Here is a 113,979-nt window from a genome sequence, read left to right as displayed (position 1 = left end):
GGTGCTCCTCTAGGTGTGGTTATGGCAACAAAATAAATGACGGATAATTGCTTTTGTGACAACTTGCCAATTAAATTAGACTCAGCAGAATAACATAATGACAATTTGTTATGCTCCGGTGGGCACTAACATACCAATCATAATTAAATGCTATGACTGAAATAGAATACGGCTCAACGCAGGAATATATAACCCCAATTCCCTCTCCGTGAAACATTATAAGTTGAGGCTTGATTTTAATTTCGGGAAGATAATGGCATTAGTGCACATCCAAGTGGGTTTGTGGAGAAGCCTGTGGCGAGGGGAGGTGGGTCTGAGTGGGAAGGCTAGGCCTGCGAGGAAGTGCCCTGGGGGGGCTGAACGCCAAGGTCACGAGGAAGATTTGAGGAGCCCCCATAGTGAAGACAGCGCTCCATGGGCCGTGCCTGGTCCTGTCAGCCCAGCGGGGAGGGCAAGGAGGAGGCCTTTGTCAATGGCTTCTGTAGTAGCATGGCCTGTGCTGTGGCAACTCCAAGATCCCCACACCAGAATGTCCCAGGGGCACGATCTTGAACTTCATGATCAAGGGGCAGTACATGCTCAGGCAGGGATACTGAGAAACTCGAATGATCATGAACTTGAACTTCATGATCAAGGGGCGTTGAAGACCTACTTCGTGCCAAGCATGGACTTGGTACTCCTCATCCATAAGGCACTTTCTCTTCAGAGCTCTTAGCTAAAGTGAGGAACCAGCCTCAAAGATAAGGGACCCACTGAACATCACAGTCATTTCAAATCCAGATTGTCTGCCTTCAAGGCCCTTTCCTCTCCGTGTCCACCACGCTCTTCTCCCCACACACCTGCTGGCTGCATGACGCAGTTGTGTCAATAAACATAAGGGAAGGGAATGGAGAGAAGAACAGAAGCAGGCATACTAGAGCTAAAATGCCCAGTCCACACCCAGCCTCCTGGTCACAGCTGATTGGCCAGGAGGGAACAGCTGGCCCATCACAGGCCAATCAGATTCTCCCTCTGGGAATTTTGCCAGTGAGCTATTTCATTTCCTTACAATGGTCATAAACGTGCACATCTGTCTCAGTCCATTTGAGCTGAAGGACCTGGCAGGCTCGATGGAAATGGAGGTATCTGTGGTGGGAAAAGACAACATGGAGTTTCTGGCAAGGCCCAGGAAGAGAATATTCTCGGTTCCTATGGTTCTGAAGCCGGGCTCAACATCTGCAGGAAAAACTACACACCAGCTGAAAAGCAGCTCCCAGATGCTGCAGGACCCTGGTGCAGATGAAGTTTCTGGCCAAGTGATACCAAGTGGCCAGGTAACCAGAGCTGCCCATGATGAGCTGGTTTTTGTCAGATCCCCCCAGTCACAAGGACAGGCAGGACCAGCGGAGATCCGTCATAAGATGGGGGTGGTACATTCAAGATCAGCACAAGTGAGCTGCCGGAACAGTTAGCCCCGACGCCCATGTCACACTCCAGTGGTACCCCAGCCCTCTCCTCACACCTATGGCTGCATGAGGCCAGCTGACCGAGGGGGAGAAAATCCGAGACAAGTTCATAGAGGAGTCAGCTCAGTGCATGTCAGTGTGAGCAATGGCTGCTGGTTCTCGGAGACAGGGGAGAACACATTTGGCACCCAGATGATCCAGTGGGGGCATTTCTTGGTGTTTTCATACCCAGTTTTAACAATACATCGGCAGGTATAGCAGCCAAGGCTTGAAAAGTGCATGGTAGCCAAAGGTCAGAAGCCTCAGGAATGAGAGTCGGGGTCATCCCACCAAACAAGCCACTTAGACCAGCAGAAACACTGGCCCAGGGTAAGAAGAATCTAGTTCAGGTGATAGGGAAGGGGCATATTGATTATCAGAGTCTTGAGATCAGGAGCCGTAGTTTGTCCCACTAGCCCGTCTCTTACCAGTTTCCCTAGAAAACAATCCACAATCCTAGAGAAGCCAGTAGAGAGGGGGCAAGCTTACTATGAGAAGCAAGTGAATCTGAGCAGCTCAGAGGATGGTGTATCATGGATACTGTCTGCCAAGCTCCTACCCTTCGGGGCCACTCACCAGTCCCCCAGCTGCTGAGAATATCAGCTGCTGTTGGCTCAGGGCTTCATCCCTCACTGGACATCGCTTTAACCAAGATACATCCCCTCCCAGGGAGGGCTCTGGCCCATGACTGGCTGATGGGGGGATGCAAAGGCCCAGCTCACATACCTTGGGACAACTATGAAGGGCCATCCCACTTGCAGAGCTCCCTGCACAATTAGCTGAGGTCTCTATGGCAACCGCATTAGGGAGCATCTTCTCTCTCCACTCAGTCCTACTTTCCTTGTCCCCTTCCACTCCTAATTAAAGTTTTGCAAGCAGCTCTCCATGTCAGAGTCTTTTCCAGGGACCCAACCTAGAAAGGCATTCCCCCAAGCTCAGGCAGGGATACTGAGAAACTCGAATGATGCTGACTCAGTTCCTTGATGCAAGGAACCCCAACAGTTGAACAGCAACCTACCAATCATCAGTAAAGCCTTTTATTGATCTACTAGAGGCCCGATGCATGAAATTCGTGCAAGGAGCTCAGCCCTCACAGCCCCAGCTTCATCCGGACGGTCGTTCTGATGTTCGGTCTAATTAGCATATTAGCTCTTTATTATATAGGATCTTCAGTTTGGTTGTTTTCAACCTGTCCCTTCTCACCAGGGTTCAAGAAAATTACCCAAGGAAAAGGGAATGCAGCCTGAACCACACTTCATTGGTGACTTCCACTCATGCGCCCTTTTCCCTCACTTGAAATCATCTGACTTGGGAAATTTTTAAATAATAGCAAGACAAGGACAAATCCAGGGACCTCTACTAGGGAGCATGGCCAAGCTCGTCCTTCAAAAAGGAAAGGAAGAGAGATTAGCATTTATGATGTCTACAGGGGCTCAGCGTTGCACAGGAATATTTTTAGCAGATGACAGAGAAAAATGCAGGAAACAGGCTGATTGATTGACAGACAGCCCAATTTGTAATCTGGACATCTTTAATAAAGTCTGCAATGCAGGATTATCAATCTTTTCTCACCTCGATTTCTACCCTTCACAAGGAGATGGCCTTGATTTTGGAGGACGAAATAAGTGGCTTCTTTACCCAAAGGCTTGCTGTATATGGCCGAGCCCCAGCAGCCTGGGGTCAGTCCTTAGGAACCAAGTCTCATCAACTTCTTGCGAGAAGAGAGTTTTTCTGACTAGTTACACATAGGGAATCAAGCTCTTTACATAAAGCCTTCCTGTATTTAAATGCAAGCAAAATGCAGATGCCAACCTCATCTGGATGCTATAATGCTGCTCCAAGAAACTAAAGTCACAATGAGCTGCCAAAGCCGGTCTGGCTCAGTGGAAGGAGCGTCGGCCTGCGGACTGAAGGGTCCCGGGTTCGATTCCGGTCAAGGGCATGTACCTGGGTTGTGGGCACATCCCCGGTGGGAGATGTGCAGGAGGCGTCTCTATCTCTCTCCCTTCCTCTCTGTAAAAAAATCAATAAAATATATTTTTAAAAAAATAAAAAATAAAAAAAATAAAGTCACAATAAGCAAGTTTCATGTGTCAGCCAAATGCAAAGCTCTCTCTATCCAGGATCTCTGTTGACTTGGACAACCCCTTGAAGCAGGTGCAGTGCTATTCTTTTTTAAAAAATATATATTTTTATTGATTTCAGAGAGGAAGGGAGAGCGAGATAGAAATATCAACGATGAGAGAGCATCATTGATCAGCTGCCTCCTGCACACCCCCCACTGGGGATTGAGCCCGCAACCCTGGTATGTGCCCTTGACTGGAATCAAACCTGGGACCCTTCAGTCTGCAGGCTGACACTCCATCCACTGAGCCAAACCAGCCAGGGCATGCAGGGCTATTCTTATTCCCATTCTGCAGATGAGCAAGCTGAGGCTCTGAGAAGTTACATGATTTGCCTGAGATTAGAAAATGTTGTAAGTGTTGGAGCTCGAACCCCAACCCGGTCTGTCTGAGGAAGAGCCTGTTTTTAACTAGGACATTATACTCCGATATCCTAAAGATTTTTAACAATGTCATCTGTACATCCTTGCATCATAGCCCCTTATATTTCAGATTTTAAGACTTACGTATTAAACTTAATGTTTTCTATGATAATTTTTAAATGGGAGGCTGTATACCCCCACTTTTGCAGGATAGGGGTGTGGTATATTGCCTGTTGTCTATTTTTAAGATCTTTTAGTCAATTTGTCTAAAACTATTTCTTACTTCCATGTTAATAATAAAATTCAAATTATCCTATATAATAAAAGGGTATTATGCAAATAGACTGAACGGCAGAACAACTGAACAATCAAAGTGTAATATGCTAATGATATGCTAAGGCTGCTCAGCCACTTGCTATGATGTGCACTGACCACCAGGGGGCAGACAGTCAACTGGTCGACCAGTCGCCATGACGGGCACTGACCACCAGGAGGTAGGGCACTGACGACCAGTAGGTTAGCTTGCTTCTGGGGTCTGGGGTTGGGACTGAGCGAGATGGGCCAGACATGCCCTGGAGCCCTCTCGAGGCCCCTCCCGGGCCTGATCATGCACCAGTGGGGTCCCTCAGCCTGGCCTGCAACCTCTCACAATCTGAGACCCCAGGGGGATGTCAGAGAGCAGTTTCAGCCTGATCCTGCAGGCCGCTCCCCGTGGGAGGGCGCCATATGCAGGGCTCATGGCTGGCAAATGCTGCTATGGCAGCGCAAACCTCTCCGGATTGAGACTGACTGGGCACAAGCCCGCGGCAGGCACAGTGGGGCCGGGATGAGCGGGAGTGGCAGGTAGGAGCTGTAGGCAGCCTTTGACTACAGGGTTCAGCCCAATCCCTGCAGGCCACCCAGAGGGACCCCATCTGTGCACCGAGCCTCTCATAATTTTATAAACTCACAAATAAAAGCCGAAAGGAAATTCTATGACTGACATGCTTTGTTGAAAATAAACATATTGCAGCTAGAACAATGTCTTTTCTAGCTTGCCTAACACCAAGACAAGTGAGATTTCCACATGCAATTCTTCTGCCCAGAATTTCTCTCTTCTTTTGGGGAGAGGAGGGTGGGCTGGAAGGGGAGAACGGTGGCTAGATAGCTGCATATTTATCCTGTAACCGCTTCTTTTATAAAAAATATATTTTTATTGATTTCAGAGAGGAAGGCAGAGGGACAGAGAGATAGAAACATCAATGATGAGAGAGAATCATTGATCGGCTGCCTCCTGCATGCCTCACACTGGGGTATAGCCGACAACCCGGGCATGTGCCCTTGACCGGGAATCATACCGTGACCTCCAGGTTCATAGGTCGACGCTCAACCACTGAGCCACGCCAACCGAGCTGGTCTTTGCCACTTTTGCTCATGTTCCCAGATAGCCTGTTCTAGGGCAGGGCCCACAGGAGATGCTGATGGATAAACAGGCACCCCTAAATGCCTGACTTCATGAAGTCTCCCTTTTAATGTCCACCAGTGTCCTTCTGAGTTCAGGAGCTGACTCAGGCCTGGCCTATATGAAGAGCAGTTAACTTGTATTTCTGCATTCCCATTCAGCTCCCCTCTCCATGCCCACTTGGGTGGAAGAAGGCAGGCAGGGGCTACAGCAGCTCACAGACCCCAGGCAGGTTGAATGTGAAATGCACTTTACTAGGCTCCTGGGTCTTCCAATGCTGTCCTCACAGAGCCTGAGGCACCCTCTCCCAACACGTCGAGCTGCACAGGAAGTGGGGTGGGTAGAGGGAATACACGGAGTGGTTCATTCTCCTGCTCCAAAGGATCTTGGGTAATGCTGGGCCAGAGCTACTTGCCTCTCCCCCCGCAGCCCCATCCCACCCCCAGCAGCTAGACCAGTGGTCGGCAAACTGCGGCTTGCGAGCCACATGTGGCTCTTTGGCCCCTTGAATGTGGCTCTTCCTAAGCCTTAGGAGTACCCTAATTAAGTTAATAACAATGTACCTACCTATCTAGTTTAAGTTTAAAAAATCTGGCTCTCAAAAGAAATTTCAGTCATTGTACTGTTGATATTTGGCTCTGTTGACTAATGAGTTTGCCGACCACTGAGCTAGACCCTCATCAGGGTAGAGAAAGGGGATGCCTGGGCCTTCAGCACAGGAAACTAGCTTTATACCAGCCACCTGTTCCTGCTTAAAGTGAGAGGCAATGGGTCACGTGCAAACCTCTACCAAGAGCAGCTGAGTAGGAGAAGGGCGCGCAGTCTGCTCTTGTCGGGGCAGACCCTGGCAGACCCTGGGAGCCAGGCTGGCCCTTTTCCTCGGGCCCAGGGAGCTGTGATTGAAGCGGTGAGTACCGGATGGCCAGCTGGTCCAGTGGGTGCCCCCTCCGCCTCAACCAGGGCACCAGTCCTGCTCAGCTGGTTCTCCGTAGGGGAGGCCTAGGAGCCTGAAGACATCCTTCTCAGTGGGGGTGGGAAGCACTCGGCCAGGCCCCACCTTGAGACCTCGGGTGTCCCACACCACAGCTGTGCTGAGGGCAAGCTCATGCCCATGGTCTGGCCGGAGCCCGCATGGAGCAGGTTGAAGTGGGCAGAGCCGGTGAAGTAGAGCAGGGCGCACGCAAACTCGCTGTAGAGGACAGTGATGGTCCAGTCGTCGGTGCCGTACCAGGAATAACCCAGCCCTGGTCCTGGGAGCTGGCACACACCCAGGTACTTCTGCTGCTGACTATTTTCCTCCTGGCTCACCAAGTCATCAGGAGCCCTCGCTGCCACAGGCTGTCCAGGAAGCCCTGGTGAGACTGGCCATCCGGGTGAGTGACCGCACGTCCACATCACCACAGGTTGCTTTTCCCCATCGGTAGGAACGCCACACACAACGGCCCAGGGTTAAAGGCCTGAGCTGATTCCCGGACTTGTCTGCTCAATCTCGGTAGCCTCCTCCCTGGGCATGCATTCCAGAAAGTCATGGTAATGCTTCAGGCCGATGGCCTGCTGGGTAGTCGGGGAGGCCTGGTTGCGGATCTTTTCTAAGCTCCAGAAAGCTGGACAGTTTGGGTTCCAGCTCCCCAAATATTAGAGAAGAGTTCCCAGACAGGCATGCTGTCACTGATGTGGTCCAGCTTCCGGTGATGTCCACTTTCTAGGGTCGCTACAGTCTTCTCGGCCATCCGTTTCCCAATCCCAGGGACACTCTAGCTTCCTGGTAGGAGGTGACAGGCTTGTAGAAGCTCCTAAGGGCATTGGTGGCCTTGGCATAGCCACGGGCCCTCCACTCCTCTCCCTGAACATTGGAGGCTTTGGCCAGCACTTCCAGCTTTTCTGTGATGTGGCTGTTGTGGTTGGTCACCTTTTGCCTCGAAGGCTGTGCACAGACCCACTTATCCAGACCCTCAGGGGCTGGGCTAGGCTCACCATCTCCCTTAGGGGGGATGGGGCAGTGGCCACTGATCAGGGCTTCCAAATCAGCTGCGCTAACTTGGGTCTCTTTCCCATCACTGGTTTCATCATCAGAGCCAGGTGGGGCTTGGGTGTTTGGAGCTTCTTCTGTCCTCTGGGGAGGAGATACAGGTCTAGTGGGGGTAGGTTGTCCTGAGCAGAGCAGCACAGGCTCCATTTGAAGAGTCCTGGTCCGCCTTACTGAGCTGTGGTATGAAGATGCTGAATCCTGGTGTGTCCACTAGCCTTCTCTCCTGCAGGCACAAGCTCAGCCAGGCTGACTTTTCCTGCTGAGCACCCGAGGGCAGTCTAAGGGGGCAGAGGGCTCGCTCACAGTCCAGTCCATCATTCACCACCATGTGGGTGACCCCTGGGGCCTGAGCAGAATCTATTTGGCCACCATGTTGGACAATATGCTTCTCAAAGAGTTCTGCCTGGGCTCGCCCGATGACAGTGGGCACAACATGGGCCCTCAGGGAACTCAGCCACTCTTGCTTCTTCTCTGCCTTCCCTCTTGGGAATCTCTGCAAGTGCTTTTAATGATGGATTGGCATGGATTTTCTTCCGCTTGGGAAATGCCTTCAAGATGTCCCTGGGGTCCACTAAGGTATGGCTGGATCCCAGGCTTTTTAGGGCAGCCAATGAGAGCGGATGAAGAGCAGCTTCTTTTTTATTGTTTTCTGTTCTCTGCAGATAGCTTCAAGCTTTTTTTTTTTTTTAAATTTAAACATAATAAGAAAGAAATGCCATTTATTGTTTGTGGTCTGATGGTTTCAATATCTTAAGTCTCTGTAGATCCCGTTCTGTTGCCTGCTTTTGCTGGTTTTCACTCCTGGAGTGGGTTTCCTTGTGTGCCTGGTTATTGTTGACTATCATTCAGGTGTTTTTTTTGTTTTGTTTTGTTTTGTTTCTGTTCCAATAACACTTTATACACTTGGAAATTTGAATTGTATATAATTTTCACTTGACATAAAATACTGTTCTTCTTCTAATAGCATTTCAAAAATTTCAAAATCTAAAAATCATTCTGAATTTATGGGCCTTACAAAAACAAGTGACCCTGCAGATTCAACACAATACCTATCTAAATTCCAATTACTGTTCTTTCAGAAATTGAAAAGCTGATTCTAATTTCATATGGAAATTCAAGGGCCCCAAAATATCTAAAATAAATCTTGAAAACAACAAAGTTAAAGAACTCACATTTTTTTAATTTCAAAACTTACTAGGAAGTTACAGGGCTTTTTTTATTTTTCATTTTTTGTAATGTGCTTGTCTGTCCTTATGCCAAACAAGATTGTGTGGTATTGTCATAAGGACAAACACATTGCAAAAAAGAAAACTAAAGACCACTATCCCTCATGAATATAGGTTAGAAACATTTAAGAATAATGGCAAAGATAATTAAACATTGTATGAAAAGACTTAGCCACCATGACCAAGAGAGATTTATTATAGGAGTGTAAGACTGGTTCAATATTTAAAAAATTATCAATATAATTTTTCATATTAACAAAATAAAGAAAAAATCAGAGGATAACACCAACTGACACAAAAAAGTGATGAAATTCAACGCCTATTCATGATTTTAAAAAACACTCTCAGAAAAATAGAAGGAAACCTCCTCAACTTGTAAAGAGTATCTACAAAATACTTCCATCTAACATGATGCTTCGTGGTAGAAGACTGAATGCTTTCTCTATAAAATGAAGACCATTATTCTAATGGCTAATGACTTCAAACATTTTTTCATATACTTTTTTGCCATCTGCATATATCCTTTTTCATGACTTGTTCAAGTCTCTTGTGCATTTTCAAGTTGGGTTGTTTTCTTACTGTTGTGTTTTGAAAGTTCTTTACATATTCTGGATATAAATCCTTTGTTCAATATGTTATTTAAAAATATTTGCCCCAAGTCTGCTGCACACTTCTCAGAACAGTGCCCATGTCCAGGACCAAGGGGTGGGAGAACAGAGAGAGAAAAAACATTGGAAACTTTACCCCCTCTTGAGATCACAGCTCCTCTGATTAAAAAAATAAATCTCCCTGCCCTAGAGTTTTATTTATTTTATTTATAGGAATAATCTGAGGCCTAATGTAAAAGCACCTGTGCTCAGAGATGTGCTTCCCTAATGGAGCCATACCAGCCTGGGCCCGCCCTAACCCAAGTCCAGAGCCTGCTGTGTCCTGCACCAGGACAGGCGGGGTCAGCAGAACCTGGGCTGTAATTCTGCATGAAGGCTGCTCCACTTCCAGGCCACCCTCTTCTGAGGATATAGCCCCGGGGCCCCCGCTGACTGTAGCGAGGACCTCCCTCCCTGGGCTGGCTCCTGGCTTCCATTCTGCCTCCTCTTCCCAGCGGGCTGAACAGCTTGGGCTCAGTAGCGCTCGGGACCAAAGCAGCCTCTGGTCATTCCCCTCTCTGGTTCCTATTCTTTCCCCTGTTGACCTAGTCATTTCTTACTGTCTTGTCAGCAATTTCATACTATTTTAGAAGATTTCAAAAAACATTTTATGCAGCTTTTATAGTTGTTTCCAGTAGGAGAGTTGGTTCAAAGAGTTTAGCCTGTCATTGCTAAGAGGTCTCATCCTACAAGTTTCTCAAGAAATAATCGACTCAGACCAAATTTGGGAGCCTACTAATACTCGAAGTTTGATTTATGTGTCTTAAGACAAAATAATAGATTTTTCAGCAAACGTATCTTTAACTGTGCCCACTGAGGTCTGCAGTTCACAGAAGGCTGGGTTAGGGTCCTCAAACGAAGGGGGGACCTAGAGGTGGGAAGGGAAGATCATAAGAGTCACCCCAGCATCAGGCTCACTGGCTCTGCCAAGAGCGGCTGTACAACCTGGCCAATCATGCCAGCTCCTGGCTGGTTTTCTCAGCTGGAAAATGACAATAATAATAATAATGCCTGTCTCACAATGGTGTCGTATGGATTCAATGGGGCTAAATAATACATGCAGAGCCTTTAGCACAATGTTAAGCGTCTGATAAACAGGATGATTATTATTGTCCCTAAGATGCTGATGGCCTCAGACACACGCACACATGTTCACCAGACTGCCCCCTCTTCTCCACACATGCACGCGGACCTAGACGAGAACCATCCCCCCCTTAATGATGATTTGAATAAATCACTCCATTCCAATGGTCTGGCTGCTAAGGACATCATTCTGAAGAACTTAAAGGCAGGCCTCCTGGGTTTCTCTCCTTTTAACTCATTCTGTGACCTACAAATTGGAAGGAGGACAATAACTCAGATGTGGACCAGGCCTGGAGATCCTCCCCGATATAAGATAGCCCCGCAGCCACGGGGCAGGTCGTGCTGTTGGGATAAAGCAGAAGGCTGTTTGAAAATAATCAAAAATTCTCTCAGGAAGCCCAATTATATTTTTACATCAGGAATCAAAATGCTGGTGCCGCAGCCTTCAGCCTATCATTCACAGGCCTTTTATCCTGTAATTAAGCCAGATCTGCTGCTGGGCTAATTCTTCCCTGAATGACACCACCCTTTGAGCCAGCCCGTATGTCGGCAGAAGACTTCACTCTGATGATCTATTACACCAATACATCACCGCAGTGAGCTGCCTCCTTAATGATTTATCCATAACACATCATCAGAGTGAGGCGCACTCGTAATATATTGCTCAATAAGTCTGCGGTGGCCACGGGGAAAGCCATGAGCAGCAGCTGAGTCGGTGCCCTTACATGGCTGGTGTCAGCCCGCGGGGCCATGCTGGGCTCTCCCTCCCTAAACAAATGTTTATGTAGGTGGGAGGGCTCCCGTGCCAATAGCCTTTTAAAATATGAAGAACCATGACCTTAAGAAAGGCCTATAAATCCAGAGCAGAAAGGCCCGCAGTGGGTAGTGGAGTCCACCCCTCTCAGCCTGTCAAATAGGCAGAAAGCATTTTTCTTTTGGCTCTGACTTAGCAGAAGGCCAGGACCACTGCACCGCACAACCCCAAGGGGCGCCGTTGCATTGTGGTCTGTGCAGACGGTACCTCCTAGAGTTGTGCAATGTGCAGGCCGCGCTGCCTCACATGGCAGCCCTGTAGGAGGCCCTGGTCAACAGCAAGAGACTTCTGCCATCTGACTGCCTGTTCTAGGAATAACCCTATTCCGTGGGCTTGCTGTGAAATTGCACAAGGTCATGTAAGTAGAGCACCTATCACGTAGGAAGCATTCTGCAAATGCCAGGCACGACGGACAGCAACTTTAACAAATCCCAAGAGCCAGGAAAGCTGTAGGTCTAGGGCTGGTAGCAGGCAGACCTTGTGTATTGTGTTCTTCATCCTGTGGGGCCCTAATTTTTATGTATGTACTAGAGGTCTGGTGCACGAAATTTATGCACAGGTAGGGTCTCTTGGCCTGGCTGGCGATCAGGGCTGATCTGTGGAGCAACCGGCGGGGCGATCGGGGCCCCCACTCACACCTACCTTGACCTGGCACCACCCGCTCGCTGATCGCCCCGCTGGTTGACCCACAGATGGTGGCTGGCAGGGCAGTTCAGGGCCCTCGCTCACACCCACCTTAGCCTGGCGCCACCCGCTCACCTGTTCCACCATCCCGCTTCGGTCCCGCTTTCCACCAACCTCCCGTGTCCCCTGCCCCGCCCCTTCCACCCACTGGCCTGGCCCGATCGGCCCCCATTGGGGCCAGTCAGCCAAACCCCACCCATGCACGAATTCCTGCACTGGGCCTCTAGTTCAGCGGTCGCCAACTGGTGGTCTGTGAAGTCCGAAAGGTTGGCGGCCGCTGGTTTAAGGAAACCTTTGGAGCAGTGGTCACAAAAGGTTGGCGGCCACAGCTCTAGTAAATATATAACAATGATAGCTGGCTCTCTGACTGTATAACAATGCACTGGGCATGTTTTAAATGCTTTATGGCTACTAAATTATTTGATCTTCATTAGCTATCATTAGCCCCATTTTGGATATGAGGAAACTGAGGCAGAGAGAGGTTAAGTAATATGCCCAACATCACAGAACTAGTAGTCAGTGGCAGAGCTAGAGTTTGCACCCTGGTAGTCTGGCCCCAGGGCCATGCTTTTAAACACCACCTAATATCTATCTAGTCTTACAGTGGAATACTATACAGCAGTGAAAACAGATTAACTGAGTGCTGTGAGCTGCTCCAGCAAATTAACTGAACCTAGGGAGGGTGTCAGTGGAACCCCTGACCTATAGCCTGCAGGTCAGAAGCACCAGTGATGCCCTTGACTTCCAAGTGGCATCTACAGTGTGTCTGTGCATATCTGGGGGTGGGAGGGGGGGAGCAGTCTTGTGGGGCTGAGCCCTTAATCTGCAGGATCTCTGGATAGATGGTGTCAGAACTGAATTAAATTATAAGATACCCAGCTGGTGTCACAGAAATTTGCTTGTTGTGGGGGGAAATCCCCACACATCTGGTGACTGCAAGGAAAGTGCTGTATGTGAGTAGTAAAGGAGACTCACAGGGGAGAAACACACAGCAGGGAAGCTTGGATTATTCCTATAGAGGAAGGTAGAAAACTGAGTTTTTCCCTCACAGCAATGTTCCAGAGGAACCATACTAGCTCCCTAGGGCTGCCATAACCAATCGCCACAAATCGAGTAATTTATTCCTTCACAGTTCTGGAGGCCAGAAGTCTGGAATCCATGTTATCAGGTCCACTGTCTCGGCATCGCAGTGATTGTGTTCGGGTAACCTTTGTTTTACTTAATAATGCTACATTCACGTCACTTTTATTATAGTATAACTAGAGGCCTGGCGCACAAAATTCATGCAAGGGTACAGTCCCTAAGCCTGGCCTGTGATCAGGGCCATCTTTCCCAGCTGCCCGCATCAGCCCTGCCCACTGCCACCACCCACCCCCGGTTCCCCATTCGCCATCGGGTGATCGATGCCTGACAGCCAGGAGAAGAGACTGAGAGATTGGCTGTTCCCACCCACTCGCTGACCCAGCCCCGCCACGGGTCGCCCTCTGTGTGTGAGGCGACTGGCGGGGTGGGGCCTTGGCCTGGCGCCACCCATATCTCCCGCCACCCAACCCTGGTTCCCTGTTCACCATCAGGCAGTCGGAGCCTGCCGGCCAGGAAAAGGGACCAAGAGGTGGTCAATGTGCCTCATAGTGACTGGTCCAGCGGTCATTCTGGTTGTTCGCTGTTAGGGTCAATTTGCATATTTCCCTTTTATTATATAGGATAGAGGCCTGGTGCATGGGTGAGGGCCAGCTTGCCTGACCTGATGGGGGCCCCGGGTCAGGATGGGGGTCCCCACTGCGGGGAGGGGCTGGCCAGGGCGAGGGGCTATGAGAGGTTTGCAGGCTGGCCCCACCCCCAATCAGGGTGGGGGGTCCCCGCTGGGGGGTGGGGCCAGCCTGGGTGAGGGGCTGGTAGTTCTGGTCTCCGGTCATTCTAGTCGTTCCGCCGTTTTGGTTGCTGGGCTTTTATTATATAGGATTGTTGTTTATTATTAGTAGCTGTTGTTCATCTTTTAGTGTGCCTAATTTATAAGCTAAACTTTGCCATAGGTCTGTATGTATAGGAAAAAAACAGCACAGAGAGGGTTTGATAATATCCTTGGTTTCAGGCATCCTCTGGGGATTTAGAACATATCCCACAGATAAAGGGAGATGACTGTGGTTGGATGACTCCAATCTCTGCCTCTGTCTTCACGTGGCTGTCTTCCATCTTTGTGTGTGTGTGTGTGTGTGTGTGTGTGTGTTTCCAAATCTGTCTCTCTTTCTAAGGACTCTAGTTACTGGATTAGGGGCCCAGGCTAATCCAGTGTGACCTCATCTTAACTTGATTACATCTACAAAGACCCTATTGCCAAATAAGGTCACATTCAATTAGAACTTCAGCATATCTTTTGAGGGTGACACAATCCAGCCCAAAACAGAACCTCAATAAGTATTACTACACAGAGGAACTAGAGTGGGAGAGAGAATCTAAATTAGCTAAATCCTCATCTACCTTAGCAGAAAGCCAAGAGACAATGACTGCAGTTGGTAAAACAAGCATGGTGGTATAAGTGGGGATTATTTGTGTGAAGGTGATCACCAGAAGCACTAAAGACTGACATGGTTAACAGTGGTCAGCCCCAGGGACAGGCCTGCGGCAGGAAGATGTGGAGAGCCTGTTTAGGGGACTTTGGGGAAATTTGAATATGGACTGGTTATTAGGTGATATCACATAATTACTGTTCATTACCATTTTGTTAAGCTTTCTAATGGTATTATGTTGATGTAAGAAAAGGTCTTATTCTTCAGAGAAGCAGGTTGAAGCCTTGGGTGGGCTACACCTGCTTTAAAATCCTTCAGAAAAAATACAGATGAGCAGCAAAACATTAATAATGGTTAAGTCTAAATGAAGAACATCAGAACATCTGGAGGATCAGTTTATTTGCTCTACTTTTACAAGTGGTTCCACTATCAACATTTTAAAAGTGGAGAGATTTTAAATAAGTCTTGGAATGTGCTTGCTCTCCATACCCTTTCACTCTTCTTGAACCTGTGGACACAAAGAATAGGACCTCTGAGGTCTTGTAGTTCAATCCCCTTAGGTTACAAATGGCTAGAAAGGTGTTATGACAACCAAGTCACAAAGCCAATTAGTGGGTGAGCGGGGACCAGGGTCTCCAGGAGCCTCATCCAGGGCTCCATCTACTGTTCCATCCATTGCCTACTTCAGTTAGCAGCTAAATGAGCTATTTTTTAGGTCAGTAAGCAATGGTGGTAGCTTTTTTTTTTTCCTTAAATGCAGACATTGCCCATGGGTCCTTGTGTTCTTGTATATAAGAAATCTTGATTATACCCTGGAAGTTTTATTCTCTTCAACGTGCCAGTAAAGTATACTTGAGTCCTTTAGCTCTTAAATTAACCCCTTTGGGGTTTAGCAATGCGTGTCAGCTGAGCAATAAGCATCTATCATCTGTCTTTCATTAATATTCATCATAAGTGGCCAGCAGCTCACGGGAACTAAGTCCTGCAGATGAGATTTTTCCTAAATTTGAACTTCTTGACTTTACGGGTATTCAAAGTGCTTAAGAAGCCAGTCTAGACACTGCAGTCATCAAAAGGGAAGGAATAAGCAGTTGTGATCTTGAGAACACGCTGTATTGGAGGTTAACTGGTTGCCCAGAAAGCCAGGCAAGACACCGCTAGCATGTGCAGGGCTGTAGAACATTCTGGTGCCCTGTGTCTGTCTGCAGCTCAGGTTCCCAGACCCCTTCTACCCATCTGGCCTGTCTCCCACCGCCCTTTCTCCTCTCTCACATCCAAAAGTAAGAAGGTTAGGGATGTGGCAGGGTTGGCAAAGACAAGCTTTACCTTAGGATTTAAACTGGAATTTTCTTGTTCTAACAAGAGGCAGAGTATGACTGGACAGGGAAACCAGGAGACAGGACTCAGGCACACTCACCGAGGCGTGCCAGACACCGGTGTGGAGCCCTCCCTTTCCCCAGGCTGAAAAGGAGGACCAGCCTATGGGATCCTCAAAGGACGACCCAGCAGCAGTGGAAACCCAGCCATTGTCCCTGAATTATACCCTTAGGGAGCTAGAAGCCTTGGTGAATCAGTGACATAGAGGCCAGGGCAGGGGTGTGGTTCCAGTGGGAAGTCAGGCTGAAGGGCGAGGAGGCTGTGGCCCGCTGCTGAGCTGGAGCGGGGCTGTTACTTCACTCGGCAGGAGTCAGGGGAAGCTAGGGATCAAGTTCAGGATGTTCCTCTCTCCATGTTAGTACTCAGGAGATAAGCCTGAGCATGCTTAGGGTGGGAGCCTCCCATGTGATCAGAGGCAGGGGGGTCCACAGTCCACCTGCAGACAGACCAGGGTCAACTGGAGTGAGAGTGCACAGGACAGCGAGAAGGCCATGAACAGATCCTTCTGGCCCTCCAGACCGCTCTCCCACCCACCCACCCCTCACGAGGAGGACCAGAGGGAGTTCCAGAAACTCCTGCCCCAACTGCTGAGCAGCTGCGGGGTTCCAGGAACAATGTCTCTGAGGTTGGACCCATTTTCTTTATTGGGCCTCTAGGTAGTGACCCTCTCTCTCCTCTCCACAATCTGGGGTGCAGGGCGGAAGAAGAAAGGAGATAAGTTTACCATAAGGAGAGCAGGAAGAGCATCAATGAGGAAGAAAGAGACAGAAGGAATGTTATGAAGACACTTGGAGCCCAGTGCACAATTCGAAATCGCGCAGCACCGCCCACCCTCGAGTCGCAGGTCCGGCCCTGCCTCGCTCCCCGGGCCCCACAGCAGCCGGGGCCGCTGTTAATCAGGCCCTCCCCCAGCGCAGGCGCATGGAGGCCCCTGCCACCCCACCCCCATTATGGTGATTCAGTTAATTAGCATATTTCTCTATTGTATATATAGATTGGTTTCTACACACACACACACACAATCTGCCTAAGAAATCCTGTCCTATATAATAAAACCCCAATAAGCAAATCAACTGAACAGCTGAACGACCGGTCGCTATGACGCACACTGACCACCAGGGGGCAGATGCTCAATGCAAGAGCTGCCCCCTGGTGGTCAGTGCACTCCCACAGGGGGAGCTGCTCAGCCAGAAGCTGGGCTCACAGCTGGTGAGTGCAGCGGCAGTGGCGGGAGCCTCTCCTGTCTCCGTGGCAGCGCTAAGGACCCCGGGGAACAGGCTTAAGCCGGCAGATAGACATCCCCCACGGGTCCCAGACTGCAAGAGGGCACAGGCCAGGCTGAGGGGACCCCCCCCCCCCCCGCGCAGTGCACAAATGTCGTGCACCGGGCCTCTAGTAACTAAATAAAAGCAAATTTTTCAGTGAAAGCTAGCAGCATTGTAAGTTCCAATAATGAACAAGTTCCCAGGATGTTCTTTAGTTTCCTCTTTTGTCTTTTAAAAAAAAAAATTGATTGATTGATTGTTTTGGTGCTAGAAGGTTGGAGGAAGATAATGGAGAAAGCAACTACTTGTGGGGCGGGGATGAGAAAGGATAAGTGGTTAAACTAGTGACTGCTAAAAAGGTACACAGAGCCAGTTTTCCTTTCTTCTCTGTTTTAACCCAGTGCACACTCGCCCCCACCCCGTGGGTATCAACAGTTGCTGAACCCCTTCCAAGCACTGAGAGCAAAGACTGACTTGTGCCAAGAACTTTGCTCATGTTCTCACTGAGTCCCTAAGACAACTTGGTGAGGTAGATGTTGGTGTTCCGGTTTTACAGATAAGGAAATTGAGGCTCAAGTTCTTCACTCACTCACCTAATGTCACAAGACAAAGCAATCGATCGGGGTTTCTCTCCAAGGCCTGGGTTTTTTCCACTATTCCGCCCTGCCTCCCTCCCTCCGCCCTGCACAGCAAATTCGCAGATGTGTGTCAGTGCCGGGGGAAGGTAAGAAAACACTGCTCAGGGCAGTCTCCAGGGGCTCGGCACAGTTAGCGCCGTCCTCTCCAGCTCGTATTGTGATGCAAACAGGGCTGGTTCCCCTCCCCGCTGGCCCCCAGGCCTTTGTCATTTGTCCTGCAGCCGCCTAACCGCTCCCATCTCTACCCTATCCCACACACTCCAGGACCTCAGTTTCCTAAGTCTCAGCCGGAACATTATTTTACAAGGACATTCGCCAACCTTGAAAGACGAGGTACCCCGAGGCAAAGAAATAAAATTATTGTAGTTGAACAGCGTGATAATGCAGCGCCATCTAGTGGTGCTGGGGCCCACGGCCCAGGCCCTGACATTTTCAAACAATCAATACCTCATTATTAACCATAATCACGACCTGGTGTTTACTTTTGGAGAAATGTTCAGTAGCAAGGGATGCCCGTGCACTTTTCTGCATGTTTCAGAAGCCTGCGGTCCTAAATGCCACAATGACTGTTGCACAGGGTCCTGCCCCAGAGCAAACAGGAGGGAGCGGGAATTGATTGTCTATCTTTTTCATCTGAGCTGCTCACCAAAAACAAAGCATCCCTTGAAGCCACTGACCTTTCACTAACTGCTGGGAGGAAAATGCTTGATAAATAATAAAGAGCCCACTACTGGATGGTGCTTAGAAGCATCTTTTAATTAAAAGAACTGAGCCACGAGAAGGTCAGGTGACTGACATTTAAGTTCCAGTCCAGTAAAAGCATCCATCGAGGGTAAAACTAGACCCAAAATGTAATTGCATTGTCAGCTAGCATTCGACAAGAATCCCCTCTCTGTAATCTGCACAGATGGAGGGGGCCGTGGCTGCTACATTTTGTAGGGGACATAACACTTAACTTCCTGCCTCCTTTGCCTTCCCCTAGCAACCTTTTCATCTTCCTGCTGCAGCAATAACCACTTGTCTGGCTCAGCATCTCCACAGATGCTGCTCCAGGGCTGGGCTCATCCAATCAGAGACCCGCCTGCCACACTGAGCGCTACCCTAGCAGTGACATGAAAGCCATTTCTTGTCTTTTCCACAGGAGAGCAGGTGCCCTTCCTCCATCAGCCAAGGTGACCTCAACCAAGTTGCTCACTGAACCTGCTCAAGCATCCGTCTCGCTGAGCACCCTCACAGACTCAAAACACGCAGCTAAACTAGCTGGTCAGTCCTCCACTTTTTGGCTCTTCTGGAATAGAGTTCAGGAGCCCAGAGACCAGGAACAAAGTAATAACCCCACCCTCTTTACATGGCTCGCCTTCTCTTGTTCCTAGCTCTACAGCCCTCTAGCTGAGGCCAGCTTGTGTTAACTATCGCAGCCACATCACGTTACATACCCTTAGCTCCTATGCAGGCAGGAGAACTGCCAGCCCAGTCCTGAGTCAGGCATGGTCAGAGCTGAGAGCTGGGAAGGACGGATGAGGCCCTGCACTCCTGTTTGCCTCGTCCGGATTCCCAAGAGCAGAGGCAGGCACCCGTGCGAGCCTCCGAGAAAATCTTATCATCCCACTGGGATGACTTTATTTTAAAAAAGAATCCAGTGACTGTTTTTAATTAGTGAGCCATCATTTATTTAGAGAAAGGTATCATTTTAACAAAATCAGGAGTCCCTGGGAGGCACCGATCTTTTTTCTGTAATAACATTTTCATTATCTGAGAACACTAAGTATTGTACAAAATTCCAAAAAGAATTGGGCTTGCCTTTTAAGGACACACAAATCAAGGGTCAGGTCTATCCAGCAAAAGCAAAAAGAGAACTCTCTGAGAGCTGGAGCATCCAGGGCCACTTACATGGGCCTCGCCATTTAGACGATGGAAGATGTGGGACCTGTTCCCTTTGCTGGCTTTCTCATTCCTCCTGCCCTTTAACTGAGAGCATTCACCTGGCTCAGCCCCAACATCTGTGTCTCTCTACACTGCCCTTGGACAGCTCATTCATTCTCCTGGCTCCAATGCTTCCTCCCCTTCTCCCATCACCTGACCCATCTCACTGTCTGCCACTGGAACGTTGCTCCGTCACCTCTAACGCAGTAGGTGAAGTATTGGAGCTCTTCCCCACTTGTTTGTTAGTGATGCTATTGATCTGGTCACTCAGGCTTATAACCTTGGAATCTCTGTCTCCCACTGGAATGGCTGCTCAGAGAACAAAGTCTCTTCTTCTCGCCTTCATTGCCCACTCCCCCAACCACTTTCTTTATATCACATCTGGGCAAATCTTCCTTTGACCTGACACTGTTTTCACAACGGTACTTCCTCGTTCAAACTTTCTCACACCCAGCTGAATCCCTCTGTAGAGTTTCTGAGGCCACCATGATCAGATCCCATCCTACCTGGTCAAACCTGCTTTCCACTACTCCTCAAGAGTCAAAAAAGCACCTGTCACATATCTTACAAGTGGGCTTTGCACTCATTATACCCATTAATTCTCACGATACTAACTAGAAGCCCAAGAGACTGTGACACGCACAAGGCCACACCAGTAAAAAATGGAGTAGCCAGAACTAGAACCCAGATCTTCAGCCTCCTCTTGTGCAAATTTCACTGTAATCAGGACACATGCCCTTCAGCTCCGCAAACCCGCGTGGAGGGCCTACTCCTGAAAGGCTGTGCCATGACTCAGTGGGCTCAGTGGGTTAGAACTTCTGCCCTTGTTGACACTCTGACGTGGAAGAGAGTAGCTACATCTCTGAACGAAGACCAGGTAAATCGGGCAGGAGTCCAAACAGTGGGCCAGGTGTGCCGGCTGCAGGGCAGTGAGCGCAGTCTGGAAGGGGCTCGAGACGTGATGTGAACATTAGGTAATCTTCTGAGCGGAGATACCATTTGAAAAGGACAGTGAAGGCACAGTGGTGGCAGGGGGTTGCTCCTGGCAGCAGCAGCCACACACGCCACTTCAAACCCCCAAATTTCGCCCCCCCTTCAAGGCTCTCCGTGCAGTGTCCCCAGACTAGTCCATGGCCGACCTCTCCCCCTGACTCTCCACCACACTCTCATGATTATAAGGATTCCTGTTCATCTTATTATTTTGAAAGTCATGCTGGTCCTCCCAGTTAGATGTTAAGCTCCTTAAATGCAAGAATGAGGTTCCACTTCCATTCCGTCCAAAGGACAGAGTCCAGGACCCACAGTGGGAAGAGTTCAGAATTCAAGTGACTTCACACCTTTCACTGGGCTTCGGTCACTGGGCTTCAACAAAAGAAGGTTTGCTCTATTCGTAATGGCTGGTCTCTCCCCTTCTACCAGGCCCAGGCCTTCCTCGTGAGTCCCAGTCTGGCTTAACAAGATCCTGGTGAGTGGCCATTTTCATTCACGGCTAAGTGAAGGGAGGCTAAGTGAACAGTTTCCATGGAGGTAATAACAAAATTGAAGATGAGCTATCTCTTGACCCAGCAATACCACTAAGAATGCACCCCACAGCTATACCAGCCTATTTGCAGCACAAGAAAATATAAAAACAACTTTTGTCAACTGGGCTCTGATTGGGCCACACAAAGGATCTCTGAGACATATTAAGTGGAAAAGCAAGGTACAGGACAGTATGCATAGTGTCCCCATGTGTATGCCCAAAATATTTCTGAAAAGGGAATGGTGATAGCAGTGGCCTTGGGGAAGAAAAAAATGGGTGGCTGGGGAACAGGGGTGGGAGACTGGCTGTCGCCTTTAAAGTTTGAACCATTACATGTATAATTTTTGAAGAATTATGCAATAGCTTTTTAAAACTCTTCAACATTATAGAGAAACTGCTTTTTTTTTTTGTCTTATAATGTTTTGTACTTTTCACTGTACATTTCTCAGATTTATTCTTTTTTTAAAATATATTTGATTTTTCACAGAGAGGAAGGGAGAGGGATAGAGTTAGAAACATCGATGAGAGAGAAACATCGATCAGCTGCCTCCTGCATACCTCCTACTGGGGATGTGCCCGCAACCAAGATACATGCTCTTGGCCGGAATCGAACCTGGGACCTTTCAGTCCACAGGCCGACGCTCTATCCACTGAGCCAAACCGGTTAGGGCTCTCAGATTATTATATATTTCCTATTGATATTGTTACAAATGGTATTGCAGTTAATTTAAAAAATAAGAAACTGCCCATTAAGCCCCAGAATCATCAAGTTTAGAGAAGTAATGAGTGACCCCTGACTGTTCCTTTGAACAGAACCATCTCCTCCACCTGCTAAGTCCTCCTCCCAAGGTCTGGCCTGGCATTGAAACCAATGGCTGCCTGCTTTCGAATGGGTGAAATGTGCTGCCCCACCTAAAACTGAAGCATTCCCAAAGCAAGAAGAATTGCAGAGATAAAGGTTGGGGAAGGGGCAGTGGGGGAAGCAATGTGGCTGAAAATTGCTTTTGCCTCACGTAGTCACACTCACCTTCCATTATCTGAGCACCCATGTGCCAGGAGGTGTACAGGCTGAGATGTGTGCCCCACCCTTCGTCTACCAGGAGACAGAAGTGATTGTACACAAAGAACACAGGGTAGAAAATCTAAACAGGTTTTAAAATAAGAAATTGCTGAAGCAGTTTATTACTAGTAGCTGAAAACCACTTCTCCTACTCAGCTTGATCACAAATGCAAAGGGGACAATCTCAGAGCAATATGCCACTTACTATTTTTTACTTTTTCAGAGGAAGATAAAAACATCCATGATGAGAGAAAATCATCGATCAGCTGCCTCCCGCACGCCCCCCACCAGGGACTGAGCCCGAAACCCAGGCATGTGTCCCAACCGGGTTCATGGGTCAACACTCAACCACCGAGGCACACCAGCCGGGCTCCTTGACACCAGGGAGGCCGGTGGAGAGCATCATCTGAATTGGCTGGCTCCCTCTTGGCAATCCAAGAGACGCATCTGGATTCAGTCTTGAGCTGGATGTAATCATTCAACAAAGCCTACTATGTGTAGGCCTGTGCTAATTGTCTCCAGCAGAGCCAATCCATGAGATTAAAGTTATAGTTTTGGCCTTTGGCTATTTTCACTGATCGGTTCTCACTCTTACCACAAAGCATAAGTCAGGTTGGCCTCTCAAGTTGAAGGTCAATAGTTCCATAGCAGCAAGTACGAAGATTATCTGCACATAGAAACAACCGACCAAGAGCCACATTATATGTATAAGTAAAAGTCTGATGGATCCAGAGAAGAGAAACATACCAGAGAATAAGAAACAGCCAGCCCACATGTTGTTTTTTTAAAGATTTTTTTATTAACTTTTTGTGAGAGAGGAAGGGAGAGGGAGAGAAACATCGATGTGAGAGCAACACATGGAACGGCTGCCTTCTGCACACCCCCTAGGATCCCGGGGATCGAGCCCTGATCGGGAATCACACTGCCAAGCTTTCCATGCGCAGAATGATGCTCAACGGCGCTATACCAGCCAGGGCGCCAGCCACATGTTAACACTAAAACCCAAGCAAACCTGCTCAGCATGAGTCCCATTCAAACGGCGCTTATAAAGGTTTCTTAGTGCTATTTACAATGTTAAAGTAAATTTACATTATAAGCAGCTAAGGAATTCTTTATTGAAGAGCGTCCTAACATAAAAGTTCACATAACTGCTTCTTTCAAAGCATGATACTGAGCTTTATGACAATCTAGCAACAGGAACTAAAAGACGGCAAACATAATGCCTTCGAGATCCAGAAACATTTACACAGCTTAACTGTTGAAAACAGTTCAACATTCATCCAGTGAGCACAGTTTGTATGTCAGTACACGTGGTATACAAGTTCTTCAGGGAGGTGAGGGGCCTTTCGACTGCTCTTCTGGTGCCTCCAAATGCTGGTCCTGTTGCACTTCCTTCAGAGGCTGGATTTTTTCCAACAAAGTTTGGAGTTTGACACCCGTGGGTTCAGATTTCAAGGAAACGTGACTACTGTCCTGTTGCTTAGAAGACCAGACAGAAGTATGTCACAAAGATGTTATTTTCACTCAAGTATTTGGCTGAAGCTATATGATTTAGGCACATTCTATCACGACTCAAAAATTTAACATTAATATTTCAGGTCAGGGTGAGGGCAGGCTAGAAGAGGTCAATGGGGGGGAAGGGGGAGACATATATAATACTTTCAATAAAGATTTTTAAAAAAATAATATTTCAGGTCAAATTCTGTTCTAAACAAACAAAAACATGATAAAAATCTCTACAGAGGCACAATTTCAAAAGCCCTAATGACAACTCACTTGTTCCAAGTCTCAGTCATAACCACAAAACTCCAGTAGATTCTAAAAGTATTGGACCTGGAGTTCAGGAACATGAGCCGAGGTTGGGGAAAGAAAACCAAGCCTCCTTTTAACCTCTGACAAGAAGACAACTAATCCTCATAACAATTTTGATAATAAAATACTCACAGCCCTTGCTTCTCCTACTCGTCTTAAAATGACACCTTCTGCCAATAAAGCCTTCCCTGCTTCCACAAATAATTTCTCTTCATCTGTTTCTCCAAGTTTCTGTAGCTCTAAGTACTTCTCCACAAACCTGGAATTCCAAGCAGTCACGTCTTAGGTCTGTATACTGAGAGTTGTCAAAACATGCTGTTACTCAGTGTCAAGCATTCCCTTAACAGACCTCCTTATAGGAACATTATTCTCTATTACAGTTCAACAAAACTTCTCAAGCTGATAACTAAATTCTTAAAAATAAAAAAATAACTCCCCTAGGGTTTATAAAATGGCTTACCGTTGACAGGTAGACTTGAAGTTTGGGTTGAACAGATCAAAAGCTTTTTGACCAGATCCATAGGTTGAATAAAATTTCCTGGGAAACACAAACAGCACCATATAAGTCTCCAATTATAGATCATGGCCAAGAACAAACCAGGAAATAACTGCTAGGCCCTGAGGAGTTCATTATAACATCACCTACACAGCCCAAGCCTAACAATTTTTGGGTTTTGTCTTTAAGTGGTGCATGCACATGGTAAATACGCCAAATGTTACACAAAGGCATCCAGGGAAAAGGGACATTCCTCCTCACCTCTGCACCCCAACTCCCCAGTTCCCTTCCCAGGAAGTAACACTACCCAGCTGCTTGTGTATCCATCCAGGAATATTCCACTAATATACACGCATATAGGCATCTATCATTCCATTTCCAGCCACATTGTTTAACCTCAAGGATTGTAAGCACTATTTCCTATCTTGCCTTTTTTTAACTTAATATTTCTTAGAGGTCATTTTAAATCAATGCACGTAGATTATTTCTAGTCCTTTGCTATTCTAGACAGTACTGCAATTTATTTCTTAGTGCATTGTGCAAATAAGTTTGTGGAATAAATTCATAAACATGGTATTAGGTCAAAGTATGAGCAATTGCCAAAATGCTTTCCAAAGCATTTGTGCCAATTTACACTCACACCAGTAGTATATGACAATGCCTATTTCCCCTGACCAAATTATATTTTCCAACTTTATGGTCTTTGTCAATTTGATAGGTAAAAATTATAACTCATGGTAGTCTTGTCTTTTCTTGTGAAACAGACTGAGTATCTTGTCATGTTTAAAAGCAAACCCAATTTCCTTTTCTGCAACCTGTCCATGTCTTTGCTGATTTCCATTTGGTGGTCTTTTTCTTACTGACTTATATGCAAACTTTATAGCAGTAAAAATAAGATATTAGCCTTTTGTCATACATGCTGCAAATTTTTTCCCCAGTATATAGGCTGAGTTTTTTATTTTGCTTATGGTACATTCTTTATGCAGAAAATTTTAATATTTTCATTTATGGCTTCTGGGTTTTATGTCATTCTTAGAAAGGTCTTAATCACTCAGACTATTTGTAAAGTTCTCCCATGTTTTCTTCTAGTACTTTTGTGATTTCACTTTTTTACATCTAGGTTTTGATACCTCTAGAATTTATTTTGTTGTTATAAGTTCTTAAAAATATAAAACACAATCACCCCCCACCCAAAAGCCGCAAAGATAAATATTCAAAAACTATTTAAATACAAGGTGTTATTATTTTGGCATTGATAGTAGTAAGAGAGAGAGAGCTATAAAATATTCCACATTGTCCTATCACATAAATTATGTTCATGTATAAATGAACCTGGAAAGCATGCTGACCACGTGCATCCAATGCACCTGAGCAGAAAAAAATGTTGAAAAAGTACTTAATACCCCAAAGATCTTGTGGCCTATCCTGAAAATTTCCAAGTAGAACAAGAACATACTTGTTTTCCTACCTCAAAGGAGTGTTGTGTGGGGAGGAAAAACACCCTCAAATGAAAGGCGCCTGGACTTCCATAGAGAATATAACTATAAATTCTGTTTTTCTTACATCCAGGAATAGGGGTAAGGACAAGGAACATGTATTAACTTCAGTCAGGCACAACCTCTGATCTTAACATTCAACAGAAAAGAACCATACCAATCCCCGGCATAACACTAGCTGGCAAGTATTTGAGGGAAAGGGCTTTGTCAGTACCTCCCAGTTTGCTGCCTCTGTAAGGCTCAGAGGCCACGTGACTAAAACGGAGAGAAGGATGCCTGCCTTGCAGGGTTAGAGTCGGGCCAAGAAAGACGTTTGTTAAGTGCTTAGCAGGTGCCTGATGCAAAACAGATGTGCAGAAACGAGTAACTGCAACGATCAGGCAATGGCTGGACTCCATATTCTACTTCTCAGAGCTCCTGTCCCTCTCACATGGGGGAGGGAATTGATTCCCTCGTTGTGCTCAATGTACAAGACTTCCATAGGGCAAGCCCGCACTCACTGTCTAAACCTCTCCTCTCGCACCCCCCGCGCACCCTCTGGCTCACGCTCTAATCAGGTCCTCGTGGTAGAAGATGTCCTGGATGGGAGCTTTGGCTTTGCCGTATCGCAGGAGGGGCCTCCGGAAGACCGGCTCCCTCAGCGGGGGGAAGGCCTGATATATGTCGAACCAGAGGGGCTTCTCCTTCAGGACCCCAGCCCGCATGAGGTCCCGAGTCCTTAAGGAAGGAAAATAAGGAAGGTCAGCCCGTTACAACCGCCTCAATCAGTCTGGCCACAGCCTGGGAGGGACATCAGGAGATCACGGAGCCGAAAGGAGGCGGAGCAGGGTGTCCCCACCTACAGGTAAGGCAGTTCCATACTCCCAGCCGGCCTAACCGAGCTCGGGGGGGGGGAGGCCCTTCCTTCTACACCCGCGAGCGCGGCCCACTTCCTCGCCCCGTTGCCGTCACGTCACATACACAGACGGCTCAGCCAGACCCGGCCGCCTCTTCCCAGAGCCCTCCGCTCGGGGAAGGGAGCGGTGCGATCTTGAACGTGGAAGACAAGAAGGTCAAGGAGTGACATCCTCCACCACAACCGTTCGGAAGCAGGAGAGAGCACTGAAGGCCTCCCCCGCGCAGACACCGCACCCTGGAGCATGCCTCGCTCACACCCACCCAAGCGGAGCCCCCGCGCGGGGGTGGGGGGACACCCTCAGCCCATCCCGACTCCGAGCACGCACCGCGAGAAAATGCTGCCCACCGTTTCCAGCCGGCTGCCCGCCATGGCCGGAGCCTCCGACCCAGCGCGGTTAGCGGCTACCGGAACCGGAAGCGCCAGCCGCCGGCAAAGGAGGCGAAGTTGCTGGCCGAGCGGCGGATCTAGGGCGGAGCCAGGCAGAAGCAAAGGATTGGCCGAACTGGCGCGCTTCTCGGCTACTTGGCAGGTTCAGACAGGAGCACTCGACAGCCGAGCCGAAAGGGAGGGAGCGAGCCAAAGCCGGGCAGAAGCTGTAAATGACCGATCTAGGGTAGGGATTGACGCTAGTGCAGCGGTTCTCAACCTGTGGGTCGCGACCCCTTTGGCGGTCGATCGACCCTTTCACAGGGGTCGCCTAAGACCATCCTGCATATCAGATATTTACATGACGATTCATAATAGTAGCAACATTACAGTTATGAAGTAACAACGAAAATAATTTTATGGTTGGGTCACAACATGAGGAACTGTCTTTAAAGGGCCAGAAGGTTGAGAACCACTGCTAGTGGCTGCATTAGCCTGTCGGGCCAGGGAGGCCACTCCTCTTAGGTGGGACCCCGCAGTGGGCCGGTGTGAGGTGGGAGACGCAGCCCACATCCTAGGGGAGCCCCCAGGAGGTCTCCAGCACCAGGCCCCACCTGTGCCTGTTTTGGTTGAAGTCACAGACGACGCAAAAGGAAACCGAGGTCCCGGGAGGGGAGGCACTTGCCCAGGGTCACAGGGAGCCCAAGCCTCCGGCTCCTGTTGTTTAGCGCTCCCCACTGAACCCTTGGGCCCCGCGGCGCCACCTGCATCCGTGCTAATGAGGATGCTGACAGCAGCTAATGTTTCCACCCCCGGAGGAGGCGTTGCTACCTAGCTCCTCCTTGGAGCTTGAAAAGTAAGAGTGTGCGGAACAAATTCCAAGAAGGAAAATGAATAACCTGGGGAAAGTCACCTGTCAGGGTTATCTTTTGGCCCAATAACCATACTTTGGGTACAGCACCCCCATAGAAATTAAAGCACAATTTCATGGGGATATTTGTGCAGGGATCGTCATTTGCAGCATTGTTTGTGGTGGCAATCGTAATAAGTGTGGCTAATGGGAAATGGCTGGAAAATCATGCTTCATATATTCTATGGAATTCTATGCAGCTATTAAACGACTTAGTTTCATATATATTTACCTAGATCAGTGGTTCTCAACCTTCCTAATGCCGCGACCCTTTGATACAGTTCCTCATGTTGTGGTGACCCCCAACCATAAAATTATTTTCGTTGCTACTTCATAACTGTAATTTTGCTACTGTTATGAATCGTCATGTAAATATCTGATATGCAGGATGTACTTTCATTGTTACATACTGAACATAATTAAAGCATAGTGATGAATCACAAAAACAGTATGTAATTATCTATGTGTTTTCCGATGGTCTTAGGCGACCCCTATGAAAGGGTCGTTCGACCCCCAAAGGTGTCGGGACCCACAGGTTGAGAACCGCTGACCTAGATGCATGCCCATGATTTACAGTTAAATGAAAAAGGAAGTTTCAGAGAAACCCCTTTAGGGGGACCCTAACCTGTGAAAAGACAAAAGAAAATGCTTTGCAGTGTATGTGTTTGTAGGAGGATAGAAACGTGTGGAAGGTCACAGAAGGCTGTGAATTTTACTCCTAGTACAACTGCAGGAGGGGACGGGAGAATTTTTTTCTTTATTTATCCCTCAGAGCTTGACCTGTCAAGAGTTTGTAATTATATTTGAACCTTTGAGTCACATACACATAAGATGTCTCCCAGGAGCCCATCGTCTTTGTCAGCAAGAAAGGGCATCCGGTTATGCCAGTCTCCCTGCTCTGTGGGAGGCTGGCGAGGAGGAGGCAGGGAATGTGTGATGAGTAGTCAGTGCTGGTTGTGTTATCTTACTGAATCCACACACCCACCCGCTAGGTGGCTATTATCTTATTTATAGATTAGAAAGTGAAGCCTGAGGGAGTTAAGTCACTTGTCTGATAGGTAACTGACACAGCCAGGCTTCCAGCCCAGCCGGGGCCCTTCCCGGAGCTCCACACTGCCTCCTCAGCCAGGCCTCAAGCTGGAGACTGGTGGGCAGAGGAGATCAGGCAAAACTGACCCCAACAGCAGGGGACAGGGTGATGCGAGGCCCAGGACTGAACTGAGAGGTGTGTGTCACTGCTGCCTCACGGCCCTTTGGAACAGAGAAGAGAGAACACAGCTCTGGCCACTGGGCTGAGTGTGGAGCTCCCGTCCCCCAGTCCTGGGAGGGTCTAGAAGGCTGTGCTGGAGGGAGAGCAAGCACACTCCCAGCTAAATATAGTCTTCCCAGGCCTCATAACAACTTTCTAATTCCGTCCAAATCAGAGCTAGTTGTCAGCCCAGGCCACAGACACACTTCCCTTCTCCCACTCAGGCCTGCCCCCCGGAGGCCACTGCAGTTACCGCCGCTAAGGAATGAGAAGGGTTTATTCCATGTTCAGGGAGGAACCCCAAAGGCCCAAACCCTCAATAGGGGAGGAATTTCAAAGCAAGAATTTTCTCGAAAGATTCTGTCTCCAAACACAGTTACACCCTGAGGCGCTGGGGGCTAGGACTTCAACATGAGAATTTTTGAGGGGCGCCATTCAGCCCATAACATTGGAAAACCCATAACATTGGTAAGTTCATTCGCCCACCTAGATCCACAGGTACGCTGTACCCTTCTCCCTGTCCTGTGTCCCAGGAGGCTGACTTGTATGGACTGTATCCCCCAGCCCCTTGCCCTCTGTTTCTAGTTGAGTTCCAGTTGGTAGTGCCAGTGGGAGGCTTTGGCAGGGGACTGGAAGGAAGCAGGAGAGTGAAGCCAAAATCTGCTCCCCTGAACCCCTCCCCGCACAGTCCAGGAACACAAAGTCCCAGCTCCCACCACACAGCTCTCTCTCACCAGGTTCCAGTCACTGTTCCTCCCTTGTCCCTTCAGACTTAGACACAGCAAACTGTGCCCCTCCGTTACTAGCCTTGGAGTCTAGGCCATCCCTTGTGGCTTCCCTACACTCTGCCCACATCTTTGTAAATAATGCCCCTGGGAGTTTGTCTGACAAAAAGAGGAAGAGCATCCCCAATAGCAGAACAGCTTTGGTAAGTGGAAATCCCAGCATATTGATGAAATCATTAATATTGCTACTCGCCTTTGGCAGAAAGCCAGGATCAGGGGGAATCAGCTGTTGCTTTCAAAGAGGAGGGAAGCGATCGTATATATTCCACACAATCAAGGAACAGGAGGATTCGGGCAAGGAGGAAGGTATTCGGAAGGTATTTCACCTCCAGGCTGCAGACACTCAGCCAGACTGGGTGACTGTGTCCCCAGGACCTGCTCCCTCCCTCCCTCAGCTTATCTCTCTCACAATTTGGTGTTGTAACTGTTTACTTGTCTGCATCTATCTAACTGGGCCTCTCTGAGCGCAGGAATCAGGGCTCTTATCTCTGCCTCTCACACCCAGTCTGGTGCTTGGCTCAGAGCTGGCTCTTCGAAAGTGTTTTCTAGCGAACAGCATGGACGGAATAAAGCTAAATTAGAATAAATGAAGATGCAGCCAGCTCAGTTCTCCCTTGCTGCTTACTCACATCCAGCCCTCTTTCCTGGAGGTCTTACCCAAAGCTGTGATTGAATGGAAATAACCCTGCACGTGGGCATTTCCAGTTCTGGCTGTCCTCTGTGCCTCACTGATGGACAGATCTCTTTTACAAACCTCTGGGCCTCAACTTTGTCATCTGTAAAATGGGCATAATCATAGCACCCACCATATAGCCTTGGTGTGAGGCGTCAGTGGGTTAACACCTGCAGAGTGCTTAGAGCAGTGCTGCTGCATAGTAACTACTCAATAGGAGTGATAATGATTTCTGACCATTCCATGATGCTTAAGAGCAATAAATCACAATTTATTGAATCACACCTACAATTAAATCACACCTAGCAATTTGCAAGACATTTTCACATGGCTGCCCATTCATTTCTTCAGCAAACAGCAGCTCTGCCCCCAAGGAGAATGAGTTCAGGCAGAGGAGAGAGAGGCACGGTAGAGACCTACACCTGCCCTGGGAGGTCTGTATGCCTGTGACTCCTTTTGTAGCCAAGGAAACAGGAGCTGGAGTATCCCAGCTGGAGCAACACTCTGGCCTTTTATTATTGAAATCACTCTGCTGGAGTTTTCCCAGCGGGTGGGGACCCTTGAAGGCAGGCAGTTCTGGGCTGGTGTGGTGTGGGCCCTTCTTTTCTTGTGAAAGGCAAAGCAGCTCAATCTTTAATGTGCACCTGAACTTCCTGGGGTTCTTGGGAAACACAGATTCTGACTCAGTGGGTCTGGAGTAAGGACTGAAATCTGCATTTCTCCTTTTTAAAAAATATATGTTTTTATTGATTTCAGAGAGAGAAAGGGAGGAGAGGGAGAGAGAGAGGGAGAGAGGAAGGGAGAGAAAGAGAAATACTGATGAGAAACTTCTACCAGCTGCCTCCTACACACCCGCTACAGGGGATCAAGCCCAAACCCAGACCTGCGACCTCCTGGTGCATGAGACCACGCTCAACCAACTGAGCCACACGGGCCAAGCCGAACCCTGGCATTTCTAAGGTTAATGTCAATGGTGACCATATCCACAGACCACACTTTAAAAAGCAAGATTATAGCAAGGCAGACTCGTGCTGAGTTTGTACTGAGCTTCCCAGCTCTTTAGTTCAGAGTCCCTGGAATAATCCTTTTGACCTGATAAGGAATTGTGACCATCTACTCTCCAGAAATGACAAGCATGGGAAATGCTGGTTATGTGGGGCCTGAAGCTTGTATAATCTTAGTGGCCCTTTTAAGAAAAAAAAATCTTTGTTTTGCAAATTTTACAAAATATAAGACATGTGGACAGAGTAAATTCCCTTTGTTTGGCTCAGGCCAAAGAGGTACTCACATCTTCCTTCTGAAAAAAATGATGTTTGGCCTCTCAGTGGCCAGCGACTGACACTTGTGAGAGATAACCACCAGGTGGCAGTAGATTTACACAGTCCCCTCTACCCCCTCTCCTGCCTCACTCATCAGAAATTTCCAAATTTTCCTCCAGCTGCCCCAGCCAGCTAATCCAACAAATTAATCTATGCTGTGATAAAAGGGCAAAAGGAGTTCATGTGCTTCTCTTTCAGTAGCATATTTTCCATTTAATGGAAATGATAAGAGATTGTTTTCTAAACCAGATAAAGAATGATTAATAGGTGAGTTCCGGCCACACTAGGGTCATGTATCACTATGGAGATATGTTTAGACAGGGGGACCTTTCTGTGATCCACAAATTGCACCTATGCAGGCATTCTAGATCTTACCACCTGTTCCCCCACCCCAATATATAGTTTAGTGTTTAGGCACCAGTTCTAGAGTTCAGCTGCCAGGGTTCAAATCCAGGTACTACCACTTACCAAGGATGATGTTAACATTTCTGTGACTCAGTTTCCTGATCTGTGAAATGGGAGTAATACCATTGATTTTTATATAATCGATGGGGACTAGGGAAAATAACACTTAAAGCACCAGAAAAGTGACTAGCATACAGTAAGCACTCGTAATCGGCTCTCATCTTCATCATCCCACACTTTGCCTGCCTTTTACCAACCAAGTTCTTCTCCTGCCTTTCCTCCAACCTCAACCCCCTACCAGGTGCCTCAAAGAACAGCGGGAGGATTGAGACCCAAACCTGGTAATAACCACCAGGCCAGGTTTTCTGGGCACAGTGTTCTCCAGATTTCATGACCTCCCCTCAAGTTGGGGCTGAACCCTAGGGACAGCAAAGCATACAAAAGGGGAGGGACACCGGCTGGACCAGACTCCAGATCAGGGGTCCTCAAACTTTTTAAACAGGGGGCCAGTTCACTGTCCCTCAGACCGTTGGAGGACCGGACTATAGTTTAAAAAAAAACTATGAACAAATTCCTATGCACACTGCACATATCTTATTTTGAAGTAAAAAAACAAAATGGGAACAAATAAGATATTTGTATTTGCATGTGGCCCGTGGGCCGTAGTTTGAGGACCCCTGCTCCAGATAGCCTGGCTCAGCATTTTTGCAGGAGATAAATCGGTGAGTATCACCTTGTGCTTACCACGAGCCCGGGATCTGCAGGTGAGCATGGTGTGTGAGGGCAGATGGCTGGGTGGTCATCTGTCCCAGCCCAGCTCCTTCCTGGGACCTATACGCACTGCCCATCATGGACAGAGGCTTCCTCTCCTGCACTCCTGTTGGATTCGGTGAGCTTTCTTTGCCTTCTCTCCCTACGCCCTCCTCTGTGGTTCCAATCCAATCACTCTCATTCTCATCTACGCTAATAGGCAAATGGTGAGTGGTTCTCAAACTTTGCTGCATATTCGAATCATCTGAGAAGCTCTTCCAATCTGATTCCCAGGCTAAATCCCAAAGCAATTAAACCAGAGTCTCTGGGAATGGGCCCCACGTGTCAGAGGACCAGTGTTCTAGAATAGTGTTCCTCAAGTCTTGCTGCACGTGCAAGTCACCTGGTGAATTTTTGTTGAAATGCACATGCTAGTTCAGTAGGGTTGGGGTAGACTCTGCAATTCTGTGTTTCTAACAAGCTCCCGATGATACTGATCCTGCCGGTCCACAGACCAAGCTTTGAGTGGCAAGGCTGTAGAACTATGGTCCTCACACGTGAGCATGTAGCAGAGCCTGGGGAGGGCTTGTGAGGGTCCATCCCAGGTTCAGGTTCAGGCGCTCTGGCGTGGGGCCGGACTACATGCATGTCTAACAGCTCCCAGTGACGTCAGTGCTGCTGGCCCACAGGGCACACTTGGAACGGCAGAGGTGTAGGGGATGGAGCCAGGCCTAGGAATCTGCTTCCCACCTCGCTAGCTCTGGGATGTTGGGGAAGTTATTTAACCTTTCTGAACTGTCATTACGTCATCTGTAAAGCGGCCATTTACGGGGCAAGGTTAATTGGGCTAACACGAGACACCTAACGGACTGCTTAGTGCGCCGGTCCTCCAATTTGATGGCCAACCTGAATTGCTGGAGGAGTTTTCAAAGTGACTAACCCATGCTTGTCGATTTCACTGGTCTGGGGTACTGAGCATCAGGACTTTTTTTTTTTTTTTTTAATTACTCAGGCAATTCTATTGTGAAGCCAGTACTATCTCCTGGCCTGGCACCATGGCTCCCAAACTTTGTATACATTGCACCACCGGTTGTTGGGCTGCACGCCCAGAGTTGCTGGTTCGGTAGGACTGGGGTGGGACTGAGAACTGTCACTTCTAATACAGTCCTAGTGCTGCGGCTTTGTGGCAGGGATTACACTGGTCCCGGGCTATCAGCAACGAATGTACAGAGCTGAGGTTAGAGGGTAATCTTGGTTTGTCCAGATCCAAACAGCAGGTTTGGCCCGCCACCAGCTGCCCCGGTACACCAATCTACAAGCCCACCTCCGTCTAGGAGGGCGGGGGAGAACCTCTTTGTAGGGAGGGGAGGAGCCTGCGTGGTTTGTCCCGAAGGAGAGGGTGGGGTCACTCAGCTCAAACATGGCATCGGGGGAGAGTGGTGGCCTTGGCCTGGGGGACGGGGGCCCAGAAATAAGATGTGCAGGTGGAAGCCACGGGAGGCCTCTGGGCTCCACACGCGAAGAACTTTTTAACGCTGAGAACTGCCCCGTCCGGAAAGGCACCCGCCTCCTCCCTGGCGGTGAGCTCCCTGGCCTGGGAGCTGGTCCAGCTGAGCTGGGAGTGGGGGAAACGAGGTATTTGACCTGGAAGATGTCTGCGGGCGCTTTGAAGTCTGAGACTGAACATCCCTGCAGCCTCCAATCCGGCCTTTTCTCCAGCGTTCTGTTTATCTAAGGAGGTGACAAGCTGGCCTGTGGCTGGGGGCTGGCTTTCCTGTCGGTTTCCTTCGCCTATCAGCCAGCGGGTTGCTTTCCCGGCTGGGGAGGGCGGGGGAGGCCGCCTCGCAGAGCAAAGCCAGCGGGCGGCAAGTGTCACCTCGTGAGAGCAGTGCCGGGTCCGAGCCTTCAGCTCTTACAGACGCTGCGGCTTAACGGGCCCCAGGCAGACGGCGCACCGGCGCGACGCTCCCGGCCCAAACGCTGCGGGACGGGAAGAGAGGGTGCAGCGCACGTGGCCGGCCACATCAGAGCACCAAGAGAACACCGAGTCTTTATTACAGGAATTCTAAGAAACAGCCCCAAGAGAAAACCCACACGTAGGAAAAAAAGGAAAAGGAAAACACTAATAAAGCAACACACAGACGCGGGGCCGGAGCTCCCCCGCGGTGCGCAGGGTTCCAGCTCAGAGCGTGGCCAGGACCACAGCCCAGGGGCCCGCCTCAGCCCCTCGGGGTCAGGTTCGGGTCAGGTCCGGCTGGGGCGCGGGCTGCGGGGCCTGGGCGCCCTCGTCTGGGAAGGCTTGCACCCCAACTTCCAAACGTGGTCACGTGCAGCCGCGGTGGCGCGCCCGGCCCCTCCCGCACCTCGGGACGCGGAAGGAAAGGGGTGCGATGGCGGGTCGCCTCCGCCTGCGGTCCTGAGCGCCCGCCACGCCCTCACCATCTCGGGGTGACTTGAGGCCACCCGGCCCCGCAAAAGCTTGGCTCTCGCACTCCCAGCCCCCGCGCGGCTGGGCTGCTTCCACAGTCAGGGGCGGGGTGGGGAGAGGAGGTGACTCACACCCCGGGCTGCCCAGGATTCCCGTCTCCCCAGAGGAGAGGTCGGCGCGCTCTCATCCCTCCCATTGGCAGTGGTCGACGCCGGGTAAGGTTCGCAGAAGCGGAGTTCTCCTGTTCCTCCTGGGATCATTCACCTGGATCTTGGGCTCTCGACAAGGGGCACCCAGCAAGCCCTTCTGCCCCAGGCGCTCCCACCCGGACCGACAGCCTGGACCCCTTGCCCCACACTACTCCTGCCTAACCAGGGTCCTCCAGCTCCGGGGCGCCACCCTCCCCATCCCTGCTGGGGGTCGTGCCAGTCCCTAAGGAGGCAGCCTGAGGGGCCAGGCAGGGTAGTCAGCAGATGCCTCTCTTTAGTGGCTCATCACCCCTCAGAGGGGGCCCGGTGACTGCCCAGGGCTCTCCCTCCTGGCACCCTGTGCAGGGGCTGTGCCATAGAAGACAGTGGGACTGAAGGGCTCAAGTGCCCAGAGGGAGCTGGGGATGGGGTAGGGGATCAGGCAGTGTCTGTGGCCCAGCAGGGGTGACAGGAAAGGCTGGGAGGCGGGGGCTCCACCATCAGGCCCAAGAGCCTCTGGGAGGGTCATCCTGCCCTTTGTGGCGCTCCCACCTTTGCCTGTTTCTGGATTTTTTTTTTTTTTTTTAAAGAAGGGATTTGGATCCTGCATTTCCACTCATTGCCCATAGAACAGCCTGGCTACAAAAGGGGCCCTGGTTGGCCAATCACCACCCTCCCGTACCCGCCCCCCACCCCTCCTTCCAGGTCCTTCCTCCAATCACAGCATGCAACTCCGAAGTTCTAAGTCCCATTGAAAGTGGCAGTGGCTCGGCTGGACTGTGGCCGGAGAATCGCTGGGCCTCGGTACTCAAGCACCATCTGTCCGTCTGTCCGGCTGCAGCTAGGCTCTTCAACTGGGGGCCGGTATTGCTCTCCGGCTGACTCCACCGGTCAGATCATCTCCAGCGAGGAGGAACTGTCATCTGGTAAGGAGAAGGGATGGGGAAGCCTTTTCCGGTGAAGCCCCGTGGTCCTTCACCACTGGTTCCTGGAGAGATGGTTTTGGGCAGAAGCTACCAAAGACAGAAACCCTCTCCTTCCTCTGAGGACTGTGTCAGCCTTGGAACTCTGCCTGGACACACACACACACACACACACACACACATCCAAGCTCCTAGAAATGGTCCAACTGACAGAACACCAGGGACTCTGACAGCTAGAGATGGAGTGGGGGACTAGAATTCCGGGGGAAGCCGCTGAATGGGAGGGCTGAGAGGAGGTGAGGTGCCCAGCCCCCTGTGATATAGTAGGAGCTCAGATGAGCCAGACTAGAAGCCTCTGTAGCAGCAGAAAAGTAAATGGGGGTCAGAATTCAGAGGCCCCACATACCAGCCTGAGGAGTTCATAAACCTTTAGGACTCAGAAGACCCACGCAGAGAGCAAGGACAAATGAACTAAAGTGCTCCGGGATGGAGTGAACAGAGTAGGGGCGGTGAAGAGACCAGTGGCTGTTAGCCGGGTGATGAGAAGGAAAAAGTAAGAGAAATGACGTGGGGAAGTCAGGGGGAGAGATGGGCCTTCAGTGCGTGGACATCTAGAGCTAGAAAGACAATCGTGGGCATGGCTGGGATTACGGAGCTGAGATGGAGATTCAGATTTTGGAGCCAAATGCACAACAGCATTACTGTTACTGTGAAAGAGGGTGGTGGCCATGCCATGGCGAGTGAAAAGATTTCTCTCTCTCTCTCTTTCTCTCTCGTTAATCCTCACCCGAGTATATTTTTCCCATTGACTTTTAGAGAGAGTGTAAAGGAGGGAGGGAAAGAGAAACATCGATATGAGAGACACAATTGGTTGCCTCCTGCTCGCACCCCAACCAGGGCCAGGAATTGAACCCACAACTCGGGTATGTGCCCTTGATGGGGAATTGAACCTGGGACCCTTTGGTGTGTGAGGTCGATGCTCTGATTACTGAGCAACACTGGCCAGGGCAGGCGTGAGAAGATTTCAAAGAGGGTCAAGGGCAGAGCTACCAGGAGAGCTACGATTGAGGGAGTAGGAGGAGTAATGGGAGACGGAAAAGGACCCTGAGAAGATAGATCTCAGGGTTCTGGGGCCATGGGAACCAAGGGAGGGCAGTTTCAAGAAAGACGATGGGCACAGCTTGCAGAAGAGGGCACCAGAGGACCCAGCACAGGAGGAGGCCCGACCTGGCAGGTGCCATTCTAGGGAGTGGGAGGGCCTGCCAGCCTGCAGTGGGTGAAGGAGGACGCCACTCTTTTGCAAGTTGGGTGATTTTTAAGATGGGGAGGAGGAGGGCGCAGACTTGAGGAAGGAGCTGGAAAGGGAAAAGCTGGAAGACTCAGGAGAAAAATGATGGGCACGGTCCTGTGCGGGAGTGGCTTTGGGCTGTACGTGTTTTCCCCGGGGACCCATGGGAAGGAGACAGCAGCACTGAGGGGGGTGCGGGCCTTTCCCATGGCTTTATGGGAGCCTTCTGGAGAAGGGAGAAGTGTGGGTGCAGCAACGTGGGTGAGGAAAGCCTGAGGGAAGTGCCTGGTGGAGGGTGTGGTGGGGAGTCACTAAAGGTGATGTGGAGGCCAGGCGTCCAGGCTGCAGGGACAGGGCACTGGTAACTTCCTGGCTGTGTCCTCTGTGCACTGGTTTGCCTTGCCGCCTCCGCAACTATCCTGAGGGTAGCACGTATTCCTGCGAAGCCTAAAACAGCCATACCTGCCACACCGTCAGCTCAAGAAACAGGGGGACAGGACAGCAGCTGGGAGAAGGGGCTGGAAGAGGGACAGGTGCTCCTGAGTCCTGGAGGAAGTGACATTCCCTGCTTTCTCCCCCAGGGATGCACAGGAGGAGAGGAAGAAAAGCAGCCGGCGGCCAGGGCTCCAGCCAGAATCAGAGCTGACCTGAGAGGGGCTGTTTCCTCACCTGCTTGCGGCAAATGCTACCCCAGCAGCCATTGGGAGAGTTGTGTGTGTGCACGGCCAGGGTGGGGCCATCCCTGTCTTTTCTACACTGTCCTCTCAGTGTGCTGTGTGTGTCCTGGACTGTTTTCTCAACGAGGCTGTAAACTATTGGAGAGTAACGCTGATTTTTTTTTTTTTCCTGTCTCCAGCATCTGGCATTGGCAGGTATGATTATCTTTCATCCAATAAATAAATAAATAAATAAATAAATAAATAAATAAATAAATAAATAAATAAATAAATAAATAAAAGAAATGCAAAAGACTAGTGTCCGACAGAAGCTCGTGTCCCCTGCCACAACGAGGAGGGAAGAAACTCAGGGCCCGCCCCATCTAGTTTCCTGATGCCTCTGGACTCCTGCAAAGACAGCCAGGGTGAGGGGCGGGCAGCCCTGGGCAGCTGTGGCTCCAGGCCTTACCTCTTACTGTCCTTCCCTTAGGGCTTCCTCCACCTTGGGCACCTCCTGCCGCCTGCCCCGGAAGTCTTCATCTGAAAAGCAGAGGGAAGCTGCCTCATCCTCCACCCGCAGGTGCTTGCTCAGCCAGCAAGAGCACCCCCCTTGTTTGCAGGGGCACATGCTGACCCCTGGGGGAGGGGGATGTGTGGGTCTGGTGAGAAGGCAGCAGGGCACAGGGCAGAGGAGGACGCCGGTCTGCCAGCCTGGCTCCATCCCTGAGCTCCACGACCTTGGACAAGATTTTCCCTCAGTTTCCTCATCTATGAAGTGGGACTATCCAGTGACCTCCAAGGCCCCTCAAGCCCTCGTTTCTGGATGTCTCCTGACCACCGAAGGTCCCTCTCTCAGAGGCATAGTGGGCTCTGAGGCAGTGTCTTCTGTCCGTGTGGCCTCTGGGAGGGACTGGAAGAATGCTAAAGGCCTTGGGCCCAGAGACGGAACCTGCCCAGAGCTTGGTTCTCAAGTTGAAGCCTGTCTGCCCCCGACACTGCACCTGGCTCTCTGTGCTCCAGGTAGAGATCTAGGTGGAGGTGTGGCCGGGGCTCCCTTTCAGGGGTGGGAGGAAGGGAGAGGCAACATGGTCTAAGTGGGAGGACCCATTTCTTTGGGTCACCTGCGCCCCAAAATCCTTGGTGTGTCACCCATGAAACACCCAGACCCTCTTCTTGGAGGGCCACTGACCACAGGCAACTTCGAGATCAAGCCACCCTGCCCTCCGTGCCTACCACAGGTGTGGCCCTCCACGTCGTCCAGGAGATTGGCTGTTGACGCAGCAGCCCCCAGCCTGCCCGGCCATTCAGGAAAACTGCCCCAGGGATGGGTGGGCACTGCCATAGGACTCCAACTCCCTGCCCTTAGTCCTCCACCACCCGCTCCAAGCTCAGGAAGCTTCCACCACACCAGCCTTATCCCCCAACACCCCCCCCTCAAGGTCTCCCCCAGACTCCGTTCCTTTCAGCTGGGCAGCCAGGCCCTGACCCTCCCCTACCTCCCCTCTGGTAACAGGGAAGCGATTCGCTCCCTGTTCCCCTCTGGCTGTTCAGCTTCTAATATCCTGGGCCCTATTTGACAATCATGGATGGAAGCCTGGGTAAAAATGGGGAAATCCTTATCTTTACTCAAGGAAGTGAAAGTGAGAAAGCAGAGCCAACCTGCTTGGAATGAAGCAGAGAGATCTGGGGATCAGTTCAACTGGAGAAACTAGGGAAAGGTTTGCTGATTTCAGCGGAACCACCATGTTTTCTCCCAAGATGTCGTTTACTCCAGGCAAAAAGCACAAAAGCTGCAGGACAATTCTAAGCCTCCAGTAGGAGGGGGGGCGGGGGATGCTGGCCCTCTCCCCAGGCCTGGTCATGGTGGTGGCGATGGGCACAGAGAGAAGGGGCAGCAGGCTGGCAGCAGGACTCAGGGAGAGGGGAGGGCTGCAGAGCCCGGGCCCAGGACTGAGGGAATGTGCAGCCTCGGGGAGCCCAGCCCAGGGTCCCGGTGCCCTTAGGACCCACCACTCCTCCCCCAGGGCCAGGCCAGAAAGGATATGACTGATGCTTCAACAAGTGTTTCCTCTTTGACTTCCTCATCTTGGTCTTCTCCGAGAAGGCCCTGGCCAGTTCAAACAGCTTCCTCCGGGTGGCTGCGGGCAGAGAGACCTGTGAGCCAACAGCGGGAGCACCAGGGAGCTGCCCACCAGGGCTCGGGGCAGATGCGCAGGCTGGCCCAGGAGCCCAGGGAGCTGGGGAGGTGACGCCAGGCTGGTGCCCTCGGGGAGTGAGGCTGCTGTCCTGGGTTGGCCTGCAGGGGCAGCACAGGCTACGGGGAGCTGGACCAGGGACAGCTGGCAGCCCCAGATCTAGGTATTCCTTCTCAGCTTGACAAGCGGCAATGCCTCTTGGCTTTCTTTCCCGCCGCCTACCCCCTCCCCTTGCCACCTCCAGAGTTGGTTCTGGGATTTCCGTGACTAATCCCAGATTTTCCTTGAAATGGAGCCTGAGAGGATGGCAGCCTCATTCACACATGGGTGTGTGTCTGTGGAGCGGTGGGAGGGGCGGGCAGGGGAAGGCGAGCCCTGGCTGGCAGGACTTTGTGGGAAGAGGTCACGGACCCGCAGGCCTCTCGTCTGCAGAAAGTGGGCTTAGCAAAGACCGCCCCACTCAGGCCCGGCTAAGCCACTGGCCCGGCTAAGCCACAGAGAATAGTAAAACTTGGGGGAAGGGTGTGGGGGTGAGGGCGGGTGCAGCACATGATTTTTCTGCAGACAGCTCAAGAGGATTTAAAACCTAATTTGTATCCAGACTCAGCTGCAGAGGGAAATGAGGCAAGAAGGCTGAGGGAGCCAGCCTGCGATTAAAATGTCATTTGGGTTCACCAAGAGTCGGCTGCATTAAAAATTCCGGGTGGCTCCCTCCCACCCACGAGGCCACAGGGCCAGGGTGAGAAGATCGGAGAGGGGGACATGGGCTGGACTCACATTTGCCCATGTGTTTCAACTTGTCCCTGAATAAGGCATCTTCAGACACGGCGGGGTTGGCGTCATTGGTTCCTGGAAGGGGGAGGCACCTCTGAGGGCCAGCTAGAGAGAAGAGTGAAGGCCCCTGCCCTCCACCCTGCCGCTCGGCTAATCCGAGTCACATTGTTCCCTAAGTCCCCTGTGAGTCGTTCTGATCCATCTCAGCGGCCCTGGTGTCTATAGTTAATTCAGGATCAAGGACAGAGGCTGCTGTTAAAACCCTCAGATGCACATCTGGTGGGGCCTGAGCTCCAGCCTGTTGCTTATGAATCAGTTCCACAGGATTTTCTCCTGCGAGCCGGGATCGGCTGAGCTCCCCGCCCCCTGCTTCCCGCCCCCACTCCACCGCACCATGTAAGGTCTGTGGATTCTGTCTCTGAGGCGGGCAGCCTGTGTGTGTGTGGAGGGCTCTGGTTGGCAAAGGGCCACTCTGCACATATATTGGCAAAGTCCAGGTGCTGAGTGTGGAACAGGGGCCTCTGGGTCTCTCTGCCCCATGTTCCCAGCCTGACCTCGCTTGTGCATCCCAACAGGCTGCTGTCCGCCCCCGGCCCTCCTTCAGCCACTTAGGGCTCCTGGAGGCATCTGGCCCGCTCTTGAGGCAATTCTTGCTTCTCACCATCTTACACATGAAGCTCAAAATTCCCTTCCCCTAATACAACAGCAGGGTCGGGCCCATGGTAGATATTCCCCAACTACCAGATGAATGAATGAATAATGAGTGAGCAACCCCTTCCCTGACTGGTCCTGCCGTTCTCCTCCCGATGCATTTGCTATAATCAACAGAGTGTCCTTAGCTTTGCTGGTAGCTCTACCCATTTCTTAGATGTATCTCCACAAGCTCCCCCTGGGGCAGAGACCAGGGCTTGGAAGTCTCTTGAGTCCTTCTTGTCCCTCCTCCTCACATGGACATTATGTGTTGTGGCGTGTCCCATTCTTGCCCATGTTCCAGACACCTCTGAGGAGTTCAGCCAGGGCGTTAGCCAATCCCGGCTGTGGGCTCCAGCAGCTGCTGGTTATAAGAACTCAGGGCTGCTAAGTAGAGGGGCCATCTCACTCCACAGTGAGTGCAGTGGGGGGACAGCACCCTCCTGCCAGCCCACCTTGTCACCCTACCCCCAACTCCAAATATGCAAAGCACAGCGGGGGGCTTCTCTCCCAGGAAGGCAAGGTTACCTGGGGCAGGAGAGGGGAAGCCAAGGTCATTTCCCACAGCCACGCTGCTGGACTTGGACTTCTGGGACTCGTATTTCAATCGATCTGGAAAAGGACCACATTCAGGTCAGGGAAGTGAGCGCCTGGGCTGAGACCAAGGCGGTGGTTGGAGGCCAAACCCCTAGACTCGCACACAAGCACACACAAAAGATGTGCACACACGTCTGCCGGCTGTCAAGGAACCAGTGATATCACAGAAACTACTGCCCTGACAAGCACTGGAATGGTAGAGTGGCAGAACCAGGAGGACTCTGAAGATCGTATCATCTAACTCTAACCCCTTTGTTTAAAAGGAAATGCTCAAAGACCCCCAGCACTTTTGCTACAGAACTGGGGCCGGCCTTGGGCCTCTGTCTAGCCTACCCTTCTCCCTGCACACCTTGTTCCTCCCCTGTGACATGCTGTCAGTCACACACACACTTGCCACTGTGACCCATAAGACAGACCTGGCACAGCCCTCTCGTTGCACTCCACCCCAAATACACTCTCTCCCTGAAGGGAAAAGGCAGCCAGGCTGGAGAGCTGGGCCCCTGAGCCAAAGACAACCCAAACACCCCCAAAACTCCAGAGCCCCTGCTCCAACATCCTCCACTCGGGGAGGCTCCAACTCTGGCACCCACGGACCAGTCACTGTTCCTGGAGCTCCAGACACATCATGCCAAGGCCAGTGCATGGCACAGAGCAGATGTGTAGGGGAAAGAAGAGGGCACACCTCTCTTCCTCTGAATATGGGGGTGGGAGAAGGGGTAGCTGGTGATGCTGGTCCCCGTTTGGCAGGATTCTGGGGCTCCCCCAGGGATCATGTGGTGTGGGCCATGTCCCAGCCCTTGGCCTCCAGCCCCCTGCCTCGCCTGAGCCCCAAGGCTACAGCCAACATCAGCCACTTCTTCCGCCATGGAGAAGGGGCACAGCGCCCCACCCGGTGCACCACCTCTCTCCAGGGCCAGGAGGAAGTCTCTGTTGCGCTGCAGCTCCTTCATGAACTCCTCGTTCTGCAGGAAGAGCGCGATCCTCTCGTCCTCCAGGTACTGCTTCCAGCGGCTCTCCTGGTCCCGGGTCCCGGGCCCGGCCGCAGGGGGCAGGCCTCCCTCTCTGTTCATGGGCTTGGAGGCCCTGGGGTTGCCCTGAGGAGGAAAGTGAGCATGTTGAATGCCTAGTCACAAGGGCACCCGAGCATAAACATCCGTGCACACCTGGGTGAACACCTGTCCTGTCCAAGGATCTTCCAGCCGCACCCTGGGACCTGCACCTCCTTTCAGGACCCAGTCACAGGCCCAGATCCAACTGCACGGGCCACAGTCCTCTCTGCTAAGGAAGCAGCAAGGGCTTAACAATGACTTTTCCTCTCCTGGACCACCCCATGCCTTTCTCTACACCCTGAACAGTCCTGAAAAGTGATCTGCAAACTGCTCAATAGCCGACACACGATCCCCAAACTCAAAACTCTCGCTGCACCAGCGGTCTCAGGGTGCCACCCCCTCTGCAAGAGCCCTTAGGACATGCCCACCTCTGGGGAGAGGCGGCCTTGGCCCTTTCCCAGGAGAGGGAAGGAAGGTGCTCTGGCTCCCTGCCATTGGCTAGCCCCATGCCCACCTCCCTCAGGCCTGGGGTGATGGCTGCAGCCAGAGTGTCCTCAGGGCTGTCACCTTCCTGGGTGGAACAGGAAACCTCCCGGCCCAGACAGGAAACGAGGCTTTCGCTTCAGCATTCTTTCCCTGCAAACCCAGGGCAACAGAAACAGCTCTGCCCGGGCTTAAATATCAGAAAGTGAAACGGGCTGACCCAAACTGTGGGCAAGCGGAGAGGCTGTGCAGCAGGCGGGGCCTCCCTTCATACCTGCATGCTGTCCAGCTGCTGGGGCAGGATGCGGAGAAAGTCGTCAGGGAGGTTGCCCAGCAGTGGCGGGTTCCAGTTCCGATAGCGCCTCTGGCTGGAAGCGGGTGCGGAGTCCAGCACGTCGATGCTGGAGGGCGAGAGGTGACAATGAGGAGGGAACAGTCAGGCCCCAACACGGGTGTCCTGGTCCGTCCCTCACACCAGGATCCTGCTCAGAATGGCACTCCTCCTTCCCGTGGCCTCCGCTGCTTCCACTCACAGCTGTGCATGCACCACAGTGCCCTCGAGGCCTCTAAGCCTCTAGGGCAGTGGTTCTCAACCTTCCTAATGCCGCGACCCTTTAATACAGTTCCTCATGTTGTGACCCCAACCATAAAATTATTTTCGTTGCTACTTCATAACTGTAATTTTGCTACTGTTATGAATCATAATGTAAATATCTGATATGCAGGATGTATTTTCATTGTTACAAATTGAACATCATTAAAGCATAGTGATGAATCACAAAAACAATATGTAATTATATATGTGTTTTCCGATGGTCTTAGGCATTCGACCCCCAAAGGGGTCGCGACCCACAGGTTGAGAGCCGCTGCTCTAGAGCTCTCTATTTGTGGCGCTTGTGCTGGACGGTGTGGATGTAGACGTAGATGCTTATAAACATTCTCTAAAGCAGCAGGGGATCGTGTCCTTTTATGCTTCTATCCCTAGCACCCGGCGCCGTGTGGCTGCTGAGTAACAGGTGTGCTCCAAATGAACCAACAGCCCAGCCCGCCCCAGGCCTTTATGCATGTTATTACGCAGGGGGCGGGGGGAGGGTGCGGGCATGAGGACACCAGGACCCCTAGAGAGTAGAGCAAATCCCGGCTCCAGTTCTGGCACAGCCACAAGCCAGCAGGGTGGTCTTGGGGGAGACCTGCTCTCCTCTGAGAGTTTCTCTCATCTAGAAACTGCTGCCTCCCTGCCCGCGCGGTACAGCCCCACTCCGGGCTCTTGAACAGCGCTCGGAAAGGCACACTGAGCAGGAGGTTCTTGTTCCAGGGGGCGCTCGGGGCTGCTCCTCAGAGGCCAGGTGCCTGGCAGCCTGGCAGGAGGTCTGTGCCACGCAGAGGCCACAGCCAGAAGGGAAGGAGAGGAAGAAAGGCAGTAGCCGTGCCCTCCCCATTCCCGGGCTCCCGCCCTGCCGCCCTGGGCCTGAGGGCAGCCTGGGGCCCCGCCAGGAGCTCCCCACAGCTCCTCGGTGGCCTGCAGCGTGGCAACCGCAGTACACGTGTTCTGCTGAATCCGGGAGTGACACACGCAGGAGGCAGCCGGGGGCGGTGGGGGCCCCTTTGGCTCCAGGGCCTGGCTTTGATTTGGTCTCTAGCTCCAGGAATCCCGCGGCCCCCTCACTGGAGGGGAGCTTTTCCGGGCCAGGCTGCCGCTGCCTGTGGAAATAACTTCCTTTCCTTTTCTATTTTGGGCGGGTGGCCTGGCGGGGGCCAGGAGGAGGGGCGGGGGCGGCAGCAGACGGGATAACAAGCTGCTAAGTGCGCGGTGGGAGCGGCACAGGCAGACTGGAGCCAAGGGAACCCCAGCCTGCCTCCTCACCCCCTCATCTGGCTGCACGGAGGAGGGGACGGTCTGCAGAAGAGCTTGGCCGATTCCTAAGCAGCTTTGTGTCTACATCACTCTGCCTTCTGTCACTGTCGGAGGCTTCATTTTCTCTAAGGGCCTGAAAAGCAAGGGAGCGGGCACCCCATTGCTCGGGGGGGGGGGGGGGGGGCCTTGAAGACCAGCGTTGATGAATCCCAAGCAGAGAAATCCTCTCCAGAGTCAGCACCCTTCCTTGGGCTTCAGGGTCTTTATCTGGGACATGGGTGCCCACCCCAACACAACCACACCTCGAGCCACCCAGGAGAGCTGCGGCGGGCAAGCCCTGGAGTCCCACTGGACTCCTCTAGACATTTCACTGGAAAGCCCAGAGGGGAGGGGGACGAGGAGCGCCCGTCCTGTCCTCAGCTGAATCCCTGGCTGCCGGGCTCCAGGTCCTGGAGGAGGGGCAGGCCCCGCCCCCTCCTGGCCCCGGCACCCGCGGAGATGAGGTCAGCCCGTAGCTGTGAGAGACAGGGGGGCCCTGAGCCCAGGCAGCCCAGGCAACTCCACTGTGGTTGGAAAGGAATGTCAGAAATGAGCCGGGAGGCAAATAAAAAACTTCCAAGGCTGTACTTTCAAGGGGAAAACAGCAGGTGGCCTGTGCAGAGGGGTCCTCTGGTTTCAGGGCCTATCTTTTATTCAGAAGACAGGGAAGGACAGGCTGGGGAAGGGAAAGGAGAGAGAAGGCTGGGGAGGCTCCCCTGCCCTGAGCCTGCCCTTGGACCCCAACATTAGTACTCCACTCCCAATCAGACCTCCCGGTTTACCCAGGGAACAGACCCAGAAGGATTTCAGAGCCAAACCTTCCAGGCAGGATTTTTGGTAAAGCATGCACACTGAGGCCCAGCTGGGTCAGGCCCTCTCCTAGGGCACCCAGATCCTTCAGGCAGAACCTGGACCCAGGATCCAGGCATTCCAGGCACACTCCCCTGGGGTCACCTTGCCTGTCTGTGCCCCAGCAGGACAAGCTCCCTAACCCCTCCCCATCTGCAGTCTCACAGGCACCCTAGGCCATTCCTCCCCCAACTTCCTACCCAAATCTGATCTCCACCAGCAGCCAGAGGGGGATTCTAAAGCACTAACCACATCACAGCACTCCCCAGCTTAAACACCCCGGCTGCAGGATAAAGCACAGCCATGACCTGCTTGCCTCTCCAGCCTCACCCAGCCGTTCCATACACCCTGCAGTTCCCCGGATGATTCCCTCATCCCTGCCTCCAGGCCTTGGCGCATGCTGTTTCCTTTGCCCGGAATGCCCTCCTGTCCTCCGCTTCACCAGGTTGCAGCTTGGACATCAGCTCCTCAAGGCAACCCTGCCCCCCTGCCCCCAGGTCTGTGCCTCCCCCAGACTCTGATCTCCTTGCAGGGGGCAGGGGGAGGTGTCAAGGCAGTGCTGTGTTCATCGCTGCATCACACACATGGTTCGGCACCTACATACTGCGGGTGGCTCACTAAATGCTGGGTGGAGAGACTTGGGCTTAGTAGGGCCATCCTGGAGCAAAGGGGCACATGCTGGGAGGCTGGCACTGCCCCTTCTGAACACTGGCCTCTGAGGGAAGCCTCGCCACTGGTCTCAGTGTTCAGTGTTAGAGCTCAGAGGCCAGCCGTGCAGCGGGGGTGGGCAGAGCAGTGAACCGAGGATGGCAGTAGATCTGACCAGGCCTGGCACTCTGTGAGTGCTCCACCCACAACTCTCACTCAATCCTTCCAACAGCTCTGGGGCGGGATCAGCATTCCCATTTCACAGATGAGGCAAACGAAGCTCAGAGACATCAAGTAGTGAGCGAAGGGCCACAGAGCAAAGGCGCCTAAAAGATCAGAAGTCAGGCAGCTGGAGGAAGGGGGGAGAGAGAGAGCATTCTGCTCTAGCTGATTCCACAACCCAAGTTCTCTTCTCTGTATCCACCCCCAGCCTAGCAAAGCCTTCAGTTCTGGGTCAGAGACTTTTCAAAGCCACAGGGTCTGAACGAGGCCTCCTAAGCTTTGGTCTAGTGCTAAGGTCACCTCACCCCCAATTGGGGCTCCGACCGCTGGACTGCACCACCCCTGCTTCCAGCCCTACCCCACCCACTGCGGCTGAACACCCAGCCAGAGTAGGGCAGGGAGGACGTGGCCAGGATACCCACACCAGGTTTACACTGGGATCCTGTCTCTTACGGCCTGTTTTCCCTTCTGAAAAATGGGCAGAACCACTCTAACAGAAACTAGACCATCTGCAAAAACATCTTGGGATAAATGTTTTAAAAGTCAAAGGGAAATCATTTAGCCCCAATCCAGGCTGCAAGTCCTGCCAAGGTCTCACCCCAACCCACCTACTTACTCCCTGCCTCCCAGCCCATTACAGCCTCCTAGTCCCACTTGTGATAAAAGGGGCCCCGCTTTGCTCCTGTCCCTGCCTCAAAACATTGCTCTCCTCCCTCCCCCCATAATCTGTGAGGCCTCTCTCAGCTCCCCAAGATTCAATCACAGAGAATTTTCTCATCAGGGAGGCAACTGGACACAGCAATTAAGAGCATTGGTTTTGGAGTCAAAATGACCTGGGTTCAAATCCCAGCTCTGTAGTCTGGGGGTGATTATGAAACCTCTCTTAGGCTCAGTCTCTTCATCTGTAAAATGGGGATGACGGCTGTGCCCACCTCGGAAGTTGTTAGAGGATCTGAATGTGATGGCTTGCCAGTGCTTCATAAATAAATGGTAGCTGTTATTATTGTCTATACCTGGATGATAACAGAGTTCTCCACTGCCACCATCAGAGGCTCCCAAGATCCCCAGAAGAGAAGATCCACTAGGACAAGTCCCCTGTCCCATCATTTCCGCCACCCCTTACCACCCCAGGCCTGAGTCATTCTCAAATCTGATCTCAGGAACAGCAGCTTTCGGGCAAAGAGACACCTGGGCTCCAGCAAGCCCCACCCCAAACATGAAGTCCAGAAAAACAAGCACCTCAGTGACCCAGGGGACCCAGCTGACAGCCAGTTTCATGTTAAATTTCCAAATTACAGAGTCCCTCACCCGGAAGAAGTCTCCAAGGACCTAGCAGTCTACCCCCCTGCTTCCAGTTATTGAACTATCCTAGAAAAGGAGACTTACTTGCTCCCATTACTTTTAAAATCCCCCACAACATCCCTAGACCAGGGATGGCAAACACATATCATCCCATCAACTACTGGTGGCCGTCTGGGAGTACTATGGTGGGAGGATTCTGAGCAGGAACCAGCACAGTGATCAATCGTAACCTTTGCCACAGGCTGGAGAGGGGAAGTGTCAGTACACATTCCACGTGTTTGTCATTCCTGCTCTGCATCTCCATCGACTATCGGCCCTCAGAAAGCAGAGGCTGAGCCTTGACTCTGTCCCGTCCGGTGTCCGGCATAGCACTAGCCTGGAGTGGGAATTTAGTGAATGTTTGCTCTTGAAAGTTCTTCTTGGTATCTAGCGAAAATGGGTCTTGCTGCAGGAGAAGCCTGTTCTTGCTGAGGGGTCTAGCCAAGATTCCCACTGTGTTTGTACTCCGTCCCAACCCCCGGTCCCTTCCCCACTGCTCTGTGCGGGGACAGGAGCTGCATTCTCACCGGGGAGGTGGAGTGGGCGGAGCCAGAGGGTAAGGCCTGTCGAACATGTGCATGTGGTAGGCTGGTGGGGAGTACACGGGTGGGGGCTCTTCATCGGAGCTATCAGGTTCCAAAGTCCTTTCCAAGATCTGTATCAGAGAGAAGAAAGAAAGAAATATTAGCAGCTCTTCCTTGAACTTGAATAACATTTACACGTAATCAGGTGTGGGCGAGGATGTGTAGTAAGAGAACTCTGCGTTGCTGGTGGATATGTAAATTGTTACAACCAGCACTTTGCAAAAAACCAGTCTGGCTTTATGTACTGAAGCTAAACGCATGGCTGCCCCTGACCCTACAATTCCAACTTCCTCAACAGACAAGAAAGCACAAGTCCCCAAAAGAATGTTCAGAGCAGCATTATCCGCCCAAGTACGGTTCAGAAACAAGCAAAGCAAATCGCCGCGAGAGAAGTCAGAGCAGCGTGACCTCTGTGAGGGTGGGGAAGGCCAGAAAGGGGCGTGAGGGGGCTTCCGGGTTCCTTTGATGGGTCTTGATCTGACTGCTGGTGAAACGTCACTTATGATTCATGGACTCTTCTATACACGTGTTATTGCTGATAACTAACTTTAACATCAGCCACACCCTCTCTCAAAGTGCTTCCACATGGATTATTTAGCCTTAGCCTCAAACAACTTGGCAAGATAGATATGGATTGCTACCCCATTTTATAGATGAGGAAACTGAGACCCAGGCTGACTAAGTGACATGGCAAAAGCCACTCAAGTGTTTTTAGAACATGGTCTCCTCAGCAAAGGTCCCTCCTTCCTTCACAATGCCTGCATTCCCAGGGTGGATCCCCAGGGTGCTAAGTGGCAGGGGGTGTGTCGAGGGGGTGCCTCTCCCTCTTAGACTCTTGTCTTCATCCAAGAGCCAGAAAGAGGGGCAGGGAGAGGCCAAGGGGTGAGCAAAAGCTGGGGTTCTGGCTTGACCTGGACCCTTCCTCAAAGGCCCATAGAGGAGTCTAGGGCAGGAGGCAGCTCTCAGCCAGGAGATCCCAGGTCACACAACCCCAACCAGCCTATATCTTAGCCTCCTGCTTCCCTGTCCTCTCCTCCCCAGCTCTGTCCCCAACTCCCCTGAGACCAAAGAACATGGGAAGGGCTCGGGGGATGTCAATCAGCCACAGAGTCCCCAGGCCCCACATCTTAACCTCAAGTGAGTTTGCAGAAGTCACTGCTAAACTGACTCTGCTCTGCCTCTGCAAGCCTGGGCCAGGCTGGGCTGCAGAGGCTCGCAGGGACACCTGGCAGATGGGCAGGTGGTGAGTGAACACGCACACATGAGCACACACACACAAACACACACACGCACACGCTCTGTGCACACACTGCCAGCCTGACCCAAGGAGACCTCCCGCCCTGGAATGCACTGACGTTCTTTCCTTTGAGGCGGAAAGTATTTAAACAGATGCTTCTGCAGAAAAGGAGAATGTAGCTGCCTTTCAGGCTGCTACTCTGCCTACCCCAAATTTCCACAAGAAGAGAGAGAGAACACTGCGGGCTCCATTCCCATTCATGGGCGGACCCCCGGTACCTGGCACAGGGCAGCGGCTCAGCAACTACCTGGCACATCCGGAGTCCATGCTGCTGCTGTCCCCCAGCCCACATTCCCTGTTCCCCAGACCTCGCTGCTCTGAGGGACAGGGTTCCAGGCTGAGCCTCTCCTCCCTCAGTGGCTGGCCTGGTCTGTCCCCACTGAGGCTGGTGTGAGTGAGATAGGGGTGAGGAAGGGAGAGCTCAGTGGGAATCGTTCCCAGAGGGAAGCTGCTTGGGGTTTCCCATAACTGGTGTAGCAGTTGGACCCCAGATTCAGGGAGATCAGGCTTCCACAACTGCACCAGAAGGACCCCTCCTTTCTCAGCCTCTCCTGCGCCTCAGTGCGGCCTCCTGGGGCTGCGAGAACCAGGCGTTTATCAGAGGCTCCTGGAGCAGAACAAGGAAACGCCAAGGAGGCAGGCCGCGGGCCAGGCACGCTCCGGAAAGGCTGATCCCCCGTCTCTGGGGAGAGTAACCCCAGCCATGTTCCTACCCCCTCAACCCCCCACCCCTGCGGCCTTTCTCCCCCCAGCCTCACCAGCCACAATGAGATTGTTCTTCTGACTCTAAAGGTGTTGAAGTTTTCGGCTCTGCAGCCTCCTGACTTAATTCAGTGTGGGTGATGGATGCCTGCCAGGTGCTCTAAGGGTCAGGGTCTGGCCATTTATCTGACAGAAGATGTTTCTCTGTGGCCAGGGTACCCCTCTGGCCAGCCCACCATCCATCAGCCCTCAGAGAGGGGGCCTTTTCCAGTCAGCAGTTATTGTCATTCCAGCTGCTGCTCATAAATTTTCCGAAGCACTTTCCGCTGGCTCAGGAACTGCCTGCCGGTGGGCCCCAGCTGAGCTCCACACGTGGGGGGTTGGGGAAACAGCCCGGGGGGGGGGAGGGGGCCGAGAAGGGGCTCAATCTGGAAAGCAAGATTCTTAGAAAAACAGAAGCCCCCACAGTGCAGACCTATGCAGAGGATGCTGAAGCCGTGCGGAGGTTCTCGGGGCTGTGGGTGCCGTGAACAAGGAGGAAATAGCATCCCACCTGCCAGACCGTCAGAACAAATGAGACTACAGGGTCAGAGTTCACAGAGAGCCTTCCTTCCAGCTCACGCTTAAAGGATGTATCTGTAAACACATGTGTGCGCGCGCACACACACACACACACACACACTCGCCGTCATGCATGCACTCACCCCTCTTTTTCACAAAGAAGATCTCTATGTTCTAATACTCCCTCCACTTGCTAATCCAGGCAGGTCAAAGGAGTGGTCTCCAGGGGAAAGAGACTAAAGAAAACTAGGTAAAGACGGCAGCACCATTTATTCGTTCGACAATATTCCCCGAGTGCCTGCTCTGTGCTAGGGCTGTCCCGGGTGCGAGAGGAGACACCAGGATGAGCCAGATGTCATTGCCCACAGAGCTGGTCCTCTGCCTGGGGAGAGGAAGCCCAGGCAGCACCCGTTCAGGGAGGCTTTGCCCTGCAGGGTGACTCTGATTGGTGGACGGCGGCTGCCTGCAGGGCTGTGTTGAGTAGGATCTGAGGCCATGTCTAGGTCTAGGTTTTCTCACTGTAAATGAGGGCAATAATAACGCCACCTCACAAAGCTTGTGAAGACTAGAAGAGAGGCGACATCTAAAGCACGAGGATGTGCCTGGCACAGGTTGCGACTCAGTGAAGAGCAGAGTTAAGTCCCCTCCGCTGGGTCCTTCCGTCTTTGGCTGCGTGTCCCACATGCCCCTGCAGGCAGTGACCCTCTCGCTGAAAGACTGTGAGCCCGTTCTACACCCAGCGCTGCAGGTCTTGTGGCGACTGGGGCCAAAGGTATACTGAACTCTGGGATGGGGCCAGGAGATTGGCCACATCCTGCAAGTGGGTTGGTGGCATCTCCCCCATCTAAAGTTTGAAGATTGCGGAACCGGTTTGGCTCAGCGGATAGAGCGTCGGCCTGCGGACTCAAGGGTCCCAGGTTTGATTCCGGTCAAGGGCATGTACCTTGATTGTGGGCACATCCCCAGTGGGGGGTGTGCAGGAGGCAGCTGATCAATCTCTCTCATTGATGTTTCTAACTCTCTGTTCCCCTCCCTTCTTCTCTGTAAAAAAATCAATAAAATATATTTAAAAAAATAATAAAGTTTGAAGATTTAGGAGAGAAGGGCTCACTACTGTCTCCATCATGCCTCAGTCAGATGAAGTCTGATGTCACTCCTCTTCTATGGCTCCCTATGCTCTGGGGACACAGCCCCACTCTCTCCAAGTAAGGCCTCCTCAACCTCCTGGTCTCCACTCACTCAAGGATCCTGACAGATGGTCCGGCTGTCAGTCCCCCAGCGCCTCATGCTCTATTTCACCTCCGAGCTTTTGCCCAAGCTGCTCCCTCTGCCTGCACACCTTTGCCCTCATTCTTCACTCTTCTTTGGGGTCTCAGCTTAGCCATCCCTCCTCCAGGAAACCATACCCTCCCGTCCTGCTTCCGTTTCTCCCATCATAGCTCTCATCACTCTGGGCTGTCCTTGCCTGGTTCTTGTCCCCATGTTCCACTGTGCCGTGAACTCTGTGAGGGCAGAATCTTTGACTTGATCAAGGTGGATACCCAGAGGCTCAAGAGTCGAATTTCTTGAAAAATACAGACTAGCGGGCTCCAGCCTTGGATTGACATTCCCTGTGTTGGAGGGGGCCCAGGTGTCTGCATTTTTAACAAGCTCCTTGATTCTGATGACCCCTGACCCCGGGTCTAATACCATGCCTGGCATACCACTGAGCAGGTGCTCAGAGCTTGTTGAATGACTGCATGATTTTCTGCCCATCCAATAAGGCCGCTGACCGACTTGAGTACCGTTTCCCTAGGAAAAAGAAGGCTGCTCGCTAGTTCGAACCCAGGCAGGGGTAGAACCCAAGTCCTCTAAGGTTCAAACAGCGCTGGAGCTCCTGGTGCATTACCAGGCCGCGCCCCTACCTCCGGGGGAATGCTGTCCTCCGAGTCCGAGCTGTCTTCATAGACGCCGCCGCCACCCCCCTCCAGGTTCATCTGCAGCAGCTGGTCGATGGTGGCGTCCACGGCGCCGCTGTTGGCGCGCAGCACGCACTCGATGATGTCGTAATCCATGTTGGGGAACATGGTCTTGAAGTCGTCCATGGCCTGGTTGAACTCCAGGCGGCGCACCTGGCGGGCGGGCCGGCTGTTGTTGAGCTCCTGGGCGGTGGGCGTGGCGCTGCCCCCGGCCCCGCGCGCCCCGGCGGAGCCGCCCCCGCCGCCGCCACCACCGCCACCACCGCCGCCACTGCTGCTCCGGCGGAACAGGCTGGTCATTTTGCCGAGCCTTTGGGCGAAGGTGCTGCCCGGCGGCGCCAAGCCCTTTTCCCCAGATCCCTGCGCCGTCTCGCGCGCTTGGCGGGCTCGGGAAGCTACTCCCGCGCCTTGCCCGGCCGCTGGGCGACCAGATGGGGACCGGACGGGCGGGGTCCCCGGGTCAGGAAACTAGGTGGTCCTCTGGGAGTGGTCTTCGTGGGGCGGCGGCATCCGGGCCTGGGCCGTGGGAGGCTCGATGGCTGGTCATCCACACCCCCAGAGCATCCTGGGGCCAGCTCCACGGACGGTCCCACCTGGAAAGGAGGAAGACAGAGTCAGGGGCAGAATGCAACAAACTGATGGCCAAGGGGGACCCCTGCCACGCCCACGGGGGAACTGCCTCCTGCGCTTTCCCCAGCTGCAATAATGAAACAGCCACAGCTCGTCACTCACAGGGAGGGCTATACTAGTTGGCAAGGGCTTACTCTGTGCCAGGCACCATCCTGTGTTCTGTGTGGCCAAACTCAAGACCCCACTGAGGCAGGTGCTAGTATCCCCATTTTGGAGACGGGAAAACGGAGGCATAGGCACTGAGAAAGTAGAGGAGCTTCAATGAGAATTCAACAAGGTGATCCTCAGCCCAGTGCCTGGAACAGGGTTAGCTCTGTGATTGCTGCTGCCACTGCCCCAGAAGGCTAAGGAAGAAGCAGGAACCGTCACTATACTGGCCCCACTGCCACCAGAGTAGATGGGGCGGGGGATTCTAAGGGATCCTTCCCCACTATTTGGATGTCAACCCCCGGAATTCCCTCTAGAAGGAGATACTGGTCCTCAGAGCGCCAGGGGATGTCTGGCTGGCCTGGACAGCTGGAGACCCGACAGGTCAAGAAGCCTCTTCCATTAACCCCGGTGCAAAGCCTTGGTAAAGTATTTTGTGTGTGTGCCGTGACATATGAAAGGCTGACAACTCTAAGCCAGCCCCACACCCTGCTCTATAATGCAGATGAAGAGATGAGGCCCAAGACGAGGGGGGAGTTGCCCCAGGACACAGAGCCAGTAGAGGCAAAGCCCAGACTTCTCCATCAAAGGGTGGTCCTGCGCATGAGGAGAGAGTGGCTCAGAAATGGTCCTGGGAAATGCAGGGGGAAAGGAGCTGATGTATAGAAATACCATGTTCACGGGGCTCTGCAAGGACTCCCAAGCCAGGCTGCCTGTAATTAGCACCCGGTCGGGCTTAAGGCCCCCATCTCTCAGAGGACTGTCCCCCGCCTCCTCTCACTAAACTCAAGTGCAATCTGAGGCCAGGGCTGAGGTGTGGCTATCATGATTGGGAGCAGAGAGAAGGATGGTCCTCAGGGTCACAGTCATCGATCTGTCCTAAGCTGCCTTTGCAACCAGCACGGCTCAAATGAAGAGCAATTTAAAACACACGAAAGAATTAAGGCAGGATTTAGGTTTATGAGCTGTGCCAGGCACTTTCACATTTAATCTTTTTTAAAAAAACATATTTTTATTGATTTCAAAGAGGAAAGGAGAGGGAGAGAGATAGAAGCATAAATGATGAGGGAGAATCATTGATGGCTGCCGCCTGCACGCCCCACACGGGGGATCGAGCCCACAACCCAGACATATGCCCTGACCGAAACTGAACCGTGACCTCCTGGTTCAGAGGTCGATGCTCAATCGCTGAGCCACACCGGCCTGGCTTCACATTTCATCTTGATTACAACTTCAGAGATAGATGTTATCATCTCTCCTTTTCATAGGTGGAAACCAGTTCAGAGAAGTTAAGTAACACGGGCAAAGTCACACAACCAGTACACAGAGGGGCCAAAATTAGGAACCCACTACCTAAGAACCAAAACTGCCAAGTCAGGCTTGCAGGGCTAAGAGCCAAGGAGCCTCGGAAATGCAGCCATGTGTGCCCCAGGCCCAGAGACTGGGCACAGCCTGGCCGACATTCCAGCAGAGGAAATGTGACCCAGACAGCAGTGGGGAAGGAAGGGGAGGAGGGGTGTCTGTTGGCTGTGCCCCAAAGCTGGCTCTGTGACCTTGGGGAAACCACTTCACCCCTCTGAACCCCAGCTGCTGGGCACTGGCAGGGCAATAGCTAGCCCTGCCCGGCTTCTGAAAAAGGAAGTGAATCAAACCCGCTGAGCCCGTTAAACGTCCTGAAGGCTGACTCAAAGGCTTCCTGAACTCATCGTTGTCAGTGACCTGGGGATCGGAAAGCAGACATCACACACCTGTCCTCCCCCAGGTCCCAGGGAGCCAGGCCTTTCACTTCCCAGTAAAAGAATCCAGGCCTGGCAGGGGGTGGCAAGCGGCCAACCTTCACTCCAAGCCTGAGTAGACAGCCAAGGCCTGAGTCACTCCCTCCTGGCCCAGAGAGGGAGGCAAGCTGCCCCAGTGTTGTTCTCTTGACCTTGCCCAACATCATCCCAGACCGTCTCCCGAAAGGCCAGGGAGGGTCCACAAAGGGCATGTGAGAGCCCAGGAGCCAGAGTCCTTGGGTCCCATCCTGATGGGGCCAAATAACATTATGTCACGTGGAGAAATTATTTCACTTCTCTGAACCTCAGCTTCCTCCCTTGCAAAAATAGGGATGATAGCCCTAACCGGTTTGGCTCAGTGGATAGAGCGTCGGCCTGCGGAATGAAAGGTCCCAAGTTCGATTCCGGCCAAGGGCATGTACCTTGGTTGCGGGCACATACCCAGTGGGAGGCGTGCAGGAGGCAGCTGATCGATGTTTCCCTCCCATCGATGTTTCTAACTCTCTATTCCTCTCCCTTCCTCTCTGTAAAAAATCAATAAAATATATTTTAAAAAAAAAATAGGGATGATACCCACCTGGCAGAGGTGTTGTGATAGGACTTATAAGGGTGCCTGGAGCATAGTAAGCACCCAATGAGAGAGGTTGGCGTGGCCTCGGTCTCAGGCCTTAGCCCTTTTCCTGCACTACACTCACACCCTGAGCGATCTTATCCAGTCCCATGGCTTTAAATTCCATCTTCATGCTGGATACTGGCCCCTAAATTCTCTCGCCCTGAGGTCTCCTGGAACACACCCTTCAACTCCACACTTGCCCACCCACCTACTGCCTCCATTTGCATGTCCAATAGCAGCTCCAACATAACAGGCCATCCGCCTTTGTGGTTTCTTCCCGCCGCAGCCTGCTGCTCCTCGCCTTCTCCATCTCTGTTAATGGCAACTCCATGTGGCTCAGGCCAAACACTTGGGAGTCATTCTTAAGTGCTCACATTCTCTTATACCCCACACCAACTGCAGCAAATCCAGTCTTCCCTGTGTTCAAAATGGTTCCAGAATCTACGCCTCCGCCCCTCCCCCCCCAGCACCTCCACTGCTACCATCCCTAGTCTGTCTCCCTACCTCCCCCATTGCCTCATGTCATTCCTCTGCCTCAAACCCAGTGGGTCCTCATGTTCTCGGATGGGCCTTATTGTGGCCCATGGGTGTGCACATGCCTGCATCACCTCTCCAACTTTGCCATCAAACCATGCACACATGTGTGCACGCGCGCACACACACACGCACGCACGCACACACAGCCTCACTTCCTCCCTCCCCCTCACTAACTCTGGCCACCAACAAGCCTTGCATCTCCCACCCAGGAGCCTCTGCACTTTCTCTTCCCACCGTCTGCTACGTCCTTCCCACAGATATCTACATGGCTGCGTCCCTCCCTTCCTTCTGGCCCCCACTCAAGCATCACCCTGTCAGCGAGGCAATACTGCCTACCCCATCTGCCAGTGTTCCCTAACCCTTCACCCTCAGGAAACAGGTCCCCGGAGAGATTTCATATTTAACTGTCACTGGCCATCTTCCCCACTTGAATGTAAGCCCCGTGAGGGCAAGGTCATGGCTTTACTCACTGTGGCATCCCCAGTGCCTAAAGAGTGCCTGGCCCTGTCAGTGGGCATTTGTTTGGTGGACAAGAAGGGAGGGAGAGACTCAGGAGCACAACTGGACCATCTTCCCTTCCCTTCCTCCTTGGGCTCATGGCTGTGGTGGTGGAGCCTTTTCACTTCCAAAGCCCTTTCTTCTGTATGTTCTCAGGCCGTCCTCACAACAAACCATTTCATAGGGGCATGCCTGACTGTCCATCCCCCTTCACAGACCAAGCTACTGAAGCCAAGGCAGTCCAGTGACACGGTTCAGGTGCCATGAGCCTTCGTCGCCCGGCCTGAGGGTGGCAGCCAGGCTGATGTCAGGCTGGTCCCTTTTCTAGCCCAGCATCAGCTCCAGGGGGCAGGAGGTCGACTCCCTTCAAGGTTTGACTCGACATTCCACTGCCCCCCCACATGAGGACCAGGACTCACCTCTGAAAGGTGGGGGGGGTCACAGGGAGTGGGGCTGGAAGGCCAGAGGTCCCCACTGACAGCACTTCCCTGCCCTTCCCTTTCTCTTCTGAAGACAGATGGGACTGCCCCAGGCCAGCTTTGTGCCTACACACCCCTGGCCTCCCTCTCTGAAAACCTGCCAGGGATAGAGACAAGGGACAGATAGGATCTGGTGATCCATCTGTGATTGCTTTGATCACAGCCTGGAGAGGGACTCGCTCTCTCTGGTCCAAGATCTGGGCCCAGCCCAGTGCCACCACCGCAGGCCACTAGGTGGTGTCCCAGGGCTCGGGCCACGGCTGCTCCTAAGAAAGGGCAAACAGAGCGGCTCCTCTCTCAGAATCCAAGAATCTGCCCCGCCCCCACCCTTGGACTGACTAAAAGGGAAAGGAACCACCCAACCACCCCAGGGGTCTTAGAATCCAAGATCCGAGAGTGTCAGGATGATGTACTCCTAAGGTGGGAAATACGAGGTACACACGCCACCAGTTCGTTTCCTGCGTCCCTGGCAGACATCACTAATCCATCCCAGTATTGTTGTCCTCAGAACCATTTTTTGTTTTTTTAACAACGCGCTCTGGGCAGGCCACTACCAAGTGATTAGAACTGGCAAGCAAGACACAACCTGCTTGCCAGCCCTTTCACTTCCCGTACAAGAAGGGTAGGCCCGGGCTAACTTTGGCCCATCAGGAATCCAGGCTGCAAAAGCCGGCAGGGCCAGAATGAGGTCATAGGACCCCTGGGACGCTTGTGTAACCGTGGCTAAGTTCTGGGGAAACCTCAAGTGGGTAACGGCAGCGTTAATGGAGAGGCTGCTGGGCCGGGGCAGCTGCATCCTTGTCCAATTGTCACCTCAGACGTGGTGGGGGCGGGGCGCGGGGAAGTCTGCCCAGCTTCTTGGCTTCTGAGCTGGAGAGGCCCCAGAAGGGGGAGAAATGAAGGGAGAGTGGGCCAGGAGACAGAGGGAGGCTCTCGGGTCTGCGTGTGCGTGTGCGTGCGTGTGTGTGCGTGCGTGTGTGTGTGTGTTTGTGGGTACGCGTGTGAGCTTCCAGCGGGAGGAGCAGGGCGCAGCCCTGACAGAGGCGTCTTGTCCTCCTGCCCCTGCACAGGCTTGTTTTCTTCCCGAGCTATTAATGTCGCTGCAGCTTCAAAAGCCGGGTGACCTTTAAATGCCGAGCCTCCTGCTCCTGCCCAAGGCTCGGAAATGGCTTAATGGAAACTCAAACGGCCACAGCTGCTGAGGCGGCAACAAAGCCCGCCTCCTTCCCTAGGTGCCTGGCGCTCCTGGGCAGCCACACTGTGCCCCTCTCTGGGGTGGGGGTGGGAGTCGGGAAGGGCAGAGAGGACCCTTGGGCATAGCCACTGGGGAAAGGAGGCCTGGGTGGACCTGAGAGGAGGAGGAGGAAGAGTGGGAGAGACAGACTCAGCTCTGCCATGCCCTGCTGTGTGATCGTGGGTGAGCCATCCACCTCTCTGGACCATTCCCCATCATTCAGTCTAATCTAAGGGTGGGGCAGAAAATATAATCTTCCTCCCCTGAAAAAGTATTTTAAAATCTGTAGAATTTTTTTTAAAGGGGAGGCAGGAGAGAAGACACTCTCTCTCTTAATTTTTCTCTCTCTCTTAGCCCAACTTCTGTAGCCCAAGTCTGTAGCCACGGGGTGGGGGGGAGGGGCTGTGGGGCAAGGACTAGGGCACTAGTTGTCAAATGAAGGTAACAAGGTCCTTCCCTGAGGCCTCAGTCCCCAGGGACACTTTCATTCATGTCTGCTCCTGAGGCCCAACTACCAGGCGTGGCTGCCATAAGAGGCCCAATCAAGAAGCCAACCCTGCCTGCCAGTTCAAAAGATGCAAGACGAAGCTCCTCGGGCATGAGCACATGGCATTTGTTTGGTTCACCTTGGTAGCTAATGGCAAGAATAGTAATAATGATAGCATGGCACCAATGCCTGCTTCCTGACGTGCCAGCCACGAGTCCGAGGGCATTATGCATGTTAACTCTTTGCATCCTCTCTACAGCCTATGAGGCCTGTATTACCACTGCTATTTCCACTTTACAGCTAGAAAACGGAGGCACAAAGAGGCAAGGCACTTGTGTAAGGTCACACAGCCAAATGGCCAAGCTGACATTTGAGCCGAGAAAGTCGGATTCCAGAGTCTTAATCCATGGGCTTGCCCACCCGTCCGTATTCCCTGGAGCTGAGCCCAGAGCTGGGCACACAGCAACAGCTCAGTAACTGTGAACCGAGTCCTAACGGGGCATAGAGGCTGGGGGCACGAGGGGGAGTGTGCAGGCAAAGCCTCACCAGGAAGGAAAGAACCCCACCGTTTCCTTACAGAAACCTTTTCCCCACCCCAACAAAGCTATCAAGTTGCCCTGGCAACCAATTATTTTCCACCTCTACCTGAGATGGTTGGGACTCTTGTCATAACAATCCCTCTCTCCACCAACAAACATTACCCCCTCCGCCAAGACACTCAACCCAGGCGCCTGGGAGGAGATCAAACCTCACCGCCCCACCTAGAAGCCCGAGGTCTGAGCACGACCACTGGGCTGGCCTGAATGTGCACGTGGGACTGAGTGCAGTGGCCCACACTGGGAGATGGGAGCCACTGGCAGCTCAAGTGCATGGCGGTGAAGCTGGGCTGGCCCAAGTCCAGCCCCTGGGAAAGAGGAGGCAGCTGCCCTCCCACCCCCCGGGCCTCTCCTTCAGGCAGTTAGGGTGAGGGCCCCTCCACAGGTGGGCCTGCGTGGTCTGGGGCTGAGCCCCAAAGTCTGGGCAGCCATAGGAGGAGTCTCTGGGCCCCTGGGACAGGTGGTCAGTCAACACCACCACATTTAGTATTTAATTTTGTATCTGAGCATGCTCAGGTATCCAGGCCAAAGAACCAAGATTAGGATTGGGGTGCTCAGGGTGATTGATCAGTGGAGGGTCCTGGGACCAGAAGTCCCAGCTCCTGCCCCTTTCCCCCGACACTAACACACACTTCTTTGCTCCCACCCACTGATCCTAATTCCACTTCGATGGAATTCACATAATATATACAATCGAATACCATACAATGGGAAACAAATATGAGGCGTCTCTATATGTCCCTGAGACTTATCGATGAGGGGAACGACGCAAAGCATAAAACATGAGCATAGTCACTACAGGGAAACCTCGGGGAGGCTACAGGGAAACCTCGGGGAGGTTCCAGACCACTGTAGTCAAGTATCGCAATTAAGCAAGTCATCATCTCTTTGCTGGTGGAGGGTCTTGCTTTCGATGCAACCTCTGCGAAGTGCAATAGAGTGAAGTACCATAAAACAAGATACGCCTGTGTGCTGCAGTGCACTGTGGTGCGTGTGTGTCTGCATGTATGGAGAGAGCACTCTGAAAAGAGTCAGAAGAAACGCATCGTATACTTTCCTTGTATGTCGTTTAAGTTTCACTTCATGTTCATTTGTTCTTTTTAAAATAAAACACGTAAATTACCTATAAAGAATATAAAAGGGACAGCCTGGCCAATGGTTTTCACGTTTTTTGCACCTGTGTACTATCTCCAATGGACATGAATTACTTTTTAATAATAATTACAGCAAATATCTATGAGCACTGACTATGTGCCCTATACTTTCCAAGCACTTGGCGCATATAATCTCATCAAAGCCTCGCAGTAAAGTAATTCTTATACCCACTTTACAGAAAAGGAAACCAAGGCTCAGAGAGTTTAAATAACTCGTGTAGGGTCAGCACAAAGCCAAAATCTGAATCCCAACAGTCTGCCCCATAGTCCATGCTCTTCTTAACCTCCACCTTATACTGTCTCTCTAATTAAAAAAACACAACTAATGATGGTGGGGGGAAAAAATCTTAAGAAAAAAGTGAACCATACAGCCTCCAGGGCTTTAAAACTTTTTTTAATCCTTAGAATCCCAACCCAATCCTTCCTGCCTCCACTTCTCTCAGAGGCCGTCTCCAGTCCAGCCTCAGTGGAACCAGCACGGCTCCTCCCCTGGTGCGCCCCCTCTTCTTGGTGCACCCCATCCCTTGTGGTCAGGGACCCGCCAATTCCTGGTTCTACCAGGGAGAACAAGGCCAAATGGGCAAGATGATGGCCGGGGCCACAGCCCCAGATGGAGGGCCCACTGGGACAGAGCAGGGTCGGGTCTGGCCAGGGAGCTCCTCGTGGAGGAGGTGGTTTTACTGGGGCTGAGTCTGGGGTAAGAGGCCACAGAGCACAGCAGTTAAGGTGGGGCCAAGCTCAGCCTACACCCTTATCTCCAGCCCATGGTGGAGGGTGAGTGGACTTCTAGGAGTGAGTTTCCTCATCTGTAGAACGGAATGCCTACACCTCCTCGGATGGGCTCCTGAGGGGAAGTCATGGGCACACACAGGCTCATACCTGGATGCAAGCCCTCAGGCCACATGGTTCTCAGGGCTGAGTGTAGAGGAGTCAGGCCTGGGATTAGGATCTTCACTCCGGACCTGAAGGGGGAGCATGTGCAGCACAAAGGCCCTCCCTCAGGGGCCTCCAGGACCTCAGGCTGGGGGCTCGGGGGCTCCTGAGTGGAGCAGGAACCCTCCACTCCTGCCTGACTCTGCCCCCAGAGAAACTTCCTAGGGAAAGAGAAGTGACTGGGATCCCACACGGGCCCTGGGTTGCCCAGGCCTCCCTCTCCTGCTCGGCTGGAGGAATGGGGGTGTCATAGGCGAGAGGCTCCCTGGACCCGGCACAGGAGCCTGGCCACAGGCAGAGTGGCCTTTTCAGGAGAGCTGCCTGCAGCCGCTGAGGAATGCAAGCCCAGGGCTGGGGGCAGAGGGGTGGCTGGCCCTGAGCTTCAAAAGTGCAGGCGGCAGCTGTGGCTGGGAGGGCCCTGGCCCCCCTCGGGTGGACATCATCAGAAATTCCACCCCAGAGAGAAGGGCCCAGCCCAGACAGCAGATGAGATTGTTTGGAGCCACTTACCAGGCCAGCTTCTCCCTCCACCCACAGGCTGCTCCCTCCTCCTCGCCTCCGCCCCTTCTCCGCACGTGTAGCAGCAAAGGTCCCTTTCACAGCGGCACCGGAGGTGCCCAGAGGCCAGCTGCCAGGCTTCCTCTCCCCCCGGAGCCCTCCCTCGTCCCCATGGCCTCACCTCTACATACCTACGCGCCCACACATGCCCTCTGGAGAGGCCATGGTTAGGAAGAAACCTCATGTTCTCACTTCCTCTGGTGCGTGTTGCCAAAGGTCAGAGAACTCAGCCACCGAGCTGGGATCTGAACGCTGATCTCGAGACTCCTGGGCCAGTGCTCTCTCCCTGCGTGGGCACACACAGTAGCACACTCCAAGCCAGCTCATGTGTCTGCGTGTGCCCCGAGTACGCTCACTCAAACACATTCACACACTCACAGGACACAGACACCTGCTCTAGATTTCTCCCGAACGCTCCCATCCAGCCCACCTCTCTCCCCACCCAACTCTGAAGCTGTGCTTTTAAAATTACAGCCAGTCTCCTAAACCCTCACTAATGTGCACTAAGAGCACCCTCGCCCTTCCCACAGCACCCCCTGCAAGCCACTCCCTTCTCTCTGCTGCCGGCAGGGCCAGAACGGTCTTCACAGCGTCTGGTACAGCGACATTGAGGTCGGGGCAACCTGACTTGCAGCAAAACTGGCTGGAGCTGGGAAGTGGGACACCTTAGCCAAGGCACCGGCTTCCTGCTTGCCTGCAGGACCAGGTCCTGGGAGGGAGTGAAGGTAGGGCCTCAGGCCAGCTGGGGCTGGTAGGCCTACCCCTAAAACCTGACAGTCAGTGGGAGGAGGCAGGAGCTCCTCGGGGTCCTGTAACCTGCCTCTTTACCTCCAGAGGGCCTCAGTCTCCACCTCCAGAAAATGGGGAGAAATAGTCCCTACTCGGTCTGACCTTTCCCATCACTGAAACCTCCCAGAGATGCAAGGACATGGGTGGGGATGGGAGGATGGGTCAGGGTAGGAGAAAGGCACCACTGTCCCAGACATAGACCATGGGGACGCCTCGGCAGGGGGAGGTGGCTGCACCCCAGCCCCCCAGGGCAGGAAGGCTACAGAACCAGACCCCTTTCCTGAAATGAAGTCCTCGGCAGAAGCCCATTCTATAAAGACACGAAGCAGAAGCCTGCCCTCCCCGCTTCCTCCAGCAATTATGTGTAATCAGAGAGCCTGCCATTTACTGAGTGCTGGGCAGTGTTCCTGGGCGTGATGTCAGTTCATCCTCAGGATAACCCAGGGCTGCAGATTATCACCGTCTATCTTTATCGGAGCCATTTTACAGGGAGGGACACTGAGTGATGTGAGGCCTAGAGGCTGTCCAGGACTGCGCCACATCCAAACTGACACAGCAGTGACTTGTAAGTGTTTGAAAACCTGGATTGAACCCCACATGCTCTCATCTCGCCAAGCTGTTTGTCCCCCCTGCCTGTTTCCCCACTGCTCTTTGCACGATAGCCTTGTAGCTCACAGAGAGGTGAGACGTCATCCACTCCCTTGAGGTGTCTGCTAACACATATTCTCCATCTCACTATTCAATCAGAATCTCTGGGGGTGTGGCCTAGGAATACGCATGCTAACAAGCTCCTCAGGTTACTCTGATGCCCAGGAAAGTGTGAGGACCATGCCCAGGCGATGCAGTTCAGAGCCCGGATTCTGATTATTGCTCCATCACAAACCAGCCAACGTTTGCAAGTCATTTTACCTCCTGGACCTGCAGGTTCCCATCTGAATGGGCAGGGAGGACGATACAATCTTGAAGACCCCTCCCACCCCTGCCATCCCCTGGTCTGACCTGAGTCCCCAGATGGTCCATAGGTGTATGAACTGAGTTTCATGGACTATTCAGTTCCGATAGCTGCCAGTATACACTGAAGGCTCACAATAAAGAGAGTTCCTAACTGATTGAGGGAGACCAGCAAAAATACCTTGTCTCTGGCTCCGGGCCCTAAACAAATGCCGTTTGGATTATCCATGACACCCCCTCCCCCATCCCACCCCACTAACCCGGGGCCCCATGAATACCTATTTTCTTCATTCCAGACTGAGCCGGCCAGATTCTGTAAACATTGGATCCCACACCTGAGCTTAGTCAACAGTCACCAAACAAAGACACTGCCAAGTCGCCCTACAAGCCCGCACTCGCCCAGCGCTGTCTGTCACAGGGGAGCAGCAGCCTGGGATGTGGGGACCCTGTCCCTTCCTTCCGTCACAGAATGGGCACGAGGAGCAGGTCAGACAGAGGGTGTAGCCCAAATGGCTCCGGCCTACAAATGGGTCACAAGGTTATCCAGACTGAAGGGGAAGGAGGCGAGGGCATGGGAAGCGTTCGGCAGCAGCTGGGATCTTCCAAAGGCAGCTAGACATCCCTCATTTCCTTGGCCCCTTGATAGCACCATTAAAACACAAGTTCAGCGAGTGCTCAAGCGTTGCTTGCTAGTGGCAAACATATGACTCACTCATCCCTCAAGGTCTATGAATCCTTGAGCGTGGAATGTGGGGGTTATCGGACCCACAGCCCATGGACAGGGGGTGAATCCTGATTCGTGCTACCTTTGTGAATGGCAAACCTGTGCGCGCTTGGGCGTGCACAAACTAACCAAAGGGGAAGGACGGACAGTGGGAAACACCTGTGAACTGTGCCCAGGGTCTGCTCACCCTAGTCATGTAAGAATCCTGAAATAGATCGTTCTCTCACTGTCAGTGTACTGCAGGGGTGGGCAAACTTTTTGACTCGAGGGCCACAGTGGGTTCTTAAACTGGACCGGAGGGCCGGAACAAAAGCATGGATGGAGTGTTTGTGTGAACTAATATAAATTCAAAGTAAACATCATTACATAAAAGGGTACGGTCTTTTTTTTCAATAGTTTTATTCATTTCAAACGGGCCGAATCCGGCCCGCGGGCCGTAGCTTACCCACGGCTGGGGTACTGACTGCCCCAAATGATGGCATTGCACAGTGTACAGTGCTGGGGAAGTGTCCACAGGCCCTTTCCATTCCGCCAGGCTCGAGGCTGGGCCTGTGCCCCAGAGCAGGGGACTCACCCTGGTATTATGCAGGGCACTTTGCCTCCAGGGAACCCTCACAGCAGAACTTCGAGGTAGGAAGTGCTGCTTTGCAATGAGGAAATTGAGGCACAGAGGAATTAACTCGCCTGAGGCCTGACAGCCAGGAAGTGGTGAAGTCAGGATTCTACCCCAGAGCCCACACTCCCAACCACTCACCGCACCGTCACCCCACTTAACAGTGGTGAGCCTCTGCATGGGGCAAAGAGAGAAACTGAGGCTCCAGAAGGGCTGGGGACACAGAGTCAGCCTGGCAATGGTCCCGCCTCCAGGCAGCTGGGAACAGGGAGATGGGAAAAAAGTGGGTGCACCCGGCTCAGAGCCGGGCAGGCAGTCCAGCCACATGCCTCCTCAGCACCACAGCCGTCCCAGGCCCAGACGGGACCGCTCCGGGCCCCCACTCCCGCCCCAGCAGGGCCTCCCGGTCCTAATCTGGGCTCTGGTCAAGTTGTGTTTCCATCTCAACCACAACCGCAGCGGCCTGAGTGAGTCAAGGCCTGGCAGGAGGAAGTGGCCTCACTTGAAAATCATTAACATGCAAGGGCCGAGCTTGGGGCCTTTGTTCTTGAGCAAGGACTGTAGCATTTCACTTTCAGGAAGGAGCCGGGAGGGTGGGGCAGGTTCAGAATTGCACAACCAGAGGCACAGGCTCAGACATACACGCAGGTCCCACGTGGAACTCCTCTTCAACAACCCTGAGGGGAAGCACCAGCAAACCCACTGCCCTCCCACCCGGTGGGTCCACAGAGAGAGAGAGCGGGCAGGCCACCCTGCTCCACCGCTTTCAAAGCAGAGAGGCGTCCCCAGGAGGCACGGGGCTCTGTGGTCAGTGCACTTCCAAGTCAGGGAAGCCAAGCAACGGGAGGACGCAGAAAGGCCGCGGAGGGAGAGCGGGACCTCAGGCTCCGGTACCACAACCGTGATGGGAACCACAGGTCCCAGAGATGAAAAACGCCCCCCACATCCGGCTGGGAGGGGCAACCCCAGCTCTGGGAAGACTGCCTTCCTGCACTCCACCCCCCACCCTCTCAAAAGATGGCTCCCCTCTTCCAATCATGCAGGTGCTGCGTATCCCCGCAGTCTCCCAGATGCAAGGCAAGAGCAGGGAACAGCCCCCACAGGCACCCCCTGTGGCCCGGAAACACTGTGTCCAAGGCAATGTTTTTTAGGGAAAAATCTGTTTTTAAAAATACAATACAAACGATAAGAATTAAACAGGCTTTGAGCGAGCCCACAGGCCCTTGGAACTGGGACTGTCCCTAGATCCCAGGGACTGGGTCCTGCTCCCCTCCCCACTTCTCGGGTCAGAGGCCGAGGGTTCACGCTGCCCGCCTCCTGCACCTCATTAGAGCTTAACCTCCAGTCCCTTGAGGAAACTGGAAGAAATGGGACTCTTGTCCTTTGTCCATTACAAAGTAAACAGCTCTCTGGAGGACTGCCCTCTTTTGGGGGGGTCTTCTCACACTCTCAGACCCTTCCTGCCCACCTTCCCCAAGCTCCACGGTCAGTGGCGGCCTGTTCGGGGGAGCTGCCCTTCCCATCTGTGTTGTGGGACCTCTGCCTGGCAGGGGCCAGGCCACCCACAGGTCCCACTCACCCCCCTCAAAGCCTCTCTGTTTGTAAAGGGCTTTCGGGGACAGGAAGCAATAAACAGAGTCAGGTGGCCAAGACGCAGGGGCTGATTATGCAGTTTATGGATTTTCCAGGCCTCTTTGTACTCTCCCACCAGCTGCCCGGGGCTCTGCAGAGAAGTGCTGGCGAAAGACAGGCTTGAACGGTGGCCTTTTGACAGGACTAAGCTGGGTCTTTCTGAGCACATGTGAGGGGCCTGAATGCCTTGCTACTTCCACAAGCACCTTCTCATAGCCTCAAAGAGAAACCCCTGAACCAGAGCTCAGCCTGCTTTAATAGCTACCTCCCCTCTCCCCCCTCTCTCTCTTGTCTCTCCCCAGCGCCTGCTCACCTCTCCACTCAGCTCTAAATTACTTCCGAGGAGGCTGACTCCCAGAGGGCAGGGCGGGCGTGCCTGGCCAGGTTGCCAGCTAGCTCAGGCCAGGTGGGTGGCCCACCTTTACAAAGAGGCTCACAGCTCAGCTTAGTTCAGCTGCTCTGGGAGTGGAGCACACCTTGGGAAAAGTTGAGACTGGTAGAGAAGGAGGTTCTGAGCTGCATTGCCCCCACCGCCCCCACCGCCCCCCCAATTGCCAGGTTCAGCTCACATTCCCCAAAGGGGCTGCGAGCTGGGGAATCGGCGGCCCACATGCGCAAAGCCAGGAGTGCACAGCGATTGGTGACGGCAACAAAAAGGCATGCTCCTTCCTGTCTCTCAACACCAGTAACCAATAAATAACACCAGGTCCGTCCACTACATGGAAAGGCATGCAGCCAAGACCTTGAATGACATGAAAAACCAAGTCGCAGAGCCACATGTACATGCTTAAGCATTCTTGTATATTTGGATATGCACAGGAAGACGGAGATGTCTGAATGGAAACACAACAGATAACAAGTGGCAGTTATCTAAGGAGAAGGGTTGCGAGCTGTTTACTTCACGCACCTCTGCATCCTTTGAAGTTTTTACAAAAACGTGCATTATTTCTGTAGCTTAAAATTAAGAATTTTTAAAAAGGGTATATTTCTGGTGGGAATGTGAAATGGCACAGCTGCTGTGGAAAACAGTTGGGTGGTTCCTCAAAAAGGGAAACCTAGAATTACCTTATGACCCAGCAATTCCACTCCTAAGTATATACCCAAAAGAACTGAAAGCAGAGATTCAAACAGATATCTGTACACCCATGATCATCGCAATATTATTCGCAATAACACAAGTGTCAGTCAAAATGTGGCATAAACGGGCAATAGGATATTTTTCTACCATAAAAAGGAATGAAATTCTGGCGTTACCATGGAAGAGCCTTGAAAACATACCAAATGATATAAGCAGACACAAAAGAACAAATACTGTATGATTCCACTTTAATGAAGTCCCCCAAATAGGCAAATTCCTGGAGACAGAAATTAGAAGTGACCAGGGCCTGAGGAGACAGGGGAGTGGAGAATTCTCGTTTAATGGGCACAGAGTTTCTGCTTGGGATGATGAGCAGGTTCTAGCAATGGGTAGTGGTGACGATTGTACAATATTATAAATATACATGCCACTGAACTGCCACTTGGTTAAAATGGTAAATTTTTCTGTATTTTACCACAATAAAAACAAATAAAAAGAAATCAGGCAGGATGAGGCACTGGGTTGCAGAAGAGACTGTGAATCTCCGGGCAGAAGGGGGCATTGCTTGGTCTATTCAGAGAGACGGCAACCAGCACACAGGAAATCCTGCCTGCACAGAGGAGCTCTGTCCCCATCTGCGAGGAGTGGGCCAGGGACAATGACAGCCCTGTTGATGAGGACTGCTCACATGGCCTGCAGAGTCACACATGCCACGAGGCTGGGGGAGATGGTGGTGCAGGGGTACTTTCTGAGGCATGTGGAGTGGTTGGGCTATGATACATGAGAAAAGGTTAGCGTGCCAGAAAATGAAGCATGCATAGATCCATACCAGATCCTTTCTTCCAAAGAGGAAAAAGAAGGGGAGATGGTGTGTCTATACTTCAGGGGGATAGGATCGGAGAGGGTGGGGGAGGGAGGAGAGGGAGAGAGAGAGAGAGAGAGAGAGAGAGAGAGAGAGAGAGAGAGAGAGAGAGAGAGAGAAGAGAGAATAAGCAGAGGTCTGTCCTAGAGGGTGCTCTGGCAGGCAGAAATCTCATTCATTCATCCATCATTCAGTAAACATCACAGAGCATCCCAGGTGCTAGGCAATGGGAAAGTGGGGGTGGGGAGGATAGGAGGACCCATCCATCTGGTAAATTACCTTAGTGTCCTTTCAGTCCCACCTCCCACCCTACTCAAAAAAGAAATATATATGTGCAAAAAGAAACCAAAAGCTGCCCCTGCCTCCACTTCTCGCAGAACCCCTCTTACCAAAGGCCAAGCATTTCCATCCAGAATAGGAAATAAGATCAAAACTGCCAGCGTGGGCTGGCCTCCCTGCTGACTGGGCCTTATTCACACAGGCCTGCCTGCCCACCAGCTACCAGGCATCGATCGATACCAGATGCTTTCTTCCCAAAGGGAAAAGCAAAGAGAGGAGCATGCCAGGTGGGACACAGGTTTGGAGGCTGTGACAGGTGAATTCTGACTTCTCAGGCACATGGTTTCCCAAGGTCTGACCCTGTGCGTCTCCAACTGTGCACGGACAGAGGCACTGTGCATGGGGCACATCTGTGTTCAGAGCAGCTCTGCCTCCCTCGAGATAAGAATATGTAAACAGTGGCTCTGCTGTAAAAGGACCTTGTATCCGGGGACTGCGTGGAATGTGCAATGTGTGTGTATGTGTGCATTGGAAAAGGAGGCAGGCAGCTCCAAAACACTTCGACTCGGCCACTTACGGCCTTCGCAGAGACCCACTCTTAGAACTGTACACGTGTGGCAATATTAATTTAAATTAATTAAAATAAGATTTAAAATTCCGGTCCTCAGTGACATCACCACATTTGAAGTGCTCAATAGCTACCGAGGCTAAAAGGCCATCATATTGAACAGTACATTTCTCGCATCGCAGGAAACTATCAGATGGTGCTGTTCTAGAACCCAAAAGGAGGCCCTCCTCCTCACCAGTGTGAAGACTGGAGGGCTTCACTGCAATTATCTGGGGGAGACCAAGGACTGTGCACAATTGATCCCCAGCTGAGGAAGAGTGGGTAAGTGCAAAGACCTCTTCTCCTGGACAGGCAGCTAGGGTGAGCAGTAGGCCCTCTTCATCCAGATCAAAGCTTCGGCCTGGTTCTGTGAAATCTGACACCCCAGCCAGAGAGAAGCAGAAGTCCAGCCAGGAGCCCAAGTTCTGGTTTCAACATGCACTCGTTCCAAGATCCTCCAATTTGCTTTGCCAGGAAAAAGGGGGTGCTTAACATTGTCAGGGCTCATCCACTGTCCGCATTCTCGTGTGCCCCATGATGGTGGTGGCACTGCCTCCTTGGGGTTCTCCAGAGCCATGGGAAGGGGTCAGGGGAAAAGGGCAGCTGAGGCAGAGTGTGTGTGTGTGTGTGTGTGTGTGTGCGCGCACCGGGGGTGGGGGCAGTGCTTAGTGAAGAAAAATATATCATTTTGAGAAACCTGATAGGTCAGCTAAGAAAATGAATGGAAAGGGATTCTGAGGATGCAAATGATGACTGGGTGTTTGGACCTGTGTCTCTGAACTAACCAGAGAGAGAAAAATGGGTCAAGGCACCTCCCACCTACCCACCACATACAATGATATGAAATGGCTGAGACACCTTCACTCCTGACTTAATCAGTCTCCTAAAGAACTTCCCCATTTGAGTCAAAGGGGCATCACCATCGCCCCCTCCAGTTGTCTAACCAAAATGAGCTGTAAATCTGCAGTGTTTCTGGCAAACCCCAGATTCGGGGCTGGGGGCTGGGAGGGGAGGGAGGTGGGAACAACGGGAAATGAAAACCCGGGGGGAGAAGCTGGGAACCTGGGTTCTGGTCCTGGCTCTGCCCCATGGATCCTTGAGCAAGTTCCTTTTTCCTTTTAACCTTTTAAAAAAGTAATAATAATAAAAATAACACAGATACAGAAAACTGCACAAAACGCCCCCTGCCACAGCTGATTTTTGTAGTAATCACTTCCTTGCGTTTATCACTCAAATGTACATCTCTGGCCACTAGAGTCTTGAATGTTGTTTGTCTTTTAAGTCTATTTTAATCTACAGATTCCCCCTTCATCCCTTTTTCCCCTTATAATTTATGAGTTGAAGAGCCCCGGCCGTTTGACTATACACAGACTTGCCCACTGTCTGAAGTTCATAGAGCTTTAGTTTCCTTTTCTCTCTGATCCTTAGTTACTTCTTCCTGACCTGTCCAATTTATGGGGCTCCTGTGACAATAAAAGAGACAGCCTGAAAGCTCATCAGGAGACACTTATTTGGTCAAGCAAAGAATGCAGGGTGCAAACTGATACATACGGTGTGCCTTCAACCACACAAAGAAAAATGCATAGGAAAAAGGACCAGAATGAAAGAGGCCAATATATCAACAGTTGACTGATGGCGGAATTCTGCGTGCTCCCCTTTCTTCTTTCTTATATTTTCCCACAGTTAGCATATACCAATGTGATAGGGGACAGGTCATTTTTAAACATTTTCAGGAAAACAGTGCTCTTAAAGTGTGGCACGAGATCCGTGTGTCACCAAGCTCGTCCACTCTCCCTTCACCGGCCACCTGGCCCACTCTCTGTTCCACGGCCACCACCATCCAGCTGAGATGCTCCGCATCCCAGGCCTGCTGCCTTGATGTCTCCTAGCTTGTCTCCCTCCTGCCTTCCATCTGTGCCACCAACAGAAATTTAAAGCAAGCCAGGTCACTTCCCAGCCCCTCAGTCTCTCATATGAAGATCAATCACCCCCCTTTTTTTTCCCCTACATCAGTGGTCACCACACTGGAGCCTGAGGGTGACCTGTGGGGCTTGTTAGACACACATGGTTAGGCTCCAACCCCAAAGCTCCTGGTTTCCAAAGGTCTTGCCCCAGATTGTTCATATCTAACAAGTTCTCAGGTGATGCTGATGCAAGCAGGAGGTTTGCAGCGGGGGGAGGGGGTCAGGGACCACACCGTCCTCATAAACAAGCCCTATCCAGCTTTCAGACCTAGCTCGAGTTCCCCCTTTCCACGAGGCAGCCTCTGGAAACTTCAGCCAGTATTGATCCCTCTCTGCTCTTCCAGACCTCCTCGAGCACTTGAAGTGGTCTGGTGGTCTGAAAGAGGAGAGAGAGCACTTAGTGGCCATCGTGATGGCCAGTGTGGCACTTCATCATTTGCTGTCTCCCTCCATCAAATCAGTTCTGAAAGGCAGAGGCACACGCCAGTGACCCCGCATTATCCGGGAGGTATTCTGCGTGTCCTAGGTGACCTGGATCTATTTCATTCATAGGCCTCCCGGTGACATCCACACAGACTTGTAATTAATTATTCACTCATTCATTCACTGTCAATTACAAAACACTTAGTGAGCACCTACGGTATGTCAGAATGCACAAGATAAAAATCTCTTTTCTTCACAGAGACTAAGAATGAATGACAACAGAAGCCTGCAGAATGGGCTCTGGGACGGACCCTACCAACTGCAGCCAAACGCCACCACCGCTCCGGCCCCAGAGACCGCTACACACACACAACCTTGGCTGAGATGCAGGTGTGGGTGCCCGCCAGCAGGCACACACAGTTGTGGTCACACCCTCGTGTAGCCATGGTGAAGGTTTGGCCGCCTGTCGCAGCTTTCGTTGTTCCCCAGCGAAGCCACCCTGAACTCAGGGATGGGACTTTTGGGCAGATGTTGTCAGGAGAACAGACGTTCAGGCAAGAAGGCAGAGGAGCAGGAAAATGGCTGTGACTGTGCAGGCCTGGACCCCCCAGAGGGAGACAAGAAGACACCGTCTCTTAATGACTAGGCGGTAAGAGTGAGGAGCAGAGCCCTGCCCCATTTCCTCAAACACCTGGAGCTCTGGACACTGAGGCCTCTGCAAGACAGTTTGAACAAGCTGAGGAGACCATGGCTTCTCCAGGGCCTCAGGCAACTTTTACTTCTCTGTGCCCCAGCTTCACTATCTAATATCTTTTTTAAAAGTCATAAAGCCAGCCCAGCCGGCATGGCTCAGTGATAGAGCACTGACCTATGAACCAGGAGGTCACAGTTCCATCCCAGGTCAGGGCATATGCCTGGGGTTGCAGGCTCGATCCACAGTGTGGAGCATGCAGGAGGCAGCTGATCGATGGTTCTCCCACATCATTGAAGTTTCTCTCTCTCTCCCTCTCCCTTTCTCTCTCTGAAATCAATAAAAACAAATTTTTAAAAAATAAAAGCAGCCCTAACCGGCTTGGCTTAGTGGATAGAGCGTCGGCCTGCAGACTGAAGGGTCCCAGGTTTGATTCCGGTCAAGGGCATGTACCTTGGTTGCAGGCACATCCCCAGTAGGGGGTGTACAGGAGGCAGCTGATCAATGTTTCTCTCTCATCGATGTTTCTAACTCTCTATCCCTCTCCCTTCCTCTCTGTAAAAAATTAATAAAATATATTTAAAAAGAAAAAAAAAGCAGTAAAGCCAAAGAATGAGATGATGGAGATGCCCTTTGGAAGAATAGAAGGCGACAACAAAGAACTCTAATGCCAATAAAAAAACGAATGTCAATAAAAAACAAAGAGCAATAATGCCTCTCTGCAAAAGTAAAAGAAAGAAACTGCAAGGAGCCCAACGCCTGGTGGGGAAGCCTGGAATGTACACGGGCTCCCAGGAGCATGGACCTCCGCTGGAGGCTACAGCAGGATCTCTGGGAAGTGTTTGCAAGAGCTCCCCGCTGAACCAGCATCTGCTGGTGCACACAATCCTCCTCCACGCCCAAGACGTCAAAGAGGTTCGAGTATTCTGGGTCACTCCTACCTAAGACACACTACCCCAGAGGTGGGTAGCAAATCATCATCTAAGAGGGAAGGAGGGCGAGGCAGTGGCCACAGGGGCTGAAAAGTGCCCAGAGACCAGCTGGGGAGGAGAACATCAGCCTTGACTGCTTCAGCACTCCCTGCTCCTCCCTGCGGCCAGCACCACACCCAGCACAGCTCACTGCTCCCGCACACTAATGCCTCGGCCCCGGCAGCCCTCCCTGACCGACTGTGACTCTTTATTTCAGGGTTCAGGCTTCAGACCTCCTCCTCCAGGAAGCCTTGCCAGATACACTCCTTGGCACACCCCCACAGAGCCTCGACCTGTTAGATTCTTACTGCTCCTGCACAAACAATATGGCAGCACTAGTCATGTGATATCCTATTTACTAATGTGCCAGTTGGTGGCCCCAACAGACAGTGCCCACCTGGAGGGCAGGGTTTGTTTTGTCTCCTTCAGCTCTCTGTCCCTAAGGCCTAGCTCAGAACCTACCATAGAGCAGGCAAGCAATATGCATATTTATGCTGCTCAGGAGAAAGGGAGGAGAAGAAATTTTAAATCAAACAGCTCCACTAGGCAACTTCTCCAGAACTCTAGGGAAATTACAGCAAATATTTCTTTAAAGCACTTCCCCTGTGCCAGAGAGAAGAGTGAGACATGGGGAGATAAGCGTGCCCACAGTGGCAGAGCTGGGCAAGAAGCAGGCAGTTTGGCTCCATAATCCTTGCACTCAACCACTCTGCTCTGGTATCTGGCTCAAAAGGAAGAAAGGTTGTTTGTTTGTTTTTTAATTTGGAAAAAGATAGCTACCTCTGAAGTCCTTGTTCTCTGTGGCTTTGGGGTCACAGTGACTCCATACTTGACCCTTCAGCAAAGCACTGATCCAGGTGGCTGTCCACAGGAGCAAGAGCAGTTTCTCTCTGCCACAGCTCCCCCTCACTGAGGTACCACGGACATTGTTGCATCCATCTGGGGAAGCCCGGGGGCCAGTGGTCCCAGCTGGGAGCTCTTGGAGGTCAGGGTAGAAGCAGGGACAAGGATGACGCTATCCAGGACCTTGGCACTTCTCTCCCGTGCCCAAGTCTCCTGGTCCGCTGGTTAGGGAGCAGCAGGGGGGTGTGGCTTGCACCTGCCCCACTGGCCTCTCTGGGCCCAGGAACAGGCCAGCAAGGAGGATGTCCCACTAGCCCAGGGGGCTTTACTCAGAAGGAGCTGTGAACCAAAGCAGGAACCCCGAGTGGCACAAAAGTAGGCGGGAAATAAAATGTATTCCGAGTCAACCAGAGTAATTGAAAACGAACCATATGCCAGGCACTTGGCAAGGCACCACCCCATAGTCTTTATTTAATTTTCACATCAGCCCAATGAAGTAGCTACTTTTCTCCTTGTCTTACCAACAGGAAAGGCGGGCACTGTTCTGCTGAAAGCAGGAAAAGCAAGGAGGCCACCCTCAAAGACTGGAAGTGTTTGGCCGAGCCTGAGGAGTTAAGGGTCTCTGAGTCATCATGCATTAAAGATAATTGCTCTTTGTCCTTGATCTTTCTTAAAGACAGACAAAATAAAATGGGATTTAGGTTAGATTCCAGAAGAAACTTCTCAACTGTAAAGAGACATTCCCAGGACAGATCCTCCAAAATGGCAGACCCATCTAGTGCCCATTCTGCAGGCAGGAGACTGGTCAACTTGACCTTGACCACCACGAGAGCATTACCTAACATGCTCAGAGGTCTCCTCAGGCAGCTTGGCTCCAGCGCCAGTCTCGAGGGAGGCTTTTAAACAATGCAAAATCTGAGGCTAAACACACCCTTTGCTAAATTTAACAAGCAGATGGGTCTAGAGAATTCAGATATTGAAATGAAGCATGGGGTTTGTGGATTTACTCAGTGAGTTTAATGTGACTGCGTTAAAGTTAGCACAAGTGCTAAAAGTCTCCTGTTTCCCTGTTGGATAACGTAGTTTGTCAAGCCAGCAGTAACGGAGATGACCACAGGAAGTGTGGCCGGCAAACAGCTCAGGCAGAAAACTGCTGCTTGGCTTCGGGAGGCCCCATCCTGAGTGGGCTGCCCTCGCCCACTTGCTGCTGGAACAGTGGGAGGCCCGTGAGGACAGAGGCAGATCTGGGCTGCCCCAGGGCGGCTCGGGCCAACACTTCTGCTTTGGCCTGGAACGTAGAACAGCCTGGGCAGAGGGAGGGGGCCCCTGGGGGACCAGATCATTAGCAAGATGCTCCGTCTAAAGGGCGGTGCCTGTTTCTGAATGCTTCATATCAAACCAGGCTTCACTGGTTTGAATCCAACACAGGATTTACTATTATTCAGCATAGAACAGTCATGTGACAATAACTTTGCAGAGTACCCAGATGTGGGGTTTCTTTAAGGTAAAAGGAGTCACATTACCAATGAGGTTCAAAACCTTTCACTCCTGCAGGAGAAACCAAGGCCCAGAAAGGTTAAAGGCCTCACCCTCAAGGTCCCACCAAAGAATCAGAGCTGGTGTACAGCTCTCCGACCCAGTGTCCCACCGCAGGTGGCCAGCAGCTGCCCTGAGAATGTGGTGGGGCCCAGGCAGGGCTGGGAGTGTCAGTAAACCGCTGCACACTTTGCTCCATCCGAGGGCCTCATGATGCACCAGGCGTGACCACATAGGCCAGGCCAGGCCAGGCACCACGCCACGAGGTCCCTGGCTGGACACGACCATAGCTCCACACCCAGGGTGTGCCAGGCCACCACAAGGCCTCCTGTCAATCCCTGCACTGCCCCCACCTCCCCCTTTGATCCCCCAAAAGGGGAGGGGCTGGAGAGCAAAGAAAGACCTTCACTGGGCATCGATTTGCCCAAAGCAAAGGCAACACAAAGGCTGCACCTGTTTCCATGGAGACATGATTGGCTGAGCAAAGGAACAGAGAGAGAAACACAAGCCTGTCACCACCTTCCGGGCCAGCGTGATGGATGTTGGCGGGCCAGAGCCCTGACAGGAAGACAGCGGGAAGATTAAAGGTAATCAGAAGATCTAGAAGCCATACCGGGAGCCCTTTCAGTTAGTAGCGAGGGTGGCCCCCACTCTTGAGAAAGATCCTGAGCAACAACAACAACAAATATCCCAAAGAGAAATCCAGTGTGAGTGATTATTCACTTTACAAAAGGATTCTTGGCTTGACAAAAGGATTCCTTGAAACACCAAAACCCCGTGGTGCATTGGAGTGCTGGTTTTGTTTCATTATTTGCTCCTCTGAGGCTGAGGAGGACAGGGGAGTAACTTCCAATGGAAAGTTTGTAAAAAAAGATGACAAAATTCCTATGGGGGAAGGAGGAGAGGTGGGGATAAGACATCTGTTTATTAGACATCTGTTGGGAGTGGCCCGTAAGAAACGGAGACCGGGCAGCTTTAAAACAGAAAGAGGAGTGAGCTGCGTGCTGTGTCCAGTCACACAGAGGCACCGGAACCCGGGTTATGCGGAGGAGGCTGGGTAGCACCAGGTTTCCAACAGGTCCCTGGCGGGCAAGGCCCCCAAAGCCATTAGGCTGAGAGCAAATGTGGGGAGCAAAAGGGGCAACCCTCATCCCCCCAGGGCATCAAGAAGGCCAGAGGCTTGAAATGCTCCTGGATGGAACCTGAGGAAAATGCAACATCAGGCTCAGCAGCCCCGGGGCGCGAGAGCAGCAATGGGAGCCTCCTGGCTTGCTCCTGCCGCTCATCAGGTGACATGTATTAAGCGCCTCTTTGCACATGTTGTCATCCTGGGAACGAGGCCACACACCCGCCCCACAGCGCTGCCCTTGGAGCATCTCGACCAGGCTCTTACTCCACTGTCTCTTCCTGACTATAATTCCTACAGAGAACAAAAAGCAAGCATAACAACCTAATATTTACTGAGCCTGGTGTATGGGCCAGACACTAAATAGCCACTGTGTCATGTATCCTCCAGCCAGCCCAGGAGGGACGATTCTTATCGCCATTTACCCATGGGGGAGACAGGCACAGAGAGGAAGTCATTTGCCCAAAGGCAAGCAGCTAGTACTCAAACAGCTAGGTCTGCCCAACTGCAAAGCCTGTGAACGCTAGGCTAAATGCCTGCCACATCAGCCCGCTTAACAGATAGAGATGCTGAGGATGAAAGCATGCAAGCAACTTGCACTGAGGCCCAGGCCGGATTCTAAAGCCTGCTCCCCTGACCCACCCAAGATTTTGTGTGTGTGTGTGTCTTTGATGCCTCCCCTGGGAAGGCATTCTTGGTGGGATACATGGACTGCTGTGGCCATGAAGCCACTCTCCTGATCTGGACCCTGTTTTCCTGGGACAAGGAGGCATTATTATCGTGTGAGCCTCCACCATCTCACTGAGAGAGGAGGAGCTGGGAAGAAACACAGTGCATCCAAGGTGTCACCAGGGAGCCCTTGGGAGGAACAAGCTCAGCCTTAGTTCTAGCAGGAGTCCCAAAGATCCACAAGCTCTGGAGTGAGACAAGAGCAAAAACCCTGGGGGGGGGGGCGGGCATCTCCAGGAGGCACCTGGTTCAATGGTCTTCCCACCGGGTACACTGGGGAAACCTGGGAACTTTCTGGGGTGTCTGACATGGTTGGCTTTTAGGAAATCAATTTCCAAAACCTCCACTTCCACATGGAGTCCTTCCTTAAATTGAGATGCTGGGAACCATCTGGTCTACCAGTTCCCCTTTCCCAATGGCCCTCCTAAATCCTTCCAAAGGAAAGGCCCATCCCTAGCCATCCCACTGTCCCCTCATGCTCTGCCCTGAGTGTAAAAGCCACCAAACAAAGAGACACTGGAGAACACAGCACTCCCGGGAGCAGGGGGTGGGAGTGGACATGGAGAAGGGGGCCTTATCTATCTTATCTACCCATCTGTTTATTTTAGGATTGGAATTAGGAAGCAAGGAAGCTGCCACAGGGACACCTTTTTAACACATTTGCTGGAATCAAAAAAAGGAGTAGGTTTGACTTTTTCTGACGCAAAGTATGATTTAGCTGATGGCTCTGACAACGAGGTCCAGCTTTGCCAATGAGGAATTAGGGCGGGCAGGCAGATTCCATAACTACATGGGCTGAGTTTGCCATTCGAAGGCTGGGACTAAAATAGACTTTACGCAAGAATATGACATATAGTAAGCCTGCAAATACATCCTACTTAAAGTTATGATAAAAATTTTTATATGTGAATTTTAAAATGTGTAAGAGGATACAGTTATTTGAAATTCTTTTGACAGGTGTGGGAGCAAAAAAATGTTTGAAACCTGTTGCATCACTTCCCTGGAGCCACGCTCAGAGGTTGTAGCTTCCACGCCACCCACAGACCCACGGGCCACAGACATGTTCTCAGGAGAAGGCAGCCGCAGTGCCTGTGACAAGCACTAGACCTCGAGCCTGGTGTCAGTTTTTTTCTGCTCCTTAGCTGTGTGGGTCTGGCTAAGTCACCCAAACTCCCTGAGCCTCGGTTTCCCCACAAGTAAAAGGGAATGCTACCATAGAAGGCATATTAAAAATCCTGAGGATGACGATATCAAATGAATAATGGAGACGTGCATCAGCACAGATAGCACCAAAGAGTAGCCAACCAGCGAGCATTTTCTGTTGGGCCTGGACCAATTTATGGTATCTTTTTTCTAGATGAAGCTAATAACTGATATTTATTGAGCCTTCACTACGTGCCAGGCACCGGTCTAAATGCTTCACAGACCCCAGCTCATTTGTTCTCACAACAATCCTACGGGTAAGGTGTCATTCTTATCCCTGATTTACCAGGATATTTCTATTTCGTACTTGCCCAGCTCAGTCTGCTGGCAACAAAAAGCCCAGGGGTCTGTTTGAGTCCAAAGCCCATGCTCTAAATCCTCCTACGCAGGGTGTGGCCTGCAGGCAGCATCTGCACCAAGGGCGACCTTATCAGAAAGGTAGTGTCCTAGGACCCACTCCAACCTACAGAATCGGAATCTGCGTTTTAGCAACAGCCCCGGGTGATTCCCACGCACATCCAAATTGGAGGGTCACCGCCCCGGGCCACGTGTGAGGCTGGTTTACCATCCCGGTTTTACCTTGCTGAAGGAGATAGTAGAATGTTTGCTTTCTCCACGCACACACACAGCCGGCAATGAAAGCGAGCAAGACGGTTGGGGATTATAATAATCCATCAGTCACACACACGGAATGCATTTTGTTAAAAAGAGCTCGGAAGATTCACCCCGAGCTGTCACCTGGGGTTACCTCTGAAGAGTGGAGTGGGATGGGGGGAGGGGGTGGTCAAAGGGGCTTTCTACTTGTATTATTTGAAATCTTTAATAAATACAAATAATGCCATTGGTTGTTGGTTATATAATTAAAAAGGAAAGCATGTTTTAAAATGCAGGTACAGGTCACTGGAAATTGATTGTACTTGATGAGCCACGTCTATCCAAAGCTATTGACAAAGCCCTGCAAGGTCTAGAGAGGGAGTTAACAGGGAAGGGTGGATGACACAAAGAGAGTGCTGTGCTTCGAGTCAGAAGACCCAGATTAGCCCAATCGATGTGGCTCAATGGTTGAGTATCGACCTATGAACCAAGAGATCACAGTCGATTCCTGGTCAGGGCACATGCCCAGGTTGTGGGCTTGATCCCCAGTAGGGGGTGTGCAGGAGGCAGCCAATCAATGATTCTCTCTCATCATTGATGTTTCTCTCTCTCTCACTCTTCCTTCCTCTCTGAAATCAATAAAAAATATTTTTAAAAGACTCAGATTCAAGTTCAGGCTCTGCCCTAATTTTCTGAGGGACCTCAAGGCTCTCACTTAGCACGTGGGTGCCTGTGTTTCCTTTGCTATAAAACGGGTGTCACCCCACACACCCTTCCAGCCCCATAGCGTTGGTGCGGGGCCTAACCACACAGAGCAGTGCATTAAAGGTCCCTGTGAACTGCAAGGTGCTGTGCAACGCAAGGGCAAGTGTTTTCTTAAAAAGAAAAGCGATGAAAAAAAGCAGTGAAACATTCTCCCTCACTCATTCCATTCCCTAAACACAGATAGTCCATGACTTTATAAGGAAGATATACAAAGCAACCTGGATTTAGATTCTGTGAGCCTCGGGCTGATTTTCAAATCCTTATTCGAACTTAGAAGTTAGGCTTGGACGTGGTTCAAACAGGAAAAGAAAGGGCTATTTCTCTGTCTGGCCCATTTTCTCTGCGCTTGTCGCTGGCTTTCTCTGCAGGCTCCCAACTCCCAAGAGGTGGTTTCAGGGTTCTGTGGACTTCCTGTCTGGGCCCAGCTGCTGCACTCCGCTGTGCTTTCTATGACTCTACGGCAGCCACCCCAGCGCTGCCTCCCAGCTGCTCTTAGCACCAAAGACTTGGGGTTCACTGTTTGGCTTGCTTCTGGCCAATGCCTTAGTTTCCCCACTTTTATCTTACAGTTCAGATGTGCAGAACTGGAAAGAGCAGTAAGAGTCACCCCTTGCTCCTCTGGGGAGTGTGGAGCTTGGGCACAGAGAAATACAGTGACTTGCTCAAACTACATAGCTAGTTGCAAATAAATAGAGCCGGGTCAGGTGTCTATGACCTTTGGAAATACGGTAGATTGCTCTGCCATTTGTTTGCAACTTGTCTGTCACTGACCTTGCTCCTCTGTCTCTTCATTCTAGGAGACATGGGAATCTGAGCACTAAAAGCCACCGTGACCCTGGCTGGGTGACTCAGTTGGTTGGAGCATCATCCCGCATACCAAAAAGGTCGTGGGTTCTATTCCTGGTCAGGGCACATACCTATTTGGAACAGGTATGGCAGGCAACCAATCGATGTCTCCCTCGCTCTGTCTTTTTCTCTAGCTCCCTTCCTCTCTCTCTAAAAATCCTTAAACATATCCTTGGGTGAGGGTAAAAAATAAAATAAAAGCTGCTGTCACAGGATTTTCGTCACACTCAATGATCCTAAAACCTTGAAACTGAGCCAGGAAAGGATCCCCTGCCAGATTCTCCCAGGAGAACCAGGCCCTTCTAAACCACTATAAGCTTCAGTTACAGAAGCCTCAGGCCAGACAGTTCCAGCCCCACTGCTGACATGTAAGACCATGAGAGCCGTACCACCTTTCAGGTTTGGAAAGAAGATTCTAGATAAGAATAAAGCCCTTCGTGCAGAGTAGGAGCCCTAACAGCAATTATTACCATCATGATTATCCTCATTCGGGACCATCCAGCCCAAAGATAAGAGTCTAAATCCAGATGCACATTAGAATCACCTAGGAAAGGTTTTTCTTTTTTTTTAATACTAATGCCCAGACCTTATCCTCAGTGATTCTGATTCAGTGATCTAGGGTGGGACCTAGGGAATCAGTACAGTTTTTTCTTTGTAAAATAACTATTTTTATTGAGATATAATTCACATATCATACAATTCAGTCATTTAAAGTGTATACATCAATGGTTTCTAGTATATTCATATTCGTAATCATTTCCACAGTCAATTTTAGAATAGTCATCCCCTCAAAAAATAAAACCCATACCTATTAGCTATCACCCACCTTACTGTGGTATATATTTTTAAATCCTATCAATTCTTAGTGTAAGGTGTTTTTTATTATGATAACAATGTTTTCTATTTCTGCGTCTACTGACATGTTATTGTTCTTTTAACCTGTAGAGATAGGAAATTACATTGACAAATTCTTGCACTACTGGATAAACACGGTTTAGCTATGAGGTGCTACTTTATACACAGTTGAATTTGCTTTTTAAAATATGCTAGAAGGAAAGAGAAAAGCACACTGAAACTCAGAGGAGGTGCGGAAGTAAAGTGCAGAGGTACGGAGGCGCACGCGGCAAGGGCCGGCAACTGAGGATGCGGCTGTCTTTTTGAATCGGGAGGGAGTCACAAGACCCCAACTGCTCTGAACTCCAGTTCCGGGTGAGTCTCTGGGGACCTAGACTCATACGGTGAGAAACTGGACTATCTGGCAGCGGGCAGAACTCGGAACTCGAGGGCGGCCTGGTTGGTATGGCTCAGTGGTTGAGCGGCAGCCCATGAACCAGGAGGTCAGGGCACATGCCAGGGTTGCGGGCTCGATCCCTAGTAGGGGGCATACAGGAGGCAGCCAATAGATGATACTCTCTCATCATTGATGTTTCTATCCCTCTTTCCCTCTTCCTCTCCCTGAAATCAATTTTTCAGGCCTCAGGACCGTCCGTGGACAAAAGAAAGACCCCGCTCCTGCAGCTGCATTCTGGCTGCATTTTGCTTTCCTTACACTGTCCCTGCCTGGCGGTGGCATCAAGTATACTTTCAATAGCTCTCCAGGTGATTCTAGTGTGGGCCTCTGGCTGAGGACTGTGCTCTACATCAGTGCTTCTCAGCCTCTAACATGCATACAAGTCTCCTAAGAATCTTGCTAAAATCCAAGTTCTGACTCAGTAGGCCTGGTGTGAGGCCCAAGATGCTGCATTCCCAACGAGTTCCAAGGGGAGGCCCATGCAGCTGGTCCATGACCTCAGGAGGAACGGCACCCAAAACCCCAGGTCTTGGGCAGAGGGCTGGAAAGTTTATACGATTCTTATAAAGACAGTCTCAAAGGCTAGCTCTGTCTAGCCAGGTTCCTGGAAGCAGACAGGCAACTATATGACCTCAGACTGGGGCACAAGGACCCAGAACCAAAGCCTGTCCCCAGATGACTCTCTCCTTGGCTTCCCGTTGGCGTCTTGCGTTCTCACAAGAGCCTGCAGACAAGTATGGCCACAAAGACTCGCTAGCAAATTAATCATGACACCACACCCTGCATTCACGTGGAGTGGCCTTCTCAACACTGTCCAAGGGAAAGCCAGAAGGAAAGGGCCTTCATTACTTTCACTTGGATGAGCAGGGGGTGTAGGAGAACAGGGCCCAACTTGGCAGGACGTCCCAGCCAAAAGGAGCTGAAAACAATAGCAGCTCTCGTCAGTCAGACTCCTCTGATCAGCCAAGCAGGAAGGCTTCCTGCCTGGAGCTGGCTAGGTAAGTGCACGGTTGAAGGGACTCCAGGAAACGTGAGCAGGGAGGGGGCTGGGCGGGCAAGTCCCTGCTGGCTCTGAGGTTGGCCCATTTTGTGACCCCGCATCACATCACAAAACAACACTGACTGGGTGCCTACTGGGTGCCAGGGAATTTACAGAAATACCCTCATTTGATCCTCACCTCAACTTTGCAAGTCGGGCAGTATTGTTTTTATTGGATAACTGAGAAAACGGAGGCTCAGTGGGTAAGTGACAATGGAACTTACAGAGGACAGAGCCAGGATTGGAACCCAAACTTGGCTAATCCTTCCCAATTCCTTACATTGCCGCTCAAAACTCTTAAATCTCTCGATGCCTCAATTTACCCTTTCACTAGGGCCAGGAAGAAAGGAAAAAGGATAAATCAAAAGAACTCAAAGTGGCTTTGGGTCTCCAAGAACAAAGGAACATGCTTATGATCATTATACTGGTTATTCATCATTATCATCATTAGACGTGTAATTAAGAGACACTGGGAAAAAGAATGGTCTCTCTCCTGACTTTTAGCAAAGCACTGGCCCCAGGCAGTTCCTAGCAGTCCAGGTCACTGCAGTCCCCAGTCCGGCTGAGAAAGGGTGAAAAGCACCTGATGACTCCAGCGTGAATACCCAGGAGCCTTTGGGGGAAGGCTCTGTCTCTGGGATAGAGCGACTCCAAAGCCCAACAGCTCAAGGAAGGAAACCAAACTGGGTCACAGCAGTATGTTCCTGGCAACTGGGTCACCATGCCAGGCCTGAGGCTGAAAATGAGGTTCAACCAATGCATCAATGGACCCTGAGAGTGAACCTGAACCAGCATCCCACCGCCTCACCCCTGCATAAGCCACAAGAAGCTTCTTGAAGCAACCGAAGGCCACTCTGAAGTGAGTGCCTCACTTTCAGGACTACGGACCTGAAGAATGAAGATGCCATGCTAAGAAGCCCCAGACCTACCCCATAGCCAGGCCCCTTCTTGCCAAGGCATTGGCCTTGGCAGAGGCTCTGGTCTGGATTAACTTAATACCAAGAGAACCCAAATAAACGGCTCCTGACTGTCATGCTCCACAAAGTCCTGAGACTTAAAGACGAGTTGGGGAGGGGGTGGCCAACAATAGGGAAACGCTCAGGTAAGCAATGGTACACTATAGCCAATATTTCACTGGATAAAATAGTATACAGCCATTTAAAATGAGGCTTTAAAACCATACGATTTCATTAAAACTGCTACTTATGCAGCATTACATGAAAAAGCTATATACAAAGGGACATCATCAGTAAGGTCACAACTAATTTTTCTAAAATCTATGCACCTAAAGAAAGAACAGAAGGAAATACAACCAAATGCTATCAGTGGCAGTTTTTAAATGATCAGAATGGTCATTTGGTGTTGGAAAAAATTTCATTTTTCTTTAATGAACATGTAAACTACATGTTCAAGGTTAACACATTCTGACTGAACTCAGCAGGTATGAGAAGTTGGGGTGAAGACCTGCTGTGATGGCATCCACCCCACGCCCACCCCAGGCAGCCCACAGCAATGGGAACAGACACAGCTGCATCCAGAGGCCTTCGGACAAGCAAGCCAGTGGGGAACCCTTTCCAAGGGGCTGGGAACATAAAAATCCCACGAGCCCTGAAAGTACTCTAAAGGATTTGGGGGGAAGATGCCAAAGTGAAACAGCCCCAGTCAGGGGCTCTGCCCCAGGCAGAGACAGAAGACAGCTGCTATTGTGGGGTCCAATGTCCCTCAGAGACCTCAAGCAGATGAGGATTCCTGCCCACTGTCCCCTTTTCCCCCCAGCACAAGGATATAAAAGGGACAAGCTTCACCATATGAGGCTCCGGGACCACTTGGGAATGTCAGTGAGGGAGAATGGCAGGTCCCTAAGCCATGTGCAAATGTGAAGAAGGAAGAGGGTTTAAGGCACTGCACCAGCTGTCTCTAAAAGAAAACTAATTACAGAGGCTGCTCCGCCTGAACAAGGCCTGATACTGCAGGCAGAGATCCTCCCCGGGGCCCAGCAGTCGCCCAGCTGCCTGTGCCTGTGTGTGGCTGCCTGTGGCTGGCCCAGAGGCGTGAGGCAGGAGTCTGGTTGGGGCGACAGGCCTGCGCCTCCCCGAGCTGGACAGGGAAGCCCAGGTCCGCCAAGCAGCTTCCACAAGTCCTGCTTACAAGAGAAGTCTGCAGCATATGGTCAGGAGGCCTGTATCCTGTGCCAGGCTGGAGACACTGGAATGTGGAGAGGACAAGAAATTTCCTTCTCTGGAAACTCTGAAGACCTAAGCATCTGGAATAGTTCAACTCTAAAGTGGGGGTGATGGGAGGGAGTGATGTCCTCGTCCCTTGAAGCTGGGCAAGGGGAGAGTCAAACAGAGAGACTGAAAATGCAAGTTCTCAGGGTCCCTCACTCCGGGCCCAGGGCAAAGAGCTCAAGTTCGCCATCACTGACGGGGCCCCTCTCGAATGTCCTCCTGCTGCTGGCATTTCTGCTGAGACACTGGGGAGGACCGAAAAAGGCCCACTCGTGAAGCCCAGGAGGCGGGAAGGGCTGGGAGTCAGACGGGGTCTTGTCCCTGTTCTGTGGCTCCTGGCTGGGGGGCTGGGGCAAGTCCCTTGCTCCTCTGAGGTACCGGTGGTACCGATCCTAGCTGCTGCATGAAAAACGCCTGCAGAAAAGTGTATGGGAGAGTCCTACAAACGATCCAATTCTAAACAAACGGAAGGTGTCACTATGATTAGTGGGGTGTCATTATGATTAGTGGGGTGTCATTATAAAGTGGGAGCACTTTGCTGCTCTTTCATGACAACATGCAAATGAGAAGCAAGATCAGATGAGCACATTAATTTTTTTTTTTTTTCAAACCATCCACTGATCCGCTCTAAAACGGGATTGGCTAGGGCTGCCTCGGCAACATATGAAATGGGACTCAGAGGCTGCGGGCCACACGGGGCCTCCCAAACCAGGGGAGAGGAACAGCTCAGGAGGGAAAGGGGGGAAAAGGAGTAAACAAAACCAATGAAACCAGGGAAGAAGTAAGAAGGTTAGAACAGAGATTCCACCCTCCTGGGAGTGAGCCACATCCCTGAGAAAGAGGCCGAGATGAAAGGGAGGCGCAGCTGGGGGAAAACAGGCCTCGAGAACAGACGGGCAATTGTTCCCCAGGACAGGCCGGGCACTGCACTGAGCAGCCGCCCGCACTGCCGCTTTGTGCCTTAATGTAATTAAGGGCCCGGTGGGGGCCAATGTTTGGAATCCTTTAACTCCTCGCAGTTCTCACACCACAGCTGAGCCCGTGCGTAGTGCGTGCGGCTGTCACTGGGAGCGGCCCGCGCCCTCCGGTTTCCAGGCAGCTCAGCTAACAGGGGGCAGCGAGGGGCAGGAGGGCCAGGGCGGCGAGGGAGTGGCACTTCCTTCTGGGCACTGTCCCCAGGAGTTCCCTGAAGCTCTGCCACTGCCCTGACCCCAGTTAACTCGCCCACTAATTGCTGGGGTTGCAGAGAACCAGAAAGCCCGAGGAGCAAAAGAGCCAGAGTTAATTAAGGAGAGAGAAAAAAACCACCCTGCTTCTCTGTTTTTCATTTCCCTCCTCCCCACGGGCGATGGGTTGGGCGTCTAGTTTCAGAGAAGCTCCCGAGGCAGGAATCTCCACGCCCGGAGCCAAAGCCAACAACAGCACATGGAAATTACTGAACAGGAGCAGCTGGAACCAGGGGGCTCCTAAGAGTCTTGCTCCAGAGCTCTCCAAGCTCCAGATTCCCAGAGGGATGGCCAAGGGGTCTGCTGCCCGCCCCCCCCCCCGCCCCCCAGACCCAAAGGAAGGCCTCACATTCTCAGGGGGCGATGGGCTTTCTGAAGGCTAAACAATAATAATGCAACGCAAGCATCTGACAAATATAACTTCATCAAATCTCACAACGACCCCAATGAGGTAGGTACTGTTCTTATCCTCACTTTGTCGATGGGGAGAGTGAGACTTAGGTAAGTACTTACCCAAGGTCAGCAAGCTAGCAAACAGCAGAGGACTGACTCAGACCCCTGGCATCCTGACTCCAAACCCTGTGCATTGACTCCCTACCATGCTGAGGGTCGTTCAGGTATTCTAGGGCACCAGACGCAGCCTGCTGGAGCTTACAACCTGACAGGAGGTCTTAGCCAAGGGTCCTTGAGGTTTTCATGAGGTCCATGGACTGCCCCTCCCCCAAGATAAAACGCACGGCTTGATGTGTTTGTATGTGCATGCACTTTTCAGGGTGCGAGGGGAATGTCCAAGTTCTCTTTTGATTATCAAAGGGGTCTGGGACCCAAAAGGAGGCTAAGAACCATGGCCCAATAAGGTTTGCCAAGTTGACTCTAGAACACAGACCTTCTGAATTGAGTCCTCTATTGTTTCACTTCACCTCCTTGCTTTGAAGAAACAGCCAAGAGGGCAGGCAGCCTGAATTTCTCCAGAAAGGGAGGATGTGCTGGAAGTTTAGAATTTGACAACTTGGCACTAAAAACCCACCCAGCCTGCTTGGGCGAGAGGGTGCAGGGGGGTGGGGTGCAGGGGGGTTGTACCAGTAGATACTCTGTGGGGGGGGGGGGGAGAGAAAGGGTTAACAGCTGGGCCCTACAGGATCAAAGGGATTTCCTGCAGCGTTCATTACTTCTCTGCATCACTCAAAAACAAGTTCCAACACTGTCCCAATTCTGATCCTGGATTTTGCTGGGATCCACATAGCGAGACGTTCTTTACCAGAACCCCCAAATGATCAGCAATTAGCAGGGTGGGAAAGTTTCTCTTCCAAACGAATTTGCTACATTTTTAAAGACCACTGTCTGTCTTAAAACAAAGGTATCCTTCAACTGGGGCCACCGTCCTCATTTTCAGAGGCTCCAAGACAGCAAACAATAGCGACGGTGCTGCTGCCCGCATCTGACAGCCGGATTATCGAGTGCGCACTCTGTGCGCTGGGCTCCGTGCTGTACCCACGTTTATCTCAAAATCCTCATCTCAGCTAGGAGGTAGGGGCATTATTATCTCCGACTTCCAGATGACAAAATTAAGGCTCAGAGAAGTCAAGCAGCTGCCCAAGAACACACAGCAAGTAAGCGACAGAGCCAGGATTCAAGCCCAGGTCTACCTGATCCCAAAAGATGGGGTTCTAGATCACAGCCACAAAGAGCGGGTTCACAGACCATCCGCACAGCATCAGTTAGGGGTCCTTCGGGTACAGAAAAACGAAGGACAGATGTAGAACTCTTCTAGCAACTTGACATTGCTATGGCATCTGAGCACGTGATCACAGACTGGCTTCCTCTTCGCACAGGGTATGTGCAGGCCAGTTCAGTCACTGTCACCCTTGTGCAGGCTGCTCATGCTCACTGGGACCACATATGAAAATTCACCCCCAATGAATGAAAAACAACAACGACCTGTCCTTCATTCACTCCAGGCAGTTTGAGAAGGATTCTGCAGAGACGGGGGCATAGGTGACACTCAGACGAGGCCTCCAGCATGCAGTTTTCTAGCCCAGAGCTTCTCAGACTTGAATGTGCACACAAACCACCGGGGATTTTGTTAAAATGCAGGCTGCCATGGGCCTGAGACCCATTTCCAACCCGGTGAGGTCAGTATGGCTGGTCTGGGATCAGACTACGAGGAGTAAGGCTCTAATTGGACAAAGGCACTGGGGCAGATGAGGCCAGAAACTCCGCCTGCCAAGGCCTGCCAGAGCCCAGCAAAGGGCCCAAGAGCACGCTCACCACTCGGACTGGCTGTGAGGAGGGCAGAAGACCTTGCAACACACCTTTCCCCACTCCAGCCTGAGCCTGGGATACCCAAGGGCCCTTTATTCCTCAGGTGAAGAAACAGAAGCCCTTTCTGTCCCAAGGGCTTGACAGAAGGCCGAGAAGAGCAGCTCAGAAGCCTTTGCAAACATTCAGAGGAATCTACCTACAGCCAGACCCAAGGAGCAGCGATGTTCTGTGCACCGGTCTTGACTGCTCGCGCTAGACTGCAGCGGGACCTTGGACAGTGATGCCCTGGGAGGCTTACCGCACACATGTGTTAGCACTGCACTTCTTACCTCTTAATAAAGGAGGGCTAAAAAAATCTAAGCGCTAGAAACCTCTGAGGAAGGCGCATAATGTGGGTCACGCCAGGAGGGCATAAATGGCCCCTTGGTGGCCATTCCCGCAGCCAGAAAGGGCCCCGGGCAGCTCACCTCCAAAGTGAACAGTCCCTGCTTCCCTCGGGGAACCCTCAGGTTACCTGTCCTGTTCCTTGGACATTCTTGACAGTAGAGACCTTCATCCTTATTACCCATCTCAGTCTCTCCAAACTTATTGGCACAAGGACTGAAGGACTATGTACGTACTAAAGAGGCAATTCCCAGGAAAAGCTCCTGTTCATTCAGGGGGTTCACTCAGCCATTCATTTATGGAGCAAGTGCCACCTGCCAGGCACCATCAGGAAGTGGGCATACCGCCTGGACTCATAAGCCCAGGGCCCTTTCCTCCCCCTCCTCTGAGAAGCAGGGAAAACACGATAGAAGAGGCCAGAGAGCTGTTAACTAAGGCAAAGGGCACGGCCTATTCCTGGAGCCCAAGGGAAAGTGAGTGCACATAGGCACTGACTCAGGGAAAGTCGGCCCCGGGGTGAGAATGGGCGTTTGAAGTGGATGGTACTTGACAGGGGCTCCTCACTTGAGTCACACAAGGCGAAGAAAGGCCTGCGGGTTCCTGACTACACAGACAGCAAGCACAGTCAGAGGGGCTGGATGGGATGCCAGCCCACCTCCAGGGAGCACCAGGCTGAGAGCCTCCTCCGTATCTCAGATGACGCCCATGAAACCACAACCCTTCTCCTTTGCAAAAACCAAATCACACGTTCCTACCTCCAAACCCCACCCTGTGCTATTTCCCTCCATGATGAGCCCACCAGCTTCTCTCCACCCAACTATGTCCTTCCCTCTCCCAGAACTGTGTTTAAAACAAATCTCCAGGCACTAAAGCAGTGTTTCTCAGCATTCAGGGCCTGATAATTCTCTGTCTTGGGGGGGTGTTGTCTATTGGAAGATGTTTAGCATCATCCTTGGCCTCTACCCAAAAAATGCCAGTAGCACCACCATGCTCAGCTGTGACAACCAAAAATGTCTCCAGACACTGTCAGTGTCTCCAGGGGGACAAAATCATCCCCCTCTGGGATGATTTAGGGAGCACTGCACTAGCGGGATGGCCCACAACCCTGGCTGCACCTGAGAAATACCTGGGGAGCTTGTAAAACTCACCCTGCCTGGGCCCCACACACATTCTGATTCTGGTCTAAATGCCATAAGTAAACAAGAATGTCTGTCACTTTAGAAGCCCTTAGTGTTCCTTTAATGTGTTGGCTGGGTCACCCCAGAAGCATGAGCTATAGCTTTTCCTTCCTCTCTCCACAAAGTTCCAGGCAGAGCTCCAGGTTTCTCCTGTTTTATGCTAATCAGGAAAGTTTGGAAAGTTAGTGAGCCTCCTTCACCCCTACGTCAGATGAAGAAGCCACTTTGTAAAATAGCCCCAATTCAACAGCATATGACAAGGAAGAATTTACAAACTTCCAAACTTCCAGAGGAGGTGGAGGGAACAGAATGTAGCCACCTGATCTGGGTCCTGGTGACCCCCTTCAGGCTCTGCCTTGGGTGGGAGGAAGCTGTCTAGTGGCCAGGGTGCCAGCTATGTATACTCAAGTTTCCAGCAGGCGTGAGGCTGGGGGTCAGCAGCAGCGGTAGGAACTCCCGTCTACCAGACGGAACGCTGCTGGTCCCGTCAGGCTGACAGCGATTAGAGAATCAGCTCCTTTCTGAGCCGGAAAGTCTAGGATCTTTTCCCACACCTTCCTTACAAATCCCCAGGAGGCTCTGGAGAGCTGACTGGGAAGGGCCTGGCCAGTGTTACCAGATGTAGTCAGGCCTGTGTCCTGCCTCCGCTCCTCCCCACACCTGAGGCTGCCCCCACCGGCCACCTCTTCAGGCAAAGACAAAGAGGAATGCAATTTCAAGGGGGAAGAGCTGGTTATTAATCTCTATCATCTTCCCTAAGAAGTGGAAACACATTCAGCGCTCACTCATTCAGGAACAAACACAGAGCGAATACCTTCTGAGTGATCTAAGCGCTCAGAGAGAGAGTGGCCATGCCATCTTTCCTGAGGTTTATACTTGAGTCAGCTCAAAGATGGGAGGGGACTCCAGGGACCACGCTCCCCCAAAGACAGCCGAGGCGATTCAAGCTCCCAGGTCAGCTTTCTCACTAAAATTCATGGGCTAACGTGTAAGAATGCAAATTGCCAATGTGGTTACATTACATTCAGTGAATAATTTAGAGTTTTCTTCTGAGATTTTACTTGCTTGATCTTCATTGCCAACAGGATGAGCAAGCCTTAGTGATCGGCTTCAGGTGGCCCTGGCCAGCTTGTTAAAATCTGTCGAGGGCGCTGAGGCCTTCCATTCTGAGGTGGCCAGCGGGACAGAGATTTTTTCCAAGCTTCCTCCCCTCCCTCTGTTACACACATACACACACCCGGTTGCCTAGAGACTGAACACATTCCTGATGCTTACTCTTCTTTTCATGCTCCAGAAGCTAGAGCTTTGGAAACGGGGCCTCCAGGAAGCGTGCGGAGGCAGGGGAGAGTAGGGGAACCCGGAGTGGCATTTCCTCACACAGTCCCGCCCCTCCCCACTGCCCCCCCCTTTCTCCCCAGATTTGAAAGCCCCAGCAAGCTGGCACTGAAGGGCTCCCACAGGGAACAAGGCCCCCTTTGAAAGCTGTGTTTACCCCAACCCAGGGCTGGGGTTGCCATGGCCACGGGCCACCTTAGCAGCCCAGAGCAGGCCTCAGGCCAGGAACTCGCCCTGACCTCCTTCTAGGGGACCCTACTGCCCCCAACACCCTTTTCCTGAGCCCCCACTGCTGCTAAAAATGCTGATTTTCTTTTTTTATTATGTCCTTTATTTTATTTTTAATGTCCTAAATTATTATGTCCTAAATTTTATTTATTGAATTTATTGGGGTGACATTGGTTAATAAAATTATATAGGTTTCAGGTGGACAGTTCTATAATCCATCATCTGTATACTGTATTGCTGGAAATGCTGATTTTCATCAAGTCCTCGGCTGAAAACAGAATCCTGAAGGGAACCACGGAGGATGAAAGCTCCTCCCAGACAATCCAAGCAGCTCCCCTGAAAAGGGCCAGCGCCTTGGCCTGCCTGCTGCCTGTGGGCTGGAGAGAGGTGGCCCAGCCCGGCTACACCCGCCTCCCGCTGCCCTGCCCCCTTGTCCTCCGACCCCTCCGGCTGCTAATGGCATGACTTATTTATGTAATTCATTATCGCCTCATCCGGGAGCCAAGCAGGGCCAGTGAGAGGAGGGAGGGCAGGAGGAGCCGCCCTAGGGCTGCGGGCAGCCACCACCGTGTGGCCCAAGGACAAAGGCAGAGGACCAGGCCTGACAGCGTCTCCCTGGCCCGGGAACTTCAACCCTCGCCAGTCCCGCATTCCTCCATTGTCCCTTCCCCAGAAGCCAGAGGGAGCCGAGCCTCTAAATAATTCAGCCCTCAAATTGTTCTGTGGTCAGGAAGGTTCCTTCATTTATTTTTTAACTCTCCAGGCTCTGCAGTTTCACAACGGAAAGTACTTGAATCCCAAACCTGGACCTGGTTTTAGCCCAGGACCGAAGTGAAGGAGCCACTAAACTTCTAGATTTCTACAGTCATCCGGTTTCAACAAATTGCTGGGCCCCACCCACGGTGGCTAGGAAGCAGGGTGAGGAGGGGCGCAGGCACTCCAGGGGCTCTGTCTGCACCAGGTTGCCCCTCTTAGTGCTGGCAGAACTGAATGAATAGAAAGACCCAGGACAGCCTGCTAGACTTGCCTCTGTCAGCAGTCTCCCCCACCTCCGGCCTCCTAGCCTCTCTCAGGCCTCTTCTTGCACCATCACCCACCCCTATCCAGCCCTCATGTTCATTCTCACTCTTATGGGGCCTGGGCACACACAGCTGTAGGGCCCTGTAATTGGCCAGCTTTGCCTTTTATTAATAATCTGATGGCCAATTAGTTGATATTTTATTGAGCACTCCTTTCATGTAATCCTCACAATAACCATATGAGGCAGGTACTACAAATACCCGCATTTCACAAGTGAGGGAACCGAGACTCAAGGAAGTTAAGAAATTTCCCCAGGTCATTCACCTAGCAAGTGAAGAACAAGGTCTCAGACCCAGCTGTCTAATTCCAGACTCCATGCCTCAACCCCCACATTACATGGACATACGCACATGCTGCACACACAGAATCTTCAAAGAGCAGAACTAACTAAGCACAGAGAGGTAGAGTGACTTGCCCATATTCACACAGCTAGCTGGGGCAGCCAGTTGTACAAGGATCAAAGTGCCACAATCAGGGCCAACATCCTTTTCATATCACACAGTTTCAACTACAGAAGCATCCATATGTGCCCACGTGAGAGCAGACTCTAGGTACTCTCTGTTTTGCACCATAATGGTCTAATGGCCTGTAAACCTAGCCTGACCACTGGCAATGCTCCATGCTGGCCCAGCCCCCTCTTTCCTCTCTCTTAGATCCCTGCTCCATGATCTTCCAACAAACAGCTCCCCTGCCTCCACCAAGACTTTTAAATTCTCTCACACAGCATTAGAATCTCTCCCATCCCCCTTCAGGGCAGTGCAGCCTCCACGATTCATAACAAGAAACCCCATACCACCACACCAACTCGCATTTATGCAGCACTTCACAGTTCTCAAAGCTTTCTTGCAGATAGTATACTGGTGACTCTAGGTAAGCTTGGCACCTATTTGAGGACTGCCTGCAGCCCCATTCACAGGGAAGGCTCCCCCAAGCCTCGGAGGAGCTGTCCTCCAGGCTACAGCTGATTGGACCAGCGGGAGACCGCTCACACAAATGGGCCAATCAGGTTCTTTCCCCAGGAATTTGAATCAACGTTCTGGGATACACTCAGTCTGGAATAAGGCAGGTATAGCTGGAAGCTGATCACCGTGCTATCGGGCACACGTGGACAGAAGCAGTGGCACTCTCTGGTTCTAGGCACTTAGGAGGTCAGCCATATTTCTGCCCTTGATCCTTCCATTCCCTTGTGGCTTCAAATAGCTCAAGTTGGTTTCTGTTACTTGCAATCAGTTGAATCTGAACTAAAAGATGGGTTGGATTATGATCCTCCTTTTATAGCTGAGGAAAGAGGCTCACAGAGGTGAAGGGACTACATGAATGTCACATGGCCAACATGTCATAAAGGAGAGCATAATCCCTGCTATGTGACTTTCCTTCAGTGCCATCCCATGCCTGCTTCCCCTGGTTAAAGGAAGTGGCAGGTGTTCCCTTCCTGTAAGTGTGAAAAGGTGGTAACTGAGGATCAATGATTAGGTCAGAGGTACTCCAAAAGACTAAAGCCAGGGACAAAAATACAAAACTCTCTCCATGAAGATAGCCCTTTGCCGGCCCCTCTACATTTCCCAGTCTCCAGTGCAGTTAGGTTGGAGCCATGTGACTAGTTCTGGCCAATGAAATGGAAGTGACAGCTGTTAGTTCCTTGCCAAGACAGTCAAAAGCCAGGGGCTGCCTTCATCTCTCTCTTCCCCTCGTGTGGTAACCTTGAAGGCCCCTATTCCAGATGGTGTGGCTACAGGTGGAGAAGGACGGCCTAACCCACATCAGACCTTCCACGAGTGCAAATTTAATCTAGATTGTGTCAAGCCACTGGGATGTTAGGATTTGACTATTAACAGCATCATCTAGCCTCTCCTGACTGAAGCGGACTGATGATTCAACCTGGGCCCTTTAGCACATTGCTCCGGTATGCAGGATGCTACATCTATTTGTTCAAAATTCATTTAGCAAATATTTCTAGAGCACCAATGTCAGATGCTGTAATGGGTACAGCCAAGAGCACAAGAGTAAAGAAGACCCAATCCCTCCCCATAAGAAGCTCCCTATCTGATGACCCCCAGGCACCGCTTTAGGACTAAAAGGTACATTGTACAGGTGTGAAAGCAGGACCTCCCACCCTGCCACTGGCTGAACTGAGCCTGGAGGAAAGGTAAGCTGCCAGGAGGCAAAGACCGTTTGTCCCAGACACTCCAGGAGGGTGGCAGCCAAGAGTGCATTCATACCAGGCTTTCACACCCTGGGCTCGACCCTCCTGCCAGCTTCATGGCCACACACAAGTGTTTCCCTTGCCCTGGGCACAGAACAGAGGAGAGAAGGCATCAAGGAGGGGTCATCAAGACAGCAAATAGCTGTAGAAATAGAAATAGCAAAAGATACAGCTCAGCTGCCCTCATCGTCCTCTGCAGCAGAAGTCTCCCCTCTGGAAATCACCCCTCCACTTCATTTATTTTAGCCTCAAAAGTCCCCAACAACTGAGCTTTACTCCCCTTACCCCCCAGAAATCATCAGTCTGTCATGAACTGGTGTCTCGCTATACCCTCCTGTGGGCACAAGAAGTCACCATATACAGCTGTGTGGGCTGTTCACTGTACAAGGTGCCCATCCAAAGGGGTGAATGGCTGGTTCCAGCCTATGCTCTGCTTACCAAGCTCTGCATCCGGGGGAAAGGGTCCCTTTTCATTCAAACAAAGATATCAGCTCTATGCTGTTGCCATAGAAACACTGAAGCTGGAGCTTCCCCATAAGAAGTGAAGTTTGGGGATGGGTGCCTGGGAATTTGCTATACTAACCTCTCTACTTTCCTGTATGTTTGAAAATTTTCACGAATAACAGGTTAAATAAAAAAGAAATGAAATGTTACTCGGGTGAGTTATAGGTGGTCCTCTAATAACACTGTCATTTTATTCAATGTTTCGTTATAACGTTGATGAGATGCCGGAGGAACTTAACTCTATATCAATTAGCCCAGTGGTCGGCAAACTCATTAGTCAACAGAGCCAAATATCAACAGTACTTCTTCAAAATAGACTCGCCCAGGCCGAAAACCAACTTCTGCGCATGGGCCACGAAGTTTCAATCACACTGTACGTGCGCCTGCACGTGGTATTTTGTGGAAGAGCCACACTCAAGGGGCCAAAGAGCCGCATGTGGCTCGCGAGCCGCAGTTTGCCGACCACTGAATTAGCCTACGCGAAGACTGGTCTCGTTATATGTTGTTCTGCCACAGTTCCAAGAACCTGTAGATGACGTTAGAAGTGAAGACTTACAGTGTTTTACCCCTTAGCCCGCAGCCTCAGTTCCCACATCTCATCCCTGGCTCACAGGGTTGGCATAAAGGCTCAATTCAATTAAGTGAACTGCTTGACAGAGAGCAAGTTCCCTTACAAATGGGAGCTATTAACAGTAGCTGCTGCAGGAAGGAAATCGAGGCAAAAGGGGGGCACAGGGGCATGGCTGAGAAAAGCAAATGCTCTGGGAAATGTGTGCCAAGAAGCCAGAGAGAGTCTGAAAACACAACCACCCTATTAACGTGCCTGCCTGTGGCTTCCAGGGGGCTGGGCAGATGGAGGGAGTTTCCTTGCAACCTCTCCCTCTAAGGCCAACTTCACATTCCTCTGGGGATGCCAGGCTCAGCTCAGAATCCGAATGGAGGTCCACAGAAAGGTCACAAAGAGGGGCTCAGGAAAGGATGTGCTCCCCAGCCTCCCGGCAAACTCAGAGCACAGGGGAACTGGTAGGTGGGGCTTGGCGGGCAGGCGGCACGCCCTCCGGAAGGCTCCTTTCTGGAGTCCTAGAAGTGAACCAGAGGTCCCCAAGGTGTCCCGGGGGTCAAGCATTAGCACAGGGAGGGCCCAGCCAACTGCACCAGCCAGAGTAGGAATCGCTATTCACATCCCTGAAGGTCAAAAGCTATTTTTGAATTGTCTAGTTTTATGTAATAAATTATGTGAATGTCTTCAACATTATCACTGCTGGGTGTGAATGTTCCCAGTGGTTTGTTATTAGAAAATGACACTTACGCCCCCTGTTCGTTTCCCCTCAAGGTTCATGCCCCGAGCCTCCCAGGATGGAGAGGGCTGAGGGTGGCGGTGACAGGGAGCTGGGAACCATTCCCAAAGCCCCTGGCGGGACCTCACCCTTGGCACCAACCACCAAGGCCCTGTGTGTCCGCCTGGCCTCTGCCCTGGGAGACCAACACAGAGGCTTCTTCTGGTTTCAGTCAAATGCCATCTCACTCACCCTCGCCTTTCTTTTTTCTTTTACAAAATGAAAGCTAATAGGATGATTCATTCTCTTATTAAGTCGACTCATGAGAAAAATTTGAGAAGTCTTATGGTTCAGCATCACCCAAGTTCCCAACCCTCTCTCAGTTGAACACAGCCTCTCCGTGGCTCATCCCCATACCCACTTCATAGAGAGGCAAGAACAGAAAGTCCACTAAAGAAGCCCATCCTTCACCTTCCCTTTCGTGCCTCAAGAATGCACCGTGCTGGGCAGTTTCCTACGTTCCCAAAACTGTCACAACTGAGGGCTGAGTTGGGATCTAAAGACAGGCTTTGCAAATAAAACGTGATAGGAGAGGGAGGAGACACGTGGCCCTTCAGTCCGCAGACGGCGCAGTCCCTCAGAGCAGATAGTAAAAATCCACCCAGGAAACGTCCTTCGCTGTCCCTGCTGGCTCTCTTCAGCTCTGTCCCAAACTTAGAAACAGCTGCTTCCCTATAACTCCAAAAAAAGCTCTCCTATGCTCCGTCTCCTCATTCTTTCCAAAGCTGTGATCTGTACACTTAATCTACCTCCAGGCTCAGCTATCCCTCCTTCCTCAGCTTGTCAAGTAAGAAGGCGAACAGTCAGAGAATCAGAAGCACAACACGACAACGTTAGAAAGCCCTCTATAAACTCCTTGTACGGGCTCAGCAGTCCGGCTATCTGAGTTTGGATCCCAGCTCCTCAACTCACTGGCTGGTGGCCTTGGGCAAGTTGATGTCACTCTGTGTGTCTTGGTGTCCTCATATGGAAAGTGGTGATAATACTATATCCATAGGGTTGACTCAATAAATTAATCCTCTGAAAATGCTAGAAAGGTTTCTGGCGTGCAGTAAGCACCTACTAAATGTTGGCTATTACTAGACCATCACAATCCTGTGCATGGCGAGTGATTATTACCAGCTTCATTTAACTGATGTGTCCAACAGCCACTTCTTATTGTGCGTATAATAGCAGATTAACCTCGAGAAAAGTACAAATTAAGAAGTAACCTGTTCAGAATGACACAGTCCATACGTGTCCGAGCTAAGACTGAATCTCTGGTCTTGAACTCCACATGCACACGCACACGCACACGCGCGCACACACACACACACACACACACACACACATTTCACACTCGGGCATGGAAACTTGCAAAATCCCGTGGTTCAGCATCAAAAATGGATTTCAGCCGAAACCGGTTTGGCTCAGTGGATAGAGCGTCGGCCTGCGGACTGAAGGGTCCCGGGTTCGATTCTGGTCAAGGGCATGTACCTGGGTTGTGGGCGCTTCCCCAGTGGGGGATGTGCAGGAGGCGGCTGATCGATGTTTCTCTCTCATCGATGTTTCTAACTCTCTATCTCTCTCTCTTCCTCTCTGTAAAAAATCAATAAAATATATTTTTTTAAAAAAATGGATTTCAATTCTCCCCCCACCCCCCAGAGAGTGGCAGTTTCTCAAGGGAGTGTCGCAGGATTTGCTAAATAAAATTAATTTCCATTTGTTTTCAGATAAAAAAAATAACAAAAAAACAGACCAAGGTGGCCATACAGAAGAGGGTGCCACCCGTCCAAGGTGTCAAAAGACCCCACTGGCCTCAACAACGTTTCAGACTAAAAGGGCTCCCTTGGGAGGCTCCAAGGCTGTCAGCGATTTGCAAAAAGGTCAGTGCAAATCATCAGGGAACACACTGTGCAGGCACGGTCGGAGACATGTGGACTTCTGCCAAGCCCATATTTTTTTAAAACATGCACTGTCTTCACCCTTGATAAATAGCAGCCAGGCTACAGAAATATTTCCAATAGACCCCAAAGCCAGCGTGCCTCCACAACTCACTGAAGTGGACGCTTCCAATGTGAGGAGAACTCCTCAATAAAAACATCTAAAGACACCGCGACCTCCCCCGCAGAGGTAACCAACCTGGCGTTTAGGAAAGTTCTAAACACCAACAGCTGACACTTGCGGAAACAAATGGTTTGGTAAACATACGGCCTCATGCCCACATTTTAATTATAGCTAATAAATGGATTAAGCCCATCTTCTTGCTCTATTATGAACATTCATTAGAAGCTTTCAGCCCTGGCTGGGTAGCTCAGTTGGTTACAGCGTCATCCTGTTATGTTAAGGCTGCAAGTTTGATCCCTGGTCAGGGCACATACAAGAATCAACCAATGAATGTATAAATAAGTAGAACAACAAATTGATCTCTCTCTCTCTCTCTTTCTCTCTCTCTCTCCCCCCTTTCCTCTCTCTAAAAATTAACCAATCAATAAATTTTTTTTTAAAAAGGAGATTTCTACATAAGCACTTTCATAAGTGCTCTTCTTATGAAATCACCTCTGGCATGGCCATGAACTAGGAACAAAAAGAGTCTGGCATTGTAGCCCTGGCTCTACCACTCACTAGCCACATGCTTGTGTGAAATAACAACAACGGTAATAATAATAAAACAATAATAACAACAGCAGCAGTCGCTAACATTTATGGAGCACTTACATCTGCTAAACATTGTGCCCAGGGCTTTGTAAGTATTGGATCCTCATTAGCAACCATTAGGGACTATGATTACTCCCTTTGCCCAGATCAGGAAACTCAGACTGAGGGAACTTGAGTAACTGCCACCAGAACACAGCGCCAACTAGAAGAGTCGGACTTGATGTTCTGAGTCACATACCCTATGTCTTTTCAAGGAGCTTAACAACCTAGGACTCAGGACCACAGACTCCTCTAGGAGACATCTGGATGCTCTTCGAAATCCTTTCTAGCTTTAAAATTCAATGATTCTCTCTTTTAGAAATAAATTGAATTTATGGCTGTGAGAAATAAAATACAGCGATGCTCTGGCACTGCTAAGGTGGAGTGAACATCTGTGTATGCCTCATCCAGATGCAGTCGGCGGGGCAGGGGTGGGGGTGAGGATAAGAACTGCTGATTTCCTAGGATAATGACGCCCTGTGATACAGCCAGACTGGCCCCAAACCATCTCGTGAAAAATGACCACTTGAGGTTCTTAGAGGATGCACCGACTTGCAAAAGTCTGCAAGTTCTCAACTATCATCAGCTCTCAAACCTTAATTTGACCTTTTTTTTTTTCTTTAAGAAAAGTCAAATGCAAGAAAATTCTGCACAGTGGGGGGTGAGTGTAGGCCTTGTGCCATACTTAACACTCTGCTTGCCTCTGGGTCTCCACCTGCTCATGGAAAACTCACCTCATCCAGGTAGTCTGTGCTTTACGGCTTCCCTATGTCCTCCTAGCCCGTGGCTCAGTAGCCCTGTATTGGCACAGGGCTTTGTCCTAACTAGCTGGTATCTTCATGCACTCCCTCCCTCACCACCCAGCCCAGTCTCCAGACACACACTCAGTGGGCTGCCTTCCCTGACTCCATCTCTGACTTATCCTCTTGCTCACCCTGCTCAGCATAGGAGTTCCCTGCCCACCCACCGTGCCACTAGCTGATACAGCCAATGGTGAAACTCTCTCCCAGCTCACACTCCTCTCACTCTCCCCAGTTCACTCTCTCAGCTCCTGGTACAGCCTGAAACCGAAACTAATCTCAGATCTGAACAAAGTGACATCATTTCCTATGCCTGATCATCCTACATAACCACAGAGAATCTTCTCCTCAAAAGAGTTCCAAATCCAGCTTGCTGGTCACCCAAAGAAACAGAGTTCTGTAGGTGACCCCCTGAATCTAATACTTCCTTTTCTTAAATATATTTCGATTGATTTCAGAGAGGAAGGGAAAGGGAGAGAGAGATAGAAACATCAATTATGAGAATCATCAATCGGCTGCACGCCCCACACTGGGGATCGAGCCCAAAACCAGGGCATGTGCCCTGACTGGGAATTGAACCGTGATCTCCTGGTTCAAAGGTCGATGCTCAACCACTGAGCCACGCCAGCTGGACAAACGCTTCCTTAATGAATAGGGGATGACAGGGTTAGAGGAGGAAGCAAGAGTTCAGGCCATAGTGTTGTCTGCTGTTGCTTCTCTTCAGTTTGCACAAGTGGATTTAAATTCACCCTAGGAACTACAGCTCACCACCGGATATTTTAAACTCATTGTCCAGCATCAGTTCATATTTGGCTCATTCTTAATAAGATCCTCTTCTCAGAGCAAGCCTTGTTCTCTTTGGCGGTCTCTACAGCCACCTTGCTGAATGCAGCTTAGATTGCTATACCACCTGCTTGTCCTAAATTTGAAAAATGCAGCCTTTACTTCTGTGCAAGGAACAACAACAAAACTAAAACGGACAAATAAAGCAAGTCAATATAAATGAACATGTCATCCCATGATGATCTTTCAAAGAACTGTACATTTTGGGAAAGGTCTTAATCCGTGTTTTGTAGATTACCCCTGCTCCCAGCACAATGGTGGGTGCCTTTCTCTGTGGCTGGGGGCATATTATATAATGATAATACTTAGGTCTTCAGCGAAACAGAATTGGAAGGGTAAATGTATTTATTGGCCCAACAAGTGGAGGGTAAAAGAGCAATAGCGTTCGCATTGTCTGCTACTTACCCTTCATTCAACAAAGGTTACTGGGGGCCCCACACATATGCCTGAAGCTCCTCTAGGTGCTGGGCCAGCAGGGTGAGTAAGATGACCTGCTGGCTCCAGCTGGGCATACCATTCCCAGGAACATCTGAATAGGAGCTGACGCTTTCTCTAGTTTCAACAGCCAGACAAGCGGTCAGTACTTAGAGGTTTTCTGCAGACCTCTTCGCAAAGCTTGGTTGGGCTCCAGGGCTGCGGGGCACTCCCGGGAAGCATGCCCTCTGACCGGGACCAGTGCAGGGCAACCCCCTCCCTGGGTTGGTAGATATGGCTTGTGTCTTGGCTCACTAATGAATGGGTGAGCTGGTCAATGTTACTGGGCATTCTTTAGTCACTTCAACAGTAAAATGAAGAGTTAGGCCAGATATCAGCAACCTTCTAGCTCAAAAATTCCAGCTCCTTTGACCCTCCTATCACGAAGCTGACATAGACCTCTCGGGGCCTCTATTTCATCTTCCTGTCTCCAGAGGAAACCTCTTAAACCACAAAGACAAATGGAACTGGTTCCCATTTCTAAAGACCTTCGGGGGGGGCCATTCCCCTCCGCTCCTGTGAGTCACTTGTTCTCACATCCTATCTGGAACGTTGTCCTCGTACCTTACTTGAATCCTTCCTCCGCAGCTTGGATTCATTTGCCTCTGGTTCTGCTTCTAAGTACGCAAACAAGAGTGAATCACTGTGTTCTGAGCGGTAACTCTTACGAGATTTTTTATTTCTTCTTCAGTAAGTTCACTGCAGGCATTGCAGGTGGCGACTATTAAAAACCACAAAGACATCAAGGAAGCCAATCACACTTCCCAGTCCCTGCCTGATCCTGGCAAAGGTGTTGCAGGATCCAGAAAATGTGACCTTCAGTTAAACTCCCGGTTCACAGAGTAGAAGAAGGAGGACGTCACCACTCCATGGCCAGATCAAAAGCCCCAGAAACAGCAGCCACCTTGAGGGTGGCTCAGGGCCACAGCAGCTTGAGGGCCCCTCTTCCAGGAAGCCTTCCCTGCCCCAACTCCTCTTCTAGATGGTGAAGCACCCCTTTCTTCAGTGCTTTGCCTCATCGCAGCATTTGCAATGGCAACTGGAGTTCTAGGCTAATGTATTTGTCTCCCCTGCTGGACTGTAAGCATCCTGCAGACAAGGACCACATCTTAGTGAACCTTGGTACTCAGGGACAGGCTCTAGTAGAGTGTCTGGCACTTGGCTAGGGATTCTCAACAGACTGTGCTAGCTTGAACCCTCCAGACACGTTCCAATGATGCTTGAACATTGGCAGTCCTTCAAGCAGAGCATAAAACCCCTCCAATTTCCCCCCAGGTCAGTAGGGGTCTCTCTAAGAATTTCTCTAAGGATCTAAACTCTATAGCATGGGCCTCTTAGGTTCAAATCCTGGCTCTGCTACTTTCTAACCATGCAATCTTGGGCAAGTTATTTAACCTCTTTATGTCTCCATGTCTTGGCTGAAAAATAGAGATAGCCCAGCTGGAATGGCTCAGTGGTCGAGCATCGACCTATGAATCAGGAGGTCACGATTCAATTCCCCACCAGGGCACATGCCTGGGTTGCAGGCTTGATCCCCAGTGGGAGGAGAGGTGATGCAGGATGCAGCCGATTAATGATACTCTCTCATCATTGATGTTTCTATCTCTCCCTCTCCCTTCCTCTCTGAAATCAATTAAAAAAGAGAGAGAGATAACATCTCAGAGGATCATGTGAGGATTAAATGAGCTGATCCATGAGAAACATTTGGAACAGGGTCTGACCTATAGCAAGTGCTCAGTGAGTGTTGGAAAGATCATTTCCCAAGCTTCTTACTTCACAGAACCGCCCTAAACCTACAGCTTCAACTCTTCTCTATATATTGCCCCCCACACATACTAGACTCTCTTCCTCCAGGACAAAGGTTAGCATTAACATAAAAAGTCATTCTCACCCTAGCCGGTTTGGCTCACTGGATAGAGCGTCGGCCTGGGGACTGAAGGGTCCCGGGTTCGATTCCGGTCAAGGGCATGTACCTTGGTTGCAGGCACATCCCCAGTGGGGGGTGTGCAGGAGGCAGCTGGTCAATGATTCTCTCTCATCGATGTTTCTAGCTCTCTATCCCTCTCCCTTCCTCTCTGTAAAAAATCAATAAAATATATATATATTTTTTAAAAAGTCATTCACGCTTCCTCATTGATTATGATCCTCCCCCACCCCACCTCCACCAGCTTATAAGGCAAATTCTCCCAAGAAAAGGGAGAAAAGTTGGTTCCACAGCAGTACTACAAATGCTGAGACATTCTGTCTCCAACTACACTTCTCTATCCATCACCCTTGACATCTCAGGCTCCCCAGTTCCCCACTGCGCGGTCCCTTATGCTCATAATTTAAGAGCCTCACCCCACCCATCCCACCCTCTAAAAGCCAGCCTCAGCCTCTATAGTTCTTATCAAAGGTTTGTCTTAACAATAAGAAACGGCAGAACATTAGCACCATGTGCAGAAATAATCATAGTAGTGTCTACTTTAAAAATGTTCACTCTTGGTTGCCAAATGGGAAGGGATTTGAGGGTCTGGGTGACAAAGGCGAAAGGATTAAGGGGTGCAAATTGGCAGCTATAAACTAGTACAGCATAGGGAATACAGTCAATAATATTTTGATAACTATATATGGTGTCAGGTGGGTGCAAGACTTATTGGGGGGATCACTTTATAAGTTATACAGATGTCCAATCATCATGTTGTACCTAAAATTAATATAATATTGTATGTCAACTGTAATTGAAAAATAGGTACAATTTTTTAAAAAGAATGCTTACTCTTTCTCTGTATACATGTTAGATCTCCTTTCACTCTTTTTAGAGCTGAGAAACTGAGGCACTTACAGAGTCATAGAGAAGATGGAGAGCTGGGCTTCTGACTGGGGATGTGTAACCTCAGACCCTATACTCGAAACCACTCCAGTGGTCGGCAAACTGCGGCTCGCGAGCCACATGCGGCTCTTTGGCCCCTTGAGTGTGACTCTTCCACAAAATACCGACTTCTGCGCATGGGCCACGAAGTTTCAATCACACTGTACATGTGCGCCTGCACGTGGTATTTTGTGGAAGAGCCACACTCAAGGGGCCAAAGAGCCGCATGTGGCTCGCGAGCCGCAGTTTGCCGACCACTTTACTAAGCTATGTGGGAATGGGCACAAAGTGGCCGGATTGCTTCCTGGGGGTGGAGTTAGACCAATGGAGCTGAAACTTTTTATCCCACCATAAATTACACTTAGTGCCATTTAACAAAAGTAAAATGGTCAGTTTTTATGAAAAGGGAGTTTATGTTCACAGGCATTGTTATCGTATTTACCATTAAGCCCTGTTTTAAAGAAAACAACAATGGCTGCATTGTGAGGAGTCCATATATTGCTCTGACACATCAGAGGTACTCACTGGGAGGCTGGAAGCAGAGGGGATCAGGGAAGCGCTGAGTCAGCCAACACAAACTCACCAACTTGTGGCAGCCAGGGCAGCAGCAGACAGAAAAGTCCTGGCCACTGAGGAATGTGAATCTTTAGTCACTGCCACCGGACCTTTACCTACCACCAAGACAACTTCCCAGTCACAAGGCAGGGACCGCTGGATCACAGCATCTCCAAGGCCCTCTATGGCTCTTACTTCCCATAAGTGTAAGAGCCAACAAAACAGGCAGTGCCTCCTCCAGGCCACCTGGTATAGTCGGAGGTGATCCCTGTCTGCGTCCCAGCATCCTGCCTCCCAGGCCCTAGAATACTCCTGCCTGCGTTGCTTATTGCCAAGATGGGAATAATCCACCAGCGAGAGTAAATGCAGGGAGCTCTGAAGGAAGAAACAAGTGTGAGTGCCAATCACTGGGCTCGCTGTTTCAACAAAGTCCCTATGAGCTACCGCTGCCTGGGGGCACGCGAGCAGAAGAAGGGCTTCTCAATACCAAGGCAAAGAGGTCGTAGATGGCAGATTCTCCCAAAGGCTCTTCCAGATCCCAGCAAGTGGAGAAGCCACTAACACCTGAGCGGCACCAGGGCCCTGTGAGCTTTGGCTGAGAAACAGAAGACAGGCCAGGCCTCCTCGGGGATGCATTGGGGATGGGGACAGCCATCTCCTCCAACTCGCACATGCCGTTTCCAGTCCAGAGGGATCCCAGGAACCTACACTACGTAGGCCCTGGTCTTGAACAGCTCTACCCCGGTCTCCTCAGGAGGAGCATCTTTCACATTGAATTCCACCGAAGCACATTCTCCCACCTCACCCCCATTTTCCTGAGGATGAGCTGGGGCTCCTCAAGCACCTGGCTCCTATACGCAGTTGAAATACCAGCATCCCCATCCCTTAACATCCCGTATTCACCTCTAATCTAATAGCCCTGTGGCCCGGCCCAGTACCCAGAGCCTTCCCACCACAGAGACAGCAAAATCATCCCTGGAGAAGGGCCCCCATCTGTCCCATCCTCTGGCTAGCTGTGAGGGAGCTAGCATCTGGTCCCGAGTTTACAGGTTTCCATGGCCCCAAGCCCAAAGGGGCATGAGCAGGTCATGAGAAAAGACCACCTGACAGGTCTACTCTTCACAACCCGGCCACAAAGGAGGGAACTGTTCTGATGGCCGAGGCTAGACCACAGACTCTAGATCAGGGATCTTCATAGGGTCCCAGTTCTATCGGGCATAGTAACCCTCTGATATCGCACACAGAATGTGTCCCTGCACATGTGCACGTTGTTGGGGGCGGAAGGGTGGGAAGGAGTTAGAAGTTTTATCTGATTCTCAAAGGGGCCCATGTTCCTCCCTATTCATCATCCCTAGGCCATCCTAGCTAGCCATCCAAGGTCTCTCTCCAACTCAAGGATGTGCCCAGGCCCGTGGCATCACTCCTGTTCTCTTGTCTCCTGCCCCTTCCAGCTGCAAAAAGTAGACAGGGCGTTTCAAACACAACCCTCCTGCGCACAGCCTTCAGCTTCCTGGTGACCTGCACCAGGTTTCTCTCTCCATCCCAGAGATGCCACTCTCCATTCAAAGAGGTCCCAGCAGCATAGAGAGCCCGACTTAATCCCACAGGAGCCAAATCTCATGAGATGACTTCCTCCCCGAGGGAGGTCCTGGGGTCCCGCCCTTCCTTCGGCACACCTCGCTAACCCCGCCCAGGCTCTAAAGATGAGCATGCTGGGCAAAGAAAAGCAATGAACGGCCAGAAAATCTTCCTGAGTCCTTTCTCTTGGGCCAGGCGGTCCAGGGTGTGGCAGGGTAACCAACAGGAAGGCTTGTTCCCGCACCCCATCAGCCAGCATCTTTGCTGATGTTCCTGCCTGAGAGTCAGGTGTGGAATGCGATGGATGGTCTTCCTGATCCTGTGTCACCTCTACTCCACCTTATTTCTAAACGCCCTGTCATTCCCCTCACACTCCACTCTCACCCCAAAAAAAGGAGGAAAGAAAAATCTAAAACCTCTCTCCCCCTAAAACAAACTCCTCTCCAGGAATTTAATTTCAGTATCCATTTCTTGGAGCTAAAACTTCTTTTAAGGGGAAAAGAAATGGGCAAGCCATCCCTAGGCGTAAGGCAACCATGCCAGGAGAACATGAAGAGGAAAGAATGAATTGAGGCAACACCCCCTCCCCACTCCTCACCCCCCACTCCTCACCTCCCCCCCCCCCCGCCCCCGCCCCGGCCAACACACACCCCAGATCTTAGAGCCCGGGACACAGAGCCCAGGGGCGGGGAGCAGGGGCGGGGACAGTGCTTTCTGAACTTTCCCCAGCCAGGACGCCGGGAGGTGCAGCTCCCAGGGGACCGGGTGGGACCAGACCAGGCTGGGGAGACCTGTGACATCGGCGGGGGCAGGAAGTGAACCTCCCATCCTCCTAAAAGGAGCTCTGCCCCCAGCCGGCGCCCCGGCCAGCCGTCACCAACCTGCCAGCGCCCCCAGCCCGGGGCAACGCGGGGAGGGGCGCGCACACAAAAGGGGGAGCGGCCGCGTAAGGGACTCCGGGCGGCGCCTGCTGGGGGAGGCCTCGCTGCCCTGCCCGGCGCCGCCCGCCCGCGCCCACCCCTCCATCGTGCGCCCCGCTCCCAGTCCCCGATGCCCGCGCGCCCCGCGCGCCCACGGCCGGGAAGGAGGTGGGGGCTCGGGAGGGAAGCGAGGCCGAGCCCTGCCGCACGCGGCCGAGCGGCGAGAGCTCCGGGGAAGCCGCGGCGACAACGCGGGGAATCAAACTCGCGCCGGCCCGGCCCTCCCGGCGGGGGCTCGGCGATCGCGATCGGTGCCCGAGAAGGTGGGGCCGCCGGGCCGGGGCCGAGCCCGGGATGGCGCAAGGGGCGGCCAGCGACGGCCGCGCCCGGGGACGAGCGGGAGGTCTTACCGAGCAGCCGCCACGCGCGTCCGCGCCCCGCGGGCCGGTGGGGCCGGCGGGCTGGGGGAGGGGCGGCGATCCCGCGGCGGCGGGCCCGGCGCGGCGGCGCGGCTGGGGCGCGGGAGGCGGAGAAAGCGAGGCGAGGCCAGCTTCCTAGCGGCGGGCGGCGAGAAATGCAGCTGTCCTCGCGCGCCTGCCGGCGGGGCCACAAGTGGGGCCGCGCGGGGAGGAGCGGGGCTGCGGCGGGGTGGGGGCCCGTGGCGGAGCCCCCAGACCCTCTCCGACGCCCGATCCCTTTCTGGAGCGCAGGGCCGCAGGCACGGGCGTGCAGCCGGGGAGCCACGCGGGGGCGGGCGCGGGGGTCGGCGGGTGAAGATCAGGAAATCCTCGCCTTGCCCTCTGCCCTCGCCCCAGCCGCGGTGACTCCCGGGCTGAGGGGCAGGATGGCACGAGCCAGGAGCCTGGGGATCCCGGGCGAAGCTGGTGCGGGGCGTCCTGCCTCTCCAGGCTCCGGGACAGGCGCCGGGAAGGCGCATCCGGGAGAGGATGGGGCGGGGAGACCCGAGACCTTAGCTCCGAGGGGAACCGAAGAGCAGGGCTGCCCCGAGAAGGTTCGGGATGTGGACCCACACCCGGGGCCTGGGACAGCTGGGGGGTGGGAGCGGGACGGCCGCCGGGAAGTTAGGGCTCGGGAAAGGAAACAAAATTAAATGCCGAGGTCAGAGGAGATGGTGGAAGGAGGTCGGGAAATCAGAGACTATTCCCCACTCACCCATCGGCTACCACCTGCCATCTCCCCATCTCCTCCTCAACATCCCTGGCCATCTCAGGGGTTTCTGAGACCTGCGAAGATTTCCCACAGACCTTGTCAATAAATGGGAACTCAACTTTGGCTGATATTTTTCCATGTGGTTTGGTTTCAAACTCCACTTCGGGGGTTGGTAGGGTGGGGCAGGTGGTGATCACCAAGCAGCTGGTGGGAAGAGGAGCTACCTAGGCCCTACCGTCTCCGGAACCACATGCGGCTCTTTGGCCCCTTGAGTGTGGCTCTTCCTAAGCCTTAGGCGTACCCTAATTAAGTTAATAACAATGTACCTACCTATATAGTTTAAGTTTAAAAAATTTGGCTCTCTAAAGAAATTTCAATCGTTGTACTGTTGATATTTGGCTCTGTTGACTAATGAGTTTGCCGACCACTGAAGGGGATCTGAGGAGGGGGACGGCCAGAACGCAGTTCCAGCTCTGCCCTCCTGGACAAGCCTGCCTTAGAGACCCACTGACCAATCTGGCCCAGACCCCAACCAAGGAGGATCCCCTGTCCCCTCCACCTCTGAGGGCTTACAGTCCCCTAGCTCCGCTGAGAGACATCAACGTTCCTCAGCGACAGCTGATGGTAAAAACCACAAACCAAAGCGCCCAGACACCAACGTGTTCCCCTCATTTGCATGCCAAGGGAAACTTTCTTAAGCAAATTGGGAACCTGAGAGGGGGAGAAACCTCAGAACCGTACCCTCCTTCGGGAGACCCCACAAGAGGTTAGTATGTTGAGTGGAGTTCCAGGACTGGGTCCCAGACCCCTCCGGCCACCTCCTCTCTCCCATCCCTTCTCCCCATGCTCCTTCACTTGAAACCCCAGGAGTGATCCCATCAACCCCCGGTTAAAGATTTTTCATCTAGAGCAGTGGTTCTCAACCTTGGCTGCATATTGGAATCACCGGGGAGTCAGCATGGAGGCATGGGCCAGTTCCTCTAGAGCAGTGGTTCTCAACCTTGGCTGCACATTAGAATCACCGGGGAGTCAGCATGGAGGCATGGGCCAGTTCCTCTAGGGCAGTGGTTCTCAACCTTGGCTGCACATTAGAATCACCGGGGAGTCAGCATGGAGGCATGGGCCAGTTCCTCTAGAGCAGTGGTTCTCAACCTTGGCTGCACATTAGAATCACCGGGGAGTCAGCATGGAGGCATGGGCCAGTTCCTCTAGATCAGTGGTTCTCAACCTTGGCTGCACATTAGAATCACCGGGGAATCTTTTTTAAATCCTGATTTCTGGGCCACATCCTCCGAAAATTCTGTTTCTTTGTTATGGGGTGAGGCCACAACATTAGTAACAAAGAAACAGAATTTCCGGAGGATGAGGCCCAGAAATCAGGGTTTTAAAAAGATTGCCAGGTGATTCTAATGTGCAGCCAAGGTTGAGAACCACTGATCTAGAGGAACTGGCCCATGCCTCCATGCTGACTCCTGGCTGCTGTCCTGAGATTGTGACTGAGAGCTCAGGATTTGTCCTGCCTGCTGGCCGTCTAGATGAAGTTATCATGTGTGCCACCTTACACTTGCCCACAGGGCAGTTCATCTGCCCCTTTTCTGCTTACTGGCATCATCTTCCCGGTCACCTTGGCATTTCCGGGGCCAGGAAAAGGCATCTGCAAACATGGAGATGTTTGTACTCCACTCTGAGCGCTCATAAAAGCATTTAGTTCATTACTGATACAGTTACCAAATGAAACCAGTCACTGTAATGGACGCTCTTCCTTGAAGAACTCTTCCTTTCAGAGCCGTCTTCCTAGAAGCTTTCTTCAGACCCCTTTCCTGCCTTTGAGACCCCTGGGTAACCTCCCTACCTCCCACCAGGGCCTCGGAGCTGAGTTCTCCAGGGTCCCAGGCCAGACCGCCCTCCTGCGTGCCAGCCCCTCACGCACAGGGGCCTCCAGAGGCTCTTCCCCTGCAGGTTCTTCAGACCCCTCACTGCAGAGACTAAAAGTGAACTCCAGCTCACAGCCCTTCCCTCCCCAAGTCTCCTCCTCATCCTCTGGCTTAGCAGCTGGAAACCTTAGTCCTCCTGTCCCTTTCCCTTGATTCTACTGGTTACCAAGTTCCATGTATTCCTCCTTCACTCATCCAACAATTGTTAACAAATGGTACACAAGAGCATGCGCCTGAAGCTTAAGAACTAGCCACATTGTCCCAGCCCCAGGTGACCTCCTCTCCTCCTCCAACCACAAAAGGCAGTTTAACAAGACCCAAGGTGGAAAAGAAAGTGGGGTAGAC

The 113,979-nt window shown here is 51.7% G+C and overlaps 2 protein-coding genes and 2 pseudogenes across 5 annotated transcripts; all 4 read right to left on the bottom strand.

Annotated features, from left to right (window-relative positions):
* Window positions 1–6,362: 6,362 nt before the first annotated feature.
* Window positions 6,363–11,980, bottom strand: LOC118671447 (annotated as a pseudogene).
* Window positions 11,981–23,278: 11,298 nt separating this feature from the next.
* Window positions 23,279–27,369, bottom strand: MRPS23 (mitochondrial ribosomal protein S23). Of its 3 annotated transcripts, none has more exons than XM_036341529.1 (5): window positions 27,213–27,369; window positions 26,536–26,706; window positions 24,458–24,535; window positions 24,130–24,256; window positions 23,279–23,658 (listed from the first exon to the last, which is right to left on the bottom strand). In XM_036341529.1, the coding sequence occupies exons 1-5, from the start codon at window positions 27,254–27,256 to the stop codon at window positions 23,512–23,514; spliced, it is 567 nt and encodes a 188-aa protein (XP_036197422.1). In that variant the 5' UTR covers window positions 27,257–27,369; the 3' UTR covers window positions 23,279–23,511. The 3 variants fall into 3 exon arrangements, with proteins under 3 accessions (XP_036197422.1, XP_036197421.1, XP_036197423.1); XM_036341528.1 differs by having other exon boundaries at window positions 23,279–23,664; window positions 27,213–27,368; XM_036341530.1 differs by having other exon boundaries at window positions 23,279–23,664; window positions 27,233–27,347.
* A 6,978-nt stretch (window positions 27,370–34,347) lies between these two features.
* LOC118671985 lies at window positions 34,348–36,267 on the bottom strand (annotated as a pseudogene).
* Window positions 36,268–36,504: 237 nt separating this feature from the next.
* On the bottom strand, window positions 36,505–111,048 carry CUEDC1 (CUE domain containing 1). Of its 2 annotated transcripts, none has more exons than XM_036341223.1 (11): window positions 110,941–111,048; window positions 54,618–55,264; window positions 50,097–50,224; window positions 44,890–45,016; window positions 43,985–44,177; window positions 43,015–43,098; window positions 41,800–41,871; window positions 40,872–40,965; window positions 40,061–40,119; window positions 39,297–39,367; window positions 36,505–36,948 (listed from the first exon to the last, which is right to left on the bottom strand). In XM_036341223.1, the coding sequence occupies exons 2-10, from the start codon at window positions 54,969–54,971 to the stop codon at window positions 39,300–39,302; spliced, it is 1,179 nt and encodes a 392-aa protein (XP_036197116.1). In that variant the 5' UTR covers window positions 54,972–55,264; window positions 110,941–111,048; the 3' UTR covers window positions 36,505–36,948; window positions 39,297–39,299. The 2 variants fall into 2 exon arrangements, with proteins under 2 accessions (XP_036197116.1, XP_036197115.1); XM_036341222.1 differs by having other exon boundaries at window positions 36,505–36,883; window positions 110,941–111,047.
* Window positions 111,049–113,979: the final 2,931 nt, after the last annotated feature.

Source organism: Myotis myotis, unplaced genomic scaffold (genome assembly GCF_014108235.1).
Source record: "Myotis myotis isolate mMyoMyo1 unplaced genomic scaffold, mMyoMyo1.p scaffold_m19_p_17, whole genome shotgun sequence".
Taxonomy (NCBI): Eukaryota; Metazoa; Chordata; class Mammalia; order Chiroptera; family Vespertilionidae; genus Myotis; species Myotis myotis.
The sequence above is the reverse complement of the archived record's forward strand: the minus strand, read 5'-3'. Positions and strand labels throughout refer to the sequence as shown.

What these genes read in the sequence shown, in the direction of transcription:
- MRPS23 (XM_036341528.1), bottom strand. Translation starts at nt 27,256, where the DNA reads ATGGCGGGCAGCCGGCTGGAAACGGTGGGCAGCATTTTCTCGCG. An exon ending in TTCAAGTCTACCTGTCAACG is followed by an intron (nt 24,257 to 24,457) that starts GTAAGCCATTTT and finishes TTGGAATTCCAG; the next exon opens with GTTTGTGGAGAAGTACTTAG. An exon ending in GAGTAGGAGAAGCAAGGGCT is followed by an intron (nt 23,665 to 24,129) that starts GTGAGTATTTTA and finishes TGGTCTTCTAAG; the next exon opens with CAACAGGACAGTAGTCACGT.
- CUEDC1 (XM_036341223.1), bottom strand. Translation starts at nt 54,971, where the DNA reads ATGACCAGCCTGTTCCGCCGGAGCAGCAGTGGCGGCGGTGGTGGCGGT. An exon ending in AGCAGCTGGACAGCATGCAG is followed by an intron (nt 44,178 to 44,889) that starts GTATGAAGGGAG and finishes TTTCCTCCTCAG; the next exon opens with GGCAACCCCAGGGCCTCCAA. An exon ending in CCTCCTGGCCCTGGAGAGAG is followed by an intron (nt 43,099 to 43,984) that starts GTGGTGCACCGG and finishes GTCCTTTTCCAG; the next exon opens with ATCGATTGAAATACGAGTCC.